The following is a 117,752-nucleotide window of genomic DNA, read 5'->3' on the forward strand; positions in this document are numbered from 1 at the left end:
ACTTGCTAGGCCGCACAGTATTGTTTAGCCTGAGCATTCTAAAATCTGAAAGTACTACTACAGTAACGGATTGTACTGAAAGCTGGAAGTGTCCTGTACCATATTTTTGACATTTGTGCGACAAATATGTGTGCTTTTGCATACATGAATCGCTGACCGAATCTCATAAGTGTCCTGATGTTGCCTATATGAAAACTCTACTCCTGTCAGCATGGTAGTTCACCTTGCGAGAACTTCTGCATTCTTTCTGGCTGCAAAACCATCATGCACAACAAACATTGGGTACTCAATACAGTCCAACAATCTAAAGGCACAGCCTTAGTAAAAAGAAGTTCCTGTGGAATTTCTTGTGCTAGAAGGCTCCAAAGGGCAAGGACAAAGTTTTCCCACTTTCTCCAGTGCTTTCGAGCAGGATGAACACAGTAGCAGGCCTACTCAACATTGCAGACTTGGCTGCAGTCGCGAGTTCCTTGACAAAGGCTGCACATTATAGAAAAATGTGCCATGGTTCATATTTTCAATTGGTGAGCATCATTAATAGCTCTCAGCAGATTAAGCCACCTGTCCAAATGGTGCCAAGCATTCAGACAGACTAACGAACCTTACCACATGGTCGTGAATCCATGCTCCTAACAGAAATGAGGAATCTCACAGCAAAGAGCCACAGCCAAACTAACTTGATAAGCAGGGTGTGCATGTTGCACATGACTACAGCACCCTGACCAGAATAGTTTCAATGTTGCAACAAGCTGCACATCTATATGATGCTTATTCGATTCACTGAAATGCAATGCTGATGGTGGCACCAGCCCAATGACTAACTGTATGCATGCTACACTCCCAGGGAGTAGAAGACAGACACACACTATACATCTTTTTTTTAACCTTTACTGCTGATATGGTAAGACAATGCTTAGAAATGAATAATGCACGTTTACAGATGGTCCAGAAAGAACAAAGAGCACCAATGCCAGTATTTTTTGCCCAGACAGTGCGGATGAAAGGCTAAACCAATGCATCAGCACAAGATACTACTTGAAAAATCAAGAGTGCCTGTGTACATTGACGACAATGTGCAAGTTCGGCATACAAGTTTCATTTCCTGATAGTGATGACACTGGTACCTAAAATATAGTGCACCCATATTGCTAGAAAGAACATAAAATAGAACAGTGGAAATTCATTGACTAATTCATATTCTGCAGATGCCACGTAAATCAAGGTACATTACTTTTGTTTTGCAATCATCATACCAATGCAGGCTGCATCTTTTAACTACATCGCTATGCTTAGATACTCCACTTTGCTCCCTATATTCAACATCATAATTTGAAGCACACAAGTGCCATGCCAGTTTCTTACAAAGTTGTCTTGGTCATAACTGTTTACAGTGGTCAATTATGTTAAGATTCATGCAGAAAGCATGCTTTATTAATTACCATAAAAGCTCATTTATGCATCACCTGGGAAGAATCTGCAATGGCATTCACTGTGGGGCTGCCTAAATGAAGCCAGATGAGAAAAATATCCGAGAAGCTCGCACACACATGCACACAAAACAACACACAACATAACACTGACAATGTATACTTTCGACATGATCCTTACCCTCTTTCAAAAAAAGTTTTGTTAGCCCCCGGTCACAGCAACAGACAACAAAGGAGGAAGTCACAATTGGCTTATGTATACATGCATATGCACCCAAAGGTGCGCAACCATAAATAAAAGTTTTTCTTAGCTTAAAAGCAAAACATAAAACAGCAGTGCTCCCAGCAAACACACTTCAGTTCACTCAAATATCCCCTGATAACATTGACAAAGCAAGCAAGAGGGGGAAAAAAAAACGATGGTCACATGTAGCTGGTGGGTGGAAGGAAAAAAAGGGGGGGGGGGGGGAGAAAAGAGGCGGTCAAAACAAACGGCATCAGGTTGAGCAAACAGACAGACCTGAAATGAGAGAATCTGGCTATGGTGCAGTTTCCCTTTCCACAGCTATGGGAAAGTGAGATAGATGGCTGGTGGGAACAGTGGAGGGGTCTCTGGTGGGGTAAAGGGCTCTGCCCCCTCTGCCCTTCCCCCTGATAGTGCTTCAGTTATTGGGAACTGTGCGGGAGCCCAAAGGCTGGCTTGGCCAGCACCTGGGGCTAGGAGGGCAGAAGGGGAGGAGCAACTCATCACTTCAGTCCAAATGGGATCAACTTGGTAGCAGCTACTAGGCAGGCCTCTGCTCAAAACTTGTAATCGGGACCTGCCATCTCTATGGCCCAACGGAACTTGTCCCGCTGGGTCTTGTTGTAGATCTTGTCAATAGGGACGTTCCACTTCTTGCACCTGTGAAGGCATTATTAATATGAGCATTATAAGATGCAGCTTGAGCACATTAAATATGTGACTAAAGCACCAAACTCACAAGCTTTCCTGGGCACATGTGGAACAACAAGATTCTCTATCATCCAAACGCACTTAGGCCAATATATGGCGATTACAGCACACATTTTTTGAACTGATGGCTGTATTTTTTGGCGATTAATGATCGAGCACCGACAGGCATGGCGTCGCACCTATCCATGGCAGCAGGGTACAGAAGCAGACAGCCAGCGTTTGGCATAGCTTCGCTGATTTTCATGCAGTTTGCGAGTCCCTAGAGCATAAGCAGCAAAGTGCAAGCGAATGCAACTGCACGAGCATGGGCAGAGAAGGAGACACTAGGTACAATCCAACAAATTCCCACAGGATGTAGCGTCAGACAAACTGCCCAGATTCCGTCTTGCGACGCACAGGGCATATTAGGCGAGACATTGCCTCCCCCATAGCCAGCACAATTGACGGACCAGTTCCTTGCCGGTCCTATCAATTTGGCCGAAATGTCTGCCTCCCATTGTCGCTTACAGCAGCATAAAAATCAGCTACAACTTGCTTCAGACACGAAACAGTGGCTAATATAATAAAGTTATGTCGAAAGTGCATCTCTTTTGCAAAGCTGCACCCGGTACTAAAGCACTGCTGAGAATGGAAGCCGTGATGCGAGGACATTTCGCAGGCGAGCAGCACACACTAGAGTTTAGCAGTGCCAAGTTACTGTACGGTAAGTGTGGCAATGCTGTACCAGCAGACTACGCATGTGCGTACTTCACCATACAGAAAAACGTTCCGTGCACCATACTAGATGGCAAGGTGTCGGTAAGGCTCAGCTCGCACAGTGTTTAGCGCCACACCGCTCATGTGTGCGTCTCACGTGCATTTTTCACCATGACAGGACCAAGGCACAAGCTAACGTTAATTCACCTTCTGCCAAGCGACGAGTGGCAGCAAACATGACAGCCTTTCTAACTGGAAGACACACTTCAGCTGAACTTGTGGCCGTACCCTTCATAATAAGTAATATACTCAGGCTGAATGTGAAAAAATATTTGAAGAAGCAAAACTCAAACAGAAAATAAAAAGTGAAAAAAAAAACAAGAAACACTTAAGGTTGGTGGCACCATCTAGTGACGCAGAGTCTACATAGAGGGCATGCGGACTTTTTATTGCAGTAACAATGTTCTACTTATCTGCTGGTCTAAAGCGTCGGCAGTGATACAATTTACAACAAACAGTTTCTTTTTATATTTTGCTTAGACAAGAGCACCTATGCAACCAAAAGATGTTTCACGTGTTGTAGGACAAAGTGCCACAAGATTTCATTACCGACATCGAGACTGGCACCTACGTTTGCCGTTACTCGGCTCTTCCAAAAAAGAATTATGTGCGTACAGACAAGCTTAAACTTTTATCACATTACCGTACGCATCGAGTGGCACACGCAGCTGAACCGTCTTCGGTGAACACGGCAGGTTAGTACGGAACAGTAATACCGTACCGTATACCGCACTTACCACACTGTAATATGGCACTGCTAAAACTCTCTACTGGTGGAGCCGAATTCGCTACCAGTGACAAAACAATGAACAGGATGGACGACGAGATTAAACCACACTGATGCTGATGGTCCTTTGTCCAATCTCTTGCACAGTTTTTCTTAGTACATGAATAACCGACTCACCCTACTTAAAGCCCCTAAATGAGGCAACATTTTACTAGGCCTATTTTGTTCGTAAGCAGGCATGCCGTTCTTATCCTTATCAAGGAGGCAATAAAAAAAAGATACCCCCTCTTTGTTCATAGCAGAGCGTGGGAGTGTAGATCACCTCTCTAAGTTCCTTTATAGATTACTTTTCATGGAAGTAATAAAGGGAAGGTCCCTACATCACCTGATCCAAAACTAGTAGACAATGACTAACAAGTGGATAATGTGATCAATAGCTGCAAAAAGGTTTTGTAACTACAGCTTTGGAGACAATAATGCAGTCTCACCAGGCAACACTGATCCTTGGGTCAAGATAGTTGAGCTTGGAGGTGCCCAAGGCAATCTGCTTGTTCTCCTCTTTATCCATTGCTTGCACCTCCAACTTCTTCATTTGGTCTTCCAGTTGCTGCATGCGCTTCTTTTTGCGTTCCAACAGCCTAGAGAATATTTCAGATTTGTATCAACATGCCAACAAGCCAGCTTTGTTCCCTTCACTGTTGAATTTCTATGCCCCACTGCTGCAACACTTACTGTTTGTCCTTCTCTGACCGGGAGTTGTGGTAGTCAGATTTGAGCTGTTTGACTTCCGTTTTGCATTGTCGGATCTGTTCTTCCTTTTCCTCCATCTGAAATAATCACACAACATTAGCTGTGCTATCTGCTCACAAGAAATTGCAGATGATATGCATACACCAATGCCAGACACCATGTTTTGAAGTGCTATGGTTCACTGTGTGCGGCGATGAATGAAATGAATGCCAAGCGCCTGAGACAACATGCCTGATCGTCACGCTCGTCAACATGAGAAGACTTGTCCATTGTGTGTGTGCGACGGGATTATGCGCCAGTGTAAATCTCACTCTTCTTTGTCCTATGTTCAGCCCATCTATGCCAGGGAGTGGGTTTTCTCTATATTCTTCTGTGTGGGCTGACCAGTGTGCTGACAAGGCCCTCTACCAGGGGAGAGTGAGGCTGCCTAGATGGCGTGGGTATAAGAAGGACAGCAAAACGCCACGTGGACATCTTCTCTGCCCTTGCATGCAAGAGCACGCACGCCAAACGTTTCTGTACTTTGTCTTGAAACGCACCGCGCACCTGTAACGATGTATTAAACTTCTGTTACTTGTTTTTACATCATCTCATTTTCCCTGCCGAACCCTCTCCCGATGGTCATTTGAGCTCCAAGCAGACGCTGTTGAAGGTGGCCAAAACCTCATCCTCGTATAACTGGTGGCAACCTTAACAAGAGAGAACCTTAACCAAGGGTTCTCCCCATGATGGACAGCAGGAGAAATGCCTTTGAGGGAAGGCTCTTGCATTTTAAATGGTCAACGTGGTCAAAGTTTCAGATACCTTTTTTTTCCCCAGAATTTCCATGTGTTTTATTATCACATAGGGTAATATTAGGAACAAATATGGAGCAGAAGTTGAGAAAATAGCACTTTTCTAGTGAGCTTAAAGCAAAAAAAATGGTAGAGAATCAAGCTTCGGGCGTATAGTGTCTCATCTCTCACTTGATTGTCGATAAGGTCTATGGGTATGTACTCATTCGCAGCGACCATCTGATGACGGTTGGCCTGTCATCAGCAACTTTGCAGGCCGCATTGCTTAGGCTGGCAGGCCCAACTAGTGCCGCTTCGTTGAGAGTCCACAACTGAAGTCCTGGTTTCATGCCAGTCGACAGACGGCAACTTTATTCACACCCACCATATTTGCTGTACTATCATATTCGCGGTTTATGCCCGAAACACCATGTGGCAGAGCTTTCCCAAAAAAAATTTGACGGATGGACATCGTCCGGCCGGAACAGGGGATACACAATTAAAAATTTTCCCCTTCCGTTTTTTTCGATACGACCATAGTTTTTAATAATACATTCAACAATTTTGAATTTTGAACACTTCATTAAGAAACACGAGCCCACGACACAGTTTGGATGGGGGGAGGTATACATGCAAATAAGTTCTTTTCGCCCTTTGTTCTATTTTTTAGGTGACCATTTCTCAATGGTGGGATTCAACAATTTTGCATTTTGGACATACGAAAGAAACCTTAATGAGTGATGCATGCTTCCTGTGACTGACAGGCATCACCGGGTTAAAGTAATTCACAGCTCGCTACTGTCAAAATGCTCACAAAATTCGCACCAGCAATTAAAATCTGAATCAGCCAACAGGAGTGCTTCATGTGTGCACATGGCAGCAGCAATGAATTGCGACACCTGTTCTTCCTCTTTTTGCATGGAAATACTGCGCTGCAGCTACCTTCAGCTCCGATATCTTCTCTTTATGATGGTACAAAAATGACGCCATGAAGTCAAAAGAAAGCTGCCTGATCAGCGGCGCAATGCCACCTACCGAAGCAGAATTTTTGTTGTAGCATACTAGGAAAGTGCGATTCTCCACTTCCACTTTTAATTTCTGTTTAACATGTCCCCCTGTGCTAAAAGAACACCACGGAATTCAGAGAGTGATAAAAGAGAGAAAATCAAACAACCAAATCAACCATTCTAACTGCACAGTCACCCCTATAGGAGTGGGCAGTAAACCGGAGAAGTGGGAGGCATTTAACCACCCCTCACGAAGGGGAGAACCCTTCCTTGCAGAGTGCAAAATTTCGGTTATTGCTGCTATACAGTCAACGTCTGATTTTTGGAACTCCCTAGGTACCCCAAAGATGCTAGGCCATAGCCTACCACGAAAAGCTAGGTCTAACGACAGTGCAAAACTATCTTGTAGCCTCGAACCAGCGCACTCACATGCCTATCACTGGCAACAGTAGTAATCGAAATTGCAGCCATGGTCGCTTGAATTATAGCAGTTTCAGATCTGCGGTCACAGGAAGAAATCAGATGGTGAAGAATTTCAGCACCCCAAATTTCCGATGTCCTTATACATTAGACAGTTTTAGTATAGGGTACGCTAAATAATAGCGGGTCGTCACTGCGCATGCGCTGAACGCTAAACGAAATAGCGGGTATAGCGGGCGTACGCAATGCAAACGAGTTAGCGTGAAACATGGCGGCGGTCCCGGTTGCCCGCTTCAAATGGAATTTGGAGCAGCTTTTGTAAAATGCACTTCGTTCGTAACAAATGATTGCGTAAACGGCTTTCGCTTAGTCTCAGGCCGCTCCGATGACAGAGTATTATGGATAACCTTGTGGTGTTTTCGAGATCGCTTCTCGTTTCGAACAAGTCGAAGCCTAACGAAAGAAACATTCGAGATGTTAGCGCGACCTATTGCTACAGTAGAGAAATAGCTGCAACGACGGCATATGGCCTCTGAGATCCGAAGATATCGCCGGCCAACTAAAATTGTAGAAAACATGCGCTGCTTAGCGTACGCTAAACTAAAACTGTCTACTGGTTCTATGAGGTACATAACGGTGCCTCGAAGGCATAAAAATTATCAGACATGTCCGAAAAATCGGTCATTGACTGTACATTGGTGGTAGGGATAGGTGGCAGTGCTGCAGGGAAGTCCCTATAATCACGCAGGCCTGAAAATTCAGGAGTTAAAAATCATTCGCAACTGTAATCAACATTTTCGCTACCAGAATACAGAATAACCTCGTCGATACGATCCCATTAGGTACAATTTGCCGGCTCCAACATTCGCAACTGAGAACACAATAAATGACCCAATACAGCTATGCCTTTTTACCGATTAATACATAGATTTCTCGAAAACACAACCTTTCGGCAATGTATGTATATTATGGCAACTAAATACCATGTAAACTAGAAATGGCTCGAGGCGCACGCAATCGAGAATAGCCTCCCACCACAGCAGCTTCCTTGCAATACACGCTCACCCGTGGCACATGAAAATGCTGGCACACACTCATTTCCATTCTGGTACCACCAAAACTCCCAGGCTGTCACAAGCCGCATTCACCACTATCGCCGCCAACCCTAATGCAATACGCATCTTCACCTATCGTTTCACAGCACATGGGGCACAGTGCTGTTGGAAGCGCACCGCACGCTTTTAATAAGCGACAACCACACGTCGCCGGTTCCCTGCTACAAGTAGCGTAAAGTGAGCCACATGTTTCGGTTTTGCAGCCCTGCAGACATTCTATTCCTGTGTCACCCACCAACTCGATTTCATTTCACATTTCCGTCGCTGATGCAATAGATAAAATGACAACATGCATCCTAGGTTGCTCAGGTCCCCAACCACCCACCAGCTGGACGCACGTCAAGCGTCTTATGCTGCAACGATTCGCACGTGTGGGCTTGTCAAAACTTCCCACTAAAATGCTCTGCTTGAAGAAGCTGTAGACCCAGGCCAGGAGTGCAAACATAAGCTTGGAAAAGCTGCAAAAACGACAACACGTCTCAAACCGCTCGGGCCTCACCAACTCAGCATGAAGTGCCATCCCATGCTGCAACAATTCACGCAAAGCTTCGTACAGTAGAACCTCGTTGATACGTTCCCATTATGTATGTTTGCCCAACGCCAAGGTTCGCAATCGAGAACCCAGAAAATGACCCAATAGGGTTATGCAAATTTTTTACCGGTTCACATGCTTCCGGAAAACACTATTTTTTCGGCACCAACGTTCAGTACATCGTCAAACTGCGATGGTATGATACGTTTTCCCGCCACTAGATTCCGTGTAAACAAGAAAATGCCCGAGGCGCGCGATCGAGAACAGTATATAGCTGCCAGCCACAACAGCTTCACTGCAATACTCGCCCGCCCGCCTCACGTGATAACGCGGGCGCGTACTCAGTTTCTCATTTTGGTACCGGCAAATTTCTCTGGGGTGGTCGCAAGTGGCATCCACAGCTATCGCCGCCAATCTTATTACGAGAAGGACCTTCACCTATCTGTTTCAGAGCCCATGGTGCCATCGGAAACATAGTGCACACTTTTAAGGGGAGACGCGGGTTTTACATCGCGAAAAATGGCCAAAAAATAGATTTTTTGAAAATCACATTTTCAGTTTCTATAACCCCTTTTCTATCTGATACCCAAATATCATCACTGTAAACCACTTAGAAGTGCTCTAAAAATTCGTTTTATCAGCCAAGGTGGCAAAAAATCTCGCGGAAATCAAGAAAGAACAGCGTTTTTCACGCCACAATATCTCCGGAACGGCGAGACCGAGCGCCGCCATCTTGGTCTCGTTGGAAAGCGCATTTTTCCTTCTTCAAATCTGCCGCTTCAGCGATCTCCTCCATACAGAAACAAGCGCACAAAAAGCAAATGATTGAAGGTCGTGCCGGAGTCTGCGATTGGCCGAGCCTGCCACGTGACTCCAGCGCGGTTCGCCATTGGTCCGGCGCTCGCGTCGTCTGCGAGTTTGATGTCTCCACTCGCCTTAATCTCGACGTGTCAAAACGGGCGCTACGCGGACATCGCAGTAGCGTGGCCGATCCCTGCGCTTGTGGACATTTCAGACTCGCGGCTAAGCATTCCGAGCATCGGCGACGCGGACTTCGCGACCCAGATTTACGCGCGGAATTCTCGGACATGCGGCAAAGCCTTTCAGCACTCGGTGTTTCGAATTCGTGACAAATTCGTATCGCGCACGCAATCCTCGGAAACGCAGCTAAACATTTCGCACACAGGGAGTCTCTGGCGCGGCGATCATGCACATAGCGCGCGGACTTCTTGGACCGTCACCTAATAATTTTGTGCATCGGCGCCTCCGACTGCGCGAATAAGCGCATCAAGTGTAGACTCCTCGGGCCCGCGGCTAGGAATTTCGTGCGTCGGCACCTTGAACTGCGTGACTAAGCACATCGCGCGTCGGCTCCTTGTATCTGCGGCTATGCATTTCGCACGTCGGCACTTCGGACTCGCAACCAAGCACATTGCGCGTTCACTCTATTATCATATTGTCACGATAGCTCGTAACAATATCTATCATACCACCCCTTCATAAAGAGAAGGTCGCGGGATCGAATCCCGGCCACGGCGGCCGCATTTCGATGGGGGCGAAATGCGAAAACACCCGTGTGCTTAGATTTAGGTGCACGTTAAAGAACCCCAGGTGGTCAAAATTTCCGGAGTCCTCCACTACGGCGTGCCTCATAATCAGAAAGTGGTTTTGGCACTATTATTATTATTATTCATAAAGAGAACCTCATCATGAGCTCTGTTCACTAGGCCCCTTGGGCTGGCACACACCTGGCTGCAGAAGTGATCGAGGCATCATACATAAGTAAAATTCTGGAAAGCACCTAGCAGCTGCATATCTATCACTAGCTCTCTGATCCTAAGTTCCACAGCCACTGTCAGGTTAAGATGACTTGGAAGGCCACTTACACTCAGAGCCTTCATTCAGTAACATGGTCAATTCTACCAAATGAAAAAATGCCTCACTGATTGTAATGGAGACTGCTATCAGACAGCCTGCATGTACAACACTGGAACTATATTCATGCCCACAGAGTTCTACACTTCGGTTTGAAACCCAGGCACCATGCTCTTTGTAGAGCATGGTGCCTAATAAAGTTTCTTGTGCTAGTTCAGTGGCCAGTGTGCTATTATTTTGAGAGTGTGCAGTCACACATTTAGTATGGCCATTCTTACAAAACATAGAGCTCCAAAATGGTGCCATTTGTATTGCTGTAGATTCACTTCAGCAAAAGCTACATTTGTTTGAAACTTCAAATGCATTTATTTCAGTTCGATGTTTTTGCACACTGTACTCCGCCTTACGGGTGTTTTTCTGGGTTGTCTTTGGCCAAAAATGACAAGAATGGTATCATTTTATTCGTATTGAAACGATCTGGGGGGCGATGCTATTTTTATTACTCTTGCACCGTCATGAAAATTACGTTCAGGTATAGTAATCGCTGCTAAATAGAAAAAAATGTTCATAATAATTGCAAGATTGTTTTCTTGTCCGCAAAATGCTTCGAAATGAATAAAAATAGCATCACCCCCTACAGTAGGTCTTTAGCAATGGTGTCATGCATTTAGTTTTTGGTTTAGCAAGACGGAATCATCAAAAAGCCCCGTAACGAGTTTGAAATTAATTTCACTTCAGACCTCAATATTTTTTGAACTGCTACAGCTATCGAAAATCTAATTACAGATCTGAAATCAGCACGAAAAATTACCCCAGACAGTGGAGTTTATTAAAAATTCACCCAAAAATAAGAAAAAAATTTTTAGGACCCACTTCCCCCCTTAATAGGCAATAACTGAAACATGCCGCTGTTGCCTGCAGCCCAGACTGCAATCGTATACGTTTCCCGGCCACTAGATCCCGTGTGAACAAGGGGCGAAGCGTGCACGATCGAGAACAGTATATAGCCGCCTGTCTCATGTGGAAACGACGGCACAAACAGTTTCTTATTCCGGTACCAACAAACTTTTGCCCGTCGCACTGCGCATTCACAGCTATAGCCGCCAAACCCATTGCGATGAGCATTGTCACCTATGTTTTTTTTAGAGCGCATGGTGCGTAGTGCCATTAGTACCATACTGCACGCTTTTAGTAGGCGATAATCCAAATGCGCTACTTCTCCCTGCGGCAGGCGGCACGATGTGGGCATCACATTTCGCTTCGGCTGCATGCGGTTGTCACCCACCAGCTCGATTTCGCTTCGACTTCCTGTGGCCTTTTTAAAGCACCACGCAATAGTCTCTGTACAGTCGAGTTTGCAGCTACTCTGGCGCCATCTGGAACAGCGATGCGACAGTACTGGAAAGGTGGCTCTGCAGCTCGGCCGGCTCGACGTGTATTACTTCACTGCCACGGCACTTTATGTCGGCCACAGTTTGGGACCGTTTTTCTTTGTTAATTAGCCATCCTTTTTTTTTCCGGATACATCTTGCGACGCAAGGAAACTAATTCGCAAGCGCAATTGCACCTTACAAAAAGGGCATAATGAACGTCGATCGTTGTACATGTTGAAAAACAAACATTCACATCATATCAATTCTGATCTCTTGGTTAATAAAATCATTTTTCAGCTGCAGATGGCTCCGAATGGGTCCGAAACGCCAGGATATTCTCTAATCATTTCGTCAATGGAGAAAAAAGCACAATCGAAAGTTGTCCTGATGACAACCCGACGGATTTTTGGGACGTTTACAAAGTGTGGCAAACTGATGAGAATAATTTTATGAATAAAAAGACCTGATAAATAAGGGCTCTTTTGTTTTACTAGCCACGCAAAGCGACTTGTAGTTGCACCGCCAATTACGTTAACAAGTAGGTCCCGGATCTGTGTTCAGTAGTGAGCTATGACAGACCCCTTACAACTGCTTCAAAACCGCAAAAGCTTTTGTTTAGCGCCGTGCCAGACGACGGAGAACAAAGAATGTTAGAGTACCGTGGTGTCGCACAGTCACTTTCAATTAAGATCGTGCTCGACCGGATCAAATTTCTCAATTTTGATCAAGCATGGTCACTGCTACATGGCCCAACAATTCAAATCAAGTTAGTTTAGCTCACTCGGCATGACGGTGCTGACAACAGCCTACGATCGTGAAGCTCGAACTTGATGCGCGGATCGTGATCAACTGAACGCTTATAGAGAAAAATCGCTATCCAAAGTGACTGTGCAGCAATACCCGGCGCGGATCGAACTATATGGCTATCTAAAGTAACAATGTGACATGGCATAAAATGATAGGCCGTGGCTTACAATGTGCCGGAGCGAAACGAGGCATTCATCGCCAACAGCGAGGCGTCGATTAAAAATAAGTCAACCTATTAGAAGCACAACGTTTTCAGAGTGCCAGTTTAGTGACTTCAATGTTAAGTGTCACAGTAGGCTTTGCTCACGTGCAGGATGACTTCGTACAGTTGTTTTCCCTCCTGCGAACGGCACTTAGCGTGAACGTCCAAGCTGGCAACTCTTTCACGGAGAGAACATGTGAAGTAGCACAACTTGTCTCCGCTGGTTAACGCAGCAGCATGAAAGTACTCTCCTTTTCCTTTTTTATGCCTGAACCCGCAAATAGTATTTGCGACATCATGGAAGACCACGCTTGTACCTTCATGTACAAAAAAAAAAAAAAAAGCGAATCACGGATATACGTGCGGCTTTTGGCGACATGTGCATGAAATTTAAATTTTGCAGTCTTCCCACCTTCCCAGTGTTGCACCGTTGGCAGTGCGACACCACTGATGCTCAGTGGTGCCGCCTGTTCACAGGATGGAGCCTATGGGAAAACTATAAAACGCGTCTCAGGCTGCCAGAGCACCACAAGATCAACGGGCGACGCTTTGCATTACGTAACTATAAAAAAATGCTGCTTTGACTACCCTTAACTAGATGTTGAGCCAATCAGCTTAAGGGGGGAAGAGGTGCTTAGAACTTTTTTTCATTTTTTGACTGAATTTAATAAAAACTGTCACCCAGATGAGTTTTTCATGCTGATTTCAAAATATATGATTACTTTTTAAATTGAATGAGTGGTTCCAGATATTAAAGTTAATCACCTATTTATCGGAACAACTATAAGTATAGTATCAGCCAGAATGTTTATAAAGACATATGGCTGGATACTACAAAGTGTAAGCAACACAACTGTAGGACTATTCTTTTTTTATATTGCAGGAATTACAACTTTACAGCAATTTGAAGTTCAATCTCTAGGCATGGCAGTTATGTGGTCCAATTAGTAGCCAGATTTTAATATTTACAAAAGCGAAATTAAAAACTCTGCTCCTAGCATTGTGTAGTACACATATGTAGCTACATGCTGCTGTTAAAGTTATGGTTCTTTGTGACCTGAAGACCGAGATAGCGCTTCGGCAAATTTAAAAAACACCAAAAATGAGATTCTGAGAAAACTTGAAAAAACAGGAAGAGCTTATTTTTATAACACTACAAAATATTTGAATATATACAAGTGATATTGCATTAGCAGCCTCCAGGAATGTAGTCTGTCTGGCTAGTGTCACTACGGTAATGCCTTCTGAGCACCCGCTGCAAGTTTTCAGCAGATGCATGCTCAGCAGACGTAGCCAGCTCGTTTGTCCCCACAGCAGTGTCGTCAACGCGATCTAGCAGTTCCGATTTTCAGTCGGTAGCACAGAGTTGATGCTAATGCTTAAGTTTTTCTTGAGCTTCACTGTCAATATGCCACAAAATTTCTGGCTGCAGAATAGTAGCGTCGTGCTCAAATGTCAATGAAATGCGGCCGTTGTCAGGAACACTTCGGGGGACTAGGCCTGACACGCCATCGGGATCTTCACCGGCGTCGCTCGACTGAGGGAGCAGGCTGTTATTCATGTAATCAGGAAGCAGCACGGCGTCATTTCTCGAAGTTGTACGCAGACTTCGCCTTCCTTCTTTTGTAAATTTGTACTTAGTAGCCAACTTCACAGTCGAGGTCAGCATTGGTCAGCGTGGGAAACATCGTTGGCACACACGGCATGTGCGCAGCACTCGTGGAGTGATGCAGACGACGCCAGCATAGCTAATGGCGTGGCTAGCTGAGGGTCACGTGCCTTTGTTGACCAACTACAGCACACATTGGGTCTTCTTTATGAGGCTGAATTTCTTCGCTGCCAATGTGCGGACAAAGCCAGTGGTGGCGAGAAAATGAAGAGGAGAGACTGTTCTTTCAAACAATATGAGGGTCGGCGTGACCAACGACTGCAGGGGCCATCACGCGTTGTGGAAAAAGCGCTTTTTACAGAAACTTAGGCTAATATTTGGCCGACACTAATGCCAAAAATTTATATTACGGCTAAAATATTGATGAAGAAGGCAAAAAATTTGGCGTAGTGCTAGAATAATAGTTGAAAATTCCGAAAATACCATTTTCAAAATAATGCATTTTTGTGCGATTTTTGAGTCTTTAAAATCCGTGTCCCCCCTTAAGAGCTTTGAATAATCGCACCCAGATGGCGCGGTGAAGTTTTGCACTTTGCAGCGCTCCATTGTTTTACGCTATACTAAAGCTCTATCGAATAGCATCCCGCAAAGTGTTATCATGCGAAACATACTATCGCAAGCATTTTATGCTATACTAGAATGCTTTAATAGTCCAGTCTGTCAAATTTTAGTTAATTCGGATCATACATCTTCCCGGTTAGTACTATATTAGGCAGTTCTCAAGTACAGCTGAGTCGGCCAAATTAGTTTTTTTGTGCGACTCAAACATGCATTTACCCAGCCAGTACGTTTTTCCAGATTTTTTTTTTTTTAAACGTGTGAACGAGGTTTTAGTACTGCATATAATTTGGGGCATGGGCAAACAAAAATGTGCTTTGCTATAATTGATATTGTGTCAAGCTTGCATTTTGATTTCATTACAGCAGGAGAAATCTCCACTGAAATAAAACATGAACCATTTTATATTTATTTCATTATATCCGCATTTATTATATAGAGAGGTTCGACTGCATTTAGTAGAAATAGCAACAGACTTGCCTTCTTTTGTAGGTTTTCCATTTGTTTCCCAAACGTCTTGGGAACAGCTCGTTGATGGTTGCAGAGGATGGCTACAGCCCTGTTTGCTCGATTGTAAGCCAGCATCTTTTCAGGCAGAGACATGTCAGCTAGAAGGAAAAACAAGTTTGCTATTGGCATCTTCTGAGAACAGTTCAATGGTCACAAATTAAGGAGAAATCCAAACAAGACAGAAGTTCACAGGAAGATGGGAGGCTTGAAGCAATGAGCAGAGGCTGGACAAGGAATGTAGCAAGCTCCAACGACATTCTTTGCCCAACCAGTGCTCATTAAAATTAGGAGGGTGGAAGACTTGAGTGCACTATTTTGCTAACACTGCAGCCGATAAAGGCACGCTGAGTTCCATTTGCTGACGCAACTGCCTTTGAATTTGCTGTCACCAATTCCGGCACTTGCAGCTCGCTTTTCATATTCCTTTTAATTCTTTAGACATCTCAGATTCCAGGAGCCTTCGAAAGCAGCTTTCTGCATCGTATTTACGAAAGCTGTGCCTTTGTTTACATCAACATCTGCAGCCACAGGTGGCTGTTAGCTTAAAATATTGTGGAAATGGCACATCACTGATAGGAAATAATCTCAAAATATAGCAAAACATACATATGTGGGTATATGAGCCGCACTGTTCCGCCTTTAGACAAATCAATGCGAGCGCACAAGTAACTGAACTAGATACATAAATTACGGGTTGTTACTGCTTCTTGCTTTTCTACTTCATCCTACCTACAGTTCCCACATTTCATAATGTATAAGTAGGGAAAACTATACTCGCATAAGCATACCCCCCCCCCCCCCCCCATTTATAGGCCGTACAGTTCTCTCGCAAAAACATGGATGACATCGCTGACAGTAGTTAACCGAGCAAGGCACTTGTTTATGCTGCTGTATTGTACACACCATCTCTTGTTTCCCGTTTGATGTAGAGATAGATAGCGCATCTCTGGAAATGAAATTTTTCAGCATAACAACACGTACTGACCCACTTATCTACGTAGCAAATTTTACTGGAAGGCTTCGGGAATAATGACATACAGATCTTGGCACAGCGCTGTGTCACCACTTCGTACGCTTACAAGAGAATTGAAGAGTAGTTGATTTCAAATCACCAAGGTCATAACTGAACTTTAAGGTAGTTTCCTTCGTCCTAACTGCTTACTTTTCAGCTCACGTCTGCCGGTAGCCAGTGCATAAACGCCCAACAAATGGCAATGGCAAGGTAATTATACTTTTAGCATTTACATGGATTTCTCACACTGATGTTTGCAGTGTTATCTCATATAGAATTGGGTTAGAACAACATTCTTGCTAATTTGCACTCTTTATTAGTTCCCCATCATTTTTGTACATAGTTATATAGTTTGGTAAATAGCCCACCTCTAAGCAAATTATGCAATAAAGCTGAATTTCTACGATTTCTGTTATTTATTCTGCGAGAAAACTGGATGTATATTTAAAATAGCACATTGAAATACATAAACTCAGCAAGTTTCATCAAAATCGATTCAGAATTAAAGAAAAACGTTTTCAAATGCAGGGTCCCCCCCTTAATAGTATCCTAAAATAAGTAAGCCATTAAATCAAACTCAACGTTAAGTTCTTCAAAAGTGGAAAATGAATGAGCTAAGTAGTCAATGATGGCAGCATCATCAGCCTGGGCAAAATCATTAAATGTGGAGTAAATAAAGCTTCTTTCAGGGACGTTTAAATGAACAGAAACATACACTGCTTAATGATCCGATATACCCTCGATAATTTCACACATGTAGCCAGTTTCAGACAAATGCTCACTGAGGAAAACCAAATCTGACATGCCTTGAGTTTTGCTATAGACTATTTGCTTTAGATTGCAAGATAAGGATAAGTTTACTAGTTTTGTAGATATGGAAGGTTCAGGACCAGAAACTGAGGGATGACCACCAAATTCCTGGCACGTTGAAATCACCAAGTATTACAAATCGCAGGAACAGAGGCCCTGTTCATGAATGAAAGAGCTTAAAACGTGCAATTGACCAAGTGACGACCCAGGAGGACGGTAAACAGTAATTATGTATTGAGTCTTTTCCCAAGTACCCTTTGCATTATACACATCCTATGTCAGTGGGGCTTTTAATAACAGAAAAGTGAAGGTCAGAGCGAATAGCAAACAACACATACACGCAACGCGACTCATAATGCGCGTAAACCGCGGCTGATTATGCGTGTCACATTTTTGCGCCCCCAAGACATATTTCTGCCTACAGTAGTTACCGATGCACCGAAAGGCTTCCCCGACGACCTTATATGAACGAACATGGCGTAAATTTCACAAAGTACGATCTAAAACATCTCGAAATCGTTCCGCAGCACGCGGCAGCAATACTTTCAAGCAGCGCCACGCCGATCGCCCAAGCCAGAGAGGAGGAAAGGCTCTCCGCGCGCCCTATCCTCCTCGCCAGATGAAACGGTCTATAAAGCTTTTCTGTTTAAGGACGGATCATCTGAAGCAAGAAAGGAACATTTCTTTTCCGCATGAGAAAACAGCCCCACCCTACTCTCAATTTGTTCATTTACCACAACAAAAAATTCACTTTTAGTCTGCACTTAAAGTGAACTCTTGGCACAGCCAGTGCACAAATTATTTGAAATTCTGCCTAAATGTAGCAAAGCTTTGTCCACATGGCAGAATAACTACACTGCACACTACATGTTGAAAAAAACCTGCCCATTAAAGGGACACTAAAGGTTACCAGAAAGTCAAGTTAAAGTGATAAAGCAATGCTCTAGAACGTCTAAGGCATCAATATAATTGCGAACAGAGCTTCAGTAACCGAGAAATTGAGGTAAATGCATGACACGATTTGAGACCCCCCAGCGACATTCCGGTACTAGCCCGATGACGAAAGCACTCCTCATCATAATTTGTCACTAGTACTCAACTACTCGTATTAAAAAGATCATTTCATTAGATTATGCGACGGAAGAAAATGCTACTTGTCTACTTCTATTCGATTATAAGAAAAAATAACATTTTGACGTTACCCTTGAGTAGTATGGGTGATCGAAAGGTTTCGTTTTCACTCGACTCTGCGCGCTCGACTTTGCGCCACGCCGCTTTGGAGTTTCAGTTGTTTCTTTATCGCGTCGTGCTGCGTTGGTCCTGCTGGCTCGCGAAACTTGCATTTGGAACAAGCAGCAAGAATGACACGTCCATGTGATGTCGTGGGATGCGCGAACGGTTCACGGAACTTGGCCAAGGGCAGTTGAAGCGGCGAATCCAATGTTACTTATCACTGTGTGCCAACGAGTGAACCTCTCCGTTCGAAGTGGTTAAGTGCTGTACCTCTGCCACAGCGCACTGGCAAAGAGCCGAAAAATCATGTAGCGTGCTCGCCGCGCTTTCGTCCAGAGGATTAAGAGTTCAACGCCGACTTACTGAAGTCGCTTGAAGTTTCAAAGCAGGCCGTCATCGTAGTAGTACGCAACGACGCCGGCAGCGCGAGCCCTCAACAGCAGGTCACGTTCATCAGTGCTTAAATCGCTGATCGCGAGCTAATGTGTCGTTGTCAGGGTCGTCCATTGCAACGAGCGTCGAAGTTCGTGTCATAAAAAAAGAACCAGCTTATCGTCGTGCGCTTTCCCTTCCGTTAGCCACCATAGTTCCGCTTTCGCGCTGCTGTCGGCTCTGTCTTGGCTCTGTTTCTGGCCGCGCGTTTGCATTTTGTGCAGAAAAGCCGTAGCGCCGTCTGCGGGAGCTGTTTTACTCACCGACGGCGCAACGTCGCTATGAGACCATGACGTCAATACTCCTCGATCGGAGGGCGGGCGGTTTGAACTGTACTAGAGGTACGCGGACGCTTCAGAACGCATTTTCTCTTAAAATAAGTCTCTTCTTCGCATAAAACAAGCGTTTCGAGGTTTCTGGGATGGTATTTCAACAGTCCACGTTGACTTAATATTAACCTTTAGTGTCGCTTTAAATTACTAGTTGGATGCCCTTGTGGGTATTTCTAAAATTGACAAAAACAAGTCATTCATGTAACAATATATTGGCCACTAATGAAGTCTCTTGATATTGTAAGTGCCTAGGTGACATGGGCATACCTTCAGTTAGGAGCTCCAACTGTTCCTGAAGTGTCTTAGAAGCGTTGTAGGTACGGAAGACTTTGGCAGTCAAGCCTTCCATAAGCTCATTGAGATGCTTGTTCAGAATGCTTGTCTGCAAGGATGAATATATATATATACATAACTTAAACACGAAATTTGAACAGTGACATTACAACTTTCAATTTTATCAATTTTACAATTTACTTACATTGAGCCGATCAAAAAGGTCATCTTGGGGCTTTTTGTTCTCCATGAAGAGCTTTAAATTTTTGAAAACTCTCTTTTCCACCGGGACTGCATTCACATATCGAATTGAGTCCTTTCCAAGGAAGTCAAACTCCACCACAAACTCCTTGCCATCTTTCTCATCGTGCAGTGTGATGTGCTCAACACGCAAGGAGCAACAGCCCACAGTGTCAGCAGTCTCGCCTTCTTCCTTTTCATTGCCAGCTCTCAAAGCAAGCTAAAGGAGAAGGGAAGAGCAAAAGACCAGGGAAGTTATCACTAAAAGTAATGGCCCACTTGAACTTCTTAATGTTACTCCAAAATAAATTTAAAGAAACGCTGCTCCTTATAGTCATGAAAGTGAACACAATTCATTTTTAAGCAATCATTAATCATGATAAGACCAAGATTATTGCCTAACAAGTAGCTTTCCCACTGACCATTTGTATATCTTATAGTTCATTGAAAGTTCATAGACAGGCATTCAAGGGTTGATTTACACACAGCCAGGGGTTCTAAAACTGGGTTCTGCCAAAATGTTAAATGGGGAAAGACTGAAACCAGTTTTCCGCCATTCATTTCTACAATTTTTTGACACAAGGAAGAAACCTTACATTTTGTATTTGAGAAAGCCAACCCACTCCGCATCCACACTTCAGTCATCTTTGCAAAAGACCCCTGCAGCAGCAGCGCACGAGGCTTATCAGTGTGATTTTAGGGCCCGAAGTGCCCACACTGAGCCTTATGGTGCTCGTGAGGGCAGTTTGTAGCACATGAGAAAGAATCAATTGAAGTTTTGCAAGCCCAGGGCCAGTTCCCAAATTTAGCGACGTGTTGTAACAAACAAGCAGGGTGTATTCCGGCGTGATTGCCGGCATAGGCATGGTGCAGTTTCAAGACAGGCTGGTTTGCTGTCACAGTGCACTGGTTTCTAACTTATCTAGAATACAAATGCATGACGAGCATTTCAATGCGCACGAAGAGCACCACTGCATGCAGGCCACTGTAGCTGTGTGCCAGGTGACGTATGCTTAGTGTTTCAATCTGGATTTCGAAGACCATTCCGTAGTGCAAGCAACTTGCAACTAGCGTGGGCAAAAAATTAAACCTTTTGCACATCCTACACATTTGTGCCATTACACAGCTTACTGCACACATCGCTTAGAGTGGTACTCGTACATTGGTGCACACATATACCAACTCAAAACATTTTTTTCTCACTTTACGGGCACCCTAGAAAAATTGTGCTAAATTTTTTTCAAAATAAGTCCCCAAGAAGAATTGGAATCTGCAATAAAAAAAATCGACCCTGGGCGATCGCATATGGCGAAAAAAATCGACCCTCAAAGGGTTAAACATGTTCATCGCATGACATGATGGCCAACACGATGAGGGCATATATAATTATTTTCGCTTTTAAAACACACAAACCTCAATCCCACAAATTCTTTCAATGCAGTTTCAAACTGCAAGTACGACATTATGCTGGCTTAAAATGCACAATAGGAAACCTGAACCTGACTAATAAGCAGAGCGGAGCCACGTAGCAATTACTCTGGCCTCTAGAAAGCTTGAGGGCAAAGTCTTATCTACCCTCAGACGTATTTGACATATCTGGGATCTAGCTATCTTGCAAACACTTCCAGAAAAAAAAAAAAAAAGTCGATTTGACGACCTGTAGATGTATGAGAATGGCCTTAAATGATACCTCTCCATGACGAGAACATGCATCAATAGTAGGCAATTAAGAATATACAAGAAATGAGTATAATTAGTCGTAATTGGGATGGGATGCGACTACCTGTGCCACCAGCTAGTGCCATATAACACTGTACCATGTAACAGATGACGCAAGTGCTCAAGTTCAGGATGGACGAGAGCTGGGCTACACGAGTGTCAAACGTGCACAACCAGAGCGTGGCCATGCACAGACATAAAAAAAGGGGTGCACCGGCCTTGACACCACCCTAGCACATTGCAAAGGCTCAACAGACCAGCGTATCTTGCCATATCTTGTACCAGCCCCCCCATCCCCCCCCCCAAGCCAAGACGCCACCAAAGTTTGCGACGCCAGTCTTGCCTAAATGTGTGAATCATATTGTGGATGCCGCCGCAGCGTACAAGGTTCTGAGGAGCACTCTCAGCAACATCTTAAAGGATAAGGGTAAAATTAGCAGACAAATGACCTGGTGCCTGTGGTGCCCAATGTGTATGCACGGCTCTGTATATAAAATGTGGAGGCAGCCATGTACAAGTGCTTCATCCGAAAATGCTTCAGATGTGCTGGCTTCCGCGTGTCCGGTGATGACTGAAAAGTCTGAGTGCGACAAAGCCATTGTTAGGGTCGCCAAAGTTTGGAGAGAGCTGTCATAATTTCCGGAAGCCGTTGAAGATCAACAGTCAACGAGTTTGCACGTGCGGATGATGGTGTCGCAACCACGAGAAAGCCCGAAAACGAAGACTACACTGCGAACATTGTACCAAGCAAAAGTGAAAGCGGGCACAATAAGGAAAGCAACGATCCTTTATCCACATCATTTTAGGTGATTGGTGCACTCGCACCAATTACCTCAGGTGCCTCAGCTGCTGACTCTTTAGACAATGTGGAGAAGTGCATGTTGTCACAGCAGCAAAGTTGCCCAAACAGAATAATCAGGACTATTTCATGCGAAAATAAGCTAGTTTCATGAATAAAGTGATCTTATAAATGCTATTTGCTTTTATGACGTCCAATTCTTTAGCAGGCTTATATCGAATTATGCACTACATCTAATTGAGTTTTTTTTTTTTTTTTTTTTTTTGAAAATTCGATATAACCGGGTTTGACTCAATTGTGCCGTGGCAATGGCTATCAATCCCTGCACTAACTTGGGCATTTATGTTTACTAGATCTAGGCCTGGGAGTGTTAGCCTGCGGCACTCAGAGCCATGGTGGGCAAATGTGGAACGTCATTTGTTGCCCAATGGTGTCACGTGACACATTAACTTGGACATGTACAGAGGGGTCCGCTATTAAAGGGAGCACCCAAGTCTAGAGCATGTCCGGATTTTCCTCACGCAAGAGTACAATCGCCTAGATTTGCAGCAGATAACTTGTGGCTGTAGCTCCGACTCATTTCGACACACCGGCGCAGTACACTGACACTGCTTCCGCAGCGCTACTTGGAGCTTGGGTACCAGCAGAGAGAAAGCCGCACATTTGAGTGTTCCCTTAGATATATGCACTGTATGTATATGGCCAAAAAGCCCTTGTATGCTATCCAATGATATCAAAGCTGCTAGATTTGACACCCTCACTGTGAATAAATGAGAAGAAAGGAAACCAAGGGGCTCTATTTTTGTTAACCCTGACCATATAAGCCAACAGACAATAAAGCCGTGGAAAGCATCGAGGAAATTAACTCGGGTTGACATTGAACTGTAGAAAATGAAGGGAAAGTAGAAAATCAAAGGAAATGAAAGTGGACAAAAAGATAACTTGCTGCCACTGGGAGCCAAATCTAAAACCCCCCTTCTGCGTGCATTGCACTACCAATTGTGCTATGGCAACGGCTACAAATACTTGCACTAACTTGGGTATTTATGTTTACTGGATCTAGGCCTGTAAGTATTAGCCAGCACCACTCTGAGCTATATCCTTTTTTGCCCTATGGCGTCACATAACACATGAACTTAAGAGGGCACACATGCGGCTTAAAAACCCTCACATGCTACCTAATGACATCAAAGCAGTCAGATTTGAGACCCTCACTATGAACGAATGTGAGAAGGGAAACCTAAGAGCTCAATTTTCATATTAAGTAACATCAGTCGACTGTTGGAAATGGGCAGCTGGCCTATATTTTTTACAGCAGGGTGTATTTTGTGTTCCGCCCAGCTTTGCATACAGCCACAATCTGACCCCATTTCACAGATCGAAAAATGGCCAGAAAGTGGGGACATGACTTTTAACAAATGCACAAGCCCTGACAGCCCTACAATAATCGATGATGTACACACCTTGTCAATGAAGTAGAGTGCAACAGAACGCTGCCGGATGCGCATCTCTTTGGATTTCCAGTCACTCATGTAATTCTGCCTAATCTTGTCCACACAAGATTTCAGCTTACGGGCCATTTCATACTTCTGCATGTCCTTTTCACCCTTCAGCTTGGAGCTAGGGTTCAGCATAATGTACTTAGTTTGCCCGAGAATATTCTCAGTCCATGATGACAGCCACGACACATTGTTGTCGTGCCGTACTTCCTTCCACTTGTGCCCTGCAGGTGGGTCCGGAACATTCGCCTCCCTGTACAAATGGATAGACAACAGATTGCAGTGCCTCTTTACGGCAAAACCAAGTAGCATGTACAGAACTGTAATAAACGCTGCTAAATCAAACCACTCCAGCGACCAGACTACATGAATGCCACCTTTCCAACGAGAGGATGCACACAGATATGAAGAGAAGTGCGAACTACGTGACACTATGCTAGAGCTATTTCTGCAGAAATGCAAGTGTTCCAGAAAACAATTTTACTGCCTTATTTAGTGTATGTTGCTGGGACTGTTCTAGCAAAGTGTGGCTTTGAATGCGCCACAGCATCTTATACACTGTTTGCAGCTGAGAAAGGAGGTAGAAGCTTCACCACATAATGGCAGTCATCAATTTACGACAAATATATTCGTCCCCTCAATTGCAAGTTTCCTGCTCATTGGTATTTTATTTTTTTGTACTTCTATAGTTAAACCACCATGCAAGAAGAAAAACTGCAAGGGTTGGTTCACTAGAAGAAAACATGCATAAGCATGAACTTTTTAATGCTTGCCCACTGCACAAATAAGCATTTATACATGCAAAACATTCCATCCACATAATTGTATTCGTTGCTTCAGAAAGCTACTTGAAAGCCTTTCTGAAATGTAGTTATTTGAGCAGACTCCATGCTAAAACTGCAACCTAAAGGGAAGACCGCAATGGGATGGTTATGCTTTGCAGCACACAATATATGCCTCCATAATAAAACCTGCTAACTTGTTCTACAACACATTAGAACTTTTGACTTACTTTCCAATGTTAATTATCACATCTTCCGGCATGATACGACGTTTAAGCATGCCCATTTTTGGATGCTCTCCACGACCACGAAACAAACCGGGCGGTTCAATCTTGAAGTTGCCAATCTTCTGCTTGTGACCATCAATGATGCAGAACCCATACTCTTCAACCAGTTTTTCATTCTGCTGTTTGAGTACCTGTGAGTGAAAACGCAGTTAAGAGCATTGAAGAAAATTAATGTAATTAAATTGTGTGTAGCTATATGGGTTACCATTCCCTATGTGTCATAAATATTTGGCTTTGATTTGTTTTCAATTCTGTTTGTGCTATGACAATAGGCAAGCAACGGATATTAAACACAGCTCAATGCCAGCCTATTTTTTCAATAAATAGCACATATTACAGAAATACCTTTTGCACCCATCAGACTGAGAAACAGCAGATAGCTGAGGTACTAAGCTGCCAACCGATAACGGAGACTCAGAGGAGACTACCTAAATGTAAAAATATAATCGAAATTCCGAATTCAGATTCAGATTCAGATTCATCCGAAAATAACATTATTCCACAAGTGGCCAAAAAGCTTGTCAACTCTTGCTGTGTGTACATACAATTGCTTGCAACCTTGTCAGTCTGTACTCTGACCATTATCAATGATGTTGCTACAGATAGACGAAAGTACAGTCAATGTATACCCTGGCAACATAAAAAAAAAAAAAGGTGGACCGCACTCCGATAGCTGAACGATTGCAAGTTTCTTTACAATAATTGTTTCGCACTTCCCTCACTTAATCACTGCTATTGTTGGCACAGACATCAAGGGCGGCATTACATCATAATGGCAATCATAAGTCGCACAGCATCACATTACTATTTTACATATGAAGGAACAAATGCTGGACATGCAGAACTCGCGCGACAAACCATAAATGCAGCCGTTACAGCTTAGTGGCTTGGCTTGGCTTGTCCCATGGTTTTCGCACAGCCAATGACCACTGGATCGACTATACCTCACAGTAAGTTGCAGCATAGCCGAAGGTACGAGGTATACAAATGCAATATCTTTGTGCAGCGGAATATACAGTCGAACCTTGATATATCGAACAGCACGGTGACCACAAAAAAGTCTGTTATAGCCAGAATTCAATATAGAAAATCACATAAAAACGGGTCAAAAACTTCTGCAAATCAATCAACGAACCAAGGGCACAATCGGGGATCATTCGAAGTGCGCATTTGGTTGCCCAGGCCGCGCCGACTTCAGACGGCTGACGAAGTCAGTGCGGCCTAAGCCAATTGCATCCGGCAGAACCAAACGCACTTCAACAAAGATCCCCGATTGCGCCCCAATCGCGACGCAGTAGATACTCACTTGAAGTTTCACACAAAGAATTTATTTATTTGGCTGAAGGTACAGCAGCAGTGTAGCCTGCTTCTTATTGGCAGTCGCAGGCTTAAGGGGGGATGCAGCCCTCAAAAACCAGAAAGTGGAATTTTTGAAAAACAATATTTTTGGGTTGCATGTCTCATAAACTACCTGTTCTGTAATTATTAGCACCTAATTCAACCACACAGTAAAAAAAAAAAAAAAAAAATACTACTTTTGAGGCCACCGTGGCCCACAAAACACGCTCAAATGCCAAAATGAAACCAAACTTCACACGCGCGCCATTCCCGGCCCATGCGGCCTGCCTGCGCCACCTTGGTGTCATTTTGACCATGAATTCTTTGTCTCTGTTTTGCTGCCTTGCAAAATGGCATCGTCGGTGCCGTTGAGGCGTTATTGGTGTTTTCTCGCGATGCGATGCGGAGCACTGATTGGCCGGAGCAGCGTGTTCAAATCCCACGGGCTAAGGGGCACCTGCCATTGGCCACTGGGCGAGCAGCGGCGGCGGCAGCGGCTGCTTCCTTCAATGCCGCGCCCGCCACACTCTCATCGTTGTTGCCCCTTGCTCCGTCCACGAGAACAGACCTGCTTGCGAGCTGCTCATCGTCTTGCGCTACCTTTTAGATTATTTTCTCTGCTTTCTTTTTTTTTTCCCCTAGTTCTTTGCTGCACGCGATGCCGGCAACGAAGCACAAGACAGTGCAGATGTTCGGTGCACGGAAGCGCAATATGCGACTTGTATGAGCATTTTCCAGTGAGTGCCAACTGCATAGATGCTTGCAGCAGCAGAACTGTGCTGTCGGCTGTCGCCAGTCGAGAATCCAACAGATTGAGTGTGCCTGGAGCCGCAAGAGCTAATTATAAGCTCCGCAAGAGCTCTCTAATAAAAACACATCTGTTGAACTTTAAGGCCTGTTTTCTCGGAATGGATTTTTTTCGTTATAGTGCTGGGGAAGGCGATATCTCAAGAACCGCTCTTCAGATTTGTATGCAGTCTTTTTTTTTAAATTCTGTTCCTGAACGACTTTGCCAGAGTGTAACAAGCTTCTTTTTTTGAAAGCTGGTGCAGTTAATTTATAATAAGCAATTAATTTTTGATGAATGTGGTCATTACTGGCTACATCAAATTCAAAGTTGTGTTAAATTTTTTTCTGGGGGGGGGGGGAGGGGGGGATTAAAGAAAAAGGCTTTGTAGCCCCCTGGGATATCTATCAAGGGACCATCACAGTGAATTTCAGCTTCCTACGATGTCCTGGCATTTCTCCAGGCTCTTCCTCAGGCATATACATGAACCACTTAGTTAGACCTCAATAACTCTGGAACTAATAAACACATCTTCATGAAACTTTGCAGTTCCTCATAGTTCGATGGTGAGAATGTACCCTATAAGTTTCATTCGAATATCTTAAAAAATAAAAAAGTTCGGCCTCCAGGATAGCCTCCCCCCTTAAACACGGAGTCCTCAACATAGTCTAAACAAGCGATAGGCCAGTGCCTTCTATTACACCGCAGCAGCGGCACAGAAGGGCCAAAACTGCTACAGCCTCAGTTGAAGTCAGGAGCAGGGAAACATCAGCGCTTGCGGGGTCAACATCGGCAGCGTCATCGTTTGCTGCAATCTCCACATCCGTCAATCGAAGCATTTTGAAACACTGTCAATAATAAAGTATTAAGTGGCGTCTGCCCAGGCATCTACGAGTGAGCCCAGTGGGCGCATGCGACATCTTTGTGGATGCAAACCACCAGTCCTCGCGAGGCGCGGCAGGTGCGGCACCGAGGTGAAGTCAGTCCGGTGAATGCAATGCGTTGTTGACGTTGTCGAACTAGCCAAGCTGCCACGTGCGTAAGCCGCTACGTTCAAATGCCGCTCTCGGCGCGATTGATGTGTGCAGGTATAGTGCGCCGCAGTCAGGAATGCCCATTGCGCCACCGCTATCTTCGAGGGTGTTGTGGGAAAGCTCACCACCTCAACAGAGTGCACCTGGTCTGAGGTGGCGGAGTTCGATACAGTTGCCGACCGATTTTCCGGACTCCAAAAATTTGAACATGCCCGATTATTCGGTCAGCTTCGCGGCACCTCCACTCCCCCCATAGACCATAATGTATAACAACTGCCGAAAAGTTCGGACACGTTGCAACCTCTTGTCCGATTTTTCGGACACTCCTTGAGCCAACTCGATCGAGAGCATCATGCACCGACTATGACTGGCACATAGTTCGACTTGCTGAACGCCATTTTTGTTTTGAACAGAGCCTCCTTGCTGCCCCACGAAGTGGCGCTACTGGAAATCTCCGCTCATCATCATCGTTTCTGCCTGGTTCGATAGAGTGGCTCTACAGCAGTTCCAGTTTTAGCTTAGTAAGCCATGTCAAGACAATCCAGCAGCTGATTAGTTTCTTCGTGCACGACGCTGCGAGCAGGCTACGTTTTTCATTTGTGCGACTGGTGTCGGCACGGTGGTGTTTGCTTTGTGTGCTGTGTCGAGGTTTCGGTGATCCAACGCGGCGTGTGGAAACATTGCGTCAAGTGTCTAATGGCGCCGACAGTGCCCGCGCAGACTTCGCTGGGGAATGCCGGCAAGCGGGTGCCGGGAGGCCTAAGATTTGTCGCCTTCCGATGTGCTCCCTACTGACACGGAAAATGTTCTGCCGAGACCTGCGCAGTGGTTGCATTGCAATTCCGGACATCGTCTCATTTGACAGTTTCACAGGTGCTGACACTGCTGTACTGACATGCGCAGAACTCGACGACGGCAAGATCATTAGTCAGGTTTCTGCTGCACCGCCGGACGATGACTCCGAGTCGTAAGATGACGCACAATGTGCTACGCTGCCATCGCTGCCGTCGCATGCGGAGCGTGCACAAACAGTCACTGTGCTTTCAGCCACCTATAGTGACCGTACGACCCTCTCAGAGATTCAGGCTTATCTGACTGCGCGTAAACGGAACAGTGTGCAACGGCGCATTCACAATTTCTTCAAGCCTACTGCCGAGCCCGAATAAGCGCGTGGAAATAAAGGATTTCATTTATTTTTTTTTCTTAATCTGCTTTTTCGGACACTTGTTTATTCGGACATTTCCGCAGTCCCCGTGAGGTCCGAATAAACGTTCGGCGACTGTATATCCATTTTACGTCCGACCCCGTTCGAAATAAAAAATTAAAGATGCATGCGATTTTCCAAGCGATATAGAAAGTCTTCTATATACGTAATAATACGATATATCCGTGTTCGATATATTGAAGTTTGACTAGTTCCAGGTGTTACTGAACGATTATTGGGGAGAGTTTTATTTCTGCTACGTGCAGGACACATTACAGCGATATGTTGCATGTTACAGCCGAACCTCGCAACTGTAATAAGTGCAATGGCATCATTACTCTTGAACACATGCTTTGGCAGTGCCCCGCGGTCTTCACAGACTGTGACAAGGAAGAAGAATGGTGGCGGCAAATGCTACACGGCGAATCACTCTCTGACCAATTACGGGCAGTCCAGAAGGCCCGCGATGTGGCTGAAGGGCTCGGCCTGACAGTCACAACGTGGGAGCGGCCCGCGTCAACCTATGGTTGACCTTCAGGACCAAATAAAGTTCTTCATACCATACCATAGGCAATGTGTTGCAGAACAAAACTTTAAAGTCAAAATTCCATTAGCCTACTTTGGCAAGCTTGCTTCACGATATAAAACCGCATTGCCGACAGTACCAAGCACGCTGCATGCATCGATCAGCAGTGGCAGCACTGCCGTGAGCAGTATTCTCAGTCTATTACTTTCCGAGACACAATCAACTTTTGTGAGATTAGGCATAACTCGGCACAGCATCGGATGCAGAGCAACAGTGTTCCACACATGCAGCAGCATATCTACAGCGCATGCTGTTACCCACAGAAGCCAACGCGTCTGGCGCCGAGCATGAAAGTGATCTTATCTCGTATACCCAAAGGCTGCCGATTGAAATTACAGCTTGTTCACACATCTACATCCAGTGCTGAATCCACACGCGATGTCTATCGGGTAGCACCAAAACCAGCGTTCCTGAAGCAAGGAATGCCTATTCCCGGATGATCGCTCAATCACAGCCCGATGCATAGCACTCCATGCTGCGACTACCATCTCAAGTGCCATAAACAATTCCACATCGGTGGGACAGAGATTTCCTTGTTCTTGCTGCATTTTCCTTGCCGAGGTGCACATTACGCACTGCATTAGGTATGCAAAAACTGTCGTCACATGTCGGTAGCAACATTCCGCCGCTTCTAACAGGCGATCAACAAACAAGCGGGCGGCCATGACGTGTTTCCAGCGCGATCGCTTCCGGCGCTTAGTTGTTTTTTATAAACAAAAATGGCGGTGCCCAGCAAGTATAATGTGGCGGTATTTTATGCAATTTTAGTGGAAAGCAATTGCATTTGAGCACCTTTTGAAGCTTGCTAACTTTGCGTGAGTAGGTAATAGCGGGGTTACGTTTCGGCGAATTTCGCTGTGCAGGATTGTAGTACAGCGACGTTTTATTGTCGAGAAGTACGAAATGCATTGAATCCTATGGGTGTTCGCCGGGGATACGAAAATGTTTCGTTGTCACAAGAATTTCATAGTCGGAGGATTTCATTATCCCTGGTTTCGACTGTTTACTCTTTTTGCATGCACATCGTATGCTGCAAATTACTGTAGTGGTTACAGTCAGTAACCGTAATAGCTACCCTAACCATGATTACGTAATTACATAGCAGTTCCCATACAGGCCGGCCGCTTTGATTCGAATTCATGCTTGTTATTTGCTCCCTGCCCTGACAGCAAGAAATAAATGGTGAAACCTTTCATTGCTTATGTCATCTCACGCTCAGAAAAAAGCATTAGGTATGTTTTGTCATTATTGTTATCAGTTGCTTGTATTGACTGCGCTAGGATTAGAGGCATAGTGGTCAGATGTCCAGTTAGCAGATTTCACCACAGCATTGGTACCGGTGACGAGTTGATGCAGAACACTATTACCGCATTCACTCGAACCTAAAGCGTACCTTTTTTCCGATAAAACTGGTCCAAAAATTGCATGAGAGTTAGAATCGAGTACAACCCTAAATCCGCGCTACCATATCGCCATTGGCATGCAACTTTTTGCAGACTTTTCATTATCCCCAAATCTCACCTCCTATTACATGTGGGTTTTAATGGTAAGCCAATCTGATAGCCAAGTTCCTTTATCGCACTAGAGACATCACCTGTTTCTCCTCCTTGGTCATAGCCTTGCGTTCTTCCGACTTTTGCTTATAGTAAATGTCAATTTCCTTGAAATTGCACTTCTTGAGGTCTTTGATGAGCTCAGCCTCCTTAGAAGTCATGCACTTCCGCCAGTCATGGAAGAAATTCTTGTTGAAAGCATCCTTGGATGTGTACTCGTGGTCAAGCATTCTACCATAAAAGCCAGCTACTTCCTCAGCCTCGGAGCTTAGCTTGACTGGTACACCTGCAACAGTTTGAGGACAAAACTTTGAGAATTACTTGGATTCGTTGGAACGAGCAAGTAAATCTTTCACAAGCACTGCTTAACATTTGTTATAATTTTTTTACTCCATGTATACACAAATCAATGGGCTATTTATGTCCACTGCAGAACAAACGCCCCACACAGCAATCTCTAATTACCTCTGTCTTGCGCTAGCTAACTCCAGAGGGTTCATTCAGGTTTCAGACAAAATTCAAGGGTATGCAAGGACTTTTCAAGGCCCCACCAAAACTTTTTCACCGGTGCAGAGTGGCATCCCATGTAGCAATTTTCTCCACGTTTCTAAAGCCTTCTAGACAGCTTTACTGCACTACAGATACAAAAATTGTATTGGAACTGTCCACCCTTGATCCCTTCAAGTTCCTAACAAGACGCTAAGAAAGCAGCGTAAACAAGGGAGGGAAACCAGCAACAAATGCCAGTTTCGTTCGGTCTCACCCACTGTAGAGCGATTCTTTGAGAGATCAAACATGCATATCTGCTTGATATTTTTGTTTTGTCTAGTTTGTTATTTGTCATGTAAGAATATTCAAACTGCATTGAACCGAAAATTTCCTTCCTGAAACGTGTTCGCAGCAAGCCAGAAAAATATTTGAAGGTGGAGGCACGAGCGTCCTCCTATTGCTTACCACAATATTTTTTTTTATTTCAGAGCTGAATTAAATCCAAACTAAAAATGCTGTGTTGAAAAACATTTCTGCTCATTTTAATACGTCCTCAAGCATTTGTTGCAAATTATCACCAACGTTTCTGAACAGGACAATGTCATCTGCAAGCCGCCAGTTCTCGAAATATTTTCCATCGATTCTCACTCCTAATCTACAGTCTAATAGCTTGAATACTTTTTCTGAGAATTCAGGGAATAGCATTAAGAGTGCCTCCTTGCTGTATTTTTCCATTTTTCTTGTGGAAAATTAAGATGGCTGTGGAGTCTTTACAGTTATTTGCAAAGGTACTGAGATATGCTTCCAGTACTCCTTGACAACGTAGTGCCCCCATGACTGCTGGTATCTCTGCTGAATCAAACACCCATACTGTTGTATTTATTAATGCACTTGTAACATGAACAATAAGTTGCTGGTGACTGATGGTAAACCTTGACTGCAGATGTCAAAAGGTTGCTAGTGGCACTTACAGTAGCATCGCCACAACAGCAAACAAGGGCCTCTGCTTGCACTTAGATACAGACACAGTATTGTATTGTATTGTATTGGGTTTTATGGTGCATAAGCAACTCAGACTATCATGCGCCAAGCACATGGTATAATTTATTTCAAAAATTGGGTATCCTCAGCGAAAGTCCTTGTCCGGATAAGGACTCTGAGGATCTCAACAAATAAAATGGAGACCTCAGCCTTCTTCTCAGGACTGAGAAAATGGGTGAGGTGCATCATAAGACGTGTGAAAAAACTGGGTAAGAATTTTTAGAATTAGTAGTTTTGTGATATATCTTGTTTAGGAACGCTGCGTCTTTCAAAAAACTAAAAACAGATGAAGTTCCTACATATGGGTTATCTCCTAAAAGTAGACTCGGATGGAAGGGAATGCGTTCATTGTAAAATACAGTAAAATATTTTTGCCTTAGCCGTTCGAGTTGTGTGCACGAGAATAAAATGTGATTTACAGTGAGTTCATCTCCACATTTCTCACATAAGGGTTTGTCTTGTTTTGTCAGTAGAAAGTTATGTGTTAGGTGTGTGTGTCCGATGCGCAGGCGGCATAAAATTACTTCTATAAAACGTTCCTGATGCCTGCATGATCTCCATTCTCCCAGAATAGGTTTTACTAAATGTAGTTTGTTATTTTCTTCGCTATTCCATGTACACTGCCATTTTTCTTTAAGCTTATTTTTTTACTACTTCATGCAATCGGCATAGGGTATACTTACAGTACTGACATCCTTATGGCAGGCTTGAGCAGCGCACGCGTCAGCTCTCTCGCCTCTAATTCCATGATGGCTTGGTATCCAACAGAGCTTAATTTCGTGTCCTTGTATTTGAGCAGTTATTATGTTATGGATTATATTTCCTATTAAAGGTTCCCTTACGTTTCTGGCTTTCAGTGCTGTGATTGCACTCAGCGAGTCCGTGTAGATAATGATGTTTCGAATGTTCATCTCGACTATTTTTGATACCGCCACCGAAATGGCATAACATTCGGCTGAGAAAATTGACGCGCACTGAGGCAACCTGACTACCTTTTCCCATTTATCTTGCACTACAACACTTCCGACGTAAAGTGATGTTTTAGAACCGTCTGTATAAAATGCTGTGTATTCTTCGTACTTTTTGGCTAGCGCCGAAAATTCTTGTATTATATGTTCACGTGGAGTTTGCTTTTTATGAAATTGAGACACAGTAAACAATCCTCTTGTTTCTTCAAACCATGAAGGGGCCCTTTAACCCTGTCAGGGTCCATGACAAATATACAGCGCCGCGAGTAAGTCCAAACGATGCCGTATATTTACAGCGCCGTCTGTACGTTTAAAAAGCACACCGATTTCCTAACTTTTTCTTTCCTGGCATGTGCCGACTCTATGTGGGAATACAGGGAATACTTTTCTCGCACCTCTTTCTCTCGGTTTACGTTGCATGGTTTGTTTGCTCAGGCGCGTCTACTAGCGCTCGCACATTGGCGCGCAAGTGGGCGCACGGTGCTTAGTTCCGGTTTTGTTCTGCAGGCGGTTTCGGTTTCTTGCGCTCGCAAAACTGATGGCTATCTCATTACTAATTGCTCAAAGGGTGACGGCCTGCTACTCACTTGTTCATTGTTCAGGGGGAACACATATGAAGGATGCCGCCGTACATGCGTTTCCTTTTTTGGAGACTCGCGAAAACTCATTTCTTCTGGTTGGCGATAAGATGAAGAATTAGCAGGAGTTTGTCACATGTTTTGCTTTTCTGACAGGCGGACAACCACATAGTTTTCTTGAGTGTGCTTACCTACGCAGTTCGATTACGCTACGAACGTGAATATTAGTGTAAGAGGAGGAACATTTAAGACTTGCGAAATACTTTTGTGGTGCGCAATTTTCTAAGCCTTTGAACTAAGTGTATAACAATGCATCAATTTTTAAAAATTCTTATAAGTTTATTTCCTATTTTTATTGTTGTTATTTATGAATAAACACCAACTATATACAAACTCAAAATATGTTTTTCTCACTTTACGGTCACCCTAGAAAAAATATGGTAATTTTTTTTTTTAATAGGTCCCTCTCGAGAACTGTAATCTGCAATTAAAAAAACGACCCTGGGTGGTTGCATATGGCAATAAAAAAAACCTGAAAAGGTTAAATCTTATGGCAAAATTGAAAGTTCACCTAGGAGTGTGCATCCGTTGCCATAACTTGGAAGTTAACGACTAACACTGCTGTGTATTGTATGATACAACTGTATCTCGATACAATGAAATCAAATCTGCAGCTAAACACTTAATTGTAGGGGTGTGCAAATAGTAGTTTGACACAGAATCAAACTAAATAAAACAATTGTCTAATAGCTTGAAAATAATGTATAGCCATTTCAACATAGATATTAAACAATTTCCACATCCTTGTATTCACAACATTAGAAAGTTTGTTCTCACACTGCATATTATATAATATGCTTTACTAAAAGCACAATGGGACAATTAGGAATAACTAAGCAGTTTCTTTTTAGCAAACGCTGGGCTCTTTGGAGTATACACAGTCGTGCATTATCGTACAAAGCTTAAGTGACAGATTTAAGGATCAAATTGAATACGATATTCAATTCATTAAAAATTTTAAAGTTTTGTATGTTCACACATCCCCACTTCATTGCAAATTTTATTTAAGTGGGCTTTTTGTGTTATAGCTGTGTAAATATATACCTGCCAACCTGCAAACATTAAAATTCATAAAATCCCGCAGTCACGACACACAGAGAGCGGGGGAGGAGCTTGCTCTGACCATATGCCTTTTGAGTGATACATACATACTTTATTAAAAATCACTTACTTTGGACACAGAACACAAGCAGCAGCTAACTTGGAACAGCAGAGACTGATGAGGAATATTGTTTTTTAACTACAGCGACCTTTTAGTGACTTTGCTGTTGCTAATTTCACCTGCTTTAGGAACTTGTCTGATTTGCTTGAAGCAAGTACCCCTGGCGTCCTTTCAATATCAGAAGACTTCCAGCAGAAAGTTAAAAAAATAGAGTGAAACATTTTTGTAAACTTTATATTTAGGAAAACTTGATGCAACCTTCCTAAAATCATAAAAGAAGCCCACATTCGTGAACTTATAAATATTCGGGGGTTTTGGTAGGTATGCAAATAACTTTAAATTAGGAGCACCCTGGCCACAGTTCATGTTGCGTACTTGCTTGATGCGGTTTAGCCAGAAGCTCGAATGACCCTTAAGGGGTGAACATGACTTTTTAGTCTCGCAAGGCATACATGAATGAACAAATACGAAAAAGCACTGCCATTACGCATTAAAATTTTGCTATGTAAAACCAGCGCGTGCAACTCACATTAAAAAAAAGCATACCCCTTGTACTGTTTACCAGGTCATTAGAGCCTGATCGCCACCATTAGCCACAACACCACTAGACTTCAATCTTGCTGCCAGCACAAATGGTTTTATGTCTGGTGGCATGAACAAGCGAATACTGGAGCATATATGCTAGTGGCATTCGGCTGTCACATGATCCCCTCACTATCCTCTAAATGAGTCATAATTGCAGTCATCACACCATCACCATACAGCAGTTTACCTTAACTTCAATCTCAACTTATCCCAAACAGATTTCGCTTTTTCGGGAAAGCATTGCTTACCATCATAGTAGAAGCGCACATTGTCTGGCAGAGGCTCATATGGTGGTGCAAACACTGGTCCCTTGTGTTCTAGTGTGTGCCATTTCTTTCCATCATTTTGCTTCTCCTCTTCCCACCTGCATCAGCATCAAACACAGCTTAGCAATGCCCCCACATTTAAATGGCCTTTTCCCCTCACCACACTGTTTTTAACAATGACTTCAGTCACAAACTAGCATATTTACTTTTGTAAGGCCCTCATTTCTTCCCCCGGAATTCTCACTAGGTGCAGGCCTAGGCTGGCTTATAGCCCCTCTATGAAGCCTAAAACTGCACAAAGACTGCCAAGCAAAACACCACAACCACTTGCGGCTGACTATGAGCACATTTAGCCTCAGACCGATTTCTCCGACGGGAACAATGCTGCAAAAAATGTCCGAATAATCGGGTAGTCTGCAAAAAGTAGATTGCAATGGTAAAATTATTTTGTATATTAGAGTGCCAGCACAGTAGAAAAGTAATTCACAGTCGTTTGTTGCGTTGTGCTCCATTAAAATAGTCAGATTTCGTGATGGCCAAGCCCATTGGCGTTTTTCGTGTTAAACCATCACGCAGTCCAATGTGCGGGGTTGTTGCACAATGCAGATACTGCTAACAACTCAATTCTTCTCACTGTCAATTTAAGCTGTGCTGAACAAAACCAGTTAGGAGCTTTATTGGCTTTATGCCTGCACTTTAGCATAGTTTCATTCAGTAAGCATTCACATAAATTTGGTAGGCAGTTGAGGTAGTTACCGGCTGATTGCATGCGGACCCTAACTTCGCTTTAAGCACTTGGTCAACTAGCTCAGTGGTTCAACTGCCAATGTTCAATGTAATATTTTTTTATAAATACTTGCCTCTTGCCACACTCGCTGGCTAAGCCTAACGAGTGTGTGACCGAAGTGGCCAAAGTGGCCAAAGCTGCGGTTTGGTTTTGGTGTTGAGTGCAGGATACCGTGATGATATTGCCACCCTCGGCAGGACAACTAGCGCCATCTAGTAGCGGCTTGCGGAAATTGACCAGCATGCAAGTACGCGCATTACAATTAGCTCAACTTTTTGGAGCACAGCACTTACATACCTGCCAACCTGGCGAGATAAAAAATGGGGAGACCTTTTATTTGCGCCAAAGGGGGGGGGGGGTGCATTTACTGTTTCAACTTCCGGTGGAACCGGGGGCAGTGTTCGGCGAGTCCTTTTGTAGGGACCTTGCAGTAGCAGACTGCTCACTTCAAAAATTTGTCGGAGTAGCTTTGCTCAAAACATGGTCCAGACTGACAGCCCTTTACTAGTAGCAGGTGTTGGAAGGTTGTGTTGAACATCGATGAGCATAATTCAGTCCTCGTTTTTCGTGCCATGCTAAAATACTCTCACACACTGCGTAGCTATGTGGTATCACGATTAAATCCAGCATCACCTTAGCAACTGGGTGAAACATGTTTTCCATCAGTGTATTTCATTTTTCCCACCATAGACCACTGCACATCCCACCTTTCTTCATTCAGAATGTCCTGTTCAGAATGTCCTGTAGGTCTGTAGAGTGGCAAACTCAGCTTCGAGAGCATCTAAAGCATCTTCAGGAGATTCATTGGAATCTCGGGGCAGCAGCTGAGGGAAACTCTGAATAAAGAAACGCAGACTAGAAAGCGATGCCTGTGAAATAAATTTCAAGTTGCCCACCTCCACATTCTTCAGAGTTGCGTCCACATCCATAATGCTTCGTCTTGTCACATTTCGGAAACATTTTTCGTAGAAGAGGCCCAACATTGTCGCTGAGACTAAAGGCGTAAATATAGTACGACGTAACGCGCTTGCTCACGCACGCTACGTTACGTTGGCGAAAACAACTCCTTCTATAGTCCGACTCACTGCAGCGCAGACGTAACCGGCGGCAGCCAGCGCGCCCTGACGGGCTCGGCGCGAATTTGGCTCCTGCTCCATTCGCGCGCCGGCGCCACCGACCGCGTCGACCCACAATGCATTGCGAGCGAAGAAAAAGGCGCCAACACAACTCCGCAGACGGCTTTTGCGGACGGCGCGCGACTTGGCAAACATTCTGCGCATGCTCCAAAGATAGCAGCCAACTGCGCGCGCGTTGAAGTATAGAGGGGATGGGCATCTCGGCTGGCGCAGCGAAACCAACATAGCGTGACTGATCGCGAACGACGCTCGCCCGCATGCCGATAACGTCGGACTATAAACGGGCCTTAAGGGGTAGGCTGTATTCGGCGAGGAATCCCGTAAACAGGTATGACACTGTCGTCGCAGTTGTTCCGGAGAAAGTTCACTATGTTGTCTTGCTGCTCAGCGGTGTGAACATAGCTCTGATGTTCCATAGAAACTTGCAGTTTAAAGTCGCCTTTGCCTCTGTGAGGCACGCTGACGTCGCATCCACACATTGTACAAAATGCAATATGTTCTCGTTTTCTTGATGTCATAAAGCACGGAAATTCAGAAGTGTAAGATCGGAAAAACTTCTGCAAATACCTTTTCTTGAGCTTTGATAGCGCCATGGCATCAAGCACACGAGGTTTCTAACTTTACATGGTGCACCGCACACACGGCCTAGCCAACACTAATCATACACACAAACAGCAGTAACAATGCACCATGGAGGAAGGCATGCACGAAATGCAAGAGCTACATTGGCTCGGGCTTTGGTCGGCTTACTAGGCACCGTAGTCGGCTGCTTAGTCGATGATACCGATGGCGCTAGTGCAGCTGTTGTTGGTGATGCTGACGATTACGACGTGGCTGCAGATTGCGCAGTGCCGGTTTCACAAATTATGGCGCGAACAGAGACAACTTTTCGGGAGATATAAGACAGTGATCGTACAATCGGAAAGTTCAGCAAAATATCGGGAGTCTCCTGGGCGAATCGGAAGGGTTGGCAGGTATGCACCATATGCCCGTTTCTGCAGCGAGTGTTTGAGTCGGTTTAAAGGGACACTAAAGGTTACCAGAAACTCAAGTTAAAGTGGTAGAGCAATGTTCTAGAACGTCTAAGGCGTCAATATAATCGCGAACAGAGCTTTAGTAACCGAGAAATTGAGGTAAATGCATGACACGATTTGAGACCCCCCCAGCGACATTCCGGTACTAGCCCGATGACGAAAGGTCTCCTCATAATTTGTGTTACTAATACTCAACTACTCGTATTAAAAATATCATTTCATTCGATTATAAGCCGGAAAAAATGCTACTTGTCTACGTCTATTCGATTCTAGGAAAAAATAACATTTTGACGTTACCCTTCAGTAATATGGGTGTTCGAAAGGTTTCGTTTTTGCTCGACTCTGCGCCGCGCACGCTTTGGAGTTTCAGTAGTTTCGTTATCGCGTCGTGCTGTGAGGGTTCTGCTCGCGAAACTTTCATTTGGAACAAGCAGCGAGAATGCCACGTCCATGTGATGTCGTGGGAAGCCCTCGTTGCTTTCCCGCTCCGGAGAGCCGGTGTCGAGGCCGCCGTCGTAGTATGCAACGACGCCGGCAGTGCGAGCCCTCAGAAGCAGGTCGCGCTCGTCGGTGCTCAAATCGCTGAAGTTGAGCCCACCATCGCGAGCCAATCTGTCGGTGTCAGGGTCCATTGCGACGAGCGTCGAAGTTAGCGTCATAGAATGAAGTACCAGCTTATGGGCGTCTTGCGCTGGAGTGTGAGGTATAGTAGCGGCGCCTGGTGGCGGTGCGGGAAACGACATCTGGGTCGTGCCAGCTTGGGTCGTATTGAGCCCTGGCTGTGGCGAAGCACGTTTCTAGGCAGAGTTTTGCGTCGATTCGCACATTTTTATGCCCTGTTGCGAGTGCGAAAAGGCTCGTCGCTTCTCATAGACCACGCCGACCACGCTGCGAGCTCGCTGCAGCCTATAGTTTAACGAAAACGGACTCTCCGTGTGCCGTGGGACGTAACGTGGGACGTAATTCGTTTCTCCTTCCGCTAGCCACCATACTCCCGCTTTCGCTCTGCTGTCGGCTCTGTCTTGGCTCTGTTTCTGGCCGCGCGTTCGCGTTTTGCGCAGAAAAGCCGTAGCGCCGTCTGCGGACGCCGTTCTACTCACCGATGGCGCAACGTCACTATGAGACCATGATGTCAGTTCTCCTCGATCGGAGGGCGGGCGATTTGAACTGCGCTAGAGGTACGCGGACGCTTCAGAACGCATTTTCTCTTAAAATAAGTCTCTCCTTGGCACGAAACAAGCGTTTCGAGGTTTCTGGGATGGTATTTCAACAGTCCACGTTGACTTAATAGTAACCTTTAGTGTCCCTTTAACCGAGTGAACGAGCACAGCGAAGGATGAAAGAGCAAACGCAGAGCGCAGCGTGGGATGAAAGACGCAAGGGGGAAAGCTGAGGAGGAGGGTGCAGCGGAACCATGAGCCAGAAAGCAGAGGAAAAGGGTATGGTGAAAGCGTGAGAAAGCCTAGTGCGACGACGATGGCTACGTGGTGGTGCCAGAGTAGCGCGCATTGTCTGGGAGGTCTGTCTACAGCCGCTGCTGTGAATCGCACCTATGTGTCATCTATACGTAGCATCCTGTGATCTCCAGATTAGAGAGGCAGTCACACGCCACACTCCACTCCATTTGCAACGTGCCACACGAGACAGATTGGCCGTAGTGTATCACAAAATATCGCAAAATGAAAACACGAACAGTACAACCCCACTGATACTTTTTTAAAGGGACCATGGAAAAAAAATTTGTGAGACTGCAACATTCATATGGGATGGATTACCGGCGAAGCTGTTTAAGGCTGCATACATTACGATTTCAAATTTTTTTCCATACGGCACCACACTAGACTGACATAAGCGCTGCCGCAGTCACCACACCTCCCATGCATCTGCCACAAACGCTGCTGCAGCCACGCCGGCACCTCCAACACAGGACGTTATAACCACAAAATCACGGGCCACGTGCGCAGGCACTGTCGCCACTGTTTTCCCCTCTCGCCTACCAGTCTCCATCCATCCTTTTCATTTTTCTTGTGCTGCCCTCTGCCACAGGCCACTGGAAACGTGTTCGAAGGGTGTCGGGGCTTTCGCCAGGTGATTTGTGAACCGCGCCCATGTTGAGTGCACGTTGGTTGTGTGTTTCATGGATAGCGAATAATTGTTAAATCTGCTAGCCATAAATGAAAAAAATTAGGTTATGGGGTTTTACATACCAAAACTACAATCCGATTATGAGATACACCGAGGGGACTCCGGAAATTTGGACCACCCGGGGCTCTTTAACGTGCACCTAAATCTAAGTACACTGGTATTTTCCCATTTCGCCTCCATCGAAATGTGGTCAACGTGGCCAGGATTCGATCCAGCGACCCCATGCTTCGCAGTCCAACACCACAACTACTAAGCAACCACGGCAGGTTAGCCATCAATGAAAGGCGGCAACTACGTGGCTCATGGTGCATTCCAGACCACTCAAGATGTCCGGTCAAAGCCCAGGCCGCTCTTTTAAAGTCGAGTTGCAGTCTTGCGTATACACGTTTTCAGCACCACACTGGCGTCAGGCTATCAGTGTACTTTCAATGCGGTACACGGCACAAGCATTTGCAGCAGCATGCGTCTAAGCACTTTATTCTTCCCCAAGGGGTCAACGGAATTTCGGTCAGGACCACAAAAACACGACGTAGTAGCCGGGAAAATGTAATAGTGGGGTTCCACTGAACAGAGCATATCGCATTAGAAAGTATCGCAAGTGTAGGATTTTTTTTTTTTTCGAGCTCCGAAGTGGAGGTGGCGTTGACCTTAGATCCTTAGATGAATAAATACAGTAGTAGTACCACAACACGTACCATTTCCATACTTCCACTTCTTCTTCCTTCTTTGCTTTGCCTTTCTTCTTAGGGCTGCCCTCCTCTGTTCTTGGCTCAACTTTAACTTCAGCTTTCACCTTCTTAGGTTTAGGAGCTGCAGCTTTCTTGGCAATCTGAAAACGTGACCAAAAAACACAAATAAATAAAAACATTAACATACCAGATCAAACCAATTTAACAAGACTGCTGAACCTCAAGGACAAAACCAGCAACAAAGCTTTTACACAACTCACTGTTCTCGGATTGCCTTTAGCAAGATAAATTGGCCCTTTTCATCAAGTGCAAAATGTGTGGACAATCTCAGCTTGCTATGGGAGGTAAAAGGAGCAAACAGTGGTCGAACAGGCCTTCTGGAGTAGTTTTGTAGTAGGAAAAAATGTGTTTGTAACTGACGTATTTGTTTTTGTAGCACATACTTTTAGGTCACTACACAAGGTGCAATGACTATCTAGGGCCCCACACCATTTCAGTTGACTCAAGCACTAAAGAAAAGGAAAATAATGCAGTCAAGGACCTGGCATAACATAAAAATATACTTATTTACACGTAAGCCCTGTAAGTTCGCAAGAGCACCAAATAAGCAAGTAATAACTGCTGACACCTTTATTATGTTTTATATGTTTCTTGGTTTGCAAGCGCCTCCGACATCTTCTGTCCTGGAAGAGAACCTGACCACTATCAATAATAAAAAAAAAAAAATGTCTAATTTACTTTGCTAAGTGTAGTTGGGCATTCTAAGCATCTTCATGGATTTGCAGTCTCTCTTCTGCTAAAGTGCCTAGTCTACCATAGACATCATCCGCTGATTTCTTTACATGTGACAGCGCTGAAGCCTTTTTTTTTCCGTCATTCAAGCTGTCGCTTGCGCAGAATTCTTCCCTGCTTTGATCACGTCGTAGGTACGGGGAATATTTTTAAATCCTGCCCGAACCTCTTTGAAGCCTTGATGCTAGCTTCGAAAAGCTGCATCTATTTGCAGCTTTTCTATTTCTAGATGCTTCGCAAATAGATGCTTTTCTGCATCTATTTGCAAACCTCTTTGAGCGGACCCTTGATGCTAGCTTCGAAAAGCTGCATCTATTTGCACTAATGCCGCTCTCAAGATCCACATTTCCGTGTGATAGGCTCAGAAGAGCTTCGTTAAGTGTACAGCAAGATGTAGTTACTCTTCCCTTCAGGCAACATTAGCTACAAATCTGCTAGAACTCGTACAGTCTTTCCACAAGGGCAGCGTCCACACTTTCAGTTGTCAGCAGGTTTAACTTATCTATCGGGGAGTACACTTTATGAGGTGGAACGACTATTGGCATTTGTTCAGCCAAGTTCCTCAGACTCTACCGAACTTTCATTTTGCAAAGAGAAAACACGACTTAATGGTAGATATCAAGAAAGAGAAGGCCTCCTGGGACGCAGTAATGAGCCATGTGGTTCAGCTTTTGTTTTGTCATGTTACTCAGGAGCGAAGGGAGGCTCCCCCAGAAGACTGCCTTTCTTTTATGTCAACCACTGTTAAAGCATTTTAACTTCACACACACCACCATATCCTGCTTTGGTATTATATTACTCTTATACATGGACCTTTTACTTCAACATTACTTTTATTTACCTCACCCTTTTTTAGACTGCATTATATACAGGACCGGCCCCCATTTTTTATTGAGTAAAGCCACATGTCCTGTTCCGGTTTTAGACAAGCACATCAGGGTTTCATTTTGACTTTTCTGTGCTAATTACACATTAATACTGCTTTGCACACAGATGCGTCTTTTTTGTTCCATGCTTCATTTTGACAATTTTTTCCTTGTCCTATGTGCACTAGAAGGCCTCAAATCGTCTCATTTGACTAGACGAATCCCAAATTGATTTAAACTCGCCAAAGAAGACCTTGCTTTCAAAAACTTGAGTGTCCTAAAGTCCAAGTACTGTGTTATCTAGCAGAAGTCTAGACAGCATGTACCGAGCAGCAGATGCATTAAATCTTATAGCGTCAAGCTGGAATTCTTTTTTTCTCAAACAAACAAAGCAACAGCCCACTGTGTTCGCTTGTTTTGCCAACTCGGGTTCAGTAAACAGATGCCGATTTGTAACCGGATACAGTCGCCGACCGTTTATTCGGACCTCACAGGGACTGCGGAAATGTCCGAATAAACAGGTGTCCGAAAAGGCAGATTAAGAAGAAAAAAAAATTAAATCCTTTATTTCCACGCACTTATTCGGGCTCGGCAGTAGGCTTGAAGAAATCGTGAATGCGCCGTTGCACGCTGTTCCGTTTACGCGCAATCAGATAAGCCTGAATCTCGGAGAGGGTCGTACGGTTACTATAGGCGGCTGAAAGCAGTCACTGTTTGTGCACGCTCCGCATGCGACGGAAGCCTAGCACATGGTGCGTCATCTTCCGACTCGAAGTCATCGTCCGGCGGTACAGCAGAAACCTGACGAATGATCTCGCCATTGTCGAGTTCTGCGCATGTCAGTACAGCAGTGTCAGCACCTGTGAAACTTTCAAATGAGACGGTGTCTGGAATTGCAATGCAACCACTGCGCAGGTCTCGGCAGAACATTTTCCGCGTCAGTAGGGAGCACATCGGAAGGCGACAAATCCTAGGCCTCCTGGCACCCGCTTGCCGGTATTCCCCAGCGCAGTTTGCGCGGGCACTGTCGGCACCATTAGACATTAGACACTTGATGCTATGTTTCCGTATGCCGCGTTGGATCACCGCAACCTCGACACCGCACACAAAGCAAACGCCACCGTGCAGACACCAGTCGCACAAACGAAAAGCGTGGCCTACTCGCAGCGTCATGCGCGAAGAAACAAATCAGCTGCTGGATTGTCTTGACATGGCTTACTAAGCTGAAACCGGAACTGCTGTAGAGCCACTCTATCGAACCAGGCAGAGACGACGATGATGAGCGGGGATTTCCAGTAGCGCCACTTCGTGGGGCAGCAGGTAGGCTCTGTTCAAAACAAAAATGGCGTTCAGCAAGTCGAACTATGCGCCGGTCATAGTCGGTGCATGATGCTCTCGATCGAGTTGGCTCAAGGAGTGTACGAAAAATCAGACGAGAGGTTGCAACGTGTCCGAACTTTCGGCAGTTGTTATACATTATGGTCTATGGGGTAAATGGCGGTGCAGCGAAGCTGACCGAATAATCGGGCATGTCCGAATTTTTGGAGTCCGGAAAATCGGTCGGCGACTGTATACTGATGCGCTGCCATGCGCACATGCATGCTGAGCACAAGTTGTGGTTTCATTCACATTCACTACCACCAGGCCACCAGAATCTGTTCTGAAATAGACATGGAGCAATTTTTTCAAAAATCAGGCTTTTGTAGCAGCATGCAGCAACAGTTCCACCATTGGGTTAAGCACATTGGGTTTTCCACTCCAGGAGAGCACATCGCTGATGAATCGGACACCACAAATGAGGGCGCTGATACAGCGGATGAGGAAGAGGCCTTAATGCGCAACCTGTCATTGACCTAACATGACAAGATTCGAAGGTCAGTGCGCGTGAGGACAACTAAGCTGAACTGTATGCAGCACCCATGAATGAAGTGAGTGGCAAGTTGTGCAGCAGTCCTAAAGAAGACTCAGATGACAATGACAGCCTACACTGTTGGCAGCAGAAATAGCAAATGCAGTAACATTCTTGTCAAGTGTACACAGTAAAACATAGCAAATACGACCCCATTAATTAGGAAAATCAGATAATCCAAACTCCTCATTTCGGACGCATTTGGCCGCATACAGGTCAATTCAGACAACTTTTGGAGCTAGACGAGCGCGGAGCGCCATAAATATGCGATGCAAAAGAGCAAAAACGGCATTGGTGTCCAATCGAAATGAAGCGGCAGAGTCCACATAGCTATAGTGGTCAGAAGAAATCTTACATTAACGATGAGAACACCACAACACTTATAGCCTTTATTCTTGCATTTACCAGCCCTCATAACACAGTGTTGCCCCGTGTGCCTTCATGACTGCAGTTACCATCCATAATCGCGTCAACCGCAACCACAGTTTCGTCTGCAGCGATTGAGGCAAACAGTAGCTTCCTTTTGGCTCTGTACGCACGTCAGCCACGTGCCATCAGAAGTGCATGGTGGCCATAAATGATTACATCAATAGCGACCGCAGTTTCGTCTGCAGCGGTTGCGGCAAACTGTTTCGTTATGACTCAGTGCAACGGCTATGAGCACTATGTTACAAACACAGCATTTTTTTTGCTGTCATGGATGAAAAGCGCTAGCTACGTAACGATGATCTGTTGGCGACCAGTTCACTGGCAAAGAAGTAATCCCGATGTGCACGCAGCAGTGAAATGCGCATCTCGGATGAAAAAGCGTGCGGTGGCCGTGCTGCGAAGTCGGAAGGCCTTCGTCCAATGGTGTGAGCACTAATCAGTCACCAAGATGTCAATTCCAGCTTTCACGCCACTTTTGTGCAAAATAGAAATGGAATTTGAGGATTCATTCAGTAAATAAAAGTGGGTTGCCGTCGTATGCATTTGTTTATTTACTGATAATCTCGATATTTCGACATTCAGTTATTTCTGACATTTTTCTCAGTCCTGTGAAATCGAATTATCAAGGTTTTACTGTACGGGCATCATGAGACTTTTGTGCAAATAGAAACATGTCGGCTTCACGTGTAGCATAATTCAGGACAACAGCAGTGAGTATTTAAAGCTGCTATAAGCCTAATAAATCTTTTTTTTTTTCCCTCCTGAGCTGTGTGCTTTTCTTTCGCACAATTTTTGGGTCCTACCAAGTCCGAAAAATCAATTTGAAACCAACTGAGAAAATTGTTTTCAATGTACCTCATACCATACAGCTGACAGAAAAGGACCACATTTTCTGTAGTATTTGTGAAGCTTTACAGTTGATGCTTGCAATAATGGTCAGTCATAACTTGAGCAGAAAGGTACATTGTATCCATCTCCACCCAAAGAGGTTTGAGAAGTAGGAGGGCTTTGCATGTGTAGTCACTGAACATTTATTTCGACTCTATAGAGGTCTCCCAGACAAGAAGCATTACGGGGTAGGATTCCTAATCCATAAAGACATAGCGGGCAACACTGACGGATTCTACAGCATTATTGAGAGGGTAGCTGTAGTCGTAATCAAACTTAATAAGAGGTATAGATTAAATATAGTATACAAGCCTACGCCCCAACATCCAGTCACGACAATGAGGAAGTAGATCAGTTTTATGAAGATGTTGAATTAACAATGACAAAAGTGCAAACTCAGTATACTGTAGTAATGGGCGACTTAAATGCAAAAGTGGGAGAAAAAGCAGGCTGGTGAACAAGCAATCAGCAACTATGACGTAGATTATAGTAACGCTAGAGGAGAGATGCTGGTAGAATTCGCAGAAAGGAATAAGCTTCGAATAATGAACACCTTTTTCAGGAAGCGTAGCAACAGACAGTGGACCTGGAAAAGCCCTAATGGTGAAACAAAAAATAAAATTGACTTCATACTTTCTGCTGATCCCAGCACAGTGCAGGATGTATAAGTGATAGGTAGGATGAAGTGCAGTGATCATAGGTTAGTGAGGGCTAGGATTCACCTCAATTTGAAGAGAGAAAGATCAAAATTGGTCAAGAAGAAACAGGTCATCCTAGAGGCAGTAAGGGTAAAAGCAGACAAATTTAGGCTGGTACTTGCAAACAAATATGCAGCCTTAGAACAGAGAGATGATGATGACATAGAGCTAATGAATGAAACTAATTAGGCTGGCTTCACAGGCAGCAGTTGAAATGGGAGGTAAGGCACCAAGGCAACCAGTAGGCAAGCTCTCCCAAGTAACAAAGGACCTAATAAAGAAATGACAAAGAATGAAAGTGTCCAACTCAAAAGATAAAATAGAATTCGTGGAACTGTCAAAACTGAACAACAAGGCAAAAATAAGTGATGTTCGAAACTATAATGCGGGAAAGACTGAAGAAGGCATAAAAAATAGATGCAGCCTGAAATCAGTGAGAAAGAAACTTGGCACAGGACAAACCAAGAAATATGCACTGAAAGATAAACAGGGCAATATCATCAGCAATCTCGAAGGTATAGTAAAAGCAGCGCAAGAATTTTATACTGAACTGTACAGTACAAAAAGCAGCCATGATACTTCCATTCAAAGTATTAATGAACAGGTTACAGAGGCTCCTTCTATAACTAGTGATGAAGTTAGAAGGGCCTTGCAAGACATGAAACGGGGAAAAGCGGCAGGAGAAGATGGAATACCAGTCGACTTAAGTGGGGACGCGGCCCTCGAAAACCGAAAGATCGCGAAAAAGACTATTTTTGAAAAACCATATTTTTGGGTCGTATGACACATAAACTACATGTTCTGTAATTATCAGCACTTAATTCAACCGCAAAGTACCCAAAAAAAACTCTACTTCTGAGGCCACCGCGGCCCACAGAACACGCACGAATACCGAAATGAAGTCAAACTTCGCGCTCGCGCCATTCCTGGCCCATGCAGCCTGCCCGCGCCATCTTGGTGTCATTTTGACCGTGAATTCTTTTTCTCTGTTTTGCCGCCTTGCAAAACGGCATCGTCGGCACAGTTGAGGCACTATTGGCGTTTTCCCGCGATGCGATGCGGAGCGCTGATTGGCCGGAGCAGCGCATTCAAATCCCGCGGGCTAAAGCGCGCCTGCCATTGGCTGCTGCAGGAGCGGCGGCGGCTGCTCCCTTTGATGCCGCGCCCGCCGCGCTCGTGTCGTTGTTGCCCCTTGCTCCGTCCGCCTCAACATGAGCTTGCGAGCTGCTCATCGCCTTGGGCTATCTTTTAGATTATTTTCTCAGCTTTTTTTTCGCTAGTTCTTTGCTGCACATGATGCCGGCAAAGCCCAAGACAGTGCAGATGTTTGGTACGCGGGAGCGCGAAACGCGCCTTGTACGAGCATCGAACTTCCGATCTTCCGCAACGAGTGCCGACTGCGTAGACGCTTTTCAGCGGCGGAACCGTGCTGTCGGCTGTCTCCAGTCGAAAATCCGACACATTGAGTGTGCCTGGAGCCGAAAGAGTTAATTAAAAGCTCTGCAAGAGCTTTCTAATAAAAAACACGTGTTGAACTTTAAAGCCTGTTTTCTCACTAGTAGTGGTGCTGGGGAAGGCGATATCTCAAGAACCGCTCTTCACATTTGTGTGCCATTTTTTTTAAATTCTGTTTCTGAATGACATTGCAAGGGAGTAACAAGCTTTTTTTTTTAAGCTGGTGCAGCTAATTTATAATAAGCAATTAAATTTTGATAAATGTGGTAATTATTGGCTACATCAAATTTAAAGTTATGTTAAAATTTTTTGGAGGGGAAATTAAAGAGAAGGGCTTTGTAGCCCCCGGGCTACATGGATTCTCAAAGTGGTTTCCACACGCCGCTCCTCGAGGTTCCGCGAGCCACCGATAAGTTTTCCCCGGTTTCACGCTCACCATGTGGCTAAAACGGTGAACACAAGGTGCACTCGATCCAAGGAACTTCCATTACCTATGCCCCGAGTGCCAAAAAGCACATCCCAGTGCGTAACAGAAATGGGTGAACTGCGCAATAAATCAAGCCTCCAAAAAGAGGCAGTGCGCCTAAGCTTTTCGTTTGAATCTCGGATGCCGTAACTTACCACCATGCGCATTTCTCTTGTTTCTAGATTGGTGCTGCTAGCGTGCACACCGACTTCTAGTACTGCAGCTCAGTGAGTGCAGAACACCACAAATACACAACACAAAAGAGCTGAAACGGTACTAGCATCCAACCGAAACAAAGCAGTGGAGTCCACATTGCCAGCCACATGCCTTCAAAACTGCGTAGTCGCTATCCATGATCGCGTCGATAGCTACCGTGCTTTCGTCAGCACTTGTTGCAGCAAGCAGTAGTTTGATTTTGACTTGGTAAGTGCGTCGCCCGCTTGCCTTTAGAACCGCAAGGTTGCTGTCCATGATTGCATCGATAGCGGACGCGGTTTCATTCTGCGAGGCATTACCTATCAGTGCTGTCTCATTTCGCAACAACAAAATTCTTGCGAAAGCTATTTTTTTTTAGTTTCCCACCGATTTCATTACTGCAAGGTTTAACCCTTTGAGTGTTAATTTTTTTGTGATATGCGACCGCCCAGGGTCGATTTTTTTATTGCAGATTCCAATTCTTCTTAGGGAGTTATTTCGAAAAAAATTTATCCATAAAGCGAGAAAAAAATATTTTGCGTTGGTATATGTGTACTCTTCATTCATAAGTAACAATAAAAAAGGAAATAAAGTTATAATTAAAAATTTGATGCATCATTATACACATAGTTCAAGGATTTGAAAATGCACGCACGAGAATATTTCTCAACTCTCACCTGCTCTTACACTAATATTTACGTCCATAGCATAATCGAACTGCAAAGGTGCGCTGCACTCAAGAAAACTGTGTGGTTGTGTGCCCGTAAAAAAAGCACAACGTGTGACAAACTTCAAATTTTCATCTTATCACCATCTAGAGGCAATTAGTTTTCGCGAGTGCAACCCCCAAAGAAAGCAACAAGAACGCGTGCATGGCGACATCCTTCCTATGCACACCCTTGTGAGCACTAAACGAGCGAGAAACAAGCGGTAGCCCTTTGCACGATTAGTAACAATATAGCCATCAGTTTTGCAAGCGAAAGAGGCCGAAACCGCCCGCGGGACAAAACCCAAACCGCCGCCCACGCACGTACCAATGCGCAAGCGGTAGTATATAGACAAGCGGGAGCAAACTAGCTTTAAAACAAACCATGCAAAAAAAAAAAAAAAAGAGAGAGGGAGGCGCACAAAAAAAATTCCCTCTATTCCATAGTGCCAGCACATGACAGAAAAGAAAAAGTTCAGAAATTGGCGCTCTTTTTAAACGTACAGATGGCGCCATAAATATATGGCATCGAGCATTTTTGGACTTCGTTTGCGGCGCTGTACTTTTACGTCATTGACCCTCAAAGGGTTAACTGTATTCCAAAAACTATGTCAAGCCTAATTGTTTTTAATCTTTTCTCAAGTGTGTTTCAATACATGCGTCATACTGCACAAGAAAAAAAAGAATGCACACCTTTATATCGTCTTCATAATCGCTGTCTTCAGCTTTCCGCTTCTTCTTTGCCTTTTCCTCAGACTTGCTCTTCTTTGCAGCTTTCTGTGACCTGAATTTTAAAATTCATCATGTTATTGTTAAGTGCAGATTACAGTACTACACAAGCTGACTGGCTATGTCCATACAGCAGTTTTACAATGCCACTTGCCAACATCGCTAAACTTGATAACCATATAGTGTAGTGCAACACAGTTGGTCCTTGAATGTACCGAATTCACAGAAAATATATGCACAATTAAAACCATGCTCTCTGAAAATATGTCCGATCAAGTTCACTCAGCAAAAATGCAAGTCCTTTGTACAGTAAAGGAACTGAGCAGCAGCTTTCTTGGTCTCCTTGTGTCAGCCAGTAAATGTTTGAACGAGCTTGGCCTATCACAAAGAACAGTTAGCCAATGTGCCCAGCAAATTAGTGCATTTTAGAGGCCAGTTTGCAGATACTGCACATGCAACACAACACATTTGATCGAATGTCTGTGAGCAGAGCTTAAAGGACCACTGACAGCCAAATTTATGTTTGTGACAATGCTTTAAAGCAGGTCTGTGTCTGATAATCATGCAATGAAACCATAAATGCTCTAATGTGACGTATAATTACTGTTGGCGTCATTGTGATAAATTTAAACAGTACCTAAAAATGCATCACTAAAATGATAAGAAACGAGGACCATGCCTCGGCAGTCACAAATGACCGGACACATGATCTCGTGGGCTCAAATACCGGCGACGTTGAGGAGCTCGCAGTTGCAGAATTTGTCTGCTAGTGGCAAGCATCTCGTCATCAGCATCAGAATCATGGTAGTCATCCAGGAAGTACAAAACACAAAACCAACATCTTTTCACAACGTTGCTTTGTTACATGAACGTTGTCACATAAAGCATGTTACTGCACATGCGACAAACACTGCACAATGGAGCACCGTTCAATAACATACGACTGTGATGACAGCCGCGGATCGAGCCAGGTCTCCATGCTGGCTGCCGCTGCCAACAGTGCTTGCAATTCCGCCGCAGCTCCTCACTAGAGCGCTTTTTTCAAACATGATTAATGTTTGCACAATTATGTTGTGCTTTAATCAACTAACCTTTTCTCGATACTGAGGCTGCAAAGAGCAAACACAGCCGAGATGGCTGGCGTGTGGTGTCCGTCTGCAGGGTGAAATGCTCTCACATCTCAGCTCCCAATCACATCTGCGTTTTAGTACTGGGCACTGCTTTGCAGAACAGGTGCAATTTCAACATAACTATTCTATTAGTTACTATTTTGTGTCATAAACAAACTGTAGTCTATCTTTGTGCCTTCGTGAACAGCAGTACACACATATGCCTCAACTGTGCTAATGGACCAGCAAATAACTGATCTGGCGTCGGTGCAGCTCTGCTGTAGATCTCACGGTGTCTGCAGAAGTTGGATGTCCATAAGTCATCCAATCCAAAGTCACATCTTGTTGGTACTTGAAAATCGACTGTGTGCAATACAGTCAAACCTTGATATATTGAATACGGATATATCGAATTATTGCGTATATCGAACACTTTCTATATCATCTAAAAAATCGCATGCATATTTAATTTTTTATTTCGGACAGGATTGGACGTAAAATGCATATATCAAACTTCACTACCCCAGTCCATGTGCGCTCTGTTGACAGAGCGGTGAGCTTTCCCGCAACACCCTCAAAGGTAGCGGTGGCGTGATGGGCGTTCCCGACTGCGGCGCACTATAACTGCACACATCGATCGAGCCGAGGGCGTCATTTGAACGTAGCAGCGTACGTACGCGGCGAGTTGGCTAGTTCAACAACATCAATGACGCACATTGCATTTGCGCACCGACTCCACCTCGGTGCCGCATTCGGTACCGCGCTCTGTGCCTGCCGCGCCTTGCAAAGACTGGCGGTTTGCATCCACAATGACGCACGACAGCGCACGTTCACTGGGCTCACTCATAGATGCCTTGGCAGACACCACTTAATACTTCGTACTTGACATTAACAATTGACATAAACGAGAAAAAAGGGGGTTAACCGAGGGGCCCAATATTTCATATCATAAAAAGCCAACAAACACTGACTGACACCAAGGACAACATAGGGGAAATTACTTGTGCTTAATAAATGAAATAACGAAACGATAAATTAATGGAAATTGAAGTGGATGAAAAACAACTTGCTGCAAATGGGGAACAATCTTACAACCTTCGTATGGGATTGTTCCCTACTGCTGCAACTTACTGTGAGGTATAGTCGATCCAGTGGCCATTGGCTGTGCCAATACCATGGGACCAAGCCAAGCCAGGCCACTAAGTTGTAAAGGCTGCATTTATGGCTTGTCGCGCAAGTTCTGCACGTCCAACATTTGTTCCTTCATGTGTAAAATAGTGATGTGATGCTGTGCAACTTATAATCGCCATTATGATGTAATGTCGCCCTTGATGTCTGTGCCAACGATAGCAGTTATTAAGTGAGGAAGTGCCAAACAATTATTGTCGTAAGGAAACTTGCAACCATTCGGCTATCGGAGTGCAGTCCACTTCTTTCTGATTCGAACGAAGTGGTGTACGCACGCGGCGGCTTGGCTAGTTCGACAACATCAACGACGCATTGCATTTGTTGCACTGACTCCTCGGTGCCGCACTCTGCACCTGCGGAGCCTCAAGAGGGCTGACTGTTTGCAACCACAATGACGCGCAACGGGGCGCGTTCACTGGGCTCACTCATAGAAGTCTTGTCAGATGCTACTTAATACTTTGTTATTGAAAGTGTTTCAAAATGCTTCAATTGACAGACGTGGAGATCGCAGCAGAAGTAGCGGCCAAATGAAGATGCTGCCGGGGTTGATCCCACAAGCGCTGATGTTTCCCGGCTCCCGACTTCATTTGAGGCTACAGCTGCTTTGGTCCTTCTATGCCACTACTGCGGTGCAATAGAAGGCACCGGCCTATCGCTTGTTGATTGTTTAGACTATGTTGAGGACTCTGTGTATAATGGGACACTAAAGGCAAATATTTAAGTCAAGCTAAAGCGGCAGATTTGTGCTCATAAGGCATCAATATCGCGAACAGAGCCTTAATAATCGAGAAATTGAGGTAAACGCTAGACATGGTTAGAGACTTTCCCGGGACATCCAAGCCCTTGCCCGATGACAAAAGCACTCCTCACTAGTACTCAAACATTCATCGCAAAAAACAACCTTGTATTATAAGACGAAATAAAATACTACTTGTCCAGTTCTATTTCATTCTTGAGAAAAAAAAGAACTCTTTGAAATTACCCTTGACAATCATGAAGGCGGTCGAAAAGTTTCATTTTTGCACGACTCCGCGCCACCCATGCTTTCGCGTTTCATTAGTTATGTTATCGCGTAGTGCTGCGCTGGTTTTGCTGGCTCACAAAACTCACACAAACTGCCAGTATAAGAGAATTCAACTTCTAATTGATGTCTCGGGATGCCAGAGTTCTACCCGAACAGTCTACACCACCTGGCCAAAAAGAAGCTGCAGTGGCTCTGTCTTGGCTCAGTGCCGCCGTCTATCGGGCGCCGTTTTACTCACTGACGGCAGCAAAGGATGGTGATGGCGTATGCAACGTCACCACTCCCCCGGTTGGGTGGCGGGAAATTTGAATTTTGAAAAAGGCATTCAGACCCTTCAGATGTAATTTTCTTATAAACTAAGTCTTTTCTTGGTGCGAAACAAGCATTGCAAGGTTTCTGAAATGGTATTTAAACAGTCCACGTTGACTTAGTATTTGCCTTTAGTGTCCCTTTAAGCACGGGGCTGTCAATAAAAAGCAGGCTACACGGCCGCAGTACTTTCAGTCAAATAAATAAATAATTTGTGTGAAGCTTCAAGTGAGTATTTACTGTGCCACGATTGGGGCACGATCGGGGATCGTTGTTCGGAGCACGCGTTCGGTTTCGCCGCGTGCGATTGGCCTAGGCTGCGCAGACTTCGCACGGCTGACGAAGTCGGTGCGGCCTAGGCCAATTGCGTGCGGCGTAACCGAACGCACGCTCCGAACAACGATCCCCAATCGCGCCCTTGGTTCTTTGATTTGCAGAAGTTTTTGATGCATTTTTTATGCAATTTTACGTACTCAATTCTGGCTCTATCGAACTATTTCGCGATCACCGCACTGTGATATATTGAGGTTTGACTGTAGTTGGTACAAGCTGGACACCTGATCATACCGTGTGTGTCTTGCAAGCAGACAAAAAGCTATACATGGATGCAAGGAAGCAGCGTACATGTGCATATCCCATGAACCCCGTAAGTGTCCATGTTTATGATGTTGACAATATTCACAAAGCCTACAAAATCTCATGGAGCTCGAGCACCCACAAAACGAGTCATATTCGTGACAATGTCGCAGGACACTGCAAGCTCAGATGAGCATTCTCGCTTGGCTTAAAATTGTACAGTAAAACCTCGTTAATTAAGAAAATCAATTCAGACTCATACTCTGCTTCTGGCAGGCATATGCTTTTAATGCAATCAATCTTTTGTTAATTCGGACGTATTTGGCCACACATCAATTAATTCGGACAACTCTCGGAGCTCAGCGAGCACTGCAAAGGTGCGACACAAAAGCGCAAAAGTGACACCAGTGTCCAACCAAAATGAAGCGGCAGAGTCCCCATCGCCATAGTTCTCAGCGGATATAGTAAGTGAATGACAGCAATGGGGGAATGCTTCCTGTCTATTGATGCCTCTCTCCTCACATTTACCGCCGCGCAGATGACCGCCTGCCTTCATAACTATGTAGTCCACAGTGGTTGTGCCAAACAGTAGTTTCATTTTGAATCTGTGCACATGTTGGCTGCGTGCCTTCAGAACTGCAAGATCGCCATCCATGGCCACGTTGATAGTGGCTGTGGTTTTGTCCGCAGCAGTTGTGGCAAACAGTTTCGTTCTGGCTCTGTACGTGCGTCGGCTGCATACCTTCATTAAGCGTAGTCACCATCTATGATCACCTCAATAGGGACTATGGTTTCGTCCACAGTTCTTGCAGCGAATGGTAGTGTTTCGACTCTGTACATGCGTCGGCCACGTGCCTTCAGAACCGCAAGGTTTCCAGCTATGATTGCATTGATAGCAGCTGCTGTTTTGTCCACAGCAATTGCAGAAAACAATTGTTTCGTTCTGGCTCTGCGCAAAGCTGCCGAGAGCGCTGGCTACATCACGATGGACAGGAAATCTGTTGGCGACCAGCTCACTGGCGAAAAAATAATCAGCATGTGCGCACGAAATTGAAAAGCATGTCTCAAATGAAGGTGTGCACCACCGTCATGCTGCGAAGAAAGTCTCAACATCTTTGCCGCTGCAAGACACGATGACAAGGATTGCAGCTTTCGCAGTGCTTTTGTACAAAATAGAAACGGGATTTGCTCATTCATTAACTAAAAGCATGTTGACATAGTAAGCATTTGTTTGTTTTCTTGATACCCTCGATAATTCGACATTCGGTTGATCTGGACATTTTTTAGTCCCATGAGATTTTAACTAATGAGGATTTACTGATATTAAAATTTTCTAGGTAATGGTCACCATGAATACTCCATCAGATGTACGAGGGCGAATCAGAAGGTCCTTGCCTCCATTTTTTCATTTTTTATTAGCCAAAATAAGGTACATAGAGGCAATTACAAATATATGTACTATTCTACGTACCTTACACTATTTTTCCACAGTCCCCACACCAGAGCACTAAATTTGAAATGCCCCTCCGGCTGACTGTGGAACCACTGTTGGACTGCTGTCTTGGCTTCATTACTGCACGTGAATCTCTGTCCTGGCAGGAACTTCTTTAGCAGACCGACAACGTGGAAATCACTAGGGGCGAGGTCTGGATTGTACGATGGGTGGTCCAGATTCTCCCAGTGAAATGACCAGAGCTTGTCGGCAGTTCTGATTGCCGCACTTCGTTGTGCTTCACACAACCACGGCGTACAAGCAACTGCCATTTTCAAGGACTGTCAGCAGCACCATGGCGCAGGACTACTGGCAGATAAGGCTAGGCCAGTCTAAGAAAGGTCCACCGCTGGGAATGGACATGCTAACTTCACATTTACAGCCGTAATTTGGCTAGAAAAAAAAAATAGGGGCAAAGACTTTCTGATTTGCCCTCAAACTTATGAATATGCAGGATAATCGAACACCACAAACATCAAGGGTTTGAAATGATGGTGCCAGTGGTCCTTTAACAACACAGCATGTGACAAAAAAAAGAAGACATAATTCCACACAAAAACTTGCAATCACCTGATAGAGAGGGGTTCATCTTCTTCAGAATCAGACTCCAAAGCACGCTTGACTTTGACAGGCGACGTATCGGAGAGCCTTTGCTGTGGCTTGCGTGCAGACTACAGAGAAATAAAAAGTAACATTAACATAATTTATTGCATTATTAAAACCAACATTAGGTTAAAGGCTATCTTTGACACTTTTGGTGAATTCCACAGGTTGATTAGGAGCAGCTTGCTTTTTTCTCAATTGAGAATGCGCCTTGCTTTTATAATCAGGTAGAGAATGAAGTCCTTTGTACAGCAGAAGTGCCTTAATTCAACCCCCATAGTATGGAGAAGTCCTAGAGCAAGGCAAATGTTGAGGGCTATAAGCATGACAAATGAAGAAGTGGTGCTTCCATTCAACAGAAATAAGACAAAAGCATACACATAGCAACAATTATCACTTGAAAAATTGTGGAAAGCGCAGTAACACTGCAGTTTTTCCTCCCCCTTGCCTTGCAGTGTGCCATGTGGGGCAAAAGGTGCAGCTGGCAGTTCCTTAAGTATGACATGTTCAATGTGACAAACACGACAGAAACGCTGGGCGATTTTAAGGGGTGCTTTGATTTCGACCTCCATATTAACGTTCAGCTATTTTTTGTACTATACAGTAAAACCTCGTTAAACCGTACCCACTTAAACAGTAGTTTCGTTTTAAAAGTAGTAAGTCAAGTCCCTAACTGAGTGGCCATTGAACATAATGGGTTTTGTATTGCATAAACCATACCAGCTTATTGCATATGTATTGGTGATCACATAGTATTTCCACTTTTTGTCGCGCAATCACAGCGATGCGTTGTCCCCATCGGCCCGATGGAGACAACGGTTACATCGGTCAGAACAAGCCTCAGAGATAGAACAACGCCCTCCAAGCGCCCTGTGCGTTTGTGCGTGAAACCACATCAACACCAATATCATTTTGGCGTCGTGCAAGCGAGGACTCGCATCATGCCGAAGCTCGGATAAAAAACACTGGGTGCTCAGCATAGAAGAAAAACTGGACATTGTTCGTGCTATCACACGTGGCACAAAGAAATCGATGATGGCACGTGACAGGGATCTAATGTTGACTACGGTCTGTGGCATTTGCAATGCGAAGAAGTTGCTTGGCAGTGCTGCTGCAACCGCAAGATGTCGGCTATGAGGTTCGACTTTTCGTCATCGTTGCCTCTGTTGCCGAAGTGTCGCCTAACAACAGTGATGACAACACGGAAAGTGACAGCACGGGCGAGTCGGGCCCGACAGTGTCAGAAGCTGCGCATTACGCCAGTGTCACGATTGATTGAAAACTTTATTGCACCGAGTTCAGGTGCCCGCCTCTTAACCTACACGCAGGTGGAGGGGACGACGAAGCAGTCCCCGCGCGTTGAGGACGGCGACTCTTCACGGCCTCAACAGCCAGGCAGATTGCTCAACGCTGGTCGTCTTCAGCCTCGCTCTGTAGCAAGGCCTCCCAGGCTTCTCTACTGTCAATATTTTCCTTGGCCCCTAGGGAGCCAGCACACTCCCCATATTACATTGTCTAGCATACCTTTTTCCTTACAAATTTTGCAGAGGGCGTCGTTATAGTCCCTCGTCTGAGTTTAGTAGATCCAATATGGTGATGTACAATTGTTTCCCTGGAGGCGCCGCCAAATGCGAGCATCCTCCAGAGAGAGAGACTGATGCGGTGGCGAAAAGATTTGTAATGATCTACAATTTCCCTGTACGTGATGATGTTATCTTTGATCCCTGGAACTGGCTGCTCTAGAGTTGCCCTGTGGTAGAGTGCTCGGGCAAGCTCGTGAGCGGCTTCGTTACCTGGGACTTCATGGGCCGGAACCCAAATAAAAGTTATGTCCCTCCTAGGAGGGTTATTGAGTAGAATTTAGAGGGCCTCATCTGGGATTCTCCCTTTGCTAAAATTGCGGAAGCTAATTTGGTATCGCATAATATGACTCCCGCTTTTGTACCCACACAAACGAGCGCTACTGCAACCTCCTCGGCTGCACAGGCATTCCTCGTGCACGTGGAATACGCTATCTTAACACACCAGTCACCATCAACCACCGTTGATACCGCAGCCGTCTCTGCTGCAAGCGGCATATGCAAGCGGCATCGCACATGTTTCCATTTCTTTGAGTCTGGCTAGTTCGCACCTGATATTCCTGTTCCATCTTTGTGCCTTGAGTCTTTTCTCCAGGTTACTCTTTCTGCTCCACATGTTCAGCAGTTTGCTGTCTAGCGCTGGGGATGCGTCATCTTCTACAGCTGTAGTCGCTTGCCCTATGTGCATTTTAAGGAGGTGTGTCCACTCGTCGATATTGTAGATATCGTCCTGCAGTGAGGCCTCCTTTCTTATCTCTCTGAATTTATCCGGCTGTTTGATGAGGCGAGTCATGACGCCTTTTCCTAGCGTGAGCGAAATAATAAAGTGGTTGCTGCCTAGATTTTGTCCTGTGCTTCTGCAGATTACTGTTCCCGCCATATGGCTTATCGTGAGGTCGGGCACAGTATCCCCGGTTATACTGTTGCCTGTACGCGTAGGGACGCATGGGTCAGTATGTAGAGTAAGCCCTAGCATTTGTATATCCTCCCAAATTCATCTACCTTTTGGGTCTCTGTATGTATATCCCCCTTCCTCGTGAACCGCGTTGACATCTCCCATAATGATGAGAGGTCTCCCATCTGTGGCTCTGAGTGCTTTGCGGAATAAAGTAATGAATTTAATTTTCTTCTGCCTGGGTGTGCTGTACCCACACAGCAGGAATATGCTATTTTTATTTTTCTTTCCTGTGATAATCTCAACGAGAACAGCCTCTGCCTCGATAGGGGAGACAACATGGACTATGGTTGCAATGTTTTGCTTTACAAAGGTGGCGACTCGAAATTTATCCCCTTGCCGCTGTCAAAGCTTTGCTAACCCGATAATCTAACAGGGGCTTTACCTGTTTCTTGCATGACTATGGCTACGGGTGCTTCCTGCTGTAGCTCGAGGTATTGTTGCAGCAACGCTCTTTTCCTCTGGTGCCCGCTACAACTTCCCTGCCAGAATGTGGAAGCATTTTTCTTACCCGAATGCTTATCCATTTCTATAAAGAATTGCTTATATTGCCCTCATTTTCTCGCACAGCCTAGCTATTGTCGTGCCTAAGGTATCGTGTCTAAGGTATAAAGGATGAAATCATCGCGACGAGAACAGCACCCCGGAATGAAATAGGTGCCCCGCGACTTCTGCAGTGCTACTGCGCCCGTGCACGGAGAATATGCAACTGAATGAGGAATCTGCCGTGCAAGTGTTTGCCGAGAAGAGGGAGCTGGCTGAAAAGCTAGCTCACAGCTTCAGTAAATTTGAGGCCGCTGTTGTCGTTGCTAGGCCGCCGTGGCATCAAACGAAAACGACAGGCTTTTATCGCGCAAAGTGAATAAATACTGCATGTTTTTGCCTTTTCATTGCGCTCTCACGGAGTTATGTTTTTGACAGGGAAGTGGGCGATCTCGTGCTATTTTGGTTAAGCAGTACTACCATTTAGTACATACTTTATCCGAGCTCCGGCCAACTACCGTATTTACACGATTGTAAGTCGACCCCTTTTTTAAAATTTGAAAGTCTTAAGTTGGGGGGTCGACTTACAATCGAAACCAAAACATGGCCCCGCCAAAAAAAAGCGATACCAACGAGAGCTACAACGTAGTTACAATTTTATGTTTGCTCTACGGTCCTACCCGTATCTTTTCGCTATCCCGCGTGTTTGTTTGCTTTTCGGAAGGGTTTTTCAACATTTTTGAGTCTTACAGTGCATGCAATACTCATGGGGGGTGTCGATAGTTGATGGAAGCGCCGCCGTTCCCATTTGCGGCGGCACCCTTAGAACGGCGGCGCTTGCGGGGAGTATCGGTAGTTCATGGAAGAGCAGACACCGTTCGTGGGTTTCTCTTTCTCTGTTTAAAGGCCTTAAAGGCATTGGCATTGGTTTGACCAACTTTTTGACGCGCTCCACTTGACTGCCGGCTACGTGCTACTTCTATGCTTCCCCAGTCGTCATGAGTGCTGCAGGCCCACTAATCTTTCGGCACTAGTTCACAGCAGCGTTCAAGAGGGCTGCCATCCTTTACGCCGAAGAAACAAATCACTGCGCTGCGGGCCGCAATTTCGATGTTTCTAAACGGGTGGTGCGAGAGTGGCGACTGCAGCGAAGTGAAATTTTCACCCTGTGGCGGCAAGTGAGAAATTTCCCACGTGCCGAAGTCTGGACGCTTTCCAGAGCTGTAGGCTAAGCTTGCGGCAGCGTCGCTGAAATGCGTGATCGGTCCCTGCCAGTGAAGTGTGACGTGGTCATGAAACAAGCCCGGACCTTCGCCTTAATTTTAAGGTTCTGCTCCGCCGTGAGTACGAGTGGCTGGCGGCAGAAGACTGCGAAATTACGCCAACTGGACCTGTCAAAAGAGCCTCCCTGACGGCTGCGTGTGGTTGGGTGCATTTGGCGTGGGCTGCTGTTCTGCAAGATGTCCTGGTGCGGTCGTTTGCCAAATTTGAAATTTCGCTGGACCACGACACGCTGTGGGACCGCAGCAACGATGACGATGGCAGCACTAGTGAAGACGAGTAGTCCAGTGACCATGTCAGCTACTAATAAATTTTCGTTATCAAATGCGCCCTCGGGTTTTTTTTTTTTTTTTTTCGGTCAAGCGATATGGGGGGGTCGACTTACATTCGAGTCGACTTACAATCGTGTAAATACGGTACGATTTAACGAGGTTACGCTGTACTGGATTACGAGTAAGGCTGTCTACCAACTCTCTTATGACAGAATAAAAGCACATGGGCTCAACCATGACAAAGCATGTACCGTATTTTCCGGTGTATAAGACGCACCCTTGTATAAGACGCACTCGCCATATATGAAGGCTCTCATTGAAAAAGTTGGTATATAAGACGCACCCGTGTATAAGACGCACCCCAATTTACCCACTTAGGCTAGTCAGGGTTAATTAAACACGCTTGATCGACCCATCACCACTCAACCACTGAGCCACCGCGGCGGCCTGTGAGAAGTTCTTAAGCAACGCTAAGTGATCGCAAAAGGCAACACTCACGCCATACCCGCCCACGTTTTAGCAAAAAAGAAAGAAAAATACGACGAAAGAACTCTCCCGTATGTCCATAACAACATTTTATTTTTACTTAAAACCATCGAAGTCTTCATCTTCGGATGCGCTCTCAAAAAGCTCGCCCATTTCTGGAGGCAACGCGGCTGAAGCATTCTCTTCATACTCAGAACCGCTGGTCTGATTGTCGTCGTGCTCGGTTGGCGATGAAGCTAGCAGGCCAGCCTTCCGGAACCCTGCAGTTATGGTTGCCACTCTAACAGCACTCCAGGCCTCATGGACCCACTTCGCAACTTCGCTGTAAGAAGCGCGCCTCATGCGTCCAGTTGCGGTGTAGCTGTGCTCGCCTTCCGTCATCCACGCCTCCCAAATACGTCGCAAAATAGCTTTAAAGCTGCGGTTGACGGAAATATCCAAAGGCTGTAGAACCTTCGTCAAACCACCGGGTATTATTGTAGGGGTACAGTTCTTCGCCTTGATTTGCCTCAGTGTCAAGTCAGTAATGTGCGCCCGCATGCTATCCATAACCAGAAGGCTTTTCCGGGAGTGAAAAAATCCATCCGGGCGCTTCGAAAAGCACTTTTCGAGCCAAACTCCCATCATTTGCTCATCCATCCAGCCCTTCTGGTTAGTTGTGACAATAACACCAGGCGGAAAGCTTTCTTTTGGCATCGTTTTCCTTTTAAAAATTATCATCGGCGGCAGCTTTGTTCCGTCAGCACAGCACGCAAGTACGACAGTGAAGTGAGACTTTTCGTGCCCAGTTGTTCGTACTGTGACAGTCTTATCACCTTTCTGAGCGACACTTTTTGACATAGGGATGTCAAATGTTAGAGGCACTTCGTCCATGTTTACGATGTGGCTGTCGATGATGTTATTCTTTTCGACTTCCTTCTTCACAAATTCATGGAACTTCTCCACTTTCTCTCCGAAATCGTCTGGTAGTTGTTGAGACATTGTCGTTCGCGCTCTTATTGACAAGGCTTTGCGCTGCATAAATCTATAGCACCATGACGGCCGACCAACAAAATCAGCGGCACCGATTTCACTCGCCAAAGTGCGTGCTTTCAAGCGCAACTGCACGGTTGACAGAGCCCTACCTTGAGCACGTTGTTCAAGAGCCCACTTGAGGAGCCGGTCTTCAAGTTCAGGCCACCGCGCCTTCTTCCCGCGGTCAGCCTTCTTTCCGCTCTTCATCGCCTGCAGTTTGGCGGATGACTGTCGCCACGTGCGAATCATCTTCTCGGTGACGTCGAAATGGCGGCCCGCAGCCCGATTTCCGTTTTCGGTAGCATACTCGACCGCAGATAATTTGAACTTTGCGGTGTAGCTCTTGCGCAACTTCGGTGGCATACTGTAGTAAGACCGAGCACGACAGGTGTAGGTAGTGGAAAACACACGCCGAAGTCACCAACACAGACGTAATACGTACACGGTTGCGAAGTTGCAAAGAATGACTAAAAAAGAACGCCGGCTTGGCTTGTCTTGACAATGTCGAGAAGCGCGACTGTCGCCATCTTTGGGAATTTCACATTACTTTTGCTTGCGCCTCCGAAACGACCGCGTGTTTGCGATTCTGGAAGTCGTCATCCCCGCCGTTTCATGATAAAGTTCACCTAAAAAAAGTTGCGCACGGCGGTCCCCGTATTGAAGTATTAACCGTGCTACTACCGCATCATTGGTAGTGATATTTTTTCGGTGAAAAAAGCTTGAGCATGAACCTGAGTAATTTCTGAACCCGCAAAAAAAAACGAAAAATTCGCATATAAGACGTATAGGACGCACCAGCAAGATTTTTGGAAAAAAACCGCGTCTTATACACCGGAAAATACGGTATTCTCGGACAAAGACAACCGTTGGACCACTGCTGTCGTACTGAAGCAGGTCACAAGGCCTTCACTGTTGAGCTCAGTGAAGCCACTCCAAAATAGTTTCCAAGCGCTGCACCAACTGCAGTTGGATGAAAATTGATGAGCAAAATAAGTACAATGCAGTGCAAATCGTCACTAAATAGGGGCATGTTGAAGCAATTATTAGTTTTCTTTCTCCATTAAATAATTTGACATTTGGATCCTTCCAAGACCTGTGAAGGCCATTTCACATGCTGCAATCAGAGCAAAAAAAAGTTGGTACAGTTGCATACATTTTAATTTTTGCAGCATGCTTTTCACATGTCTGCAATTGCGGCAATGTGATGCGCCCAGAGCTGCATGCTGTTAGTGCCACATGATGAATGCCTTTTCAGACAACACAAAAACCAGCATGTTGTATCTTAAGCAAATAGACGTGCTTTGTAATTGAATGTAGAAAATATTTTTATCTGAAGGCACAGTTGTGATTGACCAATGTCCACCCAAGGAGGCATGGCATACATTCAGAGCTATTTGTAGAATATTGCTCCTGCGACACTTTGTCAATACAGTCGAACCCACTTATAAAATATTCAAGTGCCTCGAAAATTCCATTGTTATAACCGATAATTGTTATAACCGGCTTGCGCGAAAACATCAACATAGGGGGATGGCAAAGCTGATGCAAGAAAGCTATTGTATTTACACAATTGTAAGTCGACCTATTTTTTAAAATTTGGAAATCTGAAGTGGGGGAGTCGACTTAGAATCGAAACCAAAACATGGAACCGCCAAAAAAGCAAGACCAACAAGATATCGAGGGAGCTACAATGTAGTTACAATTTTATGTTTGCTCTATGGCCCTACCCATAGTTTTCGCTATCCCGCACATTTGTTCGCTTTTCGGAATGGTTTTTCAACATTTTTTAGGGTTTTACAGCGCACACAACACTCATGGGGGGGTGTCGATAGCCAATGGAAGTGCCGCTGTTCCATTCATGGCGGCACCCCCAGAACGACGGCGCTTGCAGGGAGTATCGATAGTTCATGGAAGAGCAGACACCGCTAGTTGGTTCTTTATTCTATGCACTGCTCATGTGTTTCTATTTCCCTGTAGCTCTAGTTTTATGCGTTCGAATCGACTGCAGGCTACATCCTACTTCCATGCTTTCTCAGTCGTTGCTTCTATGCTTCCTCTAGAACTGCGCTGAATGAGGAGCCAGCCATAGAATAAAGAACTAAATTTATGCAACATGCAACAATCAACTTGCGAGCAATCTGGGAGTAGCGCAGTTCGCGCGGTCCATTCGTGTTTCGGAGAGTGGCAAGGCATAGAGCTATGGGCGCAGCCCGTTCTTGTTGGGAGGGGTTGAAGGGCAACAGGAGAGAGGCGCACGAAGGCTGGAAAATGAGTGCGGCAGCTGTTGGAGCAGCAGGCTATCGTGCAGCGGCTCGAATTTCTCGTTTTCCTTTTTTCTTTTCAAAGATTTCGAATTTCACTACCTTTCAGCTCGGACACCTAGCAGCCAGACTTCACCGTTAAAACCGATAACGCGACATCGAGGCATTGTAGTAATCGGGTTATTTCACCATGGAAAACATACAAAAGTTGACGGTACAGTAGCTACTCATTGTCATAACCGATATATTGTTAAAACCGGTGTTATGAGTGGGTTCGACTGTACAGCTGAATATGATCCCCATATTAGCTTCAGATTCTGAAGGAGTGCATAAGGCGATCAGAGAACACCTTGTATAGTCGGCGATTCCCAGCACGTATGAATAAATGAGAGTGGGTACATACATGCTATCAACCCAGATGACAAAGCGAACACGAAAATGTAAGTCAAATGAGTAAGCACCATCACAGCTTGCATAAGTTGGCAAGACCACCCCATGCACATTCACAGCTGTAACTTTGGCAAAGATAATGCAGCAATCCCACTACAATTATTTTCCTTTTGATGCCTAATCACTGGACCCAGCAGCACTATGCCTACGTAATACCAGGATAGCCCTGTTGCGAGCAATGGATGCTAAATGAGTAGAACCCACTGAAAGGAATTGTTACATTATGCCAACCCTTCTTGCCAAACAAGAATTCCCAGACGCGAATGCAAATAACTATACTGGAAAATGTCATAAAAAGGACACACCAGTGGCATATCATCATCGCTGAGCACCTCGCCCTTGATCTCACTGATGTCAACAGTCTCGGTCTCAAGAGTCATCCGTGGAGCAGGAGGGTGGGGTGGCGATGACACTTCTGTCTTGACCTTTACAGGAGGTGGGGACATACTTTCTGAACTAGGTTTTTTCGGAGTGACCACTTCCTGCTTAATCTTCACTGGAGATGTGCTGTCCCTATGCTTCTCCGTTGAGCTCTTATGCTTTTCACGCTCCTGCAAAAGGAAAATAAGTAATATGAATGCACACTGTGCAACTCCACCCCGCACCTAATTATTTGAACACTGAACCACCACTGTCCATAACATTTTCAGGCCAGAATTGTGTGTGCATGTCATTTTCAGGCATAATGTCATGTGAGGTCAAGTACATTAAAGTACCAACCAGACACAGAACACTTGTATGGATGCAATTTTATTTCACGATTCCAAATGAAATCTCTGACTTCGTGTTATTTAAGTGAGCACATCATTGCACCTGAATGGCTGACAAATTGTTGGACCATGAAAGTATCTGGGACATGTATAGGGGTCATATTAAAGCTGTGTTTAATATTTGTGAGGCAGAACTCTCACAAAACTAGTGCTGAGACTGCATAGAGCAGATTATACGTTTGTTTGGAAGCAATTTTATAAACAGTTTTCTGTCGAAGCACCTTAGAGAACTTATAAGCAACAACTTCATACTGCTGTAGACTAGGCTTTTGTAGGAAAATTGCATCAATGAAACTTCTATAGGTCATTTTCAGCGAGACTCCCTATGTTGTTTCCTTTTCGTGCGATCACTGCTGCTGTGGAGCCGCTTCTGATTACGTTGGCAATTTCGTTAGGGCTGCTGCATTACTAAGACTGGATTTTAGGCATGTGCCTATTTTGTTCCTTGCTTCACAATCAACCCTTTTCATACAGTCGCTGACCAATAAACCGGACCAGCAACCTCGACATGCTTGGTAATTCGGACAACTTTGCAGCACTGCCAATGGCCCCATAGACTTAAATGTGTAAACACAACCGATATATTGGACAGCCTCCAGCTCTACATTCGATCATCCGGACTCCATCCATAGCTGTAGCATACGTAGACTCTGCCGCCATTATCTCCTCTAGCAACCTCGACGAGACCTCAAATAAGGCCTCGCGATTACATGCTAGAGGGTGATCTCTGAGGCTTTGCTTGAATTGTGAGGTTGCATCAGCATCACGATCAACACATCCTATTCCAGACCCCCCCCGCACATGGCCCGCTGTCGCAATTCTGTTTGTTGAGTTTGCCTTCCGGACAGCGTTCTGCCATTCTATGCTTGTTTGTTTAGTTTGCATTCCAGACAGCACTTTGCTGGCTCCATGAAGTCTTCCTCGTGAAGTTATAGACAGGCCACATCAAATGGCAGCAATGGTGGCCTCGCAGTCCATGCCGATGACGACGAAACAGCAAATACACCACAAAGACTTTTCAAACGTCGACAATGTGGTGTCACCATGTGCCGAACTTAACGATGATGAAATAACAGAGTAAGTTCTCCCACCGTTGAACAGGAATTCCGATTCCGATGATGATTTGCACTGTGCTCCAGAGCCTTCACATGTAGATCTGACTCGAGCCTTTGCAGTCCTTTCATCGGTGTACAGTGACAACACCACACTGGCAGAAATACAGGCGGAGTTGGTTGCACACAAGCGGAAGTGCACACAGCAACACATCGACCACTTCATCCTGGCACAGGTGCCTTAAGACGTAAATACAGTAATACCTCGTTAACACGAACTCACACATCTCGAAAAATCGTCTAAGTTGAAATTTTCCGCGGCACCGAAACATTTCTTATATGTGTCATATATTTACGGCCCATTATCTCAAACTATTTTTGGGCCAAATTGCAGATATCTCGAAATCTTGACTGAGTGTGGAACAAAAACTCTGCCACCGGACCATTAAACAAGATTCGCGCGATGCTGCCACATCTTAACCACACCTACCACAAAGCAGATGCTTTCCCCGAATGTGATGTTTGAACCTGGCAGCATAACAACTTTGTCAAGCAACCATGTGGCACGTCATGTGATGGGAGAGGAGTGCAGAGGCAGGCCCTGCGAAATAGCATGCTTGATGCAGTCTGTTTTGTTTGCTTTATGCAACGCACGTGATTTACCATCAGAAGTGCGATTTCAGTTTTAATTTTATTTGACGCGAAGTACGCTGCACTGAATTTTTATTCTGCGCAATGTAGAACAAAAACGCACATGCGGCGTGCGTTCCAGTACAACCCGCTCACAGAGTACGCAGTCGTGAATGCTCCCATCATTTTCTGTGGCACCGTTCTCGGCAAGTCCACGCTGCGTGTGTTGCGTAGTAGAATGCGACATGAGCATTCATGAGTATACGCTATGCGAGCAGGATGTACCGGTGACAGGTGGATTTACTGACACCGAAATCGCTGGGATGGCTACAAACGGAGAGGACGGTGAAAGCAGTGGCGACGATGAAAGACCTCGAAAGGTGCGAACATCAGCTGAAACTAGAAACATAGTTCGCTTACTGCAAAATAAAGTTAAGCGCAGCAGTAGGAACGATCGGCTCATGCGATGTGTGAAACAGCTCGAGGACGCCTTTTCAGGTCCAAGTGGTACAGTGCAGTCCACTTATAATGATACCACATATAACGATATATCGGTTATAACGATGGGTCGACATGAGAGTGTCATTTTATGCATTAGGTCTATGGGGAAAAAAACCATTTATAACGATAGGTTATTCCCCGCATATTGGATATAACGATCAAAATTTTGCAGTCTGGACGGCGTTTTCCGTGCCAAATAATCGTAACACTTGCGTTGCTTAGTTCCCTGAAACGAACGATGTCGAGACGAGGCGATGTTTACCTCCGTAAGTTCGTATCTGCCGCCATTACCGCGCAGTGCGTCTCGCCCCGCCCGCGCACCGGAGAATAGCTGAGTAGGCGCAACGCGCCACAAGATGACGCTAGCTGCTTCATGCGCGTCGGCCACAGTCGCTCCGAAAGAGAGCGAAAGAAAAAAAAAGCGACAAGCAAAGCGGCACGGTGGCGCCCGTCCCGCGTCTCTCTCGCGATAGCAGGCTGACGCCACCGGAGCAGCGTGCAACCAACAGTTCAAATGGTTCAACCCAGTTAGAAGATGGCGCCGACAAAGCGCAAACCTGTGTCGCTTGACACGAAGATGGATATTTTGCAGGACTCTCGATGCGGCTTCAAGGTGAGTGCCCTCGTGAAGAAGTATGAGCTCGTCCAGTTAACGATATCAACCATCTTGAAAACCGGGAGCACCGCGATTGTGAAGGCAGGAGCTATCAGTGGCCATGCCGATCAGCGGAAAAGGGTTAGAGACCCTTTGTACGCCGATGTTGAAGAGGCGCTTTACCAGTGGTTCATCACCAATTGCTTCAAGAAGGCGGGCTTTGTGCGTAAGGACGAACTTCCCCAACCCGCTGAGACCGACCCGGTGGAAGTCGCTGACATACCGAGCTCTGGGAGCTCGTTCCTACTGGTGACACAGGTGTTGTGTCGAAGGAGGAGTTTTTGACTGCAGACAGTGCTGCCTCGTTCTGCGATGAAGTCACCTACGAGGCGATCGCCGGAGATGTGCTGTCTCGACAGACGGCAAAGTTGTGCGACAGTGGCGACGGCATCAGCGACAGTGACAACGAGATCGACAGTGGCTCCTTGACCCCGACCACGATGTCCACGCAAAGTACACTGTCGTCGATCGACTCCTTAATTGATGTTATGCATGCTAAAGGATTGCCGCCAGTGTTCGCGCAGCAGCTGGAATCCATGCACACCGCGGTTGTGAATCTGAAGCTGCCGCAAAAGCAAGTGCAGATTTCGGACTATTTCGGCGCGCCTAACCATTGACACGGTCATTGGCGCTAGAAATAAAGTTTTGTTTTTTACGGCCTACTGTCTACATCATATATTCTTTAGAGCAAGTAGCGAATTGGAGTTCGGAGCTGCAAAGGTATGTTCCGCGTTAAAAAAAAAAAATTTTTTTTTGACAACTGCAGTCCAGATATAGCGATCATCGGTTATAACGATCATATTTTTCGTCTTTCTCAATATCATTATAAGTGGACTGCACTGTACTACAAAGCAGACCAGCCTTACACACATTTAATTCACTGAACACAATAGCAGTGCCGCAAAATGGCTCGATGATATCTCTGGTATGTTTTTATTTTTTCTTTGAAACCTTTACGAAGAGCCAGTTGAAACGCTCTTCTTCAAAAGCTTGTCAGTAGCGGTAATTTTTTAGAAATAACGACTTTTCACTGCAAGTTCTGCGACTTCACTTAACTCAAAATTTTTTCCGGTTTTCACTACTCGAGTTACTGAGGTAATACTGTAAAATTATATTTTTATACATTAGCTTTTTTCATACATTCAATAGTTTGGACTTACGTTCCTCGTGGAGTCCTAATTATCGGTCGTCGACTCCATATGAGCAGGAACTGACTAAGAAAATGTTTAGTACCGTTTTTATGTCTATATATGCCTCTTTCTGGCATTAGGCCCTATAAATGCCTATTTTCAACATCGGCATCTATAAAACAATATTTAGCCTAGTGTTCCTTTCGAGTGCAGTTTCAGATTCTCATGTTACCTCACAACCTTGGTTGTTCTGAACTCTATCATGTTCAACCATAATGTGCCAGCCCAGTCTACGTTATTCTTATAGTTGTATGGCATACTGGCAATCTGCTTTGCACTTCTCAGCCATGCCAAAAAATGCAGCTGAAAAATGCGGCAAGTGACTCTAGCAAGCAACCAATCTGAAACAGTCACTTTTCGATTAATGCAACTATCTGCAGTTTGCAAGACCTCCGTGGCTTGCCATTGTGCACACACCAGACCAAAAAGCACTTTGTACCCCCGATAGCCTTATGCTTACCCACACAAAACAGACATTAACCCTGCCTGCCTTTGAACAGCAAAAGACCCCAACAGGAAACAGTAATGCTAATATTTCAAAGCAGGCAAGAATTGTGGTTTGGCTCCCTAAATACACAAAGTATGAAACAGGCAGCAGGAGTTAACTCACTTTGTCCCTGTGCTTGTCTTTATCCTTATGCTCTTTATGCTTGTCCTTGTGCCTATCCTTGTCTTTGCTGCTGCTGTCCTTGTGCTTGGACTCTGATGATGCTTTACTTTCCTTGCTAGCAGAGGACTCCTTCTTGACCTCTGTACTCTTATAAACAGACGATGATGAAGAAAGAGCATCTTTGGGTTTGGATGAAGAGGAGGAAGATGATTTGTGCTCCTTGCCACTGGAATGTCCTTTGGAGGATGACGACAAATGATGGCCCTCTTTGTGCTTTGCAGAGGAAGACGAGGCGCTGCCACTGGGCCTGTGAGCAATGCATCATCATTCAGGCTTAAATAAGCAGTGGCTGCAACTTTTATTTGCCAGAACGGCTCTTAAAAGACATCCAAGTTTTCAGCATTAAAACACTGCCCCACCTTCCCAACTTTACTACAATATGAAGTACAAGGTGTAAATGCACAAAAGAGCAGGCTGACGGGCCACTTTAGTTGGTATGGCATTCTGTACAGTGCAGCACAGCCAGAGAGGATTGCACTTCTAACAACTGAAAACTCATTGCAAATTGCATTTTTATACAGATGGTACAGATGACCACAAGTAATAAACTGAGGGCATATTGCACATGGTATATTTATATTGAGAAGATGCTATAAACCTTTAGTTTTTAGCAGCATTATGTCCCTGTCTTTTCTGTCTTGCACGTTACGGTTACAGTGCGCTGCATGGAACTATACACTCACAATTTAATGCTGTTTCCTGACATTATAAACAGAACTACACATAAAACGGTTCAAAGCAGAGTCAAATTGACCTTGATCTGTCAATACCTAATTGCATTGACATTGCTGCAGGCCATTTAAGTTAGAAAAGCACCCTTTGCTACAAGTGCTACATGGAACAATAAAAAAAAAGCCTTGTTTAATCTGCTTGCATGCAACCCGATTGGTTGGATATCCAGCACTAATGAGTTCACACAAAAATCCCTGCTTTAAGCCTTCTTGCATACTAGCAGGAAAACAAAATGAAGAGACAGTAGAAAATGCCATCTGCTTACCCAGAGGAAGATTTTTCCTTTTCCCTTTCCTTTTCCCTGTCCTTATCCTTGTGCTTATCCTTGTGCTTGTCTTTGTGCTTGTGATGGTCATCTTTATGTTCTTTGCTGCTCTTATGGTGCTTACTGCTGCTGCTGCTGCTACTGTGGTTATGCTTGTCAGATGACTTGTGGTGACTACTGCTGCTGCTGTTGACCACCACTCCATTCACACCATTTGTCAAGCCTGTGGACAGAAAATTACGCTGAAATTCACTTTACAATGGCTGCTTCCTACTCTGCATTCTTTCACCAAACCTTGAAAATGCACCAAGGCAGCAAACCATCCTTATAATCCCAGTGGATGACAACACGCTGTTATTTAACTGTGAATGGGCACTTGAAATGCACTAAACTGAAATGTGAATGCATACTATGATCAATCCAGCACCTGGATCAGGAGTAATGTCGCCCAATGCTCTCTACATTGCATTCCGCATATTTCCCACTGAAGGATAACTTGTGACATACTTAACTGGTTAGGATTTGTATAACCATAAAAATGAACCACTTGTCCAGCAATTCTTTTCACAGAAATACATGTAGGATAATGTTCATTGCTCTTCAATTCTGCAAACCTACTTAAGTGGTCAGATTAACAATACTGCTTATCCCAATGCAGCAAGTTGCAAAATTTCACTAATATCCCCCTCTCCCCTACTTTTTGCTGCAATTTTCATTATCTTTGTAATTAGGTCTCCGACTTGAGGAAATAACTGGAGCAGAAATGAGTTATAAAAAGTTTCTTAAACGTCTCCTTCATAAACAACACATTTACTGATGCGAATTATTTCAAAATGAAGCAATGTGAACCGAGCAATCTGTAAGGCCAGGCTGATTGTCACTGTCAATGTCACTCAGCTTGTCTGCAATTACTCTTTCGATAGACAATGGCCAGGCATGGCAAAAAAGAGAAGAAGATCCTAAAAGACCTCCACACCCTGGAAGCCTCAAAGGTGACTATGTGCAGCACCCTCAGATTACTACGTGGAAGACTTGAATCATGAAATAACCAATATAAATCGGCTCGCAAAAACACTGACATCAGATTTAGCTCCTGCATTGCTGAATCTGTTGACTAGAGAATGAATCATAGGCAAATGCCTGCTTCTCGAAGTCACTGCCCCACCCTATTAGTGCAAGAGTACCAAATGAAATAATTTGGCACCATTTTATAGTGGCTATATATGCTCACTTTTGCTTTTAACACCTAAAAATGCTTTTTAAGGGCCTCTTTGCTTCACAAGCCCATTTCCTTACTTCTTCCCAAAAGAGGTGGCAGCGTTGGCAGACAGTGTTGGTAATTGCAATGCAAGCTAGCAAATAAATGCTTGAGCTGTCAATGTAATTTGAGCTTTTGAGGACCTCTCACCATCTGCCTGACACTGGTTAGCGATGCGAGAAAAAAAAGATCACCAAAAGTCTCATTCAGCAGTGGACACGCATCGCCATGTTACACTGAAGGTGGAGATTTAGAGACAAAGGTGCAGCATTTCGAAAATGGTGCAATGTAGAATGTAGCTTGGAAAGACTTGACTATTTAAATACACTGCCCATGTGTTAGGTCAAAGCAAGCAAAGTACACTGGAAGTACTGTCGACTGTAGTTATGTGGTTCCATTTTTCAGCACCTCCCTCCTACGTAGTCGTGGAGACGATCTGCCGATGCTGGCTCATCAAAAGCAATAAAATCGGCCCCTCCCCTGCACTCCCCTGCTCTCTTTATGTAAATAAGTGTATGTAAGGAGATACACGCTATTGTGTTCCAACATGTCATAAAATGAGAAACACTTTGAACAAAATAAAGTTCAAGTACAGCTGATTCTCCACAAGAAAAGTAGAAAGATACCTATAAAGAAAGGGGTCAGACAAGGAGGTACAATCTCTCCAATGCTATTCACTGCATGCTTGGAAGAAGTATTCAAGCTATTAAACTGGGAATGGTTAGGAGTGAAGATCAACTGCGAATATCTCGGCAACCTTTGGTTTGCAGATGACATGTCCTGTTCAGCGACACTGGGGACGAGTTACAACAAATGATTGAGGCCCTTAACAGATAAGAGTGTAAGAGTGAGGAGTATTAATATGCCTAAGACAAAGATCAATAGCTGGGCAAGGGAATAAAAGTTCAGTATCGCCAGTCAGCCTCTAGAGTCTGTGAAGGAGTATGTTTTCCTAGGTAAATTACTCGCAGGGAACCCTAATCATTAGAAGGAAATTTACAGAATAAAAATGGGTTGAATCGCATATGGCAGAAATTGCAAGCCCCTGACTGGAAGCTTACCATTATCGCTGAAAAGGAAGGTGCACAATCTGTGCGTTTTACCAGTGCCGACATATGGGGCAGAGACTTGGACTGACAAAGAAGCTTGAGAACAAGTTAAGGACCGCGCAAAGAGCGATGGTACAAAGAATGTTAGGCGTAAGTTTAAGAGACAGAGGGCGGTATGGTTCAGAGAGCAAACGGGGAGAGCCAATATTCCAATTGATATTAAGAGAAAAAAAAATGGAGCTGAGCAGGTCATGTAATGCATAGGTTAGATAACCGGCAGATCATTAAGGTTACAGAATGGGCTTCAAGAGAAAGAAAGTGCAGTCGAAGATTGCAGAAGACTAGGTACAGAAGACTAGGAAGACTATTAGGAAATTCGCAGGCGCTAGTTGGAATCGGTTGGCACAGGACAGGGGTAATTGAAGATCGTAGGGACATTCCTTCATCCTGCAGTGGACGTAAAATAGGATGATGATGATTATGATGATGATGTACAAAAAGCAATTAACCCTTTGTGTGTCAAAGACGTAAAATATACGCCGCCATGAACAAGTCCCAAATGGTGGGTGCGATGTATTTACGATGCTGTCTGCATGTTTGAAAAACGCATTAAGTTTCACTATTGCCCAGCATGTGCTGCAACCCTGTGTGGATAAAATAATTTTTTTTTCGCTCCATAGTCTCTTGGTTTTAATTCCACAGCGGTTAGTTTTGGTTTCGCCTCATGGGCTGTTTCTGTTTGCCGTGCTCGCGAAAACTGATGTCTATCTGGTTTCTAATCTCTCAAAAGGTCATTGCCATATGCTTGCTTGTTTATTGCTCACAGGGGTGCGGTTACATTTATTCACAGGCAGGTGCTGGTACTACAAACGAAGCTGTAATATATGAACAATGCTGCCACGCCCATGTTTCTTAAGACTCGCAAAAACTGATTGCCCCTCGTTGGTGACAGGATGAAGGATAACTGCAAGTTTCCGACTTTTGGGGTTTTTCCAATTGGTGCACAACCACCGGGTTTTGTGTGTGCTCACATATATGGGTCGACAATACTATGGACGTGGGCACCGGTTGCTCTTCTGCAAGTGAGTCGAGCGGTGATTCCTTATATGCGTACTGCCCAAGTGCCGAACCAGAATCTATGTATTTCAGTGCATCTACTTTTTATTCTTATTACAAGTATTTATGCAAGTCCATATGTATTCATGAATAAACAATGCATACAATGCATGTTTACCTACGTAAAAAAAATCTTTTGTCACTTTACGGTCATTAAGAACATTGCGATAAGCTTTTTTTTTTCAAAATAAGGGACTAAATATTAAATCTGCAATTAAAAAAAATCAACCCTGGAAGCCACCAAATGTGACTTCCAGGGTTGATATCGATACACAACTGTCGCAGCCAACACAAGTTTAATGCATCCCACGTGTTGCAGCAGCTGTCGAAAAAACTTATGCAAACTGCAGTCGCCCTTAGACATATAACAGACTTTTTTTCTGCTCACAGAAATTTCAGAGGTTTTAACAAGGGAACACTGAAGAACCTCAGGGTATGTGAGGCCCTGAAATATACAAAAGTGTTCCATTCTCTTCCATCAATGCTGTGCACTCATTTTCAACCTGAACATTTTCTGATAAGAAGAGGCATACAACGCAGACTATTCAAAGAACGTCTTCTTACTGGTAAATTTGCTGACTTCAATTCATTAGCACGAATTTATTCTATTAACCTTTTAGCAGCTTTACTGACATATTTTTAGTTTTTCACTCTTGCTCTGCTTAATGTGTTATTGTAAGCAGGAAAGCATCTTAAATATATACTACCTGCTCATTGTGTCGGAACAGATGTATAAACATGTTGGCTGCAGTACATGTGGACTGACAAAAAAAGCAATCTCTCGTATGCCCCAGCAGAGCCCTGTGAAGCGATAGGCTGCACAATATGGTTGTTGCTTTTCAGACGTCACAAGTTAATGATGTGTCAGTTTTCTCGGCATGAAAACGGGCTACACACAATCATTACATAAAACTGTATGTGGTCTGCAGGCAGGTTACAATGCATCTTGGTCCCTATTGCACCTAAAATTCACATTTTTGGCGCCTAAAAATCTGTGTCTCTACTGACATTTACCAAATGCAACACTTGTGCCTGCCACTTAAAAAAAAATGGCAGAGATTAGATATAGATAAGCCATGAAGACGAGAAAATAAGTGGAAACTAAATGTAAAATCAAACCAGACATCCACGTCCCCTTTATCAACCTGATTCATACACTCTGACAGGGCCTTTGAGCTTTCTAGTCAGCACATTAACGTCTGAACCAGCTACATAAAAGGAATCTTGTCACCTGAGCTGACAAGCCAGTCAAATTGAAACACTATTCCTCCCATGCATTGACACCATGTAGTAGTTGTGATTTGTAACTTTTCTGGCAAAATATTAAATACTGCTTTTTAAAATAAAAATTATTTTAGAGGGGAATGCCAAAAAAGCAGAAATCTCTGCACTTGCCATTACTCTTCCTTTCTGCATTAAATTTTATAGCCACTACATCGCCTTTCACATAGGTGTTTCTGCAAAGACCTTTAGAAATGTTTAAAGGTAATCTGTTCTAATTCTTATCCTTGAGCTGGATTGCTCAAAGAGGCAGACATTATTTGCATATGAAATCAAAATGCATAATTGGCTAGTTAATAAAATTCACTAATGAGATTTTTTACTATTGTATTTACTCAAATATAGGTCGAACATAAATACAGGTCAAGCCCTATGTATTGAACTCACTGAGAAATATTTTTTAATATAAATCGACCCATATCTTTCTAGAAAACTGAAAAACTTAAAACACCTTCATTTACCTCACCTCAGCTACTAAACCTAGCTAGTCAATACCACAAGTGGCATTCTCAACGAAACTACCAGAAAAGCCGTCCTCATCGGATGCTTTGCAAGTGTCCTGGGCACCCCCAAATGATGCCGCCCTCAGTGCCATCTAGGCGTTGGATAAACAGCATTTCTTAACACCAGTCAGGATAATCTCCAGACTGGCTTTACGGAGAGCACAATGGGGAAAACTCCATTATCTAGGTACTCTGCTAGCTGTGTTCACTAACACAGGTTGACAGCTCATTTTAGGTAGTTTTCGGGGAAAAAAAGTTGGCCTATATTCGAATAAATATGTTTATTATTCTATGGCACATATTGCGATCTACAAATCGAAGCCAGTGGGACTGCAAGGCATATCCCCTTAAATAAAATTCTGTGGATGACACCATTTTCATGATATGCACCATCAAACTTACGGTAAAAATGCACTCTCATTCCATCTACTTTTCTAACAAAACACCCCTTTATGCACTGAATCGCAAAAGTAACTGGACCGCCAACATATTTCTTCACAAAGCTCAGGAACTGATATCTTAAAACTGGCGTTACCCAGAGGTTTTGCTGAAGTGGATCTGCCTTGCAAACTCTCAGTTTACAATTTGTAAATATCAATATATGTACTGCAAGGTAATTAGTTAACTTCATTAGTGAATTTATAATTAGTCATTATTTGAATTTCTCATGCAAATGCCTACCTATTTCAGCAATCCAGCTCAAGGATTAGAATTGGGCTATTTGCCAAAGGCAATTTTTTTTCATTGTTAAGCGTCCGCAGAAACACCCAGTATGCAGCAGACCTACCATCCTCAAAATTACAAGTGTACTAGGATTGAAGCCTGAAGATAATTTTGGTACGAAGATACTAAAATGTGCTGCTGCCTTGGTGACATGTGTTACCAGTTTTCAAAGAGAACTGGCTTTTACTGCATGCATTTTTGTTTTTCCAAATAGTTGCTGGAGAATAACGATGTACAGTACCAGAACTTAGGCAACGCAAATTTCAGTTTTACCAGCCTACTTTCAAAAATATATTGCTAAATATCAGTCACCAGCACTGCTACACTATCTGCCAGAAGACTATAGCCCATTCCTGCAGCATACCACATGGTATACACACAGATTTAGTTGTTAAACGAATGCAGTTTTAATGCAACTTGCAGAAAAATACCAAACCATTCTATCTTTTTTTTCTCCATTTTCGTTTACTTCTTTAAGTGCTGGTGCTTCGTGAAGCAAGGTTTCTGCAAGAAATTGTCATCAGGTGCATTAAGCGGAGAGCATCTTTAAAACTAGTGTGACAGCCTCCAAATTACATCAACCCCCAAGTGACACTCGCTCAAGAACAGACAATGGACAAATAACAAGGACAGACAAGTACTCACTTCCAACTAAAAGTAATTTTCAGTTTCACAGATACATATATATACAAATTTGTGAACACATGACCGCCAATCGCATTCGTCCCTAGTGCATTTATGCACTGTAGTCACTTTCATTACAGACTAACAAGCTCACTCCTATACCTTGTTGCAATAAATTTGCCTGTCTGACTGGTACTTTTAGGAACTGTTTAAGGGACTGAGAATCAATTTTTATTGTGCCCATTTTTTTAGTGCAACAGTAAGCGCACCGGTCTGTGTGTCCAATCATACAGTGGGAACGTGGGAAACATCATGGAACATTTTTTACCAGAATTTTTGTATCTGCAATGATGTAGTTGTGCTCAAGAAACATGCTGGAAACAGTGATAGGCGAGCGCAATAGCAATTATATGCTGGCATGTGTGGGAAGCAGATGACAAATATGACCCTAGCTGTAAGAATAATATTTTGTTCATCAAGCCAGTATTCCTGTGGTTCATGTTTTCTAAAGTGTAGATTTTTACAATTGGTGTCCAAATCTACACTCCTGTGACAGCTCTCTCCAAATAACAGAAGCTAATCTCAAAGGCCGTGTTTTTGCTGTTTACATGCACCCGACTTAATTTTTAGCCAAGCCAAGTGGTAGAACATGCCAGTAGTGCTATTGCACTGGTACTAACTCACAAATGTGTACATACAACAGCACTCATGAATGCCACCATGCACTGAATGGCTCTGCCACTCCATTCATTACCACAAAGGCAGCACCATTTGTTAGCATGCATTTTAAGTCATAATAGCAAAGAATAAAGCGCAAAAGCCAAAGTATTGCAATTTTAAACAATGTGATACTTAATTACTGCCGATTTATCTACAATAATCTCCTAAACTACATCCAAAGTACCAAGGCTTGACCGCCAGTTGACGCCACTGGCCGGCTTTTGCGATTTTCCGTGCCAATTTATAGTTATAATTTGAACTTAAATTGTGAACAGCACGCTCGATTACGTAACTATAAATCAATCTTTTCATTTCTACTAATATCTTATGGCATGTGTTGATCAGCGATCAGTCCCTTTAAGCCAATTTGTATAAGTGCTTCAGTATCAGCTTGGGTTGCTGAATAACACAAGTTTCCAATTGATTACAAACATTCAAAAACACAAAACTCATCAAATGTCAAAGTGATGCCTTTTTTTCTTTTATTTCTAAAAAAAGTAGTGAGCAACTTGGTCTATGAGCAGCAAATGCATGGTTTTATGTGGGATCAACATGACAATGACAGTAATGAAACAAATTAGATGCACTTAAAAGGAGTCCAGTTCTATGTACTAGTACATCACATTAACTGATTTGATATACACAGATAGCATATCATGTACTGCTGTAGTGATGCCAACATGGGCTATATGGGCAGGGCCTGATCCATTTTGGCCTATCACGGAGAGATAATGGCAGATATGGAAAAGTAAAACCAGAGTAGAATGTCTTTTTCTAACCCTGACCATGGTGAGGATCATCAACATAAAAAATTCACATAAATACAAATTTTCAAGCAGCAGAAGGACGATGCACACTATTCCATGACTGCAAGATTAGCAAAAAGTTTGCCATTGCAGTTGCTCGCTCGACTAAGTGGCACATCTGCGCAGCAATGCCTCCCACAGCAGGATGATTTGGAACAGGGTTGCAGAATGGCTGCACATTTCTGGCCAAGTTCCCTTCACGGTGGATCACTATACACCTTGTAGCAAAAACTCAGAGGCTGCTGCCACACTTGAGAAAGGACCGAAGCTGGCAGGAAATAGGTGTCATAAGGCTCCGCAAGTGGCTGCCTAAATTCAGAAAGTAGGAACCTCCAGTGCCACGAAAAGGCCTACAATGCACTACTTCCACATGTCTTGCTATCTGAAGCCTCCAACCAGCACAGCATTCCAGAAATTCTTAATTACTGAATCAAATAATGACTTCATTTTGTATTAATAAATGCAATATTTGCACACTTCTATAATGCCAACAGCATGTAAACCAGATAACTATTTTTAAACAACACAACAAAGATACCTTAATTCTAGGGCACACAGGTGAAACAAATCAACATGAGCACAGCTTCATACCATAGTGGAAAGCATTGCAGTGTCATTTAAAACATGCAATGACCCTACTCACTGGGCGTTCAGTGTTACATGAGTATACCTGCAACACATTGCGAATCACCTTCTCCTCTGGGGCCCAATTTCAGCACCACTTTCAACGGCAGGTGGGTGGGTGGGTGTGTGTGTGTGTGTGTGTGTGTGTGTGTGAGAACTTTTAGTGTATATGGACAATGGCCTGCGAGATGTTTTTCGCGTTACGACATAACCTAGCCGACAACCCCTTAACTAGTTCCAAAGCATAAAAATTAACCTAGCAATACAAGCAATATCACTAATTATTTCGCCAAACCAGACGGGAACGCTCCATGAGGGTGTTGCAACGGCGACAACACAACTATTGGTCACGAAAACAATTGGCGACAGCGTTCGCAAGAATGCGCCATGTTCTCGCTTCGCCCCACCAAATCACTTGCATATGTAAAATTCTGGCACATCATCGCGGTCTCATCATGCAGAAAACGGCACCGGGCGGCAATGGGACCTACGAGAGTGTGCGATAAAATCCCACGCAGAAGCACACGTGCCGCAAGCAGTACAAACGTCACGTAACGGAAAAATATAAGTGCGTGTGTTTGTGAGGTAGTTGAGGGAAGGAACGAAGAAACGGCGCACATAAGGTTGCCGAGCCGTTACAGCATTAGGCCAGGCAATCTTCAAATGTGACGTTGAACGCAGAGGCTGCAAAGTAGCCGCGAATGGCATAAAGGAGAACAAAACCGACATGCTGCGCTGCGACACACAGGCCTCTCCTCCGACCTCAGTCACGGCGCAACGCACATCTACGCGCAGTGCCGGCTTGAACGGCAAAGGACCCGGCGGCAGAAGCCAACTGACGTGAGAACATATATATATATATATATATATAACTATGGGGGTTTTATGTGCCAAAACCACGAGTTGATTGAGGCACGCCTTAGTGAGGGACTCCGGAAATTTGGACCACCTGGGGTTCCTTAACGTGCGCATAAATATAAGTATACACGGGTGCTTTCGCATTTCACCCCCATCGAAATGCGGCCGCCGTGGCCGGGATTCGATTCCGCGACCTCGTGCTTAGCAACCCAACACCATGGCCACTAAACAACCACGGTGGGTAATTGACGTGAGAAGTCCCTAGGTGGACATCCTTCGGAAATGCGAGCTCCGAATTGCGTGCGCCGTTTCGTGCACGCGGTACGCAGTGGCCAAATGATGGCACAGATTCAATTTTCACCAGCCTCAATCGGAACGTTGAGCGCATTTATCTATTCATTGCGTCAATCCAGGCCCGACTAAAGGCATTACAGTAGCCTTTAAAACATCTTAAAACGTTTGTTCTACGCTGGCCGGAGAGCAAAGCGAATCATTCCTCAATTAAGCAGGCCAGGAAAGCGTCCTTCTCCCTTAGGCTGACATTACACATTTACGGAACATAAGGGTAACGCAGGCGTCTACAAGATCTGCTTTCACGACGCAATGAACCCGATACTGCCGTAAGCAACACGAGGCATCAGCGAGGCCAAAGCTCTCCCCAAATCCAGACCGTACCATGAGAGACACTGCCGCAATCCCCGTGGCTTCCGCTTGGCGACTGCAAAGGAGAAAAAGAGAGAGCGAGAGAGAAAGAAAAGAAACGGGGTTAAGTTTTACGCGAGTAGGATCTTAACGAAAACGCTTACACCACCCAACATGAAAACCGCATCCGTACAAACAAAAGTGGCCTCGAGTGTGCATGGCTGCTGCAACGAGACTTCGAACTGAAAGCTCACCAAGACAAAAGCACCGGTCGTTACACTGCGTCGCGTATCGAAATGGAACACCAAGTTACGAACTATTCAGAGAAGTATATTCTCTAAATTAATGCTGCCCTTTATTTAGACACATTTCAACAGTTCCTAAAAACACTGACACGATCAAGCAAACACCAACACACAGTATTCACGAGCCCTACTAGCACCGCCACTTCTGGACTTAGAATATTCGTCGCCATTGCGACTTAGAAAATGCGGCTGGCTGTGCCTAAGCGGCCTCATCAGGCTGGAAGCCACGAAGTAGCCTCAAAGAATAAGCAGTGCAGCATTTCGTGTTCAGTTCTCGGCCTACAATCACAATTCACTTACCTTGAGCCCTGCCGCCGAGCTGCCTTCAAGCGAATTCATCTCTAACATGATCGGCCCCAAGATCACTTCAACTATGGCGACAAAGACTCAACAGCGGCACAGCACAACTGCGTTGAAGACTAAGTCCAGAAAATGAACAATTGCGCATGCGCTGCCACCTGACTTCCAGTCCACATACCCACATCCCTTGCAGTTGCTTGACGCAAGCGTGTCATAGCCAGCGCCCTCTTTTCAAGCTGGACCGACTGGACAAAGTTCTAAAATTCGCCGCAAAATTTGGCGCCACTAAACTTATAAGGACCAACGTTGATTGTGCTAGCAATACACTGCCCCACAACGATAATAGTCGTCTGCCTTGCATGCGTTCTTTTTCTTGAAAATTCTGCGCTCCCTACATTCCTTTCAGGAATGCAATGTCGCATTGATAACGCGTATTCCGCGCAGCGTTGAAGAAAGGAAATGCGTGCAAGATAGATGATGATCATCGTATTGGCACAAGATAAGCCCCAAAGGGTGCAAACTTTATTTAAGAGGGTACAACATCGTTTCAGATACCAGCAGAAACCAAATAATGTACCCGTGTATTCTTTTTAAGATTTTATAGCCGGAGCTCATGCAGATTCAGACACAAAAAGACTGAAATCGCAAGCAACACTGATGCAGACAGCGTATTTGGGCTGTTAGCATATGCAAGTACGGCAGCTTATGTGGCGAACTATCCCGCTTGCTCCTAACGCTAGAGTTCGTAAATACGACGAATAATATTTCAACCAGAGACAAAGACATTCAACACGAGCAGACACTAGCGCACCATGCGGCTGGCATTAAAACTTGATTACCCCCCTCCCCACGTCCGATTTCGGTTTAGGGCGCGCACATTTTGAACGCTAGTTAATACGAGCTACGCCGGCTGCGCTGATCTCCGCGGCATGTTTTTGCTTTTACTGCTCAACCGCGCGTTGTCTTGGTGAGGAATCGATTTTTTTTATTTAGTAAAATAAATACGACTGTGAGCGATCTCTACAAGCCCCCATTGAATCTGTCCTTTGTGAAGCGTGCAATTTCACGAAGTTAGGCGCAATTCGCCTTGTGAAATGAGGAAATGTTTATTTTGCTTTATATAAATGCTCGTTCCGGGCTTTTTGCGAATTCATTCAATGTTGTGGCATCAGCTAAGCAGCAGTACTTCCCGTAAAAAAATCCACAGGACGGCATCACCTGAAACAAGTAAATTACATGAGCAATGTGTGATTTCGATATTTAGAACTTGTAGGAAAACTGCGTGCAGAAAGTGGTGAATGGGCGACATTATAAACAAAAGCAATTCCATTTTGCATACACTGCGTAGAAAATACCCGACTCCCCCTCCCCCCCCCCCCATCCCAAACAATACCATAATTCAAAGACGATTGCGTTATGTTTAAGGAAATTGATAGCGTACACGATCAGGTGCTTCTAAATAATTGCATGAATAATGTTTATCAGTGGTGCAACCAATTGGATATGGAGCTAAACTCCGAAAAAAAAAAAGTGTACATGAATGTAACTAGAAAGAAAAATTACTTCTCGTTTCCATACACGCTATCATCTCACCCACTAAAGAAGTCAGCGAATATAAGTACCTTGGCGTAACAATAACAAAGAATCTCAGTTGGAATAACCACGTATCTAACATATGCGCATCCGCCTTCCGTAAGTTATCCTTTCTCGGACATAAACTTCGACAAGTCCCTCCATCCGTCAAGCTGTTGGCTTATAATTCAATCATTAGACCTGCCCTCGAATACGCATGTATTATTTGGGACCCACACACTAAGAAAAACATTGATGCTCTAGAAATGATTCAACGTAAATCCATTCGGTTTATCTTTTCTCGATACCGCATGACGGACTCCGTACATCCAACCTCTGATGTCACGACTGACTCGAAAGCGTCATGCTGAATCGATAACACCATTTAGAATGCGTACTAACACATTAAAGTTTTCATTTTTTCCACGAACGATTACAGACTGGAACGCTTTGCCGCTATGTATGCTTCAGAACAGTGACTCATTCGACGCATTGACGTCATAATGTGAAGCGCTTTTCTTGTTTTTTTTTTTTCTTGCAAAGGACTGTTTTTCCTAGAGTTGCAATGTTTATAATTGTTTTCACGGCCATAAGGTGCTCATTTATGTGTCATCTTTATGTATATCTTATTATTTTTTCTCTCTTCATGATCTATTATGATTTCTGTTTGCTGTTTTTACCAGTGTTGATACCCCTCCTGCAAGGCCCTATAGCTTAATTGGGTCTGCAGTATTTTGTAAGTAAATAAATAAATAATATATACGAAGAAAACTAAAATATAGAGAAATTTTCTAGCTTTCTCCCATTTCCGGGCCTTATTTCCTGCACTTTAGGAGCGCAAATGCACGGGCGACTGCATGTATTCGACACAACTTGGCCTCAGCCGACGCGATGGTACGCCACGCACAGAAATGTGGCTACAACACACGCTCCCACTTATACCATACTATAGACGCTCGCGGAATGCCTTTTACAAAAGACAAATGCGTGGGTGCAAAGCCTGTTTACAGTCGTTCAGATGACAGACTTTACGAGGTTCCTGGTATTTGAGTTTCTCGGCCTTATCTTTTGCGCGTTCTGCCGGCGCAAGCAACATGTACTCCCGTGTTATCACTCAATTGGCAATCGCTCGTCGCGTTTTATACAGTAAGATTCAATGCACGCGAAACTAGCTGCGTCACAAAAGCCGCTGCTGTTGTCATCTGTCTTGCCCGCATTTCCTTTCTTTAACGCTGCGAGCGCGGTACTTCCTACACTCTTAAGCAAAATTACACCCTTTTACCACACAACAATAATAGTCATCTGTCTTGTCGAGCTCGGTACTTCCCAGTAACGAACGGCATGCGCGTTATCAGCATGTCATAGCATTCCCAACAGGAAAGTAGCGGGCGCGGCGTTTTCAAGAAAGGAAACGCAAGCAAGGCAGATGACGATTATCGATGTGTGGCAGATATAGAGCCCAAAGGGTGTACTGCACCTTTGTCTACACTCTAAGAAAAGCTTACACCCTTTGGAGTGCCCCTTCTGCCATGGACACAACGATAATCGTCATCTGCCTTGATGCGTTTCCTTTCTTGAAAACGTCGCGCCCGCTACTTTCCTGTCGGGAATGCTATCATGCTGATAACGCGCATGCCGTTCGCTACTGGAAAGTACCGGGCTCGCAGCGTGGTACTTTCCAGTAACGTGTTGGCACGTGTTGTGTGGTAGAAGGGGCACTCCAAAGGGTGTAAACTTTTCTTAGAGTGTAAGAGTGTATCGTTTGGTGACAAGATAAGCCCCAAAGAGTGCAAACTTTTTCTACACTCTTAGGCCAAGTTACATCCTTTGGGGTGTATCTCTGCCACACAACAATAATCACCATCTGCCTAAAAAGATGTGTGATATGTCAGTTCAAATGGTTTATAATGGTATTTGTCTCGCTTGCTGGCTGAATAACTTCAGGGTTCAACCAAAATTAATGCTGCATGGCTCACAACCTTTCTGCTAGCTCTGCATGTCTATAGCAATTTGCAGGATATTGGCCTTGCTTTGAATTTTTGTCTAGTACCATTATAACTAAAGCTGTTCTTGTTCCTGTGATGAAGTTAGCACAAATTCGTTTGCCTTCATTTTTTTTTTTTTACTTGCAGTGTCACTCACAGACTGCCAGGTGTCATCTCAAGCTAGCGCAACTATCAAAGAAATAGAAAAATATGCAATTTGGTGGTTTCGTCGTGCATCAGAGCAAGCAGCGGCATTGGTGAAGAAAGGAGCAGCTGCTGTTTACTCAGATGTGAGTGTGTGGTTTCTTGCAGTCCTGGTTACTTCCTGCTTTTGGTGTAATTGAAGGTGTTGCATTTTAGATGGAGGTTTACCTTAGCTGTAGGCTCTTAAATACTTTTATTTATTCAGCTTCTGATGCCTCTCCAAGGCTTTTTTTCGGTCTTGGAGTGCTATTCTCTTCATTGATGCATTGCTGATGGCGACTTTGAAAATGAGCAAGCAACCTCACGAATTTGCACTGATTGGGTCATATTGGGTCATATGTCATTTTAAGTTGTATCTAACATGGTCAAATAGAGGCTGAATTCTCTCTTAATTGCTGGATTGCAAGATGTTTGAAATCAAGTCACTATAGCAGTTTCGTGAAAAACTGGTAGTGCATATGCTGACTCACAGATTTCTTTATTCTCTCCTCAATGTTGCTTCATAACTGAATAACTATACAGAGTGTCTTTTCGTTCCAGAACAGAATTTTCAAATATTGCCTATGGCAGGTAGTGTGTACTCTTGATTCGGGTTGCTCAAAGCAGTGGACTTGCCCAATAAGTTGAAATGCATAACCAACTAATTAGCAAAGATAATAACTCTTAAACTAATTATTGTAATTTGGAAATTGTAGCTGTCAAGTTTGCAAGGCATATCTACTAGGAGTAAATAGTGAGGATGGCAATGGTTTTGAGATATGCATTGTCAAACTTGAGATAAAATGCACTGTTCCACTTTCTTAAGAAAATGTTGTTTTGAGCACAAAAGTAACGGGAGGCTGATGTATCGTGGTGTCAACCTTAAGATTCATTCTCAATGGATACACCTTGTGACCCCACTGGCTTTAATTTGGAAATTGCAACATGTGCTGTGAATTAATTAATTAAAAGTGTAATTAATGATTTTTATTCATTTAGATGTTGCATTCAAGTAACGTCCGTCGCTTTCAGTAATCCAGCATTACTAACTACTACAATTGCGCTAGCTTCCACAGCTGGTTTGTAAAAATTTTGTTTGGTTGAAGAAAAGCACTTGGCATCATATTCAGAGTCTGGAAAGGACCATTGCATTGTGACACTAGTGGATCAGTATTAGCTAGCATACTATACCATGCCGGCTAGCTGCAGCAGTGCATTTAATAAACATGTCTAGTTGTCTGAAACATTGCAACAAATGTGCAATTCTATTTCCCTTGTTCCACAGGCTATGAGTAGGTTGTGCTGCATGTGCATCTTATGTGCCAGTAGACTTGTACTGGTATGAAAATGCATGGATCCATATGCAAAAGCCACATATGCCATTTCCATGACCAAAAACAGCTAATATACTGCTGTTGCCTGAGGTAAACTGCATTCTAAACGGTTGCATGCAGTCATAATGGCAGCAGAACTGAGTGCAAGTGTGTGGAGAGTGCATATTTTAAGCGAGATAAAACAGCATGTGCAAAGGCTCTTTCCTGCCCGTGCACAGACATAACCTTCCATAATGGCTCACATGCAGATGCTTGTGGCAGCAGTAAAAGATGCAGTTTATTTCATAAATACAAATATGATTCAGTATGGTTGCTATGGATATGACTATAACACAGTGTGACCATATACTAAGTGAACCAAGTTGTTCCGACAGTTTGTTTTGAATCCTCTTCCTTCAGCACAGCAGCCTGATGCACTATCCATATTAGACCTTGACTACCCACTCCCAGTAGCACAGGTTGGCACGTGAAATGATTAGATAATATGCTACCCTCTATAATGCCGTAATGATCCCGATGGTATGCTAAATAAAATTGACTGATAAGCAGCACGTACACAATGTCATATACCCGTAACGCAAGTTGGCCTTACGATTGGTTTCAAACCTGGTTCTCTCACTACAGCAGCACGATGCTCTAACCACTAGACCATGGACTACCCAGTGACGCAAATAAGTTGGCGGTAAAACGGTCAGAGACATCACCAGACAGACTGTCCCAGAAAGTGCATGAAGTACCCTAATAATGCCAATTGCATTAAAAATTTTTGTATGCAAGCAACCTTACAACCTCACCAGAGGAAAGAAAGCATGGCTGAAAGAAGAGCTTGCGAAGATGTTGGACGCAGGTATTATCCATCCATCCGTATCACCATATATGCATAACCGATGACGATAGCACCCATGGAAGATGGAAGCCTCCAACCCTGCACGGATTACGGAGCAATTAACAACTGCAGACACAGCTCATTCTATTTTTTATGCCTAGAATAGAATGCATAGATGAAATTAATCACGACACAGGTGGATATAGAGGGTTTTCTAGGATAGATTTTTTTTAAAGTAGCACTTAAAGGGCCCCTCACCAGGCTCCATAGCAAATTTTGGTTATATGCTGGAAGTTGTTACGTGTCCTCTAGGGAGTGTTTTGCCCCCAAAATTTTTCAAATCGGCTCATTAGTAGCCGAGATAGAAATATTTCAGTGCCGAAAACCCATGATTTCAGCAGGCGGGCTCCGCTGCCAAGCAAGACGCTCTTTCCACTCGCCCTGTCTAGCCTACGCAAGCGAAATTCCTTACCTCGAGGATCGTGTGATGCATACGTCACAGGCCCCGCCTTCATTTGTTTATTTTTTTTTTTGCTCCTCGCTTTTTTTTTTTCCTCGGTGCTACGCATTTTCGCCGACGGCGTTGCGCGCGAGCTGTTGTCTCTAAGTCCCTCACCTTAGTTGTCTCATACGCGCAGCGCACGATTTTGCGCGCTTGGCACAAGGAAACATGACTAGCGGTATAATTTACTGCTAGACGAATACTGAGGCAGAACAAGCGGATCGCAGAGCGTGATCACGCGCTAGAACACGGTAGAAAATAGCATAGTTTCGGTACCTCCGCACGTGACCGCACGACCGTGGAAACAAGCAGACAAACCGAAAGTACATCTCTCTTGCTTCGTTGCGAAATTAAAAAAAAAAAACACGCAGACCTTTCGTTTGCACCGTTTTATTATTTCTCTAAACTTCAATTCGTCAATTCAAGCAACAGATAGCACAGATAACAAATGTTGTCTTAAATAATTCTTGAAGTCACGTGTCACCATGAGCGACGTCACACTGCTGACACGATTACGTAGGCGCAGGAGCCCGACTACGTCACCGTCGCTCTCTGGACGGATTCGCCGCGAGTGAAGAAGGAAATGCCGTTCGGATTGAAATTTCAGGCCTTTCCGTGGCACGTAGCGATGTAATACTTTGCAGACACGATTGTTATCCCGCAATGTATGCTCTGCACTTGTCAGCTCAAAATGGCTAGACCTGGTGAGGGGCCCTTTAAAGAGGATACAAAGCAGTACATGGCTTTCACAACTCCGTTTGAGATCTACGAATACAACCACTTCCCCTTCGGAAGGAAGAGCTCACCCAGCTGGTTTCAGAAAATCATGAATATAGTTCTGGATACATTCATTGGTTGCTTCTGCAATGTCTACATAGGTGGATGCACACATTGTGTATTCCAAAAGTGAGTGTCTCCATGAACAATACTTGGCACATGTCCTCGCAACTTTGTCAGAGGTGAACCTAAAGGTCAATTTTAAGAAGAGTGAATTCTTCAAGAACAAGGTAACTTTCTTGGGCAGAGTACTGGATGGCACTACAAAGAACACAAAGGAATAATCGATGGCATGCCTTGCAAAACTCATGAAACCTTTTGGTGTTCACTCACTACACATGTCCTCGGGGTTGGCAAGGACATTTTAGAGCATTTATCCAAGAATATGCTCTCAAAACTAAGTGTCTGACTAGACTAACACAAAAAGTCGTACCATTCTGTCGTAAGGTGACCAACAAAGAGTTGGTACGAGTTATCTCGTCCGATCCAGTTCTCTGACTTCCACACTTTGCTCTACCATTTGAGCTCACTATAGATTCCTCACACTACGGAATGGGAGCGATACTATACCAGCGAGGCGCAAGCCAGCCAAATAATTGCCAACTACGCGTAATTAGCTACCATAGCTACTCATTTAACAAAAGTGGAGGTGAACTACACGATGACAGAGAAGAAAGCTCTAGCCATATTGAAGGCAATTCAGTACTACCTGGAAGGTACCAAATTCAAGTTGTGCACCGATCATGGGATGCTCACCCACCTTTTGAAAATGGGAGAGCCAGGAAAAGTTGCATGGTGGGTCAACAAGCTTCAAGAATTTGGCTTTGAAGTGAATCACCTTCCAAGAGCTTCTATGAAAGATGCCAATGCAATGTCCAGATTGAGGGTCGTATTTGTTGATGTGAAACACGAAACAATAGGTGCTGCCAAAATTTGGCAAGGAACTGAATCTTTACAACAGAAACAGACAGGTAAAACTAAAATGCCTCCCACTCTGGTTCCAGAAATTCTGGACTTTTACCACAATGCATGGAACTGTCAAAAAGGTTCACATGGCCCCACATGAAAGAAGACACAAAAAGATACGTGCAGTCATGTCACAAATGCCAGGTGAATGATGTAAAGCTTAAACAATCAACTCAACAGATGATATTACCGAAGCACTCGAGTGCACCATTCGCAACTATTCACACGGACTTCACTGAGCTACGGAAAAAGTTTAAGGCATGAAGAAAACGCAAGCATTCCTGTTGTGTGTGGATGAGTGCACCAGGATGGTGACAGCAAAACCGGGAAAGGAGGATGCCAACAGTGTGACCTCCTTTTTAAGCTGAAAGATGTTTGACAACGTGAAAGCATTAGTGTCAGATAATGAACCTGCCTTTTGGAGCCATCAACTTAAGGAATGGGCTGAGCAATGTGGAGTTAGGCTCAGGTTCACAGCACCATATCATCCAGCAGCTAAAGCGCTAGCTGAGTAAGCTATTTGCGACATCAAACAGCACATAACTATGTATCCAGATTTCCCAGGTGAATGGAAACGCTGCCTTAAAGCGGCGGTAGCTTATCATACCCACTCCTATACAACAACTCTGGGATGCACACCGCTCTTGGCTGCTACTGGGAGCCCAGCCTATTTACCAGCCGACATGTCTCTAGGAGTTCAAGTGGTGGAGCAACTGACAGAAGAGAGGAAGTGAAGAGAGCAAAAGTACCATGAAAGAATGAAAAGAAATTTTCACAAAAAAACAAAACACAGCAACACCAAGACTAGAGGTTGGACACTTGGTGCTAGTGAGAAAAGGACTGTCGAACTCAGGCTAAAATCACAGAGGGTCATTCTCCATTGTCAAAACAGCAAGTCGACAGGGAATTTTAAAGACTGTCTGGTATGTCAGTACCTATGGCACAAATTGAATCAGCCTCTATAGCAAATGTTTTTAAATACTATCGCGGGAAAGATGAGAAAAAGGGTGGGGGAAGTGAGGCATGCTCAGGCATTTGATGAAGAAGAAGACAATACATAATCCACAGTAATGGGACTGGGGGTCGCATGAGAATAAAGAAATTAGAAATGAGGACATGACGAAGTGCCCTGCAATGGCGGGCAATTTACGGCAAGAGGTTAGCGGGGATAAATCAAGCTTGGATTTTAAAGTGAAGGCGCTGGTGATGAAACAGTAATCAGAGACTATGAATCATGTGGCTTGGCATTGGACTAATTTGAGGGGGGTGTTAGTTAAACAAGACTGGTGAGGGTCAAACACAAAACATGCATATTCCAGCTTAGGTTACGCCAGGGTTTTGTTGGCAAGAACTTTTAGGTAAGGTGGTGCTAGGACTGTGTGAAGCCATAAAAAGCAAGAACATGATTAGCAGAATTCACGACATCATTAATACAACAGTCGTGGTACGTTATATTGTTAAGAATGTGGGTGTTTGCTGCAGAGATTATGTCAATGGTGAAATGAAATTATCACTGTTCTGCTTACATTAAGCAACATTTACTGCACTATTCTTGAATTACGTAGTAGGATCGAGGTCATGCTGAAGAATAGAGACGCTTCATTTGATGTGGCAATAGGGTGGTAAATTACACAGTTGGGAGCAAAAAGGTGTGTTTTAGAAGAAAGATTGAAAGAAAGGTCACTAATTTATATTAGAAAAAGGAGGGGCCTAAAACAATACCTTGAGGTACACCAGGATGTACATATGAAAAGCCGAATGAATAAGAGTTTGCATAAACAAACTGTTGCAGATTTGTAAAGAACCCTTGAATCCAGTCTATGACGTTAGGATGGATAGTTGGGCGTGTTGGTTAAGCATGATCTGAAGTGAAGGCGCAAAAATGACGGAGGACAAAGAAGAAACACACACACGCACAGGGCGCCCTGTGCGTGTGTGTGTTTCTTCTTTGTCCTCCGTCATTTTTGCGCCTTCACTTCAGATCAGTCTATGACAGTTGGATGAATTAAGGTGACGTGTGAAAGCTTAAGCAATAGACAGGAGTGGGGCACTTCATTAAAAGCTTTTTCAAAGTCAAGAAAGAGAGCATCAATATACGGACATTAGAATCAAAAGAACAGTGCAAGTCATGAAGCAAGAGAGCAAGCTGTTTTTCACGAGAGAGGTCTTTGCAGAAGCCATGTTGGTTAGGTTGAAAGAAATTTAAAAAAAAACAGAAAGATAGCAACTTGAGAATAAGCTATGTGTTCCCTAACTTTAGAGCAGGTGCTAATAATTAAGTGATGTTGGCCTGTAGTTTAGCGGAGAGGATTGGTCATCTTTTTTGCAGACTGGAGACGTATTCTGTAACGATCACTTTCGGTGATAGTGTCACCTCAGCGAGAGTATCGCCATCAGGCACATACTAATTGGCTGGTTGAGCAAAATCACATGAGCTGATTGGCTGGTTGAGCACTACGCCAGACGAAGGCAATATTATCACCGAAGCGATCGTCGCAGAATACGTCCCCTGTAATGATCTTTCCCACTCATCTATCAACCATGACTAATTCGGTAGCAAGAGATTGCTGGAAGATGAAAGCAAGAATGTAGGTTATTATTGAGGGCCTTCACCTTGATACCATGAATACCGGTTAACGAATTTTTTAGCTTGTCAATCATGTTAATAAACCCCTGCACGTTCACAACGATGATTTTCATGGGTGTGTAAAGAAATTTTGGGGCCTCAGGAAGATTATCAGTACACTTATTGATCAAAACAGAGCAAAAAGATGTGTTTAGGACAACAGCAACGTCCAAATAGAGGAAAGCTGGAGGAGTCAGAAATTGTGCAGATTCAATGGGAATAATTGTTTTCCAAAATAGATTTGGGTCACATTGCAGCACAGATGGCAGCACGTTGTTAAAGAAATTATGTTTTGCTTTCTGGATTGGAGCATTAAATTTTTTTCAATAGCTAAATATTTATTCCGATCCACATTAGGATTTAGAAGCTTTTGCGATGCGAAATAAATGCTTCTCTTTGCTGTTGAGCTGTTTAGAAGATGCCAAATTAACCATGGGGAGTGAGTAATTAGTCTTTTCATAGTTGCAATGAGCATCATCAAGCTATTGTTTATTTCATGCCATTGCATCTATATCAGGTGTCCTTAACCCTTTCAAGTGCTTTGTGCACAATTGTGCTTGTAAGGACACCACATCAAAAGCAAAAGCATGGATGGCAATTTATTTAAAATGTATCTCATAGATCTTGAATCACTTCTGGTCGGACCCGTGCTGCAAATTTCAGTAATGTGAGTACGGTGGTTAAGCAAAATGGGTCTGCATTAAGGTAGACGGCTTTGCTTTTGGTGTCAGTATGCCGTCACATAGCGGGTTCACTTCTTTCATTGTTTCTCACAATGATTTACATCAGGCATCTTTTTCAAGTGGCCGGACAGTCATGCTATGCACTAAACATAAAGTACTTTACATTCTCATGTCCAATGTTCCTGCAGAGAACTCTCGCATAGAGTGCACATTTTGAAAACTCGAGAAAACTTACTGAAATGAAAATTTTAGATCTGTTCCAAAACTGTATGCTTTTATGATTCTACAGATGCAAGAAATGTGGTCAAACTAAATTTTCAATGGACAGAATTAAATGGCACCTGAAGGGGCTAAGTTATTGTACACAGCAATGCTTCTGGGTACAATTATATTGCTTAAGCAAAGTAAATTTTACTCATTTATTTTGCTTGCTGTAATACTGATATCACACGATAAAGTTTGCACAATCCACACACAAATTTACTTCCACATGCACCCCCAGCACCTTTGAACAGAGGAAGCAAAACAAATGTGCACACCATTTGCAACATGTGTTCATGAATAGCCAAATAGTGCATCTCTGTGTTTTATGGAGAAGCACTATTCGGCCAAGATATTGATGACCACATGTTAGATTATTGTGAATGTCTGTTTTGGTTTTCCTAACGTAAAATGTATTGAGAATTAACAGGGGCCAATGGACTCAGGGAATCAAGGGGGCCATCCCTCACAAAAAGAAATAGAGAACCAGCGGGGGAAGAGCTCCCATTACACACTTAATCTCAATTATGTGAGTGGAAAGTGCCAGCATGTTTCACGAGGGGGGGAGCAGCGCTTCCTTTCTGGATCTGCCAGTGGACTGAAGCTCTAGAAATGGTGGGGTTGGGGTGAGAAGTTCGGTTGGGATTGAGCGATCTTAGTATGATAGATAAATCATATTAATTTTTAATTGTACATACTATCTATGAATTCAAACAAAAAACTGTGTGCCCTATGTACTAGCCAATGCAGGTCTCTTTGCCCACTGCTGTTGACATCTGCAGCAGTCATTTCACAAGTGCACTATATAGCTGCTATGAAAGGTGCATTCAAGCAGCTGCACAAGCCAATTATGACAACATATACTGGGCTGAAGAAGCTGATCAACATAAGAGTTTTCTTGAAAGCCATGTCACCTTTCAAAAAAGAATTGCAGACTCACTGAATGTGCAAAGCAGTGCAATATTAAGTGCAGTGAGACTCGCAATGTTTCATGCAAAATTGCTCCTAGTAAACACTTGCACTGGCATGCAAACGATCTGCACATCACTGCAGGGCTGAAATTGGGCACTCGATGTTATCCACTTATCTGATATGAAGGAACATTCATCTGGCCTCAGTGTGAGGTCAAGACAAGTTCTCCAGCTGGGCATATGGTCCACAGGCTATAGATGGTACAGGCGCTTAGGTTAGAAGAAGCCTGTGCATATGCAGGGACTCACCATATACTACGAACAATGGCCACAGAACTACAAAACTACAGCGTGGGATAGCTTGCTATCTGTGCATGCTCTCCTGTGTAAGCATTGTTAAGTTTAGTGTGTACTTTCACAGACTATACATTACCAAAAGAGGTAAGAAATGCGTGCAGAATGACAAAAAGAAGAAAATGGTGAATAAAATCCTGAATTGTGAATAAACAGGAAAGCTACCCAGAAACTGATGATGACAATGATAGAATATGGGAGCAGCCTGAATGAAGCTTATCACAATTGTGTACAATATAATTCTTCCATCCTTTCAAGATGTCTTAGTGCTGCACACAATGTATATTCATGCCACTATGGCATGCTATACGAGCATAGGCTCTCACAGGTGAAAATATTCAACTGGGAATCCAACTGGTTCTAATTAGCACGGTCAAGCCAGTTTCAAATGGAATCCAACATGGTTTTTACAGGCCAACTGGTCTAATTTAGAAACCTACTGGGCCTCACTCCCTTGTCTTCAAGCGCACCCTCTGTGCAATATTATAACTTATCAATTTGCCTAAAAAGCAGCAGAATCTGATGAATTTGCTTTTGCAGTACCTTAACAATTACTGTCTGTAAGGAACAAAAACTAGCTGTGTTTCTGGACCCCTGGAGAAGCCTCTACTGAAGGCTATACTTAAAGCTAATCCAAATAAATTGAGTTGAAAGGAGTACCTGAAAACTCCCTTGACTGTTTGTAGTACTATACAGATGTACTAGTGGACCTTGTAAAATAGCCATCAAGTTATCTCTAAGCAAAACTCACCTTTATGTAATTGGCTTCAATAAATTCTGCCTGAAATATGCAGACTGGTTCCTGCTATTTTCCATACCACTCTTTTACCTCTCAATGATTCTCCTCTGCACATTTCAGTATAGTATGCTCCTTGCAAGAATAATTTGAACCCTCAATGTGGGAGTGTGTAAATGACTAGGTAAGCTATAGTGATTGCAATGCATATGGGAATATCAAACTAAACAGCTTTTACTAAAATACTTTTAAAAAGCTTGTAGTGCTATTCTGATTGCAGTGCTACACTACCTATACCTACATATAATTATCCAGCTCTTAAAAGAAGACAAGCAAACAACAATGATTAAGATGCAGTTGAGATGAAAACAGGGAATCTACAACCACAACTAAAGGCCAAAAAGTACATGTATTGAATTCTGGTTTTGAGTCTTCACTGGATATGAAAAATTTAATTATAAACTTGCACAGTACACCACAATAGATTATGTCTGCCCTGTATAATCAAACTATGCTGTAGGCGTAAACGACTCATTCATTCACCAAAGCACAATAATATATTTGTATTCTACTTGCTGAGTGGCTTCGTCTAACTGTAATGTGTACAAACAAGGAATTATTTCTATAATTATTTTGTTGCCCCCCCCCACCCCAGGTCTGGGCCATAAAGTTAAACAAGACTCAATTAGGTAATTGAGCATTTTGTGCATGCATTGCTTAGTTTCCCATCAGTGTGTGTAGTTGAAGCCATACAGTTTCTTTCCTTAAAAGATGTAAGGAAGAATTTGTTAAATTGGTCAAGTTTTGTTGATTTTCTGACTAAATTTCTTAATTCTTACATGCTTATGGCCAGGAAAAGTAATATCTTAAGCAGGTGACACAAATTTATCATTACATGCTCTCCAGACATATCACAACTGGCTGGGCAGCATACAACACTAAATAATGGCATTTCATGTCGAGTGTCATTAAGATGAACAGCATATATGTTTTTGCCCCAGTGGTTTATATCCTCACTTCGAATTCTTGTAGAAACCATATCAGGATGACTGATATGGATGACTTTCAGGATGACTCATTGAAAAGCGGTACGTGCATGACCCAAGTTGGCACGAAAGAGGTTCATTGCAAGAGCGGCACATAGCCAGTGTCACATACACATTAGACCATGGACCACCCAGTGACCCAGGTTGTAGTAAAAGAGGTATGTTAGGAAGTGAACAGAGATACCATAAAGTGGGAGAAGTTCCCAAAGAATGCTAATTATGTTAAGACCAGAACCATTACCAGCATACGTGAGTTATGAGTTGTCCCCTTTTTCTACGGCATGGGATCACTTCAGCGCCTTCAAGTCAAGGGTAAAACGGGCACCAACCAAACAGATTAAAAGAAAATGAAACCAAGACATTTCAGCTCCAATACGGGGGCCTTGTTCACAATGAAAATGTTTTACCCTTGACTATAAGCAATCCCAACCAGACGAGTTTTCGTCAAACTATTGATTTCTACTTAATAACTCTTCACCTTTGCCTCTATAAAGGAAATAATATGTAAAAGACAAACAAAAAACAAGAACATCAAGGAAGCCAAAGGGGCATCATTATTAAACACTAGAGGACAATCACCCCATCACATTATTTGTTACGAGCTGACATCTGTGCGAGTTTGGCTTACTGGCACCTGAACCATAAAAGAAATGCAACAATATGTCTGGATCTGCATTGCAAGTGATGAGCTAATAGATGGAATCGAGCAACCTTCAACTTCCCTCATCAGATCTTCATATCTTTAGTATACTGAAGAATGCTGTTAGTTACACAGAAACAAAGGACAACAGTGAGGTGTTCTAATGGTGGTGTAAGAGTGGCTGTACACGTAATTGGACATATTTGTCCAAGCAGCTATCAAGCACAAGGAGAGTGCATTGAATTAAAAAAGTTATATAGTCGGCAATGTGGCAGTTTAACTATTTATATTTGTGCTGCAAATAAACAGCGAAAGCTAATTCATTTGAATATTCTATGTGTTTTTTAACCAGTACGTAATTTTAGAAAATCATTTGTGGGAGATAGCGCATGCAATCCTGCCACTTCGGCTGATTACTCAAACAGGCAGACATTATTTGAATGACATCTTCCAATGAACAATCAGCCCTTTTTACAAATTCTACTAGTTATTGATGATGTGTGGCATTTTATGGTGCAAAGGCCAGGTATGGCCAAAGAGTGCCATGACAAATGGTAATGTTAGATGAATTGTTGATGGCATGGACAATGTATTCTTCATGAAACATGCGGCATGGCTGTAAAAAGCCCTAAAAGACTGTCGCTGTAAATGGCGTAAAAGATATAGCTACTAAAATAATGACACTGACTAGTTAATGTTGTGGGCTATGGCAACTGGGTGTTATTAAAATCGTTGATGCAACAAAACATAACGGTGGCACAAGAGCTTCAAAAGAACTCTTGCATACAAGGGTTGTTAATCACATGCTAAAATTACCTGGCCAAATGATTTTCAGAGTGTCTGTTTCAGCTAAAAACTCTAAGACGATTTGCAAATTAAAAAACAGTTCATTGCTAAGAAAAAATGCTGGCTGTACAAGTATGTTGTCACGATATGCAGAAGGGAAATACTTTTTCCTCTTTCCTTCTATTGCAGGGCATTGAATAAGAACATGGAATATATCTTAAAAGCACTTCTTGTTGGGCTAGTTGGTAGCTGCTCATTATAAAATATGAAGACGCCAAATAAACGGACATGCACAAGAGAAGAGAACGGGACAGGGTGCCCTGTCCCGTTCTCTTCTCTTGTGTGTGTCCGTTTATTTGGCGTCTTCATATTTTATAAAGAACATGGAGAACTGTTACATTATTGCCGCACTAGCTACAAGTTGAAGGATCGCTCCCAGTCAAGAGGTAAGAGTGAGTAATGTAAGTGTGTCCTATACTTAATCGACAAACAAGTACTCCCTTATATCGTGCTGTTTTTTCAGTTATCCAGTTCCCTAGTTTTGGTTTTATCATGTAGCTTATTCAATACTTGGTTATTCCACTGTCCTTACCAATGCTTCCTCATCTTAATTATGGAATAGAAAAGACTAGGTCTGTGGCAGTGATGGGGATATTTGCATCGCTGTCACTAAAAGTTACTGACATAGTGTTTTCATCAGCAGTTACATTGCCTTTGATACCTTTGTGGCCACGTACCCATATGACAATCACTTGATTGCACATATATGCGGAGCACAACAAGCTGTACAGCTCACTAAAGACAAAGTTCTTATGTTTTTATGGCCTAATTAGGGCTTTGATTACACTTAATGAATCTATAAACACAATAGCCCTAGCAAGATTTGTGAGCCTTATGTGTTGAATAGCCAAGAGTATATCATAGGCTTCCACTGTAAAGATACATGTGTGTGGATTTATTGCCCTGGATGTTGAAAATGAAGGTCCGAGAGCTGCATAAGAAACACAAGTAGAGGACTTGGAAGCCTTTGTATAGTATTCTGTGCAGGAGTACTTCTCCTGGTGTTCACGAAAATGGGAGTGTATACGTGCTTCCGGTGCATGATTTGATATCTCTACAAAAGAGATATTGCATTCAATGGTCTGCCATTTCCATAGTGGGGGCAGGCGAGTGGGAGCCATTAGGACAATGTCTAGAAGTGGGACACCTGTGTCTCTTACCCGTGCTTCCAAAGGAAGGTTAATGGGGCCCTAATAGCTGGGCGGTTACGAAACAGCCTGGCAGCAGCTGTCACAAATAGATGAGCGACATGGATGCTCCACATCTGATTTAACCTTGAGAGTATTGGAAGAACTTAGATATGTCCTTTGGAGATGCAGTGACTATTCATTAGATTCCACATACAGGCTCTCTACGGGACTAGTCCTGAAAGCACCTCTAGCTAGGCGTATACCTAAGTGGTGAACGGGATCTAGCATCTTCAAAACACTATGTGCAGCAGAGTTATGTACTATAGCTCTGTAGTTGAGGTAGAACTGTATAAGGCTTTTGTAGAGGCTCAAAAGGCATCTCCTGTCACTTCCTCAAGATGTACGGAACAAGAGATTCAGTAGATTCATTGTATTCAGACACTTCGCTCTAAGATACCTAAGGTGAGGAACAAAAGTTTGTTTGGAGTCTAAGATAATTTCTAAAAAACTTATGTTTATAGCTGACAGGTAGCCAATGTTCATTAAGATAGATAGTGGGGTCAGGCAGTATACCTCTCTTTTTCGAGAAGAAAATGCACATGCTTTTTTGAGGGTTTAGTTTAAATCTATTCTCGTCAGCCCACTTACATAATTTGTTTAGGCCACGCTGTACATGTCGCTCACAGATCTGACTGATTAACCTCCCAGCCTTGGGCACATGTTGCAACCACACAACTGAAGTCATTCAGTGTCTGCAGCATGCATATGAGTAAGATTCAAGATATCTATTCTCGAAATGTTCCACAAAATATTTTGTCATAGTCCTGCTGTGCACGTAATGTACAAGACAGGCTTATTTGGAAAATAATTAAAGGGAATCCAAATGTATTCTGCACAGATTTTGGGGATTAATTGAAGCACAAGAAAAGTCAAATAATGACACAAAACAGTAGCGAGTAATGTGATGAATTGTGCAGCTGATAGAATGTTCAATGCTAAAGATGCAATGCTAATAAAATATTTATACAAAAGCAAGCAGGAAACATTGCTAGTGCTACACATATAGGAGTGTTCATGAATTAACATGCTCTTAATCCAGTAAATACATCATCAGTTTCAGTTTATTAAATGCGTAAGCATTTCTATGCCTACCCAACAAGAATCCTTTACGTCCATCATGTAAGATGAATGAAATGGCTCATACCCCCCTAAATAATGGCTCATAACTATGTAAGCAATGGCTCATACCCCCATAAGCAAGCAAAAAATGGAATGGCTCACACCCACTTAAGTGCTCAGCAAAGTGAAGCAAACAGTGCATACATTCACTTAAATAACTTATACAACACACAGAACAGCATATGTTTCAATAAAGAACAAGCTCAAAGCAAGCATCCGAATCATCAATAAAGCATTGCATACCCCCCTCAGCAGATGTAGTGGTGGTTTTGCAACAGCTTCGCTGGACATCGAGGTTTATAAGGACCGATAAGAGTTGGTTAGGGTCGGATCATGTTCAATAAGGTTGACAACAACCGATGAAAGTTGATAAGGCTTGAGACTGGTCGGATAAAGCTTCATAACATTGATAATGACACTGGGCTGCTTGGAGATGAGCAAGTGGCACAATGCTTACGTGTACTTAGATAACTACCAGAGGAGTTTCTGCAGGAATCTTTTTATTTGTTAACATACTGTGAATGGGTTAGAAATAACATATAGACGAGGGTCCCAAAGTCAACGACTGCAGCGGGCCTCTCAATTAATGATAAAAATCTAGAGAAATGTGAAAAGATCAGCAAACTAGGAAAAATAAAAGTGGAACTATCTAAAAAAGAAAAAGGACGAACACAATGGTGTGAAATACAACATAAGAAAAATTGAACAAATTAAATATAATGTCAATATAAAATGCTTTAGTACATAAAAATACTAACAATAGATACAAATGAAACAAGTTAGTATAATGATTGAGCAATCTAAACTCAGTTATGCATGAAAATGTGCTTCAGGACCTGTTTAAATGCATGAAAGGATGATTAATATTTCATAGAGTTAGGCAAATCATTTCATAGTTTTATAGCCGTGAACAACAATGCTATTTTTCCATAGTTACAATGAACCATAGGCAGTAGAAAATTGGAGTTACATACAAACCTAGCCTTATTTGTTAATAACATAGCTAAAATCAGTTAATTACTGGGAAAGGTGTTTAGTAAGTAATTTATAGAACAAAATTGTGTGATGACAGCTGAACAAGGTCGTCACAAGAAGGACGTTGTTTTTACAAAATAACAAAGTAAGATTTAAAAAAATTAATAAATCACCGCCCCTTCCAGTCTCTAAAGATAGCTGAACAGCGAAGCTGTGTTAGTTACACAGAGTGTTACATCATGCAAGTCAAACTTTGGAAGCAGTCTAATTGTAAATCTTTTGTCTCACCATTCTTTCACCTCATTTTTGCTTTTGCGTGCTTTGCATGCTGAGCATGCTTTAGGAGTGCTTGTTTTTTGCAGTTCTCCCAGCGTTTCTTTTTTTTTTTCGTGTGAGGTTTCTGTCTGTGTTTTGCCATACTTTTTTTTCGCATGCAAGTTGCTCCGCCCCTTTTTTGCGCTGACGCTCACAGTAGGCAGCTTCTTTCTCAGCAGTATGCACTACTCGTGGTCTTTCCATAGTTGTAGCTGGGATGGAATGCGCAGAATCACTAATCCAAAGCTTCGTATATTGGGCACAAGGCCCATCACTGGAGATGCGGGCACTGCAATCGTTTTGATGATTGGTTGGATTGGTTTGACGATTGACGTGCCAGCAGCCACGCACTCTTAATATCGCATTTCAATTGATGGGCACTGTTCGTTGGCTGCAAACTGCCAGCATATTTGTTTCTTTCGTGGTAGGGTGGAATGAATTGTCAATAAGTTCAATGCCGATCTGGCTCGGTTGCCGAAAATGCACCGTGTGACAACCTTATAAGATTCGCGTATCAGATAGCATTCTCATAGGGGGAAAGGGGTCACGCCAACCCCTTTCCGCCTGTTGAGCTCTTTTCTTCTCTCGCTATAGGTCATGTGGCCCCCTTTTAGCAAAGTTTGACAACGATGGCACAGGGTCCGCATAAACAGCTGTGCTGTAAAAAAAAAAAAAGAAAAAAATGCTGCTGTTAGTGATAATACGTATTGCTTGGTTTTGTAAGTACATAATATGTGAGATATGATAGTAATATGTATTTACTCACGAAACAATGCTTTAATTGATGTGACTATAAATGAAAGCAAAGTATAATGGTAACAACATATGTGTGGAAAAATATGCTCATGATTTGATTAATGCTTCAATACTGAAGGTACACTTTTGCTTAATGAAGGCAATGTGTTGAGAAAACTCTATGGTTAGAATCTAATTTGATGCTTAAAAAAGAATGCCCAGTTAGAGATGTGGATATGTGATGACCATTTAGAGATATCTCAGGTATGCTGGGTATCATTTCGCTTGTTCAAAAATGTCATGAATTGAGTTTTGGCAGAATTTATAATTAAGTGATTGGAAGAGTACCATGCAACAATCTGTTCAAACTCATTGTTTAGTTTAAAGATTAAGGTTGTTAAAGATTTGTCACACAAGAAGATGGTAGTAATATCTGCGTATAGTACGCTGTGCAGAATTAAGACACTTGGGTAAATCATTAATACAAATGCAGAATACTAAGGATCTAGTATGGAGCTCTGTGGTAAACCTTGATTAATAACTTTAGTACCAAAGTAAGCACCTCCTGGAAATGCTGTTTGCTCTCTATCATGCAGGTAACTTTTTAGAAGTTTTAGCGTTGGATTGGCAATTCCCAGGGCTTCTAGCATGGCAAAATGGATGTTACAATTATTTGTATCAAGAGCTTTAGTAAAGTCCAAAAACACAAAACCAACAAAGTTACCAGTATCAATAGAGTGTAGAATGTAATAATTTAGTGACATTAAAGCTAAGTTAGTTGAACTGCAAGTGCAATAATAAAATCAACATGATTTAATAAAATAAAATTTAAATTAAATTTAAATATTTAAGTGTTTAAGAATAAGTTCTCAACAGTTTTGCTAGTCAGTGAGAGAATAGAAATAGGATGATAGTAAACACATCACTTTTACCAACTTTCTAATGAACAGGAACGATCTTAACTTTTTAAAGTGAACTTGGAAAATACCGCACTTAAAATATGATGAATTATTATACAAAGTGTTTCAGAGATGAGTGGTGCAACAATTATTAGATGAAATACAGAAATGTTACCTAAGCCAGGGCTAGTATGCTTCAGAGCTAATAACATGGAACAGATCTCATCTGCAGCTATGGAAGAGAGAAAAAAGTAAGTGCAGTGATCAATGGGATAAGTAGAGCTCATCTCATGACTCTTGTATATAAACGAGAAGAAAGAGGGTTAACCGAGGGGCCCTATTTTTATTAGTCATATCATAAGAAGCCAACAAACACTGACGCCAAGGACAACATAGGGGAAATTACTTGTGTCTAATAAATGAAACAAAGAAACAATAAATTAATGGAAATGAAAGTGAATGAAAAAACAACCTGCCGCAGGTGAGGAATGATCCCACAACCTTCGCATTATGCGTGCGATGCTCTACCAATTGAGCTATGGCACCGCCATTTTCCCATCCACTTTCTCGCGTATTTATGTTTCCTAGTAGAACCCTGGGAGTGTTAGCCAGCACCACCACTCACAAACCTTGGCAGCGGATGTGGAACATCCTTTCTGCTGCAGGCGTCACGAGAATGTGATCTTTTTGGGTGAAGTCAACCGGTCAATAAACCCACACATGCTACCTGGTAAAGTTGTATTATCGTTCGAGCGATGAGGGGTCACGACAGAAGCTTGTGCTCACGTCGCGAATTCGTTGCCTGTGTTTTATGCTCTACCAATCTTGTTTTCGGGGCCACTGTAGCCGCAAACCTTGGCTGTGCAATGGTGCACAGGATACAGCCCAGCAAGTAAAAATACAATGGTCACCACACTGTGATAAAGCGGTGACACAACAGTGACCACACTGCAGGCTGCTGCCGGTGAAACATGGTCAAATACTATGCCCGCCCATGTAGATCTACTGTAGCATTTCTCTAGAGCTGCGACAAAGTGCTACAACGTCAATTTTTATGTTAAATGCTCGTGTGTTCTCATTGCGCAGGCCACAAGTGCACAGCTCGAGCTTAACCATGCGGAGGACCCCGGCATGCAGCAAGAATGAAAATGTGCGTTTCTGGCGAAACGAGACACCACGGCAAACACACACTATGAGTTACTGCAGGTGAAACCTGAGCAAATTACTTCCAATGCTTGCCCACATACTACTTATACTCGGGATCAACGCCACGTCGTTGTTCGCGCTGCTGCAATACACTTTTGCAAGCTCTGTTTCTTCTAACTAATGCGTTGATTATCCGTAGAAAAACAAATAAAAAAATGCACATAAGCAAAGAACTTTCATTTTTCTTAACTACGTGGCTTCAGAAAAAGTCACTACCGATTAAATGCGCACTGCACACTTTCATCTGTGCTGTGCCTGCCTTGCCAATTCACAACTTGACAACCCATTCTTTCTTCTTTGCAGCATCTTTGGGGAACGAATGGACACTCACTTCACTTGCCACAACTATGCAGGTGCTTTGCGGCATGCAGCACATGCAATTGTTCTTGAATTTTATCTTGCAAAAACGATGTGTAAAAACAGATAATCAAGTCTACTGGCCGCCGCGAAGAAAGCAAGCAAATGTGCTACCGCCGCGCCACCCGCTGTTACTCCGATACTCTTTGAAAAAAATTTGCCGATGGCCGTGGGGTGGCGTGACAGTCTACGGAAGTTGCGAATAAGCCTCACCAGTTGCTCTAATCTCACTAAGGCCAATGATATCCCAAACAATGCTTGACAGTTCCTTAAAGAGTCCTGCTAAGCTAGCTTCATATAAAATATATAATCCACAAATATATCCATTGAAATGCCAACCGACCCAACAGCGCAGGCAGCAGCCGCACCAAATGGAGGGTAGGCAAAGAAAGCGCTTTAGGACAGGAACAAACAGCGCTTGTACGGGACGAAGTGGGGACAACAGACAAGGCGCTTCGTGCCGTCCAAGCGCTGTTCCCGTGTACCAAACCAGCCCCCCCCCCCCCCCCAGATCTGCCCACTCCGTTAAAAAAAGCTTCTCTCAAAAAAAGGAAAGAAAAGACCGAAAAACAAAGTAGCAGAAGAGTCAAGCCTTGGCTGTCTCTGGGACTTCGGCAGCATGCTCAGCCATGCCTTCATCCTCCAAGCATGCTACGTTAGCACGAAACGTTCCTTTGAGGGATCGCCAGCCATTTGTGCGCAGGCGCGAGAGAGAAAATCTGGGGGCTTTTGCTCCTTGAATATATGACTCTGCCTAGGCACTACGGTAGAGGTTTCCCCTAGACATGCCGGCATTGTGGAGTGCGGTCGAGTTTGTTTACGCTCCGCCGCTGGCTGCCCGCGCGGTGAGGCAGTGTGCATGAACGCCCCATTTGGTGATCGCTGTGTCTGAAGGGGCAAGGTTCTGACTGGTGTTGTATAAGTGGTGTCGCTTTTTTCGTCGCAGCGATAGATTGGATTTTTTACAAGCACTGCTCCAGAAAGGCACATGCAACCAGCAAACGGAGGCCTCAGGAGAGCACCTGAGGTTATAATAAAGCAGGGGGCGCAGGATCTCCGGGGCACCCAAGGGGTAGCGGGGGGATCAAAGCTGGAAGCAGCGCGGCCCATGAGTTGGGGCCGCGGAGGCCGAAGCGTGCCAAGGAGTGTTCGCCTAAAAAATTGGCTGTCCGCGATAGCGGACAGCCGATCTTATACATCCCTGACACGTGCAGGCCTCGGTGAGCCCCAACTCACGGACCAGTCCGGGTTCTAGTTTTAGTGTCCTGGAGGCGCCGCCAATATTGCGAAATAATGACACGTTGTTTCAATTAGTAAAAAAAAAAATAACACGATTGATTAAATATAATATTACGGCCAGCCGCCAACTTGGGGCGCTAACTTCAGCACTACCGCGCCCCGCGACTTCTGCAACACCAGTCAGAACTTTGCCTCTGAAGGCACGTCGGAGACTTTCTCGCCACTGCGGCGCTGGTGCTGAGTCAGTCATCGTCACCGGCGGCCTTTCAACCACTTGCGTTCAACCGCGGTTGCTAAGGCCTTCTAGATTTTCAATATATGCGGGCCGGCTCTACTACGGTCGCTACTGCTCCCTCAGAAACATCTGTGATGTTATTTACAAGGTACATCGCCGTGAGGCGCGAGAAAGCACGAGCGCCGCAGGTGCAAGACAGTCTGTTCGACACAGCGGTCGCCAAATCGGGCGTCAGTGCACGCTGCTTCACCTATTTTACCGCGCCGTCAGCCAGCGTCAGACCGTGAACAAACTCGACCCCACTCCACAATGCCGGCACGCCTAGGGACACACGCGCGAAGAAACCTCCTCTGTACTGCCATGGGTACTGCCTAGGCAGAGTCATATATTATCTCCGCCCTATGCAGCGAGCCTCTCCGCGTGCACGAACTCGAGTCGGCGCTAGCTCTCACACGACGACGGAGTGCTCCAGGAGCCGACGGGATAACCTGTCAGATGCTGCGTAACCTTGCAGAGCCACAACGGGTACGACTCCTGGAGACGTTCAACTCCTACTGGAGCACCGGGGTCCTGCCTGACAGCTGGCTGACGGCTGTGGTGGTGCCTATGCTGAAGCGACAGAAGCCTGCGGCTTCGCTCTCCTCCTACAGGCCAGTCTCCCTTACCTCTGCAGCATGCAAGCTGATGGAGAAGATGGCCCTATCACGGCTCGAATGGATAGCTGCCCAGCAGAAGTACTTTGCAGAACAGCAATCTGGCTTCAGGCAAAAGCGCTCAACGGCAGACTCCATCGCAGATGTGGTGGCCACCCTGGAGGATGCCAGGGGCAGTGGGGATGTCGCCATGCTGCTGCTCCTGGACGTCCAGAGTGCCTTTGACCGGCTGCCGCAAGAGGTGATCGAGGCTGCACTGGACTGCTTAGGCATCACCGGATGTCTCCGGGGCTTCATCTCTGCCTTCCTGGTGGGCCGGAGTTTTCGTGTACGGGTAGGCAAGGTGCTCAGCAATCCCAGAGACATCACCTCCGGTGTCCCGCAGGGATCAGTGCTGAGCCCTTTCCTCTTCAACCTGGCACTGGCAGGACTCGCAGCAGCACTACCGGCTGACAGTCGCTACCCAGTCTGCTGCGCTATCTACGCAGATGATGTGGCGCTGTGGATACGAGGACCCAGGAGAAGCATCGCTGCCATCCGGGGCTCTCTACAGAGGGCATTAGAAGCGGTCATCTCCTTCCTCGGTGGCACTGGCCTCTCCGTGTCCCCGGCAAAGACAGAGGCACTACTTGTACACCCGCTAGCCTCTGCACGACTCTACGTGAAACAGCTGCGCATTGCAAACACCACTGTCCCATGGAAGCGGCAGGTCACGTATTTAGGCCTAACCATTGATCATCGGCTCTCCTGGATTCCTGCTGTCAAGGCTGTCACCTCCAAAGTCCGAAGAGTCCAGGGGGCAGTGAGCAAGATGCAGCAGCGTGGTCGGGGCTGCACCGTCAAGTGGGCGCTGCGGATGAACCAAGCGGCGGCCACATCCATCCTGCTATATGCCCTGCCGCTGGTTCTACTATCTCCAGCCAGGAAGCAACAACTCGAGAGACTGCACAGGAGTGCAGTTAGGAGCATCCTAGGTCTCCCCAAGCACTCTCGAATTGCTGCCACACTGGCTGAGGCTGGCGAATGGCCACTGTCGCTGCACATGCTCCAACGTGCCCTTGGGCACATTGACCGTCTGCACCGCGCTCCAGATGGTGGGGCTCTGCTCTGCCGACTGCGGAGCCAGCCACTATCTCGCATGGGGGGCCTCTGTCAGCTCTGCGAGGAGCTGATTGTACAGTGACCAGTGCCCATGGTCACACCTCCGCCACACGAGAAGCCTCCATAGGTGCACCTATCCCTGAATGGAGCATCAAAGCACCGGACGCCAGCAGCAGCACTACAACAGGCAGCTACTGGCAAACTCCTGGAAGAGCTGGACGGCAGGCTGCTCGTGTACACGGATGACTCCGTGCTCTCCAATGGCTCCGCAGCGGCGGCATGTACCATCCCATCTAAGGGCAGGAGCAGGCAGTGCCGACTTCCTTTTCGCACGAGCTCCACAGCAGCTGAGCTGGCGGGACCCCACCTGGCTGCAGACCTCCTGGCTGAGGACCCCCCGACAAAACCAGTGGCGGTGCTAAGTGACTCGCGACCGGCTCTCCAGGCACTCTCCGATCACCATCGACACGGAGTCACTGAGACCCTCCTGAGAGCAAAAATCTCGGCCCTCTCTGCAGTGGGGGTAGCCATCTCCTTCCACTGGCTGCCTTCCCACGTAGGGATCGCTGGAAACGAGGAGGCGGATGTCCTTGCTAAGGCCGCCCACCACCCGACCGTTCCACTCACCAGAGCAGTCGCAGCATCGGACTTCTCCAGGCAGAGACTCAAACAGCTGCTCACATCCAGCCATCCGGATAGCAGGGTAGCTACCAACCGCGCCCCAAAACTCCTCCCTGAGAACGGCCTCTCGCGACGGGACCGTTCCACACTCCTTCGTCTGCGCACGGGCTCCGTGTGGACGGCAGCTAGGCTCCCTGTTAAGGGACGCATCGCCTCGCCGGCCGGCAGAAGGTGCGGTGACGCCGAGACCCTCGAGCACCTACTCTGCACCTGTCCTGCATTAGCCCAGGAGCGCGCTCCAGTCACTGCCACCTACCGACGGTATGGACTCCCGGCTACCTCAGAGACACACCTGCTCTTCCCGGCCCGCTACCACCTCCCAGCACTGGCAAGCCTGCTTGAATATGTGTGCACAAACGGGCTCCTAGATCGCCAATAGACTTCGGCCTCGCACGGCCTCTGCCCGACCGCCGGCCATCGTCCCTGGATGATGCTGACGTCTGCTGCCTGAAACCTACTCTCCCTTTCTCCCTCTATCCTCTCATCTTTCTTTCCCCGCCCCCATTCCCCATTACGCTGCGCCGTGCTCCCATATGGGCTGCAGAACTTGAGCGTATTTTCCCTCTCCCAAATCACGAAGAAGAAGAAGAAAGAGCAAAGGCGCCCAGATTTTCTCTCGCGCACCCGCTCTTACTCGCGTACGCGCACTAACGGCTGGCGACCCCCCAAACAATGCCTGAAATGAACGTCTCATCCTCAGTGGTTTCGTCCACAGAGTTTCTTACAATAAAAGTAATTATTGTATGGGTCTCGTCTACGTTAGCCATGTTGCATTGCTGTCCTTTAAATCATAGTTAGTACAACCACTTTAAATATGGCGCTCGGGAGTTCATGATGCTGTTAATGTCCAGTCTATGGGATAAGCGCGATCAGTGCTGCCTAGCGTTTACTATACACCAAAATATATTGTGAAAATTTAGACATGTAATATTTCTTGCGAAGGTACTTGGGCGTAGAGGCACTACAAATTACTGTTTTCTTTGTGGTGTTGCCGGTGTTGCCAACTCTTGCTGTATCGTCGTTTCACATCATGCTCGTTGGCTTGCTTCTGTACGCATGCTGCGTACCCATGCCATGCCAAGGTTTGCGATTAGCACGTGTATTTGATATAGCATCTTCGAGCTTTGAGACTCATGTGTTTGTGGGTTTGTCTCACGATCCCGCTGGCGCAGATAGTCATTTGAATAACTTTTAAAATTGAGCAGTTATTTCCGCTATGTCGTCAACAATTAGTTTATTGTGGAGAATCGAAGTTTCGTCCTGCAGACTGCCTCGGCTGTTGCATTTACGACAAATCCCCTTGCAGAAGACCAGCCGGTTGCTTCCCTGTGAGTGCTCATCTTGAAGATGAAATCAAGTCTTTTATTATTGGCCAGTGCAAGGCTTTTCATTTCTTCGACGAAGAAAATGCTGATTATTTGGTGATATAATGCTGTGCTTGTCCGTTTCTATATAAAAGTCTTGGGACACTCGTTTGCATAGGTTTCACTGGAGAATTTTAGTAATGTATCTTCAGACAACACCGAGGAAGAACTGCGCCGAAGAAGTCGGAGGGCAAACAAACAAGAATGTTAGGGTCACTTCGGCAGCAAGCGTTATAACCGGGGACATTTGGGGGACTAACAAGGACTTCTACTACAACACCAGTCAGAGCATTGCCTTTTTTTGTGATCACTTGTCGAAGTTGTCCCTGAATGTACACATTAGGAAAGAAAAATAAGATGCGCTGCATCAGAGAAACATGCTGGAGGGGTAGTAGAGAAGCTACGATTGCCGATTCGTCGGAAGTCGCGGCAGAATGCAGTTTAATCAGTTTTACATATCCTTCATCAGAGGGATTCATCTTTTTTGGCTCATTCGCCTCTGTTAATGCGCGCCAAATATGTTTCGGTGTGAGTAGTTTGCTATCGTAAGACTTACTCCGTTTTATGTTTCTTGCCAGATTTGCAATGGCACAAGGCATACATCAAGCACTCTACTTTGCAATGTGGTGTTACATCAGCAAAACCATCGTTCCTCACCTCTACATGTACTTTCTCTTCAAACTACTGCACGAAGTCGGACTCGAAAGCAGATTTTAAAAAAGATGTTGCAAGTCCATTGGAAGCCAGTGCTGAGCCAAAAAAGGATGAAGTTGTGGAAGAAAAATTAAATATATTTCAGCGGTACAAGAAAATGTTCAAAGAATATTGGTATGTCATGTTGCCTGTGCACATTGCAACGTCGATCGTCTGGTTTGGCTCGTTCTTCTACTTAGCAACATGGTAAGTTTAAACTTCAACATGCTGTGTATGTCCTTACTATATCTGTGCTTGTGCCGACTTGAAGGAACGCCCCCCCCCCCCCCCCCTTATTTTTTTCTTTTCTGCCAGACCCTTCAATATTTGTTTACTATTCACTCCATTCTAAGTCATCAAAGTGTACCTGTAGAAGTTCTGTACTTTCACCTTCTGTGTAGACAGCTTGGATCAAATTTTTGTCTGGCATAGTTATGTCCTTACTATATCTGTGCTTGTGTGCACTTATATGCACCACTCCACCCCCTTCTTTTTTTCTTTTTCTGTCAGACCTTTCAATATTTGTTTCTATTCACTCCATTCTAAGTAATCAAGGTGTAAGTACCTATGGAAGTTCTGTGTTACACCTTCTGTGTAGACAGCTTAGATCAAATTTTTTGTCTGGTAGATTTATTAACCATGAAGCAACATTTTTCCAGTGTCTACTGTTGCCAGCAGTCGTTGCAATAGATCGAAACTAATGGCTGGCTTATCAACATTTGGAAAAAAAAGTGAATATGAAATGTTAAGTGTAGTTTTTGTGATATAGAAGTTTTTGCTTGCATCCAGTGTAACATTGCATAGCCATAGTAGTGGCACTATATAGCAGTGCAAATACTGAGACTTGGTAGGCATGGTTATTCAAATGAAGAGGAAGAGAGTAACATCAATATTGGTTAGGAAAACCAAATTAATCGGCTAATATTTTGTGCATTGTATTTAGGAGAAAGCGAGATTTGGCCCAATTGGTAGCATTAACTTGGGCAAAAGAGTAGTATTGGTCCTTCTGACCTTCATACTGCCAGAGGCTGCTGTTTTTTGGACTATGGCAGCTGTGTGTGGATGCATCTGCTCCCTGCAGCTTATTTTGGGGCAACTGGGGGTGCCTGCCACAGCCCAGCCTTGAATGTGCCTGAACCCAACAAGCTTTTTCTGAAAAGATGTATAGGACCCAATTTGAAGCTGATATGTGCCAGTGACTAGTTAAGTGCCAGTGATCAGAGCCAGTCATTTGGAACACAGCATACTCTCCATGGTGACTTGAATCCATTATTTGCATGTCCAGCAAAACTTTATCAGGCAATGTTGAGCTAGAATTAGTATACTACATCTTTTCCTGGTAGCTATCTGGTTAGCTTTTGTTCCCCCAAGGGCTGACAAAATATCTTTAAATGTTAATTTTTGTGCTTTGTAAAAATTTTCAACTTTACAAATTGGCAACTAAAGAATAATGTAATTTTCATTTTTCTATAGTGAAAATCATTTCTGGCCCAGGGATATTTTGCTGCACCACTTACGGGAGGGGAAGGGATGTCGCACAATGAATGTCTTCATCTCATCTTTGGTGTACTAAGTGGACTTCATTACCACAGACAAGCTTAACTCATCCATCGATGTAAATGGTCAACGAAGGATTTCGCTCTAGTCATTCAAGCACTTGGGTTATTCACCTAAAACGAAGTACATTTTCATCATCAAATCAACTATTTTGCCCAGAAGAAAGAGCAAGCACTGTTCTAGTGTCTGGCTGAAACACAGGCATATTGCACTGATCCAAAGTGCAGTGCATATTGGCTGAATTATGTGTGGTGCAACCCTTCATAGTTCATGTGGACCAGTATGGTGCATGTTCACTGTTTATTTTTCCTCTCTCCCCTGCTCTCTGCAGTGGTGTCGATGTTGTTCAAATCATGGAATACCTGGGGCTGCCCGAGTCTATCATCAGTCCTTTGCGGAAGTCTGGACTGAACTACATTGCTACAGCTTCAGCCTTGTACAAGTTGGCCACTCCAGCTCGTTACACAGTTACACTTGGAGGGACATCAATAGCCATCCGGTTACTTGTCAAACGGGGTCTCATAAAACCTATGCCAACGAGAGGCGAGCTGAGACAGATGCTGCGAGACAAGATGAAGCCCCAGTGATTAGTGTAGTCTTTTACAACATACTGTGTAGATTGTAAATAAAGTCGAAATTCATCACGACTTGCAATAACTGAGGTTGTCTTCTTCAGTTAATATGAACCATAAGGAATAAACTATTGGTAGGTTGTGACATATGGCTTTGAAGGGGCACTAAAGAGCAGCACTAAAGGTTCATTTAGTCTGGTGAAGTGTTTTCTTTTTGGTATGCAACTTGCATTTATTCAGCGGTGAAAAGTTGGTTATTAGTGGATAAAATGCTAGGCTAAGTTTCCCACTTTGGATTTCATGCAAGAACTGAGGTGCCAGTATCATAGTATGATGTCACAAGTTGCGAGATGTTTTTGTGTTTGGGACATTTCTGTCGAGAAAAAAATAGTTTTTAAAATGCACTTCATTGTATCTTTGGGCACTTTAGAATACAATATAATCCTTCTTTATTAAAAAACTTTAGCCAGTCTTGAGTTGACGCAGTCCAAATGCAACCTCTAATCATGAAATTCACTGTGCTTGAATTTTTTGGGAAACTGACATCTGCAATAAAAGTGCTTGATGCAATTTACGTGCTGCAACCATCGCTATTCAGTGATGCCTAATGTTAAGTAAGCAAACAAAGCAACACATGGTTTATTCTTGATGTTGGCACAAAAGAGCTGTGCATGTGTTTGTAAAAGTAGGAGGACTGTCAGGGACAATTCCTTGTTTGTATGTGGCGTACATAAATGGAAGAACATAACATACTAAAGCATGTTGCTGTTAACACCCAAACTGCATGAGGTCAAGTATACTCTGCTCCTGTACAGGAACTCTCCCTAGGACATGTATGCACATGTTGGTTGAGGCCTCATATGTGGTTGTATTTGTTCAGCAGCTGCACAGATTGAACATGCTTTTATTTGCTGTTGTTACAAAGGAGGAATCTTGGTAATGCCTCAGCTGCCATGAGAGCAGTGTAGACATCTAGGGAAGACATCTAGGGAACTTGTGCATGCTCAAAGCATAAAAATCTGGTTGCCGTGGCGTTGCCCCCTGCACTGCGCCTTGGGGTAGCCATTCATACACATATATCTGTTTGCCCGATATGATTGTATATCTGTATATTGTTCAGGAAAAATGTGACAGAAACCATAGAAGTGCCAAAGTCAGTGATAGCTTTCTTGTGTAACTTGCTACATATCCCCATGCCATCTGTGAATCGCAAAACATTATGGGCACATCAGCAGACACACAAAGTGGCAGTCTCGCTTGCAACAACAATGCCTTATGAGTCAACGATGCAGCATATCTTGTAATCACAGCACCCCAGTTGAAACTGTAGCAACACCCAGTATTCCTAGTATCGTGGCTGCAACTTCGTCACAAGGCCTCTCCTTCAAGCAGCTCTACTCGATGCGGAGTTGTCTGTCGCAGATGTGGCACTCGCAGTGGGTGCGCACCCTCCTTGCCACCTTCTCCCCTTGTGCTTGACGTCACCCACACATGTACCAACCAATCAGGTGTCTTGCTCTTCTCCTCCACGCCTGCGAATTCTCTCTCTGCTGTTTACTGTCTTCCCGGTATCTATTGTATGAGGTTCGCCGATGTCCATCTCAAGGAGGCAGCATAGCTATTTAAGGCTACATACTCCTTGTGTCACCTTGGCACGTAACAAATCACATACACAGTGCTGAAGTTGTTTGTTTGGGTGCATATCCAGTGGCACATACCAGTGACCCTAGAGCTCTACTAGGCCAGGCAGCAGCCAGCAACAAGTTGGTTATTCTAGCAAATACCCATCTAGCAAAATTCTAGCAAATCAGCAAGAAGGCAGCCACCACGTGCCTAGTGGCCCAAGTTGACTCTCCTCCCGGTTTTATAGTGCGAGATCAGCCGTTGTCCATCCAAAGTGAATGAAGTGGCTAAAGAAAGCTATCGCTTTAAACGGCTGTGTCATTGCAATATATGTTTGTTCTAAATAGCCATGTTGACGTTTTTCCTGTTTTCATGTCATCAATTCAAGTTATGAATGTGCTCTTCATATTGTAGTATTGCATTTGTGCCTTTGTACTGTGAATCACTTTTGCTTCCACTTGAGAGTGCTTTTGTGGGAGATGTTAACATGCATGCCTCGTTTAACAATCCAGCTTAATTTATCCTTTATGAACTATTTCAAAAGTATGATTGCACTAATATAATCAATTTGCTGCAAGAGTTACTTCAAATGTTGAACTGTTTTAGGTCTTTGCACTACTATTAAATGGCACAAGAATATTAAGTCGGATCTTGCCATGATATCTCAAAGGATCATTTACCAATATATTATGTCCTACCTTGCAGTGTCTCAGCTCCTTTAGTGAAAGAATATTTGGTCAGACACTTTCATAAATATTGAGAAATTTGTAAACTGTCTTCTCTAGACTAGTTGTGTGCTGGCAAAAGAGAGGCTAATGATGGTTACAATGCTTTTATCTCATGCTTTGTATCAGTCTACAGTCAATATTTCCCCTTTAGTATGTGTGCACAGCATAGGAACCTACAAAAACAACGGATTATATTTGAGTTGCACGAACATATTAAAAATTGCAATGAGCTTTTCCAAATCATGCAAAAGATGAAAGTAATTTTATATTGTTTAAGAATAGGGCATAATAAACTGTACACGGACATGAAAAAGAAGGGTATTATATACAAACGTTTTTGCCATAATGGGAAAGCCTCGTTTGATATGGCCAACTGTTACATAAATTGTCAGCAATTTATGTAACACCAAAAGAGCTTTTGACCCCACGACTTGTTGGATAAGCAGGTTGCAAATA

At 44.1% G+C, this 117,752-nt stretch overlaps 2 protein-coding genes and 2 long non-coding RNA genes across 4 annotated transcripts; 2 read left to right on the forward strand and 2 right to left on the reverse strand.

Annotated features, from left to right (window-relative positions):
• Window positions 1–870: 870 nt before the first annotated feature.
• Window positions 871–83,952, reverse strand: LOC142592215 (DNA topoisomerase I, mitochondrial-like). Its single transcript, XM_075703989.1, has 18 exons — window positions 83,807–83,952; window positions 83,235–83,277; window positions 72,998–73,220; window positions 71,941–72,247; window positions 66,838–67,083; window positions 57,718–57,818; window positions 51,414–51,504; window positions 42,323–42,456; window positions 36,508–36,623; window positions 31,418–31,662; window positions 24,818–25,005; window positions 23,770–24,058; window positions 19,754–20,008; window positions 19,543–19,657; window positions 15,427–15,554; window positions 4,598–4,692; window positions 4,354–4,503; window positions 871–2,331 (listed from the first exon to the last, which is right to left on the reverse strand). Exons 1-18 carry the CDS (start codon window positions 83,852–83,854, stop codon window positions 2,229–2,231), a joined length of 2,877 nt encoding a protein of 958 aa, XP_075560104.1. The 5' UTR covers window positions 83,855–83,952; the 3' UTR covers window positions 871–2,228.
• Window positions 82,419–106,691, forward strand: LOC142592247 (uncharacterized). Its single transcript, XR_012830704.1, has 3 exons — window positions 82,419–82,541; window positions 87,511–87,653; window positions 106,374–106,691. It is a non-coding gene; the product is annotated as an uncharacterized LOC142592247 (long non-coding RNA).
• LOC142592258 (uncharacterized) lies at window positions 84,937–93,861 on the reverse strand. The gene is made up of 3 exons (XR_012830706.1): window positions 91,015–93,861; window positions 89,675–89,805; window positions 84,937–85,024 (listed from the first exon to the last, which is right to left on the reverse strand). It is a non-coding gene; the product is annotated as an uncharacterized LOC142592258 (long non-coding RNA).
• Window positions 106,692–111,778: 5,087 nt separating the features above from the next.
• On the forward strand, window positions 111,779–115,508 carry LOC142592231 (uncharacterized protein C18orf19 homolog B). The gene is made up of 3 exons (XM_075703990.1): window positions 111,779–112,087; window positions 112,702–113,023; window positions 114,705–115,508. The coding sequence occupies exons 1-3, from the start codon at window positions 111,976–111,978 to the stop codon at window positions 114,958–114,960; spliced, it is 690 nt and encodes a 229-aa protein (XP_075560105.1). The 5' UTR covers window positions 111,779–111,975; the 3' UTR covers window positions 114,961–115,508.
• Window positions 115,509–117,752: the final 2,244 nt, after the last annotated feature.

The sequence above is a fragment of the Dermacentor variabilis genome, chromosome 1 (assembly GCF_050947875.1).
Source record: "Dermacentor variabilis isolate Ectoservices chromosome 1, ASM5094787v1, whole genome shotgun sequence".
NCBI classification, from domain to species: domain Eukaryota; kingdom Metazoa; phylum Arthropoda; class Arachnida; order Ixodida; family Ixodidae; genus Dermacentor; species Dermacentor variabilis.

Excerpts from the sequence above, each read along its gene's own strand:
- LOC142592231 (XM_075703990.1), top strand. The coding sequence starts at position 111,976 with ATGTCGTCAACAATTAGTTTATTGTGGAGAATCGAAGTTTCGTCCTGC. Across the intron at positions 112,088-112,701 it reads GACCAGCCGGTTGCTTCCCT|ATTTGCAATGGCACAAGGCA; the intron begins GTGAGTGCTCAT and ends GTTTCTTGCCAG. Across the intron at positions 113,024-114,704 it reads TTCTTCTACTTAGCAACATG|TGGTGTCGATGTTGTTCAAA; the intron begins GTAAGTTTAAAC and ends TGCTCTCTGCAG.
- LOC142592215 (XM_075703989.1), bottom strand. The coding sequence starts at position 83,854 with ATGTTAGAGATGAATTCGCTTGAAGGCAGCTCGGCGGCAGGGCTCAAG. Across the intron at positions 42,457-51,413 it reads ATTATGAAGACGATATAAAG|ATTGCCAAGAAAGCTGCAGC; the intron begins GTGTGCATTCTT and ends TCACGTTTTCAG. Across the intron at positions 4,504-4,597 it reads CGGTCAGAGAAGGACAAACA|GCTGTTGGAACGCAAAAAGA; the intron begins GTAAGTGTTGCA and ends AATATTCTCTAG.